Source organism: Poecile atricapillus, chromosome Z (genome assembly GCF_030490865.1).
Source record: "Poecile atricapillus isolate bPoeAtr1 chromosome Z, bPoeAtr1.hap1, whole genome shotgun sequence".
NCBI lineage: Eukaryota > Metazoa > Chordata > Aves > Passeriformes > Paridae > Poecile > Poecile atricapillus.
The window spans coordinates 126371190-126515368 of NC_081289.1; the positions used below are offsets into that span (position 1 = coordinate 126371190).

The 144179-nt window shown below is 39.5% G+C and overlaps 1 protein-coding gene across 2 annotated transcripts; it reads right to left on the reverse strand.

Annotated features, from left to right (window-relative positions):
• Positions 1-4721: 4721 nt before the first annotated feature.
• ZSWIM6 (zinc finger SWIM-type containing 6) lies at positions 4722-121091 on the reverse strand. 2 transcript variants are annotated; one of them, XM_058865382.1, is made up of 14 exons: positions 120514-121091; positions 60491-60847; positions 50627-50775; positions 49956-50106; positions 34431-34610; positions 32679-32855; positions 32239-32385; positions 22725-22871; positions 20291-20551; positions 16372-16507; positions 11671-11828; positions 10987-11150; positions 9151-9232; positions 4722-7322 (listed from the first exon to the last, which is right to left on the reverse strand). In XM_058865382.1, exons 1-14 carry the CDS (start codon positions 121022-121024, stop codon positions 6460-6462), a joined length of 3483 nt encoding a protein of 1160 aa, XP_058721365.1. In that variant the 5' UTR covers positions 121025-121091; the 3' UTR covers positions 4722-6459. The 2 variants fall into 2 exon arrangements, with proteins under 2 accessions (XP_058721365.1, XP_058721367.1); XM_058865384.1 differs by lacking the exons at positions 49956-50106; positions 50627-50775.
• Between the last annotated feature and the right edge of the window lie 23088 nt (positions 121092-144179).

Below are 144179 nucleotides of genomic sequence, written 5' to 3' on the forward strand. Positions count from 1 at the left end.
AAAAAAGCTTTTTAGCTTCTGGCTTTTACTGCCTGCATTTGCTGTGCAAGGAGGTCCTCATGCTCACAAAACGAATGACATAAAACTCTGATTAGTGCCATACTGCTTGCTCGTAAGCGGCGGCCACTTCTGCCACAAATAAGAATACCACATACAGCCCCTAATTACTCTGAGATGCAGTAAGTTACCACTGTTAGGCTCAAGGTTCCCATACAAAGTCAAATCTGGACAAACTCTACTTGCTATACTAAGGTAATCCAGCAGCTACAAGAAGAACATGGTATAACATCATATACACTATGTGACTGGTGAGATAAAAAAAGGGAATTGCTGAGATGAGGAAAATATCCTGGATCATTTCAGATGGAGAATACAGTGATAGCTGGGAAAATGCAGGCTGTGAAACCAAAGCTACCATGCAATAGTTAAGCCTCTCTCACATGGACTTTCCTTCACATAAAATACTGAGAGGTTCAGAGCAGATGAAAACTCTTGAGTACAGTCTGCCTCTACAACCACCACTCCATAAGGCAATGCTTAAGTTTCTTTCTCAGTATTTTGGTATCATCTCACATTAAAATTTCCAAACATGCCTATTAGGCTTCTCAGTTTCTCATTATATGATTTAAACAAAGAATATGAAAGACCTGCTAAATTACTAAGTAGCAGCCAAGCCTAAGGCCCTGTAGCACATAGTGCTCTTAAATTAAGACTCCAGATTTTCAAGAATGATTGTAGAGACTCATTTTTCAAAATTAAAGTCCCCAGAATTTGCAGCATGACAGAAGTGGAGACAACCTCCTAAAAGACACAAAAATTGCAGGATGTTGAAGAAAAAAGTATGCACTGGGTCAGACATTTGTATTGATGCAGAGGATTGGTAGAGCAAACACATCCTGAGTAACCAGGACATCTTCCCATGCTGCATCGATACCTTACCTGGAATCAGTCATCAGGTAGCTAGAAAGAAAAAGCTTTTAAAATAAGGAAAGAAAACACCACTCAAAAATACCTTCCTACCTCTCTCCCACCAAAACCAGCTGGAGAGGGTTGATGGCTGTCACAACACTGTTAATGAGAGCTGCCTTTCACACCTTCATGTTCATAGTGCAACAAGCAGACTATGAGTGTGACAAAATTACTCTCCAAGTACATTTGTACATTTCAGGAACAAGTTAATGTGTTTTCCACTTTGGTGTTTATTTGGGATATTTTTAATTAATCTACTGATCTACTAAACATGTCTGACACATCCATTAGAGGCACAAAAGACATCATGTTTTCTTCAGAACCCACAATTTCCATTCATTTAAGTGACCAGCTGCTGTTAAGAGTTTTACAAGTGGGGTCTTGCTTGGAAAGCATTTAATGTAATTTTCCCTGTTGCAGCCTTGGCCTCCTGAATTGGTTTGGTTGTGCTGCTCAGGGTTCCTCAACATATTGGCAAGTGGTCCAAGTAAGGTCAGCCTTCGTCCCACACCCTGCCTTCTCAGAGGCAACAGAAGGCTTCCAGGACACCATTTGATAAGAGATGAGTTGCAATTGGCCTGACTCTTGCCTGGGCATTGGAAAAGCCAGGCAATATAGTGTTACAAGTAGACATTATGCTGTTTAATGCCATATAGATGGAAATGAAGGCCACAAACCCCAAATGATTTTTCCTGCCCACTGATCAGGCAGAATTTGGCACTTCTCTTGATACTTTTTTTCCTATAACTAACTGGCTTCCCAAAAGTGTGTGCCAACATTAGCCTTGATGTAATTCCAGCAGCTTTACCAGAGGAATATTTAGTTCTGTCCTTAATCACCCTCATCCATTTTTTGACTTTCCAGAATCCTTCTGTGAACAGTGATGCGCCTTTGATGCCTGAGACTCCAAACCAAGACTTCCCTGTGGTCAGACAAACAGTTCCAAGGTCAGAGGGGTGAAAAGGCAGACAGTGCTGGTTTTGCACGTCAGCTGTGGCTGCTCCCTCAGGCCTCATTGAGCTCACCAGTCTCTGCACCAGCTCGCCCTTCCCATTCACTGCTCCTCAGATTCTTCCTACACCATGGATCATGGTTACCAAGCAATAGTTCTGTTGCGCATTTTACATCATCAAACCACAAGTGTATCACCTTTCATGTCAACATATTTCCAAATACAAAGCTCTTTAAATTATATATGCAAAAGGACAAAGGCTAAAGAGGAAGAAAAAATCCCAACAATGAAATGCATTTGTCACAAAACTCAGCAGAAGATGATTCATTGGGAGGCTTCATGATTGTGGTACTTCCTAGTCATTACTGCTCTCTACCTTAAAGAGCTATAGAAGTTAGTCAAGGTTGGCTTTAGAAATAACTTGTGCTTTGTAGTCAATATGTCAATAGAAATCTTAGATCCTATGACCTTGGAGTAGTCTGCAAATACAGCAGCTGATATAATTTTCTTTTTAAGACAGATTATTTTTCTCAGAGCATACAATTCTCTATTTTTGGTAAAAGCAGGGATACAGATAGCACCATAAAGATGATTTGCAAACATTTGAGCGGACAGGTAGATGCTACTCGATACCAACTGCCTAGGGAATTAGAGAAGGCAAGATTTATCATCCCATGTGCAGTATGGAGTGTACACGTCTCCAGAGGAGGCAGATCCCAGCAACCTCTTCTCACAAGTAAAGCTGTATCTGACACTTTGCTGTCTCTCCAATTAAGATGCTTACAATGCTTTTCATTTCACATTCAGTATAGCCTTGCTTGATGCAATGCAAGGGTCTGGCAAAACACTTCGTGATTTATGTACCTTGTTTCCCTACTTATCCTTGCACAAAGTACATACTTTAAATAGGGCAGGCATTTAAAATAGTGGAAAAATATTTGTCTCTGAATACTTTATCTCTAGGCAAAACTGCAGAGCAAGAGGATACTTGAGGTTATCATATTTCTGAATTCAGGGAAAAGTGTCAGCTGTATTGTTACTTTCCCAAATCATATCCTCCACTGAAATTAGATGAACTCCTAGAACTTTTATTTTTCAAGCAGAAATGTTTGTATGATTTTTCAGTAAAAAAATCCTAGTTTTTATGAAATTGAAGGCATCTCAGTGAAAAAAAATTACTGCAAATTCACTCTAACTACACATCAAAAGACAAGCCTTCCATGTAAACAGCAACCCAGTTCTGCTGCACTTGTTACTTATACCCACTTACATGAAAAGCTGAACTGCTAAAAAAAACCAACCAAAACCAAAGCTGAAAGGAAGAGCTCGAATTAATTTGACAGAACACTAAAGAAATATTAAAAGAATGGTGTTCAGACTTTTGAAAGCATCTAGCAAGAGCCCTCAGGCTTTTCTTTTTTTGGTGAATTCCTCCTACCTTCAAAATCCAAAGGCAGGACATACTGACACATATTTACTAGAGAGTTTGGCCAAGCCTCTGTTAGGTCCTTGTGGGCTTGTAAACTGCACTGCACAGCACCAGTGCAGGCACAAAAGAGATTTTTACTCAGTCTTTAAAATTAGCCAAATAGAATTCCATCAGTTCTGCAAGAAACAGCCATGTGCTTGTCCAAAGCAGGTGACAATTACCACAACTACATTTAATTCTAACGCCGTCTTCAAAGATGCTTCAGTTTTACAACCTACATAATCCAGAATTAGCCTTCTTGTGGCATTATTTGTAAAATTAGGAAAAAATCCCAACCAAAACAACCACAAAAATAAAGCAACCATGCAAACCCTATTACAGAATGGGTGATACTTCCTCTTTTCCTTCCTGTGCTATTGCCCATGACAGACAGTTCATCTAGGACAAAGTAATGAATGAAAAATGTAATGAGAATTCAACACATGGAAGGAATTGTACTCACAAAATGTCACAGAATGTTAGCACTATTAGGTCAGGACACCTCAGCTGTTAGCAAGACTTGGTATAAGACTCTTATTTTACACGACAAATTGTATGAAGATTCAGACCTTTTCCTTCTTAATCTTCAATGATGCAAGCCTCACTGTCAGAATTCATGGTTACACTGGTATCTCTTGGTTGCTTGCTGCATACTAATTCTCTTTTTCAGTTGAAGATACTAAAAAAAAAAAGGAATTGAAGGTCAGCAGATCAAATAAAACATCAAGTAACATTCCTAAAATGATTAACTGGTGGTATAGCAGAAAGTTCCTCCTCAATTTGCAACCATGTCATATTCCATTATTCTCTGAGGGCTAGAAAATTCACACAATTCCTATGGAGTAAGGGCACCAAAAAACAGAAGTATCAGCTACCAGCTGATGAGCAAGAATTTCACGCTGTGTGGAAAGAGCTGTATAACTGAAAATACACAAAACACTTTAGAACTAAAACCAATAGAGGAACAGGAAGAATTGTCCTTGAATACATCTGCAGCACATCTCAACGCTCATAGTCACCCAAATAATCCAGAATGGAAACACACCCACACATACTACAGAATCCTACCAGGATGATACGTCAAGGCTTAGTGTTTGATGTACAGAACACCTCTTCAGACACAGGCCTCTTCTCTGAAGTATGACGTCTTCTTCCACCAGCAGCCATAAACACTACCAATCCTCAGCAGATTTTTGAGGAACACAACATTTATTTCCTGGACTTGGTGATTGTACTGCCTACCACCACAGTACAGTGAAACCATTAGATGGGCATTCATGATCTATGAACACAATTCAATTCCAGTAACAGACACCATTAAAGGAGACAGAATCAACTTTCAAAAAACTAATTTTAATCAAAACAAAAAAATTGTTGATCATTAACAAGTTTATAAAACAGTGATTTAGTTACATAAATAAATTGATATCAGTGTATCAAATCTTAATTACTTTCAACTTCATGAGCATGTTTACATGGGTGATGAAGTACAACTTTTTACCTATTATAATAAATAAAATGGAGAGCATGAAATAGTTTTTCTAAACAAAAATACCTACAAACATACTTCTAGCATGTTCTCTAATGAAGGGAACAAGAGACACTGGACAACTTTTGCACCAAAACATAAAAACTGCTTTAAAAAGCACAAGGATACAGAACCATCAGCTAAAGTAAAGACACTATACTGTAACCAAAGTTGGTACTTAATAATATAATGAACAGTTTGGTAGTTAGATCTCCAGTTTGGTTATTTTAAAGCATTAAGACAAGGCAAGATAGAAGGCTGCTTTTGTTTGAGTAATTCTAGAGAAAATAAAATATATTAAAAAAACAAACTGAAAAGTAGAACAGTCATACCTACACAACTTTCTGTCCTGCACAAAGTCAAAATACCTATGCAGAATATATATATATAATATATATATATGTTATTTGTGCACAAAGGTTAGCTTATTATTAGCTCACTGCAAAGGCGTAACGTATCATGTCAATAATTTTGGAAAACATTTTGCGTTTTGTGTCAAAAAGGATATTCTTTAAGTCTTCTAGGCTAGGAGGCACAAACCCCGATTCTGGCATACTGTATTCTTAATGCTAAGGCTTGCTGCTCTGGCTGTGTATTTTTTTGTTGTCCCTCTTTACTATAGTGCCTGTTACAAGCATGTGTGTATGTGTGTATACATATATATGTATACACAGGTTGTATAAATATATATATATAAAATTTTCCCCAATAGGTATCAGTCCAACCATGCAATCCAAAAGGTGGCTCTGCATAGATGCCCAGCATATAGTTCACCACCTGAGCCAACCCTGAAGCAAGGCGCACTTTAGTCCTTCTGATAGGTTTTTTTTTTGTTTAAAACCAAGCTACTGCAGCTTCAAGTATTTTGCATTACATAGATTTTTTTATAAATTAGTTAATGTTATATTTTTCAATATTCAGACATATACTATAATATATATACAGTACAATAAATGCTCTCATTCTTTTTTTAATTTTTTTGATAAATCCCTGAGAATGTATGTTGACAGTTGCTAAGTTTCCACATGCACAAGCATTGTGTGCCATGCTTCTGGATGAACAGCACTGCAAAGCCACGTGGTCAGCCTTTTAACTACTAGTATTTCATTTGTTGGTTTGTTTAAATATGCTGAAATGTAAGGATGAGTTACAAAGGAGTAAAGCTGAATCCATTCGAGGTACTTATCACAGGATGGAGGTGTTTTGTTTGGTTTTTAAAGCCATTGCAATATATGTTTGTTTTTGAGGCTGTGAACGTATACAGAAAGAACAGGAGAGCGATGTGGGCTTTTGCCACTTGACAACATATACTCAGTGTAAACCAAACCTTTTTTAACCTCTCTCTCATACAAAACAGAAAAAAGAAAAGAAAATGAAACACACAAACTTTCACAACATGACAATTTAGTTTGCAAACTCAATATAACTATACACATATAATACCGGTGTGGCTCTGTTTCTTTAAGTTAAAAAGGATACAAAGGCAGGCTCAAGTAAAAACAAACCACCCCTCCCCCCCAGTCCCCCATTCACGCATTTTCATCAACCAAATCGTTCACGAACCAGCATCATCAGTTTCTTTTTGCCTTTGTAGATTTGTTTTAGGTTGTCAATAAACTGTGTAAACTGGATGTGACCATCATGAGCCATTAGGAAGGTCTCTCGTGCCTTGCTGAGGAACTCTATAAACTCACTATAATGTCGTGGGCTGATGTGAGTGAGACGTGAATGAGTTGTATTAATGTAGGCTCCAATTGTGGCATCCAAGAGTTGCCGTAAAGGGGCTTTGTCCAGTGACATGAGCTTACCAGAGTTCCTCCTTCCATGAAGTCCCACCATGCCAGGAGTGGTCAAAGTACACCTGCGCAAAATGTCTGACAGTACTGTTGCACACTTGACACTTTTGACCACAAGAGGTATTATAGCTGCTAGCTCATTTTTCCCAAGGGAGTGGCTGAGCGCACATGCCCACAGAACGTCATTAATGGCAGGGTGTGTGTCCTGATTGTAACTCAGGTTGAGATGGGTCATGGCCAAAGTGGCCAGCTTGTAGGCCCGCATGGGGTAACCACGGTGCTCCATGTATCGTGCTATGGTAAAAAGCTGCGAGTAGCTCATGCCAGCCGTAGCAGCATCTAAAACAATTTGGTAAGCAGTCTCAAAAGCTATGTGATCCTTTTCACACAGTGTCAGTGCAGAAAGGGCACAGTTTTGAGGATCCTTCATGGCACACTGTAGAGCAAGCGTCCTAGCACTGCCGGCCAGCTTCTCCTGCTGATGGCAGTCCAGATGCAGACGGACAATGGTGTTGTTGGACATCACTGTTGTAGCAACAATACTAGTGGCTTCTGTTGGAGTGAAAAGTGTAAACCAGTTTTGCATGATACTATCCAGTGCATAAACACCTGGGGAGAGAAAGAAAGGGTTAGCCACAATTTATAAAATCCAGCAGATAGAGATGTTCAGTAGATTACACTTCCCACAAAGGGGTTACCAATATATCCCAGCAATAAGGGCTCACAGACAGCATGGCTAGGAAAGAACATTAAAACCAAGACTACTGTGCAAACTGTGCAGCAATGACATAAACACAAAAAATAACAAAAATAGCCGCAAGATAAGCTTTAATCTCCTGTTAATTTTAATCTCTACTGAGCTGTTTTACTTAAGACAATTTGGGTAAAACATTCTGGCTCATTTCATCTCATCATCTCTCTCAAAAGCAGCTCTCACCTTGCACACCAGTGCAATTGCAACCTCTTTTCTCACTGCTAATCTCAAGGCACAGCACATACGGCAAGTAGGCACAATGGCTTTCTTAAGAGAACATCATGGCATACCTTAGCAGAACTTACTAAGCACATATTAAAGCAATCAAATCCATAAGTACATGATCATTAAGATCCTTTTTAGAGAAATACAACAAGCAATATGAATTATTGGATATTGTATTTCTCAGTGCCACTGTAATCCCAGTGTGTTTGGCAGGTGGAGCAAACACTGACTGATGGGTTCCATAAACTGAACCTAGAGTTAACCGGAGTGCCTTACTGCTAAACGCAGTTTACACACATTTGTGAGCCCACCTAAATCACACACAGAGGTCTTCTTTTTCATGCAAGACTCCCATGCACTCCTTCACTCATTTGCAGCAAACCAGCATAGCCAGAGAATACAGTATCTTCACTTAAATAAACAGATTCCTAGCATGATCATATTGATGTTTTATTGTGTTGATTAAGTCTCAAGAGTACGTTGCACAATATTATAGGTTCTTTATGGGACGCTTCGACTAGAATATGTAAACCAATTTAAAGCAATTTTAAACCCAGTATTTTATTTGCTGAGATGCAACTGCACAAAATAATACTCAAGCACTAATAAGATAACCTCAGCAAAAATTATCTTAGCAAAGATATAAAAGCAACAAAACAAGAGCACTGCATGAAAATTTGCAGACACACACCATTTTCTGGCTGAGGGCATACAGAGGCAAGTTCTAGTTCGCCATGCTATTGACAACAATATATGACCAGCTAAGCATAAAGCAAAGAAAAAATTAATCCAGAGAATAAGCAATCCTCCAAAGTTCTGAAACTCAAGAAGCATCTGTGCAATACAATCCAACTCAGATATATGAAGAAGGGAGAAATACAACAGAAAAACATGCTCTCCAGAAATACCTTTACTGACAATTAAAATGGCTCCATTATCATAAGTACTTAGATTGTTCCCATTAGCATTGCTTCTGATTTTTGATTTTTTTTAACAGCTATACAGCTTTTAATGCACTCATCTTCATTTTCAGACCTTGTATCCTCATTTTGAAGATGGTAAACTACACATAACACAGAAGGCTTATGGGATGCCTCATGAAGACATGGAGGAAACCTATGGCAAAGCCCAAAAATTATCTGAACGTGCTACTTGAGAGAGCAGTGTTCTCCCACTTCTGTATAAAGTATTTTGGGTATTGAGTATTTGCATATGGGTACTTCCCATAGGTTATGCACACCTCTACCCTATGGGGGAAAGAAGTCACACTGCATTACTTAACTATTGTCTCATTTGCTTTGTGCCTAAAAACACCCACTAATCACTGCCATAATGTGTTCTCACCAAAGAAATTTTAGAGGTGAACATGAAGTGGGAGGCATTTGCAGAACTTGCATGTTAACAAGGAAGATCAAGACCTGTAAGAGTAGCTGACAAGAGAAACACTTCAGAACATACCTACTTCTGTTGCACACGTTACCAACCACCTCACCATTTCTCGACGTCGCCAATTCAGTGTTGACAGTGTCATCCGCATCACCTGTTAAAAGAACACAAACAAAATAAAAATTAAATTGCAAACCAAGGCCATAGACAAACAGATAGAAATTTTAAGGTACTCAAACACACTGGAGTTAAAAATGGCAGCCTCTTGCCCTCTCCACTCCATTTCCTCTTTTTCAGCTGACACGTCAAACAATTTGAAAAACACCGTTCAGGTATTTTTGAACAGCATGCAGAGAGTAATTCCAACTGAAGATCCTTCAAGGACAGAGAACAGAGACTTTTATCTGGGGTTAAGAAAAAAACCCTATCCCAAAAAAAAAAGCCTTCAGTTACCAATTATTGAAGTTAAATTACGTAACATCTCCTACCTCTATGCACAAGTATATTGGTAATCATTGTGTGATATTCCAGGGCAAATAATTATTGTAAGTAGTCAGGTACTAGATACTGAATACAGACAACCTAATTACAATTAAGTTGAAGAGAAAAGAAGGGGGAATCATCTGTAGGCCACTAGAAATAGTGCTGGCAGTTTCTTGCAGGAAAAGCATTACTGTAAGAAACTACACACCTGGGAATTACTAGCAGAAAACTGCTATGCATCCTCCTTCTGGAAAACAAATTTTAAGATTCTTAAAACACCTCTGGTAAGCTTGGAACAGAACAGTGAGCAAATTCTACAACCGTTCTAGTTTGTTGTATTTGTGACATTACTTTCACTAGACTTTGCTGAAGATATTCTGATGACACTGTCAACCACAAAAGAATGTCCATGAATACACTAATATCCGAAGTGTGCTGTTTCCATAGAATAATACTTGGTGAAAGCTTGAGGTGATACATAGGTCAATTGTAGAGATTTTTCTCTCTCTTACATAAATATTTAAGAGAAATGAAACAAACAGATTTCCACAGTGACCATGGAAATATGAATGTCTAACAGAGCATACAGAACCCTCAGCTTTTTGATTAAAGACTTTCATACCTTTCTTGAGCATGAAAAGCAATCGGGAAAACGTCCTTTCCCCGGAAGTCTTTGGAGCTTTATTTACTGAAAGTAATAACTGGTTTTCAGATCTTTGCATGTGTTTTTTAAGAATTCCCTGAACAGGGATGGAGATATTTATTTATGTTGAAATGAACTGTGTAAACTTTTAAGATTTGAAAGTGTCAGGTAATATTGCTACTTGGCCGTCTCCTTTTAGCTGGTCAAGTCTCTCCTCAGAGCCTGAAAGCTACTCTGCAGCACTTGTACACCTCAAGCACACCCAGATGTATCTGACTATACCACAGCTTGTGGAGTATAGGATTTTGATAGAAGTGCGAGGGCTGTTGTCAACATGCTCTGCCTTAGCAACCAGTCATTATAGTGGACCTTGGCTTTCAACAAGCATGTACGAGTTCTCATTTAGGGGAAAGAAGAGAAAAAAAAGGAAGAAACCCCTGAAGACCATGCACTGCATTGCATGCAAGCAAGCAGAGTAATTTTACTTTCTAGCCAGTCCTACATATAATCCTGAATGCACCCCACTGGTCCTCTCTCACCTCTAAACAGAAAAGTGCAGCCAGCAAATGCCAGCTCTACCTTCCACCTGAATGCCACAAAGAGGCTGTGCAGATTCTTGGTCTATGTTTACCACTACCTTAAGCCTCATATTAGAAAACAGAACTTGAAACCAAGTCCAAGACAGAGCCCAAAGACAGTATCCTTTCCCGTGCTTAAAAGCTGCACCAACACTGCATCAAATTTCTCTCTACTATTATAATAACAGCAAATGACGAAAATACCTGAAGGCCCAGCTCCAGAGAAACTTTCAGAAGAGTTATGTCTGGCAAGCTGTCCATGAGTGTTGCTATTTTAAATGCATCCTGGGCAAGTTTGAAGATGTGTGATGAGGAGTGGATATTTTTCTGGATGGATTCTAACACTGTTTCCAGTCTCCGAACATCACCTGCAAGGTGTAAGAAGAATAACCAAAATGGGATAAGCTCCCTAAACACCCAGAGATCCATTATAACTGAGCCTGACATTGCTATGCAATAGTATGATTCACTTATTCACACTTTATTTTTTGAAACCTTCTATAATTAAATTGGATATGAATGAAAGATGTAAGAGACCACAAACTCCTCTGTCTGAAGGTGATAGTACAGTGCATAGCCAAAAGTCACTCTGATTTGTGAATTTTAGAACTGACTTGTCCATCTCCATGTCTCATAGTCAATATCATGTGTCAGGAAAACAAAAAAGCTGTCTCATCAGTCTCATACCAAGCTCATCTAGTTACCAGCTAACTAAATTAACTACTTTGCTAGAAAATTACATGACAGATTTAAGCTCAGTTTGTTGTATGCATTTCCAATTACTGTCATGCTGTGATCCGAACTCCTGAACACAAGTTTTATGATCTGTTTACCCATGCAATATTAAAAGCACACATTTAGTTGAGTACATAACTGACTGCAATGTACCTTTGGCTGCTGTTAGCATGGTTGATGCCAGCTCACACTGCTGGGATTCGATATGACTTAGGGTGAACCAGCGGGGATACCGGTTTGGAACAACGGATGCAATGTGGTGAGGGCGGGACAGGTCCCCTGAAGGAGCTGTGGATTCCAGTACCAGCAACCTGAATTAAGAAAGAAATCCTCTTTCATTAAGCCACTATTACATTTGGTTGCTCATGAGCTAAACTAAAGCTGCAAGAATACTCGGTATTGTCTATGAAATATGCTTTTTCAGTTTCAGAAAAAAAAAATATTGGAAAACCACTTCTCGGGTAATCTCAGAAGTCCATCTGCCAAACTTTCCAACATCAATTGGCATTTTTAACCTACTGATATTTTATGATGTACCATAATCTGATGTTAGGGTCCCAAACAGCAGTGACAGAGAAGTTTCCTTTAAAATTATTTTTAGACTTCATTTTCTCATCAAATATTCATCAATCAACAACAGTCTTATCCAACAAGGAGCATTCATATTTCAAAAATTCAAATTTTGTGTTGTTGACTACTACAGTCCAAATGACAGCCCACAGCAAAGATTTAATCTTACTGCCTTTGCATTACACTAGATTCAGACAGTACACCAGCTACTCTATGAGGCAACAAAAACAGGCTTTTATCTCAATACATTTCAGCACAGTTTCAGCGTATGAATGGTTAAAGAAACAGTAATAGGGCAATGTCCAGAAGAAAAGTTTTTCCAGTGCTTAGCTTCTTAATGTCTCTTAGTATATGAAGTCTGTTTCTACCACCTTTCATATGCATGTGATTTCCTAGAAGGAAGTGATCTATGAGGATCAAGGAAGTTGCATATCTTTTGTCAACAAAACTGCAACTACTGAACATTGAAAATCCAAAGTATTGTGTTTTTCACTGATAGACGATTTCTTATAGAATAAGCCCATTTAAATGCAAGCTACAATTTCTTATACTTAAATAAATACCTAAGTTCTGTAACCAGCTGTGGAGTATGTCAGTTTTTGGTGTTTTTTTTACATTAAGACGGATTTAAGTTCAGCTTTCCTGACTGCCTCAGTGAGGCATCAATTTTATAGATTCCTGAAGCATATGATATATTAGTATAATAATAATATAGCATAATAATATATTTAAAAATTCACTGAGACAGGTAATTTTGAATATATGGGAAGGCATCTAGTAGGCACATAAAAATACAACATACCACCCCAATAACTATCACACACACACGAGTGCATAAAAATATGAAGAAAAACCCCTTGTATCAAGTCAAATCTATTCTCTAGCAGCACTAAGACACCTCTTTATAAACACATTGTAAAGCTGATTTTTCCAAGTACAGACTGAGGTTGCAGATAGCTTCAATGAACAGAAAAGATCCTAATTATTAAATGAAGAAAGGGATTAGTAGGTTATGAGTAATAATAGATAAAAAGCTTGAAAGAAAGGCTGTTTTGGAGAAATCTTTTGTTACTTCAAATTTCACTGCCAGTTTCTGTGCTCTTTTGCCGTGAAAAGAAATGCTGTTGTGAATTGGTGGCTTTCACACAATTTTGGCAAGGTTAGGGAACACCAGAAAAGTACAAGTAGATTTGGCATTCTTAACGTTTTTTTTTTCCCCCTTTGAAACATCAATTATTTAGTTAGGTTTTAGCAAAGCTACCTTGTGATTAAACATCACCATTGAAGGCTCCCCAAGCCTGTCTGAAATTCAGGCTTAACAAGGGATTGAGCCAAACTAAGCCAAATATTCAAGTTCAGATTCCAAGTGAGCAGTCAACTAGGTCACTGCAGATTCATGTTCTCCAAGACTATGTTCCACATGTTTCAGTGCTGCAAGCAGAAAACTGTAGATAGAAGTGAGCAGTCAAGGACTGCACAATCCTGTCCTTGCAGACCTGAGGTGCATACATGAAAGGCTTTGTGGTCTCAGTTTCCATTTATTTCATACTAAGTGTTACATACACTAAAATAAGACTCAAAAAATTACACAACAACAGGTGTTTTTCAGTACAGAGGGGTTAAATACTCCTGAGCTGCCATTATGGATAATTGACCCATGTAGACTTGTATGCAGACTGACACTAAACACTTCTATCTCAAGAGGAACTAGATGGGATGTTGGGAAATTAACTTCTTTAATAAATGATGATGTAAGAAAAGAAATATGCTTCACTTCTAAAAGCAAGTGCAGCTGTAGAGATTTCCATGCACACCTTTATGAACCTCCACATGGGATTTCTGTCCTTGCCACAGCCACTTCCTCCCTCCCATAGAAGACAAGATGCTCAAGCTTTCATCTTCTGACCATTCAACCTATCAGCCATGAGACAGACATTCAGTCTTCATGTTGTGTTTATTCTTGTCCCGTCAAGGCAGTATTACATTACTTTTTCATTTGGTTTGTATTGGGAGTCCTTTCTTATCAAACTAACATTTTGGTATGAATGGGAAGAATAATCATCCTTCTTCAGGAGAATTTAAGAATTGCAGAAGAATGCAGACAGACATGGAATAGAAAGCGTCTAAATCTGCCATCACCACAGGTCAAGATAGCAGTTCACATTTCTGAAGAGTGCCAAATATCCAACTACACAAAGAATGATTACTGTCTAGGACTGAACCTTCTGTCTTATACAGTGATGAAAAAATGGCTATGGAGGGAAAACAGCCCTGATTGCACTGACGTCTCCTGTGATTTTACCAGATGGAAACAGACAATTCTTTCTTATACTGGTCTATTTAAGAAGCAATTTCTTTGGTTGAGATGACAGCTTTATAGCAAATGAGGGCTGGAGTTACCGAAGACTAACTTGACGTTTCATCATTTGGATCTTTCAATGTCTTTTTCTAGTTGAGAAAGGAAACTTCCAAAAGAGCTTTCAGTTATGACTGGTTTCTGGGCAAATCCTTGCTCAAATGAAACTGCATATTGACTCCATGTTCACTGAGGCAGTCAGGAAAGCTGCTGATGGACGACTATTCCAGCCTTGAAGGACCATTTCAATAGTTTAGCTTAAGGAGGAAAAATTCATACAAACTACCTCTTGAGAAATCCTTTAAGGCAGTAACTGAAAGTAAATACAAGACACGAGTAGGTTTTATAAAATAATTAACTTTTTTCCTTCAAAAAAACCAAAACTAAACACAACCAAACCAACCAAAGAAAAAACAAAAAACAAAACCAAACCAAATAAAAAACCTCCACGTACCAAATGTTGAACTAGCTTCCTGTTCTGAGACAATTAGTTATTGACATACTTACCTTGAGATAAAAAAAGACTAGCAAACTTAAGTGGTCCAGGTAGCTTTCTAATCATTCATTTGAAGGTTCTCAATAGTTCATCAGTAATGTACTTTTGACTTCTCAATCTATTTCCTAAAATGCTAATTGTAACCAGCAAGTACATAAGGTCACTCTTCACATTTTTTAGACTCGTCCAATAGCATCCATTACTAGACACTCTTGGAGGCAGGAAAATATCCAACAGGCTAAGCAGATCTTTGTCTTAAACTGACAGCTATATGTTGTTCTTATGCAGTACCTCCCATTTAGTCCTTCGAGAACAGGAATTGTTTTCTCCCTGTTTAGCTTTTTGGAGAGAGCTGCTCAAAACACCTCAAAACCATACAAACACAACCTGCCTGATGAAGCTAAATACTCTTCATGTGCATAAGACGCTCTTTAATCACTGTGTAATTATGCTTGGTGCTAATGACCAGGAAAACTCAATTTTTTTTCTTTTTCATAATCAAGGACTTGACTGCTCTTAGTATTCAGCTGTGGCTATTCTTTGTCAACCATTAACTATTAATGTTCTCGATAGTGAGCTGACAATTCAGATGGGACCACTGTCTTCTCTGCATTCTATGTGGACAACAGTTTTATCACTTATCACTTAGGTCCTTGAAAATTCATTCAGAAGTCTTTTCTTAGGTATCATTACCAATCTGACTGGCCCTGAGACAGAGACAGCACACACTGAACACTGCCTGAGAAACATCTTTTTTCTGATCACTGAAGACAAATGGGATGCAAACCAGACATTTTGTTATCATTGGATGTACTCCATTTAGATGTCAACATTCACCCAGAAGAGGCTAAGATGCTATGAAACACTAAAAAATGTACAGGCTCTGACCACACCACTCAAATCTATTGTTGATAGTCAATTCATAAAGAAGGCAAGTGAAACAAATTGTCCTGTTGGGTAGACTAAGCAGCAAACAATCCTGAGACTTATGGTGAAATACTTCTTTCCTTATTTCATTACCAATACCATCATACACACACAACCACATGGGTGGAAGAATGCATATACTGAAGTGGCTTTATAACACAAAATCTTGTGCCCTAGGTGTGAGATTCTGTACATATTTGAAACAGAAAATTCTGTTTTACAAGTCTAAATAAACACTAATTTAGCAGTAACAATTTGTAAATTATTATAATAGTTATTTAATTATTTATAATTATTAGTGTTCATAATTTATAAATTATTATAATATAGTTACTATAGACACCATTTACTTTTATAGATGACAGAACCAAAATAGTACCTCCCTGACTCCTTGAATGGAAGAATGCGTATTTCAGAAAAAGAGACTAGGTCTTGATTACCAAACCTTTTCCCCCTTTCCACATCCACTACTTGTGTTCTTTTTAGACAACTCATGAATACGTACCGCATGGCTCTCAGTGCAGTTTTGTATGCCAATTCAGCATCATGAGGTAGGAGAGAGGTGAAGAGATACTTGGCAAATGTGTGCATTGGAACACTCTCCCGATGGATGACTTCACCTAAGCCACTATATGGTCCACCTGCAGGAAAGAGAAACAGAATGTCAGTCTCTACCAACTGCTAAACCCCAGCTTTTGAACCTTCAAAAGCATTCAGAACACCTTCAGCCAGAAGTGGTATTCAAAGACAGAGCCTGCTGCACAAAAGGTGAAGCTACATTGCTATTTCAGTGAAATAGATAACACATCACATATACATGATGTGTTACAGTTATATTAAATACCATGTATTATTTAGGAAAACAAGACAGACTGCAAATTGTGTAATACTAAGCACACTCCCAGTGCTTATACAAATGACAGAATGGTTACAGTACTTCATGAGGCTCATTCATCAAGCCTGTTATGCAAAAGTAGAAAGTCATAATCCTAGCTCTGCCTCCACACAGTTGTATTATGCACATCAATACCCATGCACCCTGTTGGTGTGCCACTGCTCTATCACAAATTCACCAGGAAAAAGAGAATGACAACCATAGGAAAGTGTTATCTTTAATTGAAATTACATGACCAGCCACCACAGAAGCACCTGATCCTTCCAACGTCTCACCTGACACTGGCATTTAAATAAGCTTTTGGTCTGGATGTGGTCATGACTCAAGCCCCAGGTCCTACCCTTGGGTCACAACAACCCCATGCAGCTCCACAGGCTGGAGACAGAGTAACTGGAAAGCTGCTCAGTGGAAAAGGACCTCAGGGTGCTAGGGACATGAGCCAGGGTATGTCCAGGTAGCCAAGAAGGCAAATGGCATCCTGGCCTGGATCAGCAGGACTATGGGCAGGGATCATCCTCTTGTACTGGGCACTGGTGAGGCCACACCTTGAGTGCTGTGTCCAGCTCTGGTCCATCAATCCACGAAAGATAATCAGGTGCTGGAGCAAGTCCCGAGAAGCACCATGGAGCTGTGGAAGGGTCTGGAGCACAATTCCTGTGAGAAGCAGCTGAGGGAGCTGAGGGTATTGATCCCGGAGAAAAGGAGGCTCAGGGGAGGCCTTATAATTCTTGACACCTGCCTGAAAAGCTCCAAACAACCAGAGACAGAATGAAAGGATATGGCTTCAGATTGTGCCAGGCAAGGTTTAGACTGGATATTAGGAAAACTGTCTTAACTGAAAGGGCATAGGAATATATGTGGAATAGACTGCACAGTGAAGTAGTGGAATCACTATTGAAAGTGCTCAAATTAAGTGTGGATGTGTCATTTAGGGGCATGGTTTAGTGGCAAAAACAGTGGTGGATGGCTTAAGGGCTGGACTCAATGGTATTATTAGTCTTTTCCAACCTGAAGAATTCTGTGATGATGAACACAAGGTCTGATTGTGCATCAAAGCTGGTTGTTAATGCAGTATATCCACATGATTTTAAAAATACTGTTTTATTTATTACTGGGGCAACAGATTTTTCTCTCTCAGTAAGGTGTAGATTTCAACTCGATAACAGCAGCATCACAATAGACAACAACAACAACTTGTTAAGCTTGTTTACTTGTTAAGCTTCAAATGTTCCCAGTGCATATGAATCCTATTTTTTTACATTTTCCCTGCACACCTAAGACTGTTATTCCTGTAAATAGGAAAACTGTGTCTAACAGTTTTCTGACTTTAGTGACAAGAGGTTCAGGCATTAAATACTGCAAGATACAGAATAAGAATCTTGTATTAAATATTACTGGACAATTATTGCACAGATGGCATCCAGCAGCCCCAGAAGCTACTACTACTTCTAATACTCCAACCCATCACACATGGATGGATGGATGGATGGATGGATGGATGGATGGATGGATGGATGGATGGATGGATGATGACTGTGTGAGTTCACTTTGGTTTCAACAAAGTTTTTGACTGCTGCCTTAGCATAATATGCATGGATAGAAATCTGTAGGCATGAAAAAATTCTGAGCTCCATAGTTGGGCACTTCTAAAGACCAGAGCTGATTGCAAAGGAAATGTCAATTAAGATTTAGTAGGTGACAGTGTGTCTCATAATCATTTCAAATGAAGTTGAAAGCCATTCAAATCTAGCTGGCATTGCTTGAATGAAAGAAGCCATTTCATGTATGTTTGCCAGTCGGTGGTCCAGTCAGAAACTCAGTCAGGACACAAAGAATACATGACAAAGCATTTATATGAAAATATATTCTGCCATTAACTTAGCAGTCAAGCAAAAAATCAGAACAGTTCTTGCAAAACAGTCTAATATTCTGCTTTCCCACAAACTCAAGTGGTAGCTACACACAGTATGCATTAATCTGCATTAACAGCATAGAAATCAGTTTATTGGATTAGGTTTTCTTTATTGTATCCAGAGAATTTCAACTAAAAACTCACAATTGGTATGATTAGCACCTTAAATCACTGCACAGCTTTTCCTCCATATAAACTGGCAGTTTCTGCCTAGAAGTAAACTGAAACTACTGCCAGAAGGCTAGATTTCTCATCACACACTAAAGTAAGACAACTGCTGCACATTGCTCACAATGGCAATTTTTTTGGCAGTTTTATTAGCAGACTTCCTGCTATGATCAATTCTTTACTACTCTAAGAAAACATTAACAGAATTTCAGTGATCAAAGCAGTAAACTAAATTATCAGAGTATCAGAGAGTATATCAGAGAAATCCTGCCTTTTTCTCATAAAGCATCCTTACAAGTATACAGAAGCAGCAAACTGAATTTATAATGCAGAGGAATCCTGCATGTTAATAGCTAGATCTAGACAGTATCTTTTCTTGTCCAAAGGCCATAAAGCAGCAGCACAGACACATCATGATGGAAACTTTCCCTGTGTTGTAGCTTTTCTGCAGTTTCAAATATAGGCAAAAACAGTGACTTAAAGCTGGGAACCCTAAGCAACATATTGTACCTCTTCCATAGAAGACAAAGTTTTAGCAAAACCTGACTGTTGTGTAACATTTTCACAACTGTTGTGTAACAACTTACCTAGGGGAGTACTACACTCCCCTTCAAGCCATGTGCACTCACAACCTGGACTATGCCTTTGGATAATTTGTCCCCCAGGAGTTTTTTCTTCCATTAAAAAGAACAAAAACCAGAAATACAATCTTGGAACTCGTGACATTACTCTCTGAACATAATGCTTAAGTGCTACATGTTAAGCCTTTTTAAAAGCTAAGGCAAAAGTATGCACTTCCATGCACAGATTTTATTTCAACACTGCCTAATTCCAAAACATAAACTGTATGTCATGGTCATAATTTATGCACGAGACCAGACCTGAAGCCACAATATTTGACCAAATATTTTCATTTCCACCTATGACATAAACTTCAATGGCAAGTAGCTTTCTCCATTTTCACAAATAAAATGTTGCATTTCTACCTCAGCAATTATACTTGAATTTTCTGAGCTCTTCACTTGGGCACAGTGGTCAAAATCTTCATACATTTGAAAAGCTGCCAGTATAGTTCCTTTTGCAGAATACAAGAAATACTTAGAATTTTGGTATCTGGGAACTGTTGATAACTGATGTCCATATTACATAATAATTAGCCTGGAGTGTATAATCAGGTTATTGAGATAATGACATGTAACAAATGTAAAGAACAAAGTGTATTTAAAATTAAAACAAAAGGTTTATAGGTCAGTATATGCCTTATCTCTACAGTCACATGATATCTAAAGTATGTCGATTTTCATAAGAGACTTAATAAAAACTTTCATGGAGCGCTAAGCAGAAGAACCATCTTAAGTATGTAAGGCAGTTTCTACAGGAACACTAGTTCTCTGTGCTTGCGTAAGTGGAGACAGTTTAGAGAAGCAGTTAGCATCTATATTCAGCTACCTTCTAATAGGAAGACCGCTTGTTTTCGAAAAATCTTCACCAGAGTATCGTCCAATTCAATTTCCTGTAGCTTAGAAATGAGCTGCTCCTCATTTCGACAAACCTTCTCTTGTGCATACAAGCCATCTGGCATTATTCGCTGCTGTCCCAGCCCTATCAATGCTACTTCCACAGCCAGTGTTAAGTAAGATTCCCCTTCTTCTAAGAACTTGTGTGCAGGTAGGTGCTGGTACTCCAGAGATTTGCATTGCCCCAGGTTCTCTGTAAGGGAAAAACACATCAGCAAACCATTTAACCCATAATCTGCCTACAGTGCCACATACACAAAAGCTTCTACTGTTAGTATTATTTTTTTTTAAAGAATTTAAATTATTAGCCAGTCTTAAAATACAACACTCCAATCTAAAGTATGTCATCTGATTTCACATAGCAGAAATACACAAAAATAATTTGGTTTTAAATAACCCAGTAAAGTAAAAATTAAAGTTTTCATTTTTAAACTGCACATTTTTAAAAAAGCAGTTCCTCCAGCTTTCTGTTAATGAGGCCAAAATTTCAAGATCCATTCCAATTTCTTTCCCTACCCATTTCTGTATTTCCTTAAAGCCCTGTTGTGCAAGAGGTAGGGTAAAGTGCTTCCACACCTATGTAGATGTCAGTTTAAGCTATTAGAATTGTGCAAATACAGTAGGCCTGGGAACTCCACTCTTTTAATATATGCTCTGTTTGCTAGCACTCTTTTCAGGCTTTTAATTTGTTACACTTGTGTTTATGATAATAATGTATAATGTTAACATTAGAAGTCCTACTTTTAGTAATAATTATAAGCAAATTCCACACAGGCCAAGCCATAAACTAATTTAAAGAATGCTACCAATTCATTTGTCACTTCACAGACACCACATATGACAAAATGCTATTCCGGCTTGTAGCATTTTACAGTCTAATTTGTGAATAAAAAGTTATAATTGTCAGATGTAAGGAGATGGGCAACTGCAACAAATGGAAAGGCTGAATGCACTTGGAAGATCACATATGTGTGTGCAAAAGGAAGTTACTTTTCAGCACACAATGTTTTTTGTTTCATCAAGTTGGTTTTTTTCCAGTAACAGCAGAGAATCTGATTTCCAAATTTTTTAATTGAAAGTTTTTCTAGAACTGGTGGGTAAGAGAGTAGAAATTTATTGAAGAAAATCTAATTGTATAAAAGGAGTTTTGAGGCAAAGCCCCAAGAAGATTGTGTACATAAAAGAGCTTGAGGTTAAGTAATGAATCCAGTTTCTGTCCACAGCAGTGGTGTTAAGAAGCTACCCCAAAGGTGGAAAGAGACTGAGAATAAGGAACTAATCAGTTAAAATCCTGGGGAGCAAATACAGAACCTGAAATGGCTGTACATGTCCTATCTTTATCCTAAATCATGTATTGATATAGCAACTCTACTTTCCAACTCCTACCATTTATAGACTATGTATGTTACCAATTTAAAGTGTTCTGTCATTGTTTTGGAGTATTATGTACACTGTAACTAAGAAACCTAGAAACATCTAGGGCTGTATTTAGGAGTGCTGCCAGCAGGTTGAGGGAGGTGATTGTGCCCGTCTGCTCAGCACTAGTGAGCCCACATCTGGAGTGCTGTGTCCAGCTGTGGGCTCCCCAGCACATGGGCATGCTGTAGGAGATCCAGTGTGGGAACACAAAGATGATTAAGGGACTGCAGCATCTCTCATATAATGAGAGCAAGGTGGGATTATTTAGCCTGGAAAAGAGAGGGCTCAGGAGGATCTTACCAAAATGTATAAATATCTGATGGGAGAATGTAAAGAAGACAGTGCCAGACTCTTCTCAGTTGTATCCTGTGACAGGACAAGAGGCAATGGGCACACACTGAAATACAGGAAATTCCATCTGAACATAAGATAACACTTTTTAACTATGAGGGTGGTTGGACACTGCAGGAGGTTGCCCTGGAAGGTTGTATAGTCTTCACTCTTGAAGTTATTCAAAACCCAAATGGATACAGACCTGAGCAATGTGTTGCTCTAGGTGATGCTGCTACAAGCAGACCAGGTGGAATAGATGGTCCCCAGAGGTGCCTTCCAAGCTTAGCAACTCTGTGATCTTGCAATTTCCTGCAATTTCTCAGAAAGACGACAGTGCAAGGTATGTGGAAAAGACTGCTGCTATGAAGTCATATTGGGTTTTATTTCAAATGTGAAATATGAAATTTTCTTCAAGAATGAGTAACTGGTAACTTTTAGTTTAGTGCTTTCTTAGTTTAGATGTTTTCTTCCCCTTCTGTTTTCCTAAGATATGCAAATGTGAGTTCTTATACTATAGAAACAGTGACTTTGAAACTGATTCAAAAAGGCAAGACAGAAAAATACCTCCAGTAAATGAAGAAATGTACCAGACTGCTGCATTTGCTTGGTCTTACCTGTGAAATCAGAGAACCCATGGAAGCTGTCATCATCCACCCTGCAGGCTTCCATCAAGCTACCAAAAAGGGTACCAATGGGGTCCAAAGGGTGTCCCACCCAGCCTTCAAGATTCGTTATTGAGGTTACTCCCCTGTGGAGAAGTTCTGTGGTAAAAAACACAGAGAAGGGAGGGAAAGAGAGCTCATGTTAGTCCATTGAAACAATTACACAAGTAAAACTGTTTAAAATGCCCTCAGTACAGAATTCAAAGTATTTCCAGTAGCTTCTGCATAGAAGGAGAAAATAGTATCTTTCAGGGTGAATTTGCTGCCCTTGGTGAATATGTAAATGAGGAATAAGAAAAGAGAAAGAATGGAAGCCAAACATTTTCAGCACTAGGAAAGTGTATTACGGGTCAAAAATTTCAATGGCAATGTCTTTTGAAATCTCTTCCTTGACTACTTGAATTCTTCTGAAAACGTCTGCTTGAAGAATTACAACAAAGATTTTTTGGGTAAAATATTTACAACAATTTCCTCGCTTTTTACATTTTTAAGCACCTCTCTCTCTTCCACCCCTCACCCCCTTCTGTCTCTCTGCACTAAACTCAGGATGACAGTTACTTAAAAAAATAAACAAAAAGAATCAAATGTTTAAATGAGGTATACAAGAAAAAAAAAATTGTATTTTAATAGGATCAAGTGTATTTTTGGTCATTTTAAGATTTTAGTCCACAAATATCTTCATCAATATTTTTCCGTAGCCCTTACCTGTCATTTGGTTAGAACACAGAAAAAAGGTTAAGTGCAATGAATTGGAGCAAGCGCGATTGCGGTAACAGGTATTAGCAATTCCCCAAATCCATATCATATGGCAACAACTCCCCTTTGACACTCCCAGCTTTTTTCCTCCTAGACCTACAGACACAAGTAAACTATGAGAGATCAGATGCATTACTGCATCTAAAACATTAAAAACTGCATACAAGCCATTACGGCTGCTCTGCTTCTCTGCCTGTCACACATTAACTTGTACCTCCCTTCACTCTCTCTTGTTCACAAAGCATCATATATCTGAGTATCCATAGGCATTAAACTTTTAAGTCGTGCTTCCTCCTACTTAAATGTGTGGGGCTACAAAATGAAACACAGACACACTGTAAGAATTGTATGGAGGTTTTCTTAGAGAATCCATTGTTATGTAATATGAAAAAACTCAAGTAAATCATTGAATTTCTAACAAATAGCACATACTAAAGACAACAGGCAGAAGTACAGAATATTACCAAGAAGGAAAATCAGGGTGACTTCTTACTGATTCACTTTGAACTATTTATTCTGTGTGCCTACCTATGAACTTCTCTTGTGTCATGCCAACCAAAGGCTTCAATCGTCTCGTCAGAGACATTTAATGTAAAATCACACAAGTGGCTCCATGGATATCAGATCAGTCACATGAATAAAAGCTGAGCAGAAGCATGTGGTGTTTGCTGAATGAAAGCCTAAAGCTGGGCTGTAGCTGCAGCTTGTCTATGGTTACAGAGACCAGCACACTTTATGGTATGAAAAGTCTTTTAAAAATTCCCCATGAGATTAAAAAATAAAAAAAAAAGTAGTGAGTGACAACACAGAAACAACAAACTACTTTGTTTCAGGGCAGGAGGGACCACATTTCATGCACTTTTTTAAAATTATAATAGAATATTAGGTGATAGCTACAGAAACTGCCCACAAGGAAAGGAATTTAACAGAGGTACAGAAAGCCTACATCCTGCACTAGCAACTGGGAATGAAAAGGAGCACTACTACAAGCAGCATACTTGCAACAGACTCCTCACACCTGCCAGTGATATGAAGGCACACACTCATACAGGCACCTCCTTTCTTAACAACAGTGTTCAAAAAAATGCTTACTCCTTGCTTCTGAGGGAAAAAAATACACAGGCACATAGGAACTGCAGCTAATTTTTTTTCAGCTAGGTGCATATCTTGTCTTCTAAATGCTCATTTCTGGGAAAATATCTGAACACACTTCAAAAATTTACATGCATGATTTCACACTGGTATTTTTGACTAGAATGTATGAGGATATACAGTTTAGAGTAACAGAGAAAATCTGAAATAAAATATGAATGAAAGGATTAGTGTAGCAGCTGAGAAAGTAATTCCAGTTTTTCCATATGCACTCTTTTACCACAAAGCCATACCCTTCTTCCACTGCCTCTTTAAACTACTTTCAGAGCAGAATAATTTTGGGTTGCAAGGATCATGTGCTATAGAAACTATATCTGAAGGAGAACACCCCTTCAAAAAAAACCAAAAAAGCCAGTAGTGCTCAATGGAATACCACAAAATATTTTACAAAAAACAGTGTTAAAAAACCCAAACAAAAAAAAACCAAACCCAAAAACCAGACAATCAAACAATAAAAAATACCCCAACACAAATCTCAAGCCCCCTCTATTCAGAGAAACTAAAATTTGAAGGATTATAAACGATTTCCCTGGAACACTGTCCAATTTGATGAATTTTTGTAGTTCAGATTTTGCCCTCTCCACTTCAGGCTTACACCTCAGTTGTTGGGGGTTAGGTGTCCTTTTTTGTTCTGGCTTGCCCATGGAATTTTTACCCATTAGTTGCGGGGACAACCTAACTGTGAGTACTTAGTGAGTGCTCGACAAAGAACAAAGAGTGGCCAGGCCCAGGGGGGAAGGGGGCAGGAAATGAGGGTGGGGACAGTTTTTGGCTGGCTTTCTTCGGCTTCAGGGAGAGACATTCTTTTTTTTTTGGGAGCGCGGAGCTGCTGCGGTGGAGAGAAGGGAATTTCGCCATCACCCAGACAGAGCTGCTGCTGCTTCTCCTTCTTCCCTCTTTGTTGGTGGCCTCGCACCCCCTGTCCTGCTGGGACGTGTGGCAGTGCCAGGCACCGCCGTGGAGCTGCTGATTCACCTCATCCACTAGCCCAGGATCTCAGCTCGTCCCTGCTGTCCCAGCCGACTGTTCCTCGGAGCCCTGCAGGAGCACCGGGACTGACTGCCCGAGGGGTTTGTGAAGCTAAGCCTCTCCTTCATCCCGTCTCAGCCGAGAAGGCTGTCACGGGGCCCCTGGTTCTGTTTTCTTGTTAATGCTGTAGTTATTGTTGTTTGTTTGCCTGGTTATACTAGTAAAGAAAATTCCTATCCCCAGATCTCTGCCTGAAAGCCCCTTAATTTCAAAATTATAAAAATTCGGAGGGAGGGGGGCCTACATTTTTTCATTCCAAGGGAGGCTTCTGCCCTCCCTAGCAGACACCTGTCTTCTAGAACCAGGACAGATTTTGGCGCCCAACGTGGGGCACTGAAAGAAAAAGGGCATAAAAGGAATAACAGTTCTTAAATAACCTAACTTTTGTGTGCTGGATTTAGAAACCTTGTTAGGTAGAACCATGTTGTTTAGCTTACCCAGGCTCGGGGGGCATGTGGTCACAGCTATATTTCTCCCATTTGCTGCACCTTACTTAAATATGAGTCCTATAACTAAGGCTACTGTGGCTATTATCCACTTTGTTTTGTGGATTGATAAGGTGAGGAATTCATGGATGTTTAACGTCCTCTGGACGGCGGGCTCATGGATTCAGAGCCATCACACAGTAACTGGATGGTTTTCGGGTTACTTTAATAATGATACCTACTGGGAGAAAAAGACAGCTGGGGAAATTTTCTCCCAACCTTTCACCCAGTTCCTTGGGCCTACCCTGCCAGTTTTCAAAGGGTTAAAATCTTCTCTGGATGCTAATGACATCATACAGTAGCTGGTGTTGCTGATAAGCCTGTTCTACTTAGCCTTCAGAGACAAAGTGAAAGAGACAGGAGATGCTGCTCCAGAACCTGGCACAACCCCAGAGACAGGGGGTGCTGCTCTAGATCCTGCCCCTGCCTTACAGCCCACCTCAGAAATGAACCACCCAGAGTGGATGGGGGCTCTGGTGAAAGAGATACGTGAGATGAGCCAGAAGATAGAGTGCATTTCCTCAGCTGCTGGAAGACCCTCCCTGTTCCTCGAAGAGGGAGAGTCTGATGGTGCAGCAGTGGAACCCACAGATGTTACAACCGTCCAGGTTCCAGCTGAACCACAAGGGCAGTCACAGCCAGCAGCTGTTGCCCCTGTGGAAACGAGGAAGTCTAAGATGAAATCACAGCACCCTGCTGATAAGGATAAGAAAGGAGGGCCCTCACAACCCACAGGGGAGCCAGAAGTTGAAACCATTACTGAGTCTCTGACATATGAAACTTGCAAAAACACATTGTGAGGTGGGGGCGTGAGGCTTATACAACCTGGTTACTTCGGGTCTGGGACCTTATGGGTACAGGCGTGCAGCTGGATGGTGGTGAGGCAAGGAATGTAGGACCCTTGACGCAGGACTCGGGTGTGAATCAGATATTTGTCAGGGAGCAAGGGCCCCTTTCCCTCTGGGAACGGCTTTTGATGAGTGTAAGAGAGAAGTTTGTCCACAGAGAGAGAATGGAAGAGCACTATCGTAGAAGGGACTGGAAAACCATTGAAGAAGAGATCCAACAACTGAGAGAAGTGGCAATATTAGAAGTCCTTTTTGGGAGGGGTGGACAGCATGATAATGACCCCGACAAAGTCAGGTGCACTGGGCAGATGTTGTGGAGTCTGACAAATCTAGGGCCACGTGAATACAACACCTATATTGCACTGATTAACGCTGATAACAGCCGAGACACAGTGAGTTCTGTCGCCACCAGACTTAGAAATTTCGACAGTATGGTCCATGGCCCACAGCAGGCTCGGATTTCTGCTGTGATTAAAGAACTCAAAGAAGAGATGAGAGAAATGAGGGAAGAGATGAGGAAGAGCAGTTCCCATATGGCACCAGTGCAGGTCACAGGCCCAAAACTCCAAGCCCAGCGTCCCCCAGCTAGAGAGAGAGGGTACACCTCACGAACTGAGCTGTGGTTCTTTCTACATGACCATGAAAAGAAGACATGGGAAACCCACTTCTGCCCTGGCAGCACGAGTGTGTCAACTCAAGAAGAGAACCATTAGCCAGAAAAGTTCCACTAAAGTGAAGGTAGCCTCAACCTCCCATGACCAAACTGCCAATTACAGAAAAGAGGATGATCCCCTTGAAAGAACCTCTAGCATGTATGCCCAGGGAGGAGAGGATGACCAGTGCTAGAGGGGCCCTGCCACTAGCCAGGAAGAGGCACGGGAAAACTGGGTCTTTTTGGACAGCCTGGCACATCAGAGCCACAAAAATACGAAGCTTCAGTTGATACTGGTGCACAGTGTACCCTAATGCCATCAGGACATGTGGGGGCAGAACCTGTTTCCATTGCTGGGGTGACGGGGGGATCGCAGCAATTGACTCTGTTGGAAGCTGAGGTGAGCCTGACTGGGAAGGAGTGGCAGAAACATCCCATTGTGACTGGCCCAGAGGCCCCATGTATTCTGGGCATAGACTTCCTTCAGAATGGCTATTACAAAGACCCAAAGGGACTCAGGTGGGCTTTTGGAATAGCTGCTGTGGAGGCAGAGGACATTAAGCAATTGAACACCTTGCCTGGACTATCAGAGAACCCATCTGCAGTAGGACTCCTGAAAGTGGAAGAACAGTGAGTACCAATTGCCACCTCGACGGTGCACCGCCGACAGTATAGGACAAATCAAGATGCTGTGATCCCCATCCACAAGATGATCTGAGAACTGGAGAGTCAAGGGGTGGTCAGCAAAACCCACTCACCCTTCAACAGCCCCATCTGGCCTGTGCGTAAATCTGAAGGAGAATGGAGATTGACTGTGGACTATCGTGCATTGAATGAAGTGACTCCACCGCTGAGCGCTGTCGTGCCGGACATGCTGGAGCTCCAGTACGAGCTGGAGTCCAAAGCAGTGAAGTGGTACGCCACTATTGACATTGACAATGCATTTTTCTCCATTCCCTTGGCAGCAGAATGCAGGCCTCAGTTTGCCTTCACGTGGAGGGGAGTGCAGTACACCTGGAACCGACTGCCCCAGGGGTGGAAGTACAGCCCCACCATCTGCCATGGACTGATCCAGGCTGCCCTAGAAAAGGGTGAGGCTCCAGAACATCTACAGTACATAGATGACATTATTGTGTGGGGGAACATGGCAGTGGAAGTATTTGGGAAAGGAGAAAAGATCATCCAGATTCTGCTAGAAGATGGCTTCGCCATCAAGAAGAACAAAGTCAAAGGACCTACTCGAGAGATCCAGTTCCTGGGAGTAAAGTGGCAAGATGGACGGCGTCAGATTCCCACTGAAGTCGTCAATAAGAGCACTGCAATGTCTCCACCCACCAGCAAGAAGGAAACTCAAGCTTTCCTAGGTGCCATAGGTTTTTGGAAGATGCACATTCCTGAGTACAGCCAGATTGTGAGCCCTCTCTACATGGTTACCCGAAAAAAGAACACTTTCCAGTGGGGCCCTGAATAGCAACAAGCCTTTGCCCAAATCAAGCAGGAGATCGCTCATGCAGTAGCCCTTGGCCCAGTCAGAACAGGACCAGATGTGAAGAACGTGCTCTACTCTGCAGCCGGGAACAATGGCTTGTCCTGGAGCCTTTGGCAGAAAGTGCCTGGGGAGACTCGAGGCCGACCACTGGGATTCTGGAGCCGAAGCTACAGAGGGTCCGAAGCCAACTACACTCCCACGGAGAAGGAAATCCTAGCTGCCTATGAAGGAGTTCAAGCCGCCTCAGAAGTGATTGGCACAGAAGCACAACTCCTCCTGGCACCCCGACTGCCAGTGCTGGGGTGGATGTTCAAAGGAAAAGTTCCTGCTACTCACCACGCCACCGACGCTACATGGAGCAAGTGGATCGCCCTCATCACGCAGCGCGCCCGTATTGGAAACCCAAATCGCCCTGGGATTTTGGAGATAATTACAAACTGGCCTGAAGGTGAAAACTTAAGTCTCACTGATGAACAGGAGCAGGAACAATGACACGAGCTGAAGAAGCTCCACCGTATAACCAACTGCCAGCAGAAGAAACACGCTATGCTCTGTTCACTGATGGTTCCTGTCGCATCGTAGAGATGAACCGGAAGTGGAAAGCAGCCGTATGGAGCCCCACACGACAGGTCGCAGAGGCCACTGAAGGAGAAGGTGGATCAAGCCAACTTGCTGAACTCAAAGCTGTTCAACTGGCCCTGGACATTGCTGAAAGAGAGAAGTGGCCAAAACTCTACCTCTACACTGATTCATGGATGGTAGCCAATGCTCTGTGGGGATGGCTGGAAAGGTGGAAAAGGGCCAACTGGCAATGCAGAGGAAAGCCCATCTGAGCTGCTGATGAGTGGAAAGACATCGCCACCAGGGTAGAGAAACTGTCTGTGAGGGTCCGTCATGTAGATGCCCATGTCCCCAAGAGTAGGGCTAATGAAGAGCACCAAAACAATGAGCAGGTGGATCAGGCTGCAAAGATAGAGGTGTCAAAGACAGACTTAAATTGGCAACACAAGGGAGAGTTGTTCCTAGCTCGATGGGCCCATGATGCCTCAGGTCATCAGGGTAGAGATGCCACCTGTAAGTGGGCACGAGACCGAGGGATGGATCTAACCATGGACAGTATTTTTCAGGTCATCCATGACTGTGAGACGTGTGCCACAATCAAGCAGGCCAAGCAGCTGAAGCCACTATGGTACGGTGGGTGTTAGTCCAAATATAGGTATGGGGAAGCCTGGCAGATTGACTACATCACACTGCCCCAAACCCGCCAAGGCAAGCGCTATGTGCTCACCATGGTAGAAGCCACCACTGGATGGTTAGAAACCTACCCTGTGCCTCATGCCACTGCCCGGAACACCATCCTGGGACTTGAAAAGCAGGTCCTTTAGAGGCATAGCACCCCTGAGAGGATTGAGTCAGACAATGGGACTCATTTCAAGAACAGCCTTATGAACACCTGGGCTAGGGAACATGGCATCGAGTGGGTGTACCATATCCCCTACCATGCACCCGCTGCGGGAAAAGTTGAACGGTGCAATGGCCTGCTTAAAACCAGCTTGAAAGCACTGGGTGGAGGAACTTTCAAGAACTGGGAAATTAACCTAGCAAAAGCCACATGGCTGGTGAACACCCGAGGTTCCACTAACTGAGCAAGCCCTGCCCAATCTGAGTCCTTTGGAACGACAGATGAGAGGTATGCTGGAAAAAACTGTTTAAGTTAATTCTGCCTCCAGCAAAGACAATCCAATCCGTGGGGTTGTCTTTGCTCAAGGACTGGGTTGCACTTGGTGAGTGATACAAAAAGATGGAGAGACCCGGTGCATACCCCAAGGGGACCTGGTTTTAGGGTGAACTACCTATGACACTGTGCTTGTATCTGTATCTGCCTGTACATATGTATACAGTCAAAGTAGTATGTGTTTGTGTATAATTTAAAGATTTAATATTTGATGTAACAATTTGGTATGGAAAAAAATTCGGGGTGGATAGTGTTGGGGGTTAGGTGTCCTTTTTTGTTCTGGCTTGCCCATGGAATTTTTACCCATTAGTTGCGGGGACAACCTAACTGTGAGTACTTAGTGAGTGCTCGACAAAGAACAAAGAGTGGCCAGGCCCAGGGGGGAAGGGGGCAGGAAATGAGGGTGGGGACAGTTTTTGGCTGGCTTTCTTCGGGCTTCAGGGAGAGACATTCTTTTTTTTTTGGGAGCGCGGAGCTGCTGCGGTGGAGAGAAGGGAATTTCGCCATCACCCAGACAGAGCTGCTGCTGCTTCTCCTTCTTCCCTCTTTGTTGGTGGCCTCGCACCCCCTGTCCTGCCGGGACGTGTGGCAGTGCCAGGCACCGCCGCGGAGCTGCCGATCCACCTCATCCACCAGCCCAGGATCTCAGCTCATCCCTGCTGTCCCAGCCGACTGTTCCTCGGAGCCCTGCAGGAGCACCGGGACTGACTGCCCGAGGGGGTTTGTGAAACAAAGCCTCTCCTCCATCCCATCTCAGCCGAGAAGGCTGTCACGGGGCCCCTGGTTCTGTTTTCTTGTTAATGCTGTAGTTATTGCTATGCCCAGATCTCTGCCTGAAAGCCCCTTAATTTCAAAATTATAAAAATTCGGAGGGAGGGGGGTCTACATTCTTTCATTCCAAGGGAGGCTCCTGCCCTCCCTAGCAGACACCTGTCTTATAGAACCAAGACATCAGTATACAAAGCTCAGCAAAATTATAGGTCACAGAAAAAAAATGCAACACCTGACATGCCAAATGTGAAGTTCTGTTCAAAAACCTGTAAACAGGGTGACTATTTTCACTATGTAACCAAAACCACTGATTGAAATAAAGGCCCTATCATGCAATATATATTGGAGAAGGCTGGTAAGAGCCCTGCACAGCTCATAACACAGTTTACAGAAAACCTTTGACATCCAGAATGTGACATTACCACTATCCAGACTGAAGAGTTAAAAGACATCCCTTTCACTTTAGTTTCAAAACCATTTTCCTCATGCAAACATTCTGGTGTTACTGCAAACTTGCACACCCTTTGCCCTCCTCTTCCCCACATTTACCTTTCTTCTGCGCCCGGAACATTTCCAGCTGTTTCTGCTGCTGCCTCCTTAGTGTATTAACAATAGCTATTGCTAGTCTCAGTGCTTCTCGTGGGTATCCATGAGATCGTAATGCATCCACCCTCGCGCAGGCTGTAGGAACATGTTCTAAAGCAGAAAAAATAATTGAAGAATAGCAATGCCTCCATAAATGAAATGGGCTGTTTTACTAGGTTATTCAAAAGGGCTTTTTTGTTTCAATTTTTTCTGTTTTGTTTTGATTTTAAAACTATGCAAGGGAGACTTAAAGAACTACTTCTGAGCCAGCATTTCAAGGGAGCCTCTGTTCTTTTTGCCAGGCTTTTCATCCATCTCTCCACCACCTCCCCCCTCAAAATAATGCCATAGAAAATGAACAAAGCACCAAGTCATAGAAACATCTTTCCGGTTTAGCCACTTACCATGCCAGAGGGGCCACCCCTGAGAGTCAAAGAGCAAGTTTTCAGTGTCGTCATGGTAACAGTAGTTGGTGTACAGGTCACTGCTGATAATGTGCTGTAAGTGGCTGTCCTGCCAGTGCAGATCGCACGCCTCAATGGCTCGAGTAAACACTGTCCGATGCGGCCTGTTCGATGAATCTGTCATTTTCACAGGTTTAGAAAGCTGCATCAGCTTTTGCTCATTCATACATGAATCAGTCATTCACAGTACTCCTGTCTTGTGCCTATCCACCAACCCTCAGTTGCTGGCAGTCTGCTTTGCCCCCTCTCCACCAAGCAGCCTGGAGATGACATTTCACATCCTATTATTGCCCAAGAACTCAGACAAAGTGTGTGCCATTCATCTTGTTCTCAGAGAGAAATCTAGAAACCAGCACGGCTGATGGCAGACAGGACTTTGCACAGAGAACTGCTAGAGCTGAAGGACATTCTATAGCATGTACAAACCAGAAAGTACATGGCACTCAAGTATCCTCAGTATCTCTCCTTAGATCCACAGTTGTCAGAATGAAGGAGGGAAAAACTGCACAAAAGGTATGTGATTTCTCTTTCTGAGAAGTGACACTAACCTTGAGCACTTGTATAACTTTGCTGGACATGAACATATACAAATACTATGAATAAAGTGAGGTTCTGAAGCCATGGGGGTGACATAATCCTCACTGGATATCATCCTATGGCAAAATTTTTCTAGTGACATGGCTATATCTATCATGACTATATCTATCAATGTTCAGAAGTCACACCAGAGTTTGTATATATATAAAATAGCCTGCCCAGGTTGGTCTGAACATACAAAGAAGCAAAAAAAAAAAAAAAGGGGTCATTTGATGAAAGAACTTATTTTCCTGGTTAGCTGTGAAATTTAATAATGAACCAAGTTTTTTCCTTCACGAGTGATCTTCCAAGAAGAAGAAACAATAAAAAACCCAACTAAGCGCAGATCTGACACCTACCAAGAAATTTAACTTTATTGCAATTGTATGCAATATATGTCATTACTGATGGTTTGAGGATTATGAGCAGATTTCCCTCCAAAAACACCTTGCACTTTGCCTAGTTACTAGCAGTCATCTTTCTTTGAAGAGGTTTGATAATCACATTTTAGACTGATAATCCCATTTTAGACTAGAAAATATGATACCAAGCACAAAAAGACAACTCTTCCAAGACAGCAGCACTGCAGTTACTTTATGCAGGTGTGCATTACTCCACACACCTACTAATGCAGACAGCACATACAGAGCACATCCCACAGACAGATGCTTTAGCTTCTCACATACAAGTTTAATGTAGTTTATACAGATCCCTCTTTAAACAGCTATCAAGGCTTTATAAATGCAAAGAAAATAAAAACCCCAATACCAGAAGGAATGCTAGATTACAGTGAAGCAAATAAACAACGGGCTTTTACACAACATACTTCAAGGACTTCCAATTTTCATGCAACAATATTTAGAAGCACCAAGTGAAGAGTTAGAAGACCTAACAAAATACAAATACCTGCTCTGAAAATGTTACAGCCCCAGCATAGTAAAAAAAACACCTATTTGTTCTTCAGCAAAGATAGTGTTAGTACAACTGAGTTTGGATGGTCAGTTCTCAACAAGAAAATTACTTGTCCCAGGAAAGAATGCTGAATTCTGAAAGGCTAGAGTATATAGGATAGAAGTTATATTATATGTTGCAGTCAGTGCATATGTTTAGGCTCACCTTGGTTAGCATTTGCACCCTGAGGCAAAGCATTGGTTAAATTGGGCAGCTCGTTTCCATGGTTTCCATCTTCCCAGGGACAAACATCCACACTGTTCCATTTTTTCAGCTGTTTTAGCCAACTGGACTTCTGCTCCAACTTGCAGTGGGGATTTAAGACTATACACATCCACAGAGCACCTGATTTTAAAAAAATTGCTAAATTATGTTTTCTATAAAAAATGCAGCAGCCAATGACTAATTGCAAACTTCTACAGCATACACTTTTTCTCCACTCAAAGGCTACACTGCTTGCTTCCCAGCTATGCTTAACACCACACAGACTGAATTCCTGACACAGGCGCTTGGGGCTGGCGTGGCCGATCTGAAGCAGCTGAAAGATTTTTAACCTTCTCAATTAAAAGGCATTAGTAGGTCTTTTGTATTAGAAATCCAGAGCTCCCAGTGTATGGCTCATCAGACAGAAACATCAGTCAAAGTCAAAAAGGAATTCACATAAAGTTACAGAAGTTACGTAAATCAAGTTTTTCATCAAATTCTTGTATCACAAGTGAACATTGCTTGTATTAATGAAAAATATGTATCTTTCAGCTTCATATTATGGGGACCAAAGAAGTACATTAGTAAGACATGCATTAAGTAAACATACACTGTCACACTCAGAACTCATCAGAAGTACTTATGCAACTCATTCCTAAATACATCTCGATCTCAGGTAATCAGTAAACACTAATTTTGTGCAGTGTGATAGGAATAAGACATTTTTATGGCAATTGCTTCAGTAATTTGGTTCCTCTAGAAAATTTGTTTTACATTTTCTGTTCAGGGAGTTCTAACAGTAGGCTAATTTGTGCTGACGTATCACACATACCACCACTTTGGAAACTGCTCCCTGACACTATATAGCACAGCAGGCATAAATGCATCTGGGTGTCTAGTGGCAATTTTCAAATGGAAAGGTTTTTCTCTAAATCAGCTGTCCCTTCACCAGCTTGAACTTTGACAGGAGCATGAAGACATCTGAAAGTACTGTTTAGCAACAGTTCATTTGCTCATTAAGAATGTGCGTTATACACTGAAAGAGACTGCCAGAATATGCTTAGACTACACAATATTCACGACAGGCTGGAAAAAAAACCAAAGAATAAAAATGCAGCTGGCTCTTCTAGGATAAAAGTCTCACATTCTGGGATTCTTTAGCTAACTAAAAATGCAAAATTGATACCCATGTCACAGGGCATCACATCACATTCATTCCTAAAGTAACTCAGGTAGGCCACAGCACAGGAGCCAACAGTAACAGCATGATTCTTAAGGTTAAGTTTCCTGCTATTCAAGACTAACATGTTAAGGGAGGCAATATTAAAAAAATCTGAAAACCAAAACAAAATATGGTCTGTTACTATTCAGAACACCTGAGAGACACTAAACTACTGCAGTTTATTACTGCACAGTAGATAGAGTACAGCAACCGTTCCAGATTCAGGGAAGTGTTTGAAACTCGCCATGGGGGTAAATAAGGCCAATACCATTTTTTAAATCTTCTCTTAAATCCAAATCATATAATTTTCTTTAGACACATTTTCCAGCACACTTCACTCTCCAAAAGGAATAAAATTACAACTGTTTCTTATTATTCAGCATCAATGATTCAGTGCTGCCCAAGACAGAATGACTACATTTCTTGCAATCTGCAAAACAAAACACAAATGCAGCACACATGGGACAGCCTTGGAGAACAGTTCTGGGCTTGCTTATTTATTTTCAGAATAAAGTATCACTTGAAGGCCTTACACTGTATCTCTCAGCATCTAAAAAAAAACATCCCCCCCCCCCCCCCAAAAAATAAAAAACAAGTAACCAAGCAATAAAAAAACCAAAAAAAAACCCACCCAAAACCCACAACAACCCACCAACGTAATACTTTGTAACTAGATTCCCAGTGTTCTCAGACTGAAGCAAAAGCAAAGTGGAGTATCTTAAATCCATTTGGTAAGTATTTCAATTGTCCATCAGGGCATGCTACTGTGTTGCACCATGCAACACAGAATAAGTCTACAGAGTAAGTGGGGTTTTTTTTCTCCACATCACTAAAGGCAAGAGAATTCACCCACCTCCTAAGGAAGCTCCACTACACATGTTGTACATCTAAGAGACAGGAGAAGGTAAAGATAACCTAAAGTATCAATATTCTTTAAAAAATCTGTGGTTTCACGTGAGAGGCTATGTCAAAGCTAACTACATTGTTAGCAGACATTGTCTCTGAAACTCACGCAATTTTCATGTAAAGAACGAGTGTATTTACAATAACCCCCTCACAAACCACTTAAAATTTCAATATACAATTCACCCTGCTACCTATGACTTCAGAGAAAGTTGCATATGTATCTGAGATCTCAAACAGATTTGACAGCTGTTGATTCCCTGCAGGAAGAGAAGTGTGAGACAAAACTCTTCCATTCAAAGATGAAAAGGGAACAGAAAGAGCTCCTGTAGTACTACAAAGCCTACCATCTGGAAAAAGAAAGGATAATGCCTATGACCCCACACTCTTCTATTTGGATTTCTATGTATTTTTGGTTAGTTTGCGTTATAGTAGTGGATTTTAATTTTTTTTTTTTAGTGTGTGATTTTTATCCTTCACCCCTCTCTTCCACCCTACCCCATGTATGCGCATTTATCTCTATTCAAATTTCTTCCTACTTCTGCTCCCTACACCTTCCTCCTCCCGAGATCTGCTCCATTCTGGCTATATCAATTCACTGATTCCTGCCCTGCTCCTCGTGCTGGTAAGTCTGAGGAAAATGTTCACTTTATCACATGCCAAGTGGCAAGAGCCTGGAGGATATTCTTATTCTACTTTGATGCTGCTCAGTGGAAGCCCGCTTGAGTTAGCCCTTAAATGTCACCACCAACCTGAAGGACTACCCTATTGTCAAACACGAGAGTGTATTCCTGCCTGACAGCTCCCATTTGGGGAAACCGATCACGTTACCTTTACTACAGGAAGTCCTATGGAAAAAATGAAGGATAGGTATTCATAATTTGCAAGAAAGGTATCGGACTCAATTTCCAGTGACTTCAGCCTAGAAACTGTGGTTGGCAACAGTTTATGCTCCAAAGAAATTTGAACACACTCCAAAATACATTCCTAGCATTCTTAAGTTTACATGTTTGATTACATTTAATGATGTCTCCAATGCAAACTACAATATGAACAAAAGTCTCACTAAAAAATAATTTTTTAAAAAGAGACACCAAAATCTCAGAGAAGGTGTTTGTGTTTACATACTGCTTTTCTCTCTAACACAGCTCTCTCTCATTCCTATTTCCTTTTCATCAGGTTTTTTTCCATACCGGTTCTCACCAGGCTGATACATCTTTCCCCCACCCCAAACTACATGCTAGTGAAACACAAATGAAGTTCTTGTTTAAATCCCTGGACTCTAACCTATGTCTTTTCAATACAAAATTCCTCACAGTACAGTGGCAAAACAATCACAATTCCCCAGAAAATAATTGAAAAATATGACATGGTACAACTGCAATTTGGTACTAATTTCACAAGGGAAAGGATATTAGAGCTGTTACACTACAGTAAGGAATTGTCTATTTTGATTCAACACCAATCTCTTGACCTCAAAAAAGGCAGCTTTGCCAAAACAGACCTTTGATTCAGACAGACCTCCTTTTGAAAATGTATAGTTATCATTCATCTTTAGTGTTAACCTCACCACCAAAAAAAAAGGAAAAATTTACATGCAGGCTTTCCTTGTACATACATGGGAATACCAGTACTTTCATGTCTCTCTGGAGACATCCATTATTTTCAATTTATGGGGTAGAGAGGGACAGCATGCACTTACATTGATCAGGATTTAAATACGCAAACTGAAAAACATTAAGAGCATTAACTCACTCTAAAAGTAGATGCAGTATAGAACTACACATAACTACACATCCTGTATACACACACATCCATGCAGCTAAATGAAGTGCAAGGGATGTGCATAGACTCTCCCAAGAGATAAGGTATTGCTCACCTTCCATAAACCACATTATGTTTTACTCTTGCTCCAGTAAATAGAAAGGTGGTGATGGAAACAATTTTAGGGGGTCCTAGAACACTGATCATTACCTGAGCACCCAGCATACAGTTCTGTTCATCTGTTTGATTACACTCTGCTTTTCCTGAAAACATGATGCTATCTTGTCAGGGCTGCTGTACAGCTAAGCTTGGATGAGCATTTCCCCATTCACAACACCTAAGTAATCAATGGCTCAGACTTGGCCTTTGCTTTGAAATTTTATATTTCATATATTTGAGATCAAACAGTGTATTTCCAAAACTAAAATATTCAAGAAACAGCTGCTGTAATATTTCTCCACCCTTTCCATTATTGCAACAACTTTATCCTAAAAAGTAAGTTACAGGAGGAGCATTTGACCATTTCAAAGAAAATGGAGACACGTAACCAAGATCATTCCCTTTGCCCAACAGACAAAACAGCTTCAGCAGCTGCTGCACACTTGCCACTGTGCCCCACTTGAGACTAATCCATTCTATTACAAAAACATAATCTTCAAGCATTGAAAGTGCCAGAAGAAAAACAATACTAGCAGACAGAATCTATTAACACTTTGAAGTACTGGTGTCAGCAAAGGATTTGAAAGTGGTTTACATCTGTATTTTAAACACAGACCCACTTTCACTGGGACAGCCACTTGGAAACCTCAAAGAAGGTACTGTGTGGTGTTTATTATTTCTGAATGAGAAAGACAAGTGCCTTCAGAATAACTGGCAAAGCCCCTGCCCTTCTCCAGGCATGGAGAGATCTCCACCAGAACAAAACATAATCACAAGTCCCACTGGAGACTGCTCCAATTAAACAGTTGCTTTTATAAAACAGTAAAGATAGGCCAAGTGCTTCAGGACTGTTCCCTCTTCAATTAGAGCATCAAGGAAAACTATTGATAGCACACAGTTGCACCCAAGTTGCAATTTTATTCATAAAAATTCCTTAATGCATTCTGGTTTCAATGTTTAGTCTTCAGAAAGAAGAAAGGTTTTCTATGGGTGCTGTGTTTCTTGTAGAACAGTGTTTCATTTTGCTCTAATTCATTCTGTTACTTAATCAAACTTTGATGTATTGGTCTTGAAAAGTGCTTCATGTTGATTGTATTGTGTATGATAGTATAATCACTCCCCAGGCATTTCACACTAGCTGGCTGATTAATGCAATGGATTACCTGGAGCCTGATGGCATGAGGGAATCACTGCCCTTGTGCAGGCTAACCTCCAGGCACTCATTTCAGAGAGGTGAGGTGTCAAACAAAGACAAAATGCCTAATTCCTTAAGTTTCCCCTTCTTGCTGCCTGCTGCTCCTATAAGGGTTAAAGGCACATGTACATTTGGCTGAAACGGGTATTTACATATAGAGATTCTATGCTAAGTTAGAAATCAGACCATGGGGTTGCTGATACGTCAAGTAAGTACAAACCTCTGCCTTCTCTTTCTATGTTTCTAACTTTAGCACAATGGCACAAGGAACTAACCACACACTTCTGACATTTTGCATGAGCCTGGGTTATGACCTTTCAAGTATCTTTTTAAAATTCCTGCATCTTTACTGACACTTGCCATTCAACCAAAGGGTTTCAGAAGTTTTCAAAGAACAGGAATTTGCTTGAAAGGTGCAGTTTACAGTGTGTCAGTCAATTATTTCCCCCCCCCCCGAGAGAACATTAAGAATCAGGCACATGTTCATTAGAAACCCTTCTATGCATCTACAGTACTCTATATCCTAACCACTGCAGCAAGGCAGGGGCTATTAGTCTACAAAGATAAAAGAAAGTATAAAGAACCTGCAAATGAATGTCACTGATTAACTTTCCTCACAGTTAGAAAATTATTTAATCATCTGTTTACAATCAACCAACTGAAGGCAAAAGCATTGCTAATACTAACATATATAATACAAAAACAGTCCTTAATCTTAATATAATTCTTCACAATTTTAACTAGTTGCCAATATTTACAGGTAGGTGGTGAACACAAAGTATGCTTCTAACAAAAATATGTATCAGATATTTTACCAATTACTTTATCTAGCAATATACTCCCAGTAGTCACAGTCTACCTTCAGAGACTTCACAAATTTTTGGAAGAAAAGCTGATGTGACTATAACTATACATGTATTAAGCTACTTCCATACAAATTTATCCCTGAGATGAATGAATTCCTCCCACAGTTTTTTTAGGAAGAGCAAAACTGGAGATGTTTGTCCAACAAAACAAGCTATTAATAAAATAGGGAGATGAAAATACCTTTCCTTTATAGAGGGATGAAAATACCTCTCCTTTACAAAAACCAAAACACCAAAACCAAAACAGCAACAACAAAAAACAACCCACCACAACAACACCACAAAAAACCAGAGCAAGTGCAAACATTATTTTGCATACTGGAAACTACAATTGCCACAACTATTCTCATAGAACATAAATTATACACTGTAACTGACCAAAGGAGTATATTCTGATTGTCTAGCTCAAATTCTTTCCTACACTTTTGTTTCCCAAGTAATTTTTTTCTTCCACTCCAAACATGATTGCTGAGTTTTCACAAAAACAGAATACTTCAATTATAACTTAGAATACAAAAATCTAGTATAGCACCAGGCTAGACAGTCAGTTTACTACCTGCCACAATTCAAAACTCAAAGTTTTTTTCTAGTTTCTTAGTTAAATTTCTCCAGTTCCAAATACAACTTTCAGCTACCTTTTGTGGGTTTAGAAGAACTATCTTCCCTACAAAAATTTTAGTCTATGTAATAGATAAATTATAAAGGACTTCCTTTGTCTTGATTTCACACATACAAGTAGATTAATATTCTTGCACTTCTCACCGCCAATTTTCAAGATTTTTTTCCAGTATTCATTTAAGACAAAAAAAAAAAAAAAAAAAAAAAAAAAAAAAAAAAAAAAATAGGCCATGAGGCAAGATGGCTGAACCACAGGTAAAGCTCAGAAATTAATGAAAACTCAGTAATTCCTCCCCATGAAACTATCACTTCTCTAGCTCTGCTATTTAGTAGAGGTGGCACTGGAAAATTGAATGGCAGCCTAATGCTACTGAAGTATGAAAAATAAAGAGTGAGAGGACAGAAAAAATATCACAAAATATCAGCTTAGCTTATAGTAAAACTCTGTCCTTAATCTTTGCAGACATGATTCCAGAGTTAGGGCTGCAATGAATTGTGCACCAGTTTCAACACAAAATATTTTTAGGACATTTATAAGTAAATCAGTTCAACATCATAGGAATAAAAACAACAATTGCTTTAATGTGGATACTTTAAAAATCTGAAGTAAATAAAAAAATCTGAACTACTTTCCATCCAACTGAACAGAAAGGAAATGCAGCTTTCTGTATGGCATTAAAAATAACCCCTCAAACTATGCTTACATACTAAAGGTAACTACCATGACCACTATTTCTGAAATCTGATAAATGCCACAGGATTAGCTCCATTGGTTAGAGCATGGTGCTAATAACACAAGGTTGTGGGTTTGATCCTCATAGTGGCCATTCACTTATGAGCTGGATTCAATGATCCTTCTGCGTCCCTTCCAACTCAGAATATTCTGTGAAATTACCTAAAATTTATATTTTTACCATCATACTCTAGCCTTACACGCACCCTCCTCATTTCAAATACTACTATGGCAATGTCAGTGATGGAGGAAGAAGGAAATGATCCCCAGAGAAGGTGGACAAAATCCATCTTTGCAGAACAATAGCCTGGTTTCATTCACTGATGAAATGAAGGTGACAGTATCAACCAAGACACTGTAGGGCCATGACAGCAATTTAAGTTGTCATCCATAACTCAGGTCTTAGAATAGCAAAACTGTCTTGTGATGCTAATTCTGACCCACTGTTAATTTAGCATCTCCAACAACAGAAATCATTCAAAGACACTGACATAAATTAACAGCTTGTTCTGTGAAAAAGCAAGTGTAACCTTAAGTGCATGACCTGAGGGTACATGTGTTTCATAGGATCATGACAGCTGAGACAAATAGTAATGTAACCACTACTTAGTGAAGACAGCCTACTGGATATGATACAGTTTAAGACTCAAATACGCGTAAGATAACACTCTACCTAAAAAGTCCCACAATGAAAGACCAAAGGAAATGGTGCATCCAACCTCCTTTCAAACACAGGACTGCCTACCACTTTCATTTCAAGGCCAGAAATGCCCTATATGCAACTGACTAATATATATCTAGAAATTTGAAGTTAACTTTATTTTCTACAAATGCAGGGCATGGGTACTTTCTTTACTTTTAAGGCAATACATGATGCAATTATAAGTGGGGATATTCAACAATATAAAGATAATGTACATATAAACTTGGCAACCAGATTTCAAACTTAAAGAGTCTTACTGTACTGTTTTATAAAAATCATAAAATACAGGGGAAAGTGAATGTCTCTACTACATGGTTGACCCTAAAAAGGGATTGCATGAAGAATGAAGGTCCAGAAAAACGGTACTAGAGCACCAAAACTGTAATATATGCTTGACTTTATCCATTCTTTTTCATGGTAGCCTTGGAGTATTTATCCAGTCTGGCACCAGGAAGGAATTTCTTTCATGGCATACTGGCAACAACCATAGCTGCTTTTGTCCTTTTTCCCCCTCCACTTAAGCACTAGCACAGATAATCTGCTCAGAACAGCTGGCACATCCCATTCATACAAGTTTGTCTCTAACTGCAAAGGGAAGGAATGCCTGAGACAGAAATATAGATGGAAGATAGCTTCATTCAGTTAAGGTTAAAAGAATCTAACTTGCTGTTTTCTAGAGATGACTATAAATTCTTACCAGGAAAAATTCAGAGTGGTTTCCAAATTTAAAAAAACAATCAAACAAATAAACATTACTTAACACTTGATCATTAGTTTGCTCATGGCAGAATGGTAATTAAATCTCTCTTAATTAGTTTATAATGACTCCTTTCATAACCTCAACATTAGAATCAAGCTTTACATGAGGAGCAAAGTGTTACTAGTAAAAGTCCAGGTATGATCTATCAGGAAATAAACTGTACTATTTGTATGTGTAAAATACCTTGTAAAATGCTATTTTATTTCAACTTCTAACACAAAACTGTATCATTGTAATCCAGAAAATGGTCAAAATACCAATTAAGTGTGAAATCAAAACAGACTATCAGCTTAATCCAACATTAAAAAGTGGTATACAACAAAGCAAAGTACTAGTGAAAACGTACTAAGATGTTTAAAACTACTGCAGCAAAGTCACATTATCCACTCAAGAAATTCCTTTATAGCAACAGTCCATTTAATATGCTAGTATATTTTTAGAATATTACAGAAAGGATTTTAAGAATGTCACTGGGAAGAGCTTTATCACATGAATGAGGCTCATTTCAATACCATAAGAGGTTCCTATACTTGAAAACTTTAGATTCCAGTAGGGTTGAGGTAGAGAGAAGATGACGAATTAAAATGTGGAAGGTACCCAGTTGAATGCAGAGAGTGCCATTTAAGTTCTCCTCAACACCATAAGAGATGGCCAAGAGAGATCCAGATCAGCATGAACCAAAACGCGAACACGTTCACCAATTCTATTCATTGCCCTGCCTTGCCAAGGACATCTTTGGACACAACCTCTTCCCCAAGACAATGCCATCTTCTACTTCACAAGTAACTAATCCTTGACTTAAAAAAAACCAACTTCCCATTTAGGAGTTCTTAGATATCAAAATGGAAGAAATCTACTATAAATGTTTGCTTTGCAACATGCAAACTATACAAAGTTTCTTCACCATGAAGACAAGCAATAGGATATGACGATACTGAAAGTGGTAGTTCACAGGAAAAAAAAAAATCTGATTCTGTAATCTACATGTTGACAAGGTGTTGGGCTCCATCAGTCCATCAAACAGTAGATACATGTCTTAGATTCTTCTGCTTGACTGCTTTCATCAGATTAAGCATCTGGGATTTAATTTAAGAGTTTCAGCTTTATTAAGCTGTCAGAAGAGCAGCCCCACTTTGATAACAGTAGCTGCTCCAATTATGGCCTGGCTTAGGGTTGACAAGTATAATGATTCATTCATGGCACATCATAAGCAATAAAAAGTTGTTTTGCATCACAGCCTTAAAAATGCGGGCACTTTTTTCATTTAATTTGTCACTTAGCTTTTGCTAAGAGGACTGTTAAATTGCAGTAAGAGGCAAATGGGGCTTTTAGTTTAAATTAAATCCCCATATTTAAATGATCTGTAATGGCACAGTGTTCTAGTGGGAAGACTATTGCTTCACAGTGGGCCCTGGTGGTGACGTGTGACATTTGTATTCAGGTCCGGTATTATCCGTGTGGCTAAACGGCTTCCAATTTCATTTCGCAGCCAGAAGCCTGCAGAAAACACCAATTAGCTTGCAGATCCCATTTGCCGACAAAACAGTCTCTTCCCAGTGTCTGGCATCTGGCAGTGCTCAACATTTAATTCCAAAACAGAGCCTCACAGCCATCGTGATCCCTGGGCTGGGGTACAAAGTCAGTTTTTCTCATTTTTTCAGGGAAATCCTTTCATTTTTTATGAGAACAAGCAACTTTTATTTTTCATGTATGAGTATTCATGACTTACACACCTACTAAGACTACACAGTCCATTTTCTTTCTTTCTTCTAGAGTACCAAGAAAGCTAACAGACCTTTCTTTCAAATCAGAGATCTCGGCTCAATAGGCATCAGCAGGTATTTACTGTGCATTTCCATACCCCATTTTACCAAGGCAATTTAATTAAAAGGCAAACCAAGGGGCTTCAGATAATTAATTGTTATGAAATACCAAACACCTCAACCATGGTCGCCGTGAGTCAAACACCTAAAGATCAACATGTGAAACTTATGTACTGGGATACCATTTAAAGAGCAACATGAAGAATTCCAACTCTACTTTAAACTCTGCAGAGTGGAATTCGTGTATTACTGGGGTGAGCTGGAAGTGATCACCAGTGCATCACTGAAATTGCATCTAAATTCTCCTACTTTGAGAATTATCTGAGCAAGCCTTATAGCTCTGACCTGTAACCTTTCCAATAGTGTACCCCTGATATTCCATAAGTAGCACAGAGCTTATTCTACTCTCTGATGTAGAACAAGGGAATTTTCTAGGCAGTTATTATAGTCTTACTCCCTATCTAGAGGTTTTTAAAAACTGCCTAATTATGTGGAAGCCTCTTTTTGTAAACATGAGGCTTTTGAATCATGAATTGCTTAAAAAACTAGGACTTTGTACTAAAAAATTGCCAGATTCAGACTTAGACCTAAAGTGTTTTATTTGGGGTTCTTGAGTGGAGGTTTTGGTGGTTTTATTTTTAGGGGGTTTTTAATTTTTAATTTAGGTGTGTGGAGTTTTGTTGTTGTTTTTAAATCATCACCCTCAAACCCAATCTGACTTCTACTGAAATCAGCAATTTACCACAAACTTGAACAGAACGGTGACCAAAGCTCAGCGTATCCTTCCAGTACCCTTGCCAATGCCCAATGCCAGGCAGGAAGCATCACTTAAATTCTAATGAAAGACTCAAACGACTCAGTCAAGGAGCAAAGCTGAAGTTACTTAAGTATGCTTAAAAGTCTATGCCAAGATGGAACTGACAAAGTGGCCATATGCCTAGCAGTTGGCAGACCGCATACCAAGGCAAGCAAGAGCAGAGTCTGCTCTTTATTAACCAGAATCTATATTTACTTTTTTTTCATGCCCTAAAATTCTCCCTAACAAAACAAATTGTTACCGACTTGTGACATAAATGGAAGTATAGCTAAAAGATTTTTTTAAAAGACATACATATATGCCTCTCCCAGATTACTTTGAACTGGTAATAAAAAACATTAAAAATGCAGAGGCCTGTGTCTCACTCCCTCCATTGATATTTTGGTTCTCTGACATCCTAGAAGATAACAAGCCAACATTACTTTATAACATAACAATAGCATGCTTTCTTTAAACTCAGTGTCTGATTTACTTCCACTAGAACAGATCATATGTTGCTGGGGCCACCCTGCTTTTCCCACTGCAGTCTGCTATTGTAACTCTGGTCTCCCTTAAAATCTACTTGAAGTTTTTGCACATTCACTTTTCTTTTCTTTTTTTTTTTTTTTTTTTTTTTTTTTGAGATGCAAGTTTCACATGGAAAAAGCAATGCTTAATGTGAAAACAGGGAAACTCAAGCAAAGTAAGATCCTAGCAAAAGCACCGCTAAAGACTGTAGCCTTCACATCAGGTAGAAGTTAATCTGGAGAGATTCACACAATGAACAGCATTTTGGAGGAAACTTGCTACGCACCAGTGGAAGGAAACAAGGAATTCTATCGTGAGGAGAAGAAATAGTTTAAGAAACAGAAACACTATCTGAAGATGGAAGAACCAAGTTAAGTTCTACCCTTTGCCTACTGCCCACCTAGTGCGACTGAAATGTATTTGCAACAGAAACTGTGGCAGAAGATCAACATATTTTGATATTCTTATGAGTTGTCACAGCAGTTCAGGACTGAAACAATGTGGTCTGCCTCTGACTGAAAATACAGCAGCTCAGGTAAGTGGTAAGACTGCTTTTTGAGAGTGACATCTAGAAGTCTGATTAAATAGACGTAAACTAAATTCAATTAATCCAAAAGTATTTATTATCTGATACTGCAGGCAGATAGATTCCACCTCCTCTACCTTCAGACAGGTGCTGTCAATAAAATGATGTTAATACAAGACTGATGAAACAAGAGGAGCCAGTACAAAAATTTTTAAAAAAATTTTTTTGTTTATTGACAGCATGTGGCAAGACTGCTACAGGTTAACAGCTGGAGAACACATTTCTACCTCTCCCACCACCTACCAACTCAACCCACATAAGCAACAAAGCATGAGACCCTTCAGTTCTCAGTATGGTGGGATACAATTTTGTTCAATATATGTCCAGCTAGGCATGTGCCTTGCTTGGCAAAAACTGTTATTTTTCGCAAAAACATGACAAGGGATCATAAAAATGGTTGTTAAACTTGCAGCTGTTTCTAGACTTCAACAGAGCTTTGCCTGCTGTAGTATTAAGGATTTTGATCACAGAAGTCTGTAATCTCAACGATATAATTAGCAGTTTATTAGCCTAGTGCTTCAATTAGTTTAGAATGAACATAGTTTTTGCTATACAGGTTACATCCAATCTTATCCCACCAGTTAGTATGTGTTTCAATCATGGTCATTTTTGACCTGTAAGAGTGCAAAAGTTAAGTTTCGCATTTGACACTTCTTTTCTGAATGAAGCACATTCCTCTTACATGGATTTGATTTCATTTAGCTTGATTTTGGATCTTCAAATTACACTAAGAGCATTATGGCATTTGCTGTCTTATTTGCATTACTTACATAATATCTTATAGGACATTGTCTGTAAATTTTTGCTTGTTATTAAATGTTTATATGCTTTCTGCCATGTAAGTCAGGCACAGCCATATTGACCAGAGCATATCAAAACAGACTTCTTTAAGTCTAGGCTTTAAATATCTTTCCAGATGAGAACACAGGTTTCTACTCCAAGTTCCATGAATCACAAGACAATTTCATTAAGGCCATGTATATCTTCAGCTTGCTTTAGGAAAGCCTCCAAAACACCTGTAGTAATGTTTGGAATGCTAAAACAGACATGTTAATCCCTTCACTCATACACTCAGTGAATTATCTTTCAGAGGAATTAATTAGATTTACCACTATATTTTAAATAATTCAGGTTGTCTTTAATCTTCGACACACTTGCAAGTCTACTAGTTTGTTACAGTACTTTATATCCAGAAAGCAATGCTTGTGGTTACTTTACCTCTTTCCTCTCACCTCACCATCTTTAAATACCGTTGACATTCACATTCAATTAATATTGATTTTCCCTTCAGATAACACCCTGTATCAATACAGGTTGAGGCTGGGCGGGATTTAGAGCAGCCCTGCAGTTAAGTACTTGGTGGTACTAGTGGGTTAGAGGCTGTACATGACCCAGCCATGGGTACCCACAAGTCAGAGAGCCAGATGTGTCCTGGGCTGCATCCAGAGCAGTGTGGAAACACAGGAAGGACAAGGATCCACTGGAGGAGATCCAGAGAATTGCAACAGACGTGACCCAGAGGGATGGAGCACTGGCCAAGAAAAGTCTGAGATAGTTCAGTTTACTCAACCTGAAGAAAAGAAGGCTCTGGGGAGACCTTAGAGTACCCTCCAGTAACTAAAGGAGACCTACAAGAAGGCTGAAGAGGGACTTTCTACAAGGCATGTAGTGATCAGACAAAAGAAAAGGACTTTACACTAAAAGCTGAAAGATTTAGATTAGGTATTAGGAAAACAATTCTTTACTGTGAGGATGGTGAGGCACTGGAACTGTCTGCCCAGAGCAGCTGTGGATGCCCCATCCCTTGAAGTGTTTCAAAGCCAGGTTGTTTGAAGCGCTGAGCAAACTGGTCTAGTGAAAATTGTACCTGCCCATGGCAGGGGAGTTTTAACTAGATGATCTCTAATGTCCTTTCCAACCCAAACCATTTTATGATTCTGTGATGAAATTCTTAAGAGATTCTGCAAACTTCTGAAGTAGTAGTTCAAAACTGTATTAATGAGTTCCTGAACACTTTACAGGCAAGTGTCTTCAGAACTCATCAGTTCAAATATTCCTTTCGCATTTCAGCCTGTGTTATTCTCTTAATTGTAAAACAAAATCATGTATCAGGTAACCTTTCCTGTAAAGCAATGTTAATAGTCCTCTGTATTTCATCTCCTTTCTTGCTCAGTAATTGACTTCTGTAATTGTGAATCGGTTTGTTCCTCAACCTTTCCAACTGAGCACTAGAGGCTTATGTATTTCACCTCAAATGAACTCAAATGTAGATACATTTCCACTTTTTGCTTTATTCCTTCCAGATCCTCTAGTACTTAAAAAGTCTTGGAATTGTGTCACTAAAGGACACAAAATGATTCACATGAATGCCTCCTAGTGTTAGAACAGGAAAAAGGTCACTTTATTCTCTGACTCCAGTATTTATAGATTTTCAATAATGACCAGGGATTGGATAATTAAGTTACCACCTTCCCAAGCACACTGGTCATGTGAAACGTCCACCAAAAGACATTTCTTAGAAGCAATGTGATAAACAACTTATGTTTATAGAACTTTCAGGAGAAAGTAACAAACTATGAAAACATTATCAGAAGGCTTTAAGTTTCAGGGCGACAGCATTATACTTCTTTTACACCATGTTCCTCTCCTTCAACTGCAACTATCTCATGCTATAGATCAGAAATTCGATTTCACCCAAGCTTAGCTGAATAAACTGCAGAAAACTCTAATCTGCTTAGCCTAGAACCACAATAGAAGTTTTTCTCGACTCCAGATATGTAATTGTTTTTTTATTACACATATGAACACCTAAATGAGTCTGTGAATTTACCCAGTTCATCCCAGAGCTGCCTATACTTGTCAGTCATTGTAGTTCCTTGTTGTCTCCAAAGCGACAGACGAGGGTCAGCCATGAACTGTTCTGTTATCAACGTCAACATGCGAGCTCCATTTGAATCTCTCATTTTTAGCATCTCTCGCACCTAGGAAACGAGTCTTTTAATACAATCTTGAAAAAAAGCAAAGAAATCGCAGTATAGACAATATGCTGCAGTGTTAAATACTCCCCTTCTGTCAAGTCAGAAATACAATTTATATGTGTGATGGGAAATTCTTAAGTAGAAAAAACAGTCTGCCTTCCCAACTTTTAGCAAAATTTTGGGTTCAGTATCCAATTTCAATTCTTCAGAGAATTTTCCACAAGCAATCCACAGGTGTATTATATGAACTGCTGTAAGGTTTTCCAACATTTTGGGGGTGGGAAGGAAGAAGAGAAGAGCAAAGCCGTAGATGATTGAAGTGTTACTTCATATCCTTACACTGATCAAGACACATCAGATTGTAGTCTACTGCTGTACAACTCATTATCAAGTTGCCATTGTATTCCCAAGACTTTGTGTTATTTTAGAACAGCAGAATCTAGAACTTTGAGTAAGATGCAAGCAAGTACAGACTGGCTTGGAGAACAGGGGAGAGAAAAAGGGTTCAGAGTACTCAACACACCTTTGCAAAAAGCAAATTGAGCTGCTTCCCTGATCCATGGTATCCACCCTGGGAAAGGAAGAGTTTAACCTGTTCTTGGACTTGTTCCTCATCCAAATGCCAGCAATTTTCATCATCTATGCTAGCACCTGCTGTTGGGTCAGGAGCACCTGCAAACAGCAAGAAAAGAAATCATTATGTTCTATATGAAGAAGAGAGGTCCTTGAGTCCAGGGAAAGAAGACTCCTGCAGAGGTTTTTGGATTTGTCTCTTCTCCTGTTTTGGATGCCTTGACTTTAATCTAAACAGTCTTTAAAATAGACTTAAATTTCTCCTCAGTAGTCTTAAGCACTTAGAAATTCTACCTATGAAAAGGCATTTAAATACATAATATTGTCTTCTCTACCAAAACATTAGAATCAAGGTAAGGGTTTTTCTTCCCATCTCAGCAGCTACACTAGAAAGATTTTACAAGGAAAATTAAGACTTTGAATTATATTTCTACCACTGTGATGTTAAAACCACTCTCCCCAAAACACCTGTGTAATTCCTGTACCTTCAGCAATCTTGCTCAGGTTTAAGTGACTGCTAGTGAGCGCTGCTATTGATGAACATGAGGAGAATCATCACCTTGGTGCCTCCTCTGAGCTGTGATGGCTCTGCAAAGCTAAACAAAGAGTAAAAAAATCCCCAAACAAATACATAGTCTTAAAGCACTAAATGCATTTCGATCATAATTAAGAGCTACAGATACTCAAAGACCATGCTGCTTTCAAAGGAAGCATTTTTACATAGGCAATGTCATCTGCACAAAGTCAATTTAAAGTAACTCCACTTGAATTAGCCCAGAGTCAACTCAAATGACTAGATTCATATCTGGCTGTGCTTTGCCCACAGACTGCCATAATGCAGCTTTTGCAGATCGTATCAGTGACTTTCTCTGTCTTAAAGAATGACAAAATTAACTCAACCAAGTTCTTGCACAACCTAGTAAACTGTGTTTTTATGAAGAACCCTGCACCTCCACTGGACATCTTTCAAAAGGTCTTCAAACTGAACAGGCTGAAAAGTACATATCTAGAGTGTTGGACTCATGTCTGGTATGGTGATGCCCTACCTTGACCTAAGTTATTTTAAGCATGGCTGAGACCCAAATTGACTTAACATTTTTATTTTGTACTTATCACAACTGCATAATCTCTATCTCTATTATGTTTTGCAAAGATTTTATAGAAATTGAATCACGTTACACAGTATCTCTCTTTGAGATCTGTGTCCATGTTACCTCCGCAGAAAAAAGGAAAATACTGCCAGTGATGCCTTAACTTTTAGCCTTCATATTTTACAGATTCTATACTGCATTGGTATATAACTCTGAACTTCATATGAAGTGTGTTAGAAAGCTCTCCTCACAGTTTAGTTAGACAAAACAGTCCTTTTCTAGCCCGTGAACCAAGAACACTGTTGCAGCTTCAGGCCCAAAAAGTATAAACAGCAGTGAATTGAAGAGAGCAAACAAGTACGATGGGACTTCATAACCTGAACCTGTAATCGGACCATTAACCCCAATATGTAAATGGACAAAAACTTATTAAAGTGCAAAAACTCTTGTCATCCATCTTTGATGTAGTTATGCCCAGGTTCTTGTACTGCCCAAGATGGATCCTTTGAAGGCCTTTTTAATAAATACCTACTTTATTCCTTCAACATTGTCTAGTCTCTGTTCTAGGTAGCCTCTCAAGGCATTACTAGGGAAGGAAAATAAAATAGCTAAAACTCTATGGTGTATAGGAAAAAAGCCCCACTGATTCTATCAGTTCAAGCCTTTGTTTCGCAAGTGCAGCTCTGCCATGAAGGTGAAGCTTTTAAGTGGTCACGGGAAATGCTGAACTTCTTATTCAATAAAAATACAAACAGAAGATTTAGAGTCAGAGGAATGTCTTATCTACAAATTGCTGAGACAGCAAACAAAAAGATGTTCCAGATAAGCAACTTCCTAAACTGCCTCCAATTTCAAGCCTGAAGCTGGAAACACTGTGCTGCTGTATATAAATATAGACATATGTATGTTTAATTAATAATAAATTGTGTCTTTGCAGGTGTGAATATACTCTCCTGCATTCCACAGGAACCAACAGTGTCTCAGAAGACAGGGATCAATCTCAAGATAGCATAAAAATCAAGGAATGAAAAACTTGCTCCTCTGCAAATGCTTCAATCTGTAATGTACTACTTTTAAAGGGCTTTCAGTTCTGTCAGCTACATGAAACACATACTAATAAATCTTTGGTTGCAAGGAACAAGATAAAAAGGAAAATCGAGCCACACAAGAATAAGCAGTGCAGCTGTTGCACAGACCCAGGTTTGCAGTATCACCTTGCAAACAGTTTAAATATTTCATTGCTCTAAAACACAAAGAGGGTGAAGAGGAATTATATAAAAGCAATAGTATACAAAATACACTTATATTTGTTCTTTACTTTAACAGAGATTTATCTTTAAATAATCTTAGTACAGTTATTTTCAAACTGAATTAAAAATAGCCCAGTATTCCTCAGCTAAGCTTCTCTGTTTAGGGGGTGAAAAAAAATCCTTCTGCAACTGTTTACACTTTATCAAGAGCTCACCTGTCATTTTGTGTTACAAGGTTAGAAAAGCAATACAGCTACCATACGTTCTTCAACAGCAGGTTTTCTTTACAAAAGCAAGTGTGCCTGTTATCCAGGGCCACCAGCATTACCTCCATCAAGGCTACTCCTGCCAGTACGATCTCAAATATATCTTAACCAGGAGCACAGTATCACTATACTCACACCAGTGTTACTTGCAAGCCATTAGGTCAGATGACTGCAAAAGCTGAAGATGCCAAGCCAAGGGTCTGAGCTCTAAAGTGCTCCTCAGCACACTACACATCTACAGCAACTCAGAATGATTTTTTTCTTACAAGATCTTATATAGGCAACATTCAGTATGATCAAAAATTTTAATTCGAAAGATATTTCAGTGTAAATATAACCAGCACCAGCTACAGCTGCAATTCATTCATCTTTCAACCCTGCCGGCAGTCTTCAGCAATAGCAGTGGCATGGGGACACTGTTCGATCAGGCACAAGTCCTGCCACCGTCCCATCAAGGCAGCAGCCAGGCATTCTATTAATGCTGCTGGAGAAGCCTCAGCTCCTGCTGCCCATCATTCTTGTCTAGGAATGCCAAGACATGATCATCTTCCATGTCTCTCTATTAGGCACTTTCTCAGTTCACTAGGTTCACCTACAGTCAGGTGACTGATCTAGCCTGTTTCCTCTTCCACTCAAAGAGTTCATGGATGGGATTTCTACATTGGCACTTCTCTTCAGAAAACACAGGACTGGGAGAATAGGTAAGGAACTATATGAATGAGCAGAAGGAAGGACTTAGGGACTATGAGAAGCCCTAGTAGTTGCTCTCAGGAAGGCTCAGGCTCAACACTGAATAATAGGCAGAGCTGAAGGTTCAATCCATAGGCAGCAGCTTTGCTCAGGGCATGGCACAGCCCTGAATGCGCACCAGCAACACTTCGGTGAAGGATAGCTTGGCTGCAGAGAGGAAAGAGGAACATAGACAGCCCTCAATTTAAACTCTGCAGGGCAGTTTGGTCCCAAGGTTAAATCCTGTTTCCTGCTTGTAACCTGGGGTTAAGTGTTACTCACATGCTTTAGAGAGATGTCATGAGGAAAAGTGAGTTCACATTTTAACTATGAAAGTGAAAAGTACTGTATAATTATACTCATATTAAAACCTGTAATTAAACGGTGTCAGTTTATAGACACTAAACTAACATAACAACCTCCTTCTCGCCAGCCTCTGGCTTGTTAAACTTCTGCCATGACTAGTCTTTGAAATATACTTCGCATCATGTACATACAGTTAAATACAATAAATAAAGTATTTTTAACCAGTATATAGACACAGACATATATACTTACTCATGGTCTTCTACTGTAATTACTAAATTGCAATCTGAGCAGTCAAAGCCGGAATATTGTGCACAACTGTTTGTGACACTGAACACCTAATAGTACTGGAAAACAGGGTAGTAACCTTTTCTATTTAGGGTCATAGCAGGTTGCATGTTAACTATAATCAACTTTTGTTTGAAGAAGCAGAAGCATGTAAAAAATAAACACTTTGTTAATTTACAAAGCAATTTAAAAGCAACTGCTTTCAAAATGAGCAACTAACATTCAAGAACTGGTGCTGTACATGGAAAATTTAACCTCACAAAATAGAAGCAAGCAGGGAGCAATGACTATAAATGGACTAAGAAGTTCTTGTATTGCCAACTACTCAGGTGCAGATTAACAGGGCGATTTGGATAAAACAAGGCAAACTGCTTCCCTGATCCCTATTTCTGAAGTATCACAAGAGCTGACTTCAAATAAAATCATGCCAAATTATTCACTTGTAGCCATCCACATTGATATTTTCTTGAACTTTCTAATAAAAATGTCATTAATTTAAGTAAACAAATGATCTATAGACCAGTTACATTTTATAAAATGTCATTCCATGGCAGCATTAAGAAGATATGAAAAAATAATTACAAATGAAAAGCATAACTTACTGAGTACTATGTGAAGATGAAGATAGAATGAAAAGAAACCCAGCTAGAAACCAATGCTGCTGCATGCTGATTCACAACAGAATAGTGATTGATTTTATAAACTTACTATGCTCAAATTATTCTAAAACAATAATTACATAAAACATCATTAAAATAATGATTCAAAAGCATTATTATGTCTTTGATTCCGCATATGATTCCAAGTTTAGACATAAGTCATGTAACTTCAGGACTTTTGGACGAACTATTTAACACCTGTTCAGCAGCTCACAGCACCAAAGGAAAACAGCAAATGCTATGAAGCTGTCAGTGATGACAATACCAAATCTGAAGACAGGACAGGCTATGCTAATTTGCTAAGGAAAGTCAATAAAACCTCAAGTTTTTTATCAAAAAATTCTGTGTTCCCTCTGTACATACTGCCAAACATGCTGTATTATCTAGTAACAAAATCTGACCTCTCCTGCTAAAATCCACATCATCATATAAGCAATACATTTCAAAACTTGTTTGTGCATGGAAGATAGAAGAACTTTATCAGTATACATAAGCATACTTTAATTATTTATCTTCCATGTCTTTTAGCATTTTAACAAAATCTCACTGTTTTCTTATGCACCAAGTTTTATATTGATGTTTAGTGTATCTGAAAAAAATCTTTCCTAGAAGTATTAGTTTCAAAAATTACTTTTTCACATTACTTTGGAGCTACCAGTCTTTTTTCTTCCCCCCCCGCCCCATTCTACTACTTACTTTCTCTACTTACTACTACTTAAATTTCTCTAGTTTTGGCTACTCTTACTTTTACTTCCTTCCCAGATCTGGGTCACCAAACAATTCTCATACTAAGCACTGAAGCACTTCAGTTTCATTCTTCTTAAAAGGAAATTCACCTGCCCTTTCCTACATTCTTCTTTTTCAGTTAGACTCTCAATAAATTTTGCACTTCAGGCAGGGCCATGTGAAAGATTCCATAACTTAAAAAATAATTTATCTTCTTTGACATTACGCATTCTTTTTACTAGCAGATCCTTGATACATTGCATTGAGGTGTACAGCCCTACCTTACCTGCAATTTTCCACTAAAACCCCCATCATTCCAGTAAACTATATTAAGTACATCTAAACACATATTAACCAGTACCTCCAGACTGTCCCTTTGAACTTCATAATTACAGGAACAATATTAGATATTCTGAAACTTTCTTTTGAAAGTTTTTTTTTTTTGGAGATATTTTCCTCTCAAATGCCTCCTCCAGCACTGCTAATATACATTACAAATTAATGTTTGCTGAAGATGTACCCACACTTGCCTGGAAAAATGCAGAAAAAACAAGAGAGAGAAACAAGGTGCCTGTCTATCTCAGATGATGAATGAACTTCAGCTGCTTCCTCCCAGATCCTTCCTCTTAAATTTGAGTTCATCTGTATGTGGGTCTGTACAGGCAAATTACTTTTATTGTGAGTTGGAGAATCAGAGAATGGCACAAAGTCTAGAGAAATCCATATAGTTCCTCCCAGAGCAGAGATTCCAACTGCAGCAGTAAACACTCAGAAAAAGAAACAGTACAGCTTAAAAGGTAAAAATTAAGTAAATTTGCCAGGCTGTCCTTAATTCTTTCCAAAACCAGCAGAGCCTTTTTCACTATGCACACAATAAAAACCCTAGAGACTAACATGAAAACAGACCTTCCCTCTCTCCCTCCACCCAGCCCGCAGTTACTTTGCTATTTCTACACAAATTCTCATGAACACAGTTTGGCCTTCCAACCAATTTACTGAAGTTTCATACCTATGAAAAGGCAGATCTAAGATGACAAACCCAGCTGCTAATCTGTTGTCATCCTGACTGCTCTCCTCCTAGACTACACTTCCTCTGTTACAATGGTACAAAAATTGACAGGGAGGAAAAAAGTGTCAGCTAAGCAGGACCCAAAGCTATACCCAGCTTCCTGTGAGAGCATACCCAAATTAAAATCCAATAGGAACCTAGCAGTTCTGTAAAAACAGCAGGGAGGGTATCAGTATTAATACATGTAGCTGTCTTCAGTATTCATTACACATCACAAAACTCCACTTTTGAGATCATCAGGAACATGAACAGCTGTAGCAGAGTCATATGAGAAAATCAGAACACAGTACCTTCTTAAAAATAAGAAATGCTTTTGTGCTCCAAAAATATGCAGAGCACTCTTGCAATCACCACCAAGTGAAAATAGCATGACAAATACAGAAAAATATTCCCAATAAATCACTTGTCTCTCCTGAAGAAGTTAGCAACTAGCCAACATATTCCTATGATTTTAACAGCATCCTCTTTATTTCTTCCTGCAGTGAGGCTCAGTCATGAAGCAAGAAAGGATATTGCATCATTTGCATCCACCAAGAAACTCAGAGGAGTTGGTTATTAAAAACCTGTGTCTATATAAGTCACTTCACTAATTCCCCCAATTACCTCCTGAAAGGGGCCAAAGACAGTCATTGAATGCTGCATAACACAGAGTTTTGATGAACCATTATCCAATTAGCTTTCTGTTTAAAGGAGAGTACTGATGCTGTTCCATCTAACCATTTCTCTCATGAGCCAGCCCATAAGGAAGGCAACAAGACAGCTGTGGGCAAAGCTCTTCAACGTCCAGACCATTCAAACATACAAATAAATACTATTCAGGAGTTGACTCTTGTTGTGTATCATTGAAAATATATGAAAATTAGAACTAGCACAGTGAACACAGAGGAAAAAAAATAAAAATGGAAGCCTTATATAGAGCAACACTCAAATTAAACTACCTCTAGGTAACACTGAAAAGAACTTCCACATCCAGCTCCAGATACAGAATTTCTCGTAATGAAAGCTGTTTCAGCTGTTTCTGTGCTAGGTCTCCTCTATTTTCAATAAGCAAGTTTTTCCAAGTTTTTCTTCTCACTTACCTACACCTTCAAGTAGAATTTAATATAATTTCTCTTCAACCACCAGCTCAGTGGGGTAAAACTGTTCAAAGCAAGACAGGTGTACAAGACAGTCTTGCACTACAAACTCAGTATCTGCAGCACTGGAGATATGAGAGAGTAAATGGTGATCTTACATTCATCACCCTATGATATCAGAATGAGAAAGATTTCATTTGCTTATTTCTCATAGGGTTGTTTTTTTTGTTAACTTTATTATTTATAATCTAAGGAATTTGATTAAAGATCAAAAGAATTATGGTATGAATCCCAGAAGAACACTTTTCTGCAGAAGAACTCACTTTTTCCTTAAAAGAACTATGCAATTTTTTAGTATTTTGAACATGATAAGAAATTCAGACCATGGTTTTATGTGAGTCTTGAGAGGAAAAGCAGGAAACTATATAAAGTCTTTTATAACCCAGTCTCCTTTGGTAATAGCAGCTCGTTTTCTTATGCTGCCCAGATTTTCTACTTTGGCTTTTGGTATTTTAGTAGAAAACAGTGATACTCAATAAAGACATGCTGCAATCTCACTTACTAGGAAGACAGAAACATATGTAAGAAACATTTCAGTTCTGTGGATAATTTTAAACTAACCTACTCAAATTGACTGTGAAATGTCATAACTGATTATCAACTTAGAGCAGGAAATAAACTTTTTACTATTTTCAGTGATACAAACACCAGTCCTCTGGAACTACTTAATATAATAATGAGCAATGAGATATTCTGACAGTAAGAAAATAGCTGACAAAAACTAACATGCCTATGATTAGTCGAATTTACAGCCTTCACATTTATCAAGTCTGTAACAGCTTTCCATTTCTCCTACATTAGCGATTGTATAGCAAATACAGACATTTCTAACACCTGTCCTTTGTGTCCTACCCCTGCCTTCGTCTTTTCTAATAGCCCTAGACTGAATCTCTCTCTTATCCTAATTCTTCCTTACCCATTCGCTCACTAATGTTCAGGTTGTTAACATCTCCCATATGATACATGCCTTCATCTTATAAGATCTGAGCATGTTCCTCTATTGCTTAATGTCCTACTTCTCCTTCAGTTTCACTTCCTTTCCACTGTCACGTTTACACTCAACAACTACAGTGACTGCCTTGCCTCTGGCCGCATACCCATAGCCCCCAGTGCAAAAAAAGACCACCACTCCTGAAATTCACTTTCTTGCATCATCGCCTGTCTGGGCCTGTTAGGGTCACAGAAGCACAAGGAGGAGCACAAGCTGCAGATGAACCCCGTTATTAAAAAGATCTGTGTTTTTTCTGCCTACACTGAAACTAACATACACATGGTTTTCTTTATCTTAATATTAAGCATCTTGATCCTGTTTGTATTGCAAGTTCTTTGACTAATGGTCATGACTCCAATATTTAATACAAGACCTGTTCCTGTCAATGAAAAGGAGAACAAACCAAAAAAAAAGCTATTTTTAGATATTAAGTAACTTATTCTTTCCCCCCAGGTTGCCCTTATACTTACAGTTCTGGCCACCTGAGAGGACGTTTCTATCAGGTAACCTTACAGGAACTAAGGACTCTAATAAGCTAGCTGGGTCACATCAAACTCACAACTATCTGCTCTCATTTCAGCAGGATCCACAAAAAAGCCATGTCAGAAGCCTCAAGTCAAATCCAGCATCCTTTAACAAACACAAGTTGTTCACAGCAAAAAACAGTCATTAAAATCATGTGCAGCTGAGAGCAGGAAAGATCAGGACCTTTCTGTGCTGTAACTGCTGCCGAACCAACATGAAAAAAAGCATTAATATACTGTTTTTATGTTTCTTCTAACATCATATATAAACCAAATCCCAAAGCTTAATAGTACTATATTTAAGAAATGAAAAAACTGAATTTTTTCAAGCAGTTACCTACTTGCTTTTACACCTTGCCATAAAAACAAAATTCCGCTATTGAAATGTCAGAAAACTAGTACAAAGAACAAAATAACAAGACATCATTGGTAAGCTGACAAAAGAGTTCCTCTAAGCAATATGGCTATACAAAGATCACCACTACTCAGTTTTTACTAGGTGGAAAACATAACCAGGAAGTAGAGCAGGTCACTTATTACTGAACTGCTGAAGACATCAAGCTCATTGCTTAGGAGTTCTTTTCTCTATTCCAAAGTAAACCATTATCTAAATGTCTTAAAATGTAGGTTCAACAGAAGAATCCTCTTTAGTAAACATCATTGACTCACAGAATGATTCAGCATGGAAGACAACTACGGAGGTCACACTCCTGACATACAAAATAAGCTCAAAACCTATGAGGAAATTAAGCAAAAGGAAGGACAAGTATCAAACTCACCATGGACTTGATTGATTTCTGAATTCTGAGAAAGAATTTCATCTGCTAATTTTTGAGCAGTTGGCAAAACTTCTGTGTGGTGTACTGTGATCAAATACTGCACAAATTTTTGTAGTTGGTCTCTGTTCATTTGAAAGAGTGTCTCTGAAATGGGAAGATGCAGTTTGACCTGATCTGGCTTGCGGATCCGGTATAAAGAGAGTGCCACAACGTGGGCACAGTAAAATATGTCCTTGTTTCCACAGCTACAGGTCACTGAGGTAATCTTGCAACGATCAAAGCTGATAGCTACATTGCAAACAGTTTCTGGCTCCGATTGCATTGCAGGCTCTGTTACTGTGCCACTCAAGTGGAAACCTGTGCAGGGGAAAAAAGAGAACTTAATGATATATGTAAAATATTGTATCTCATTATCAAGAAAGTTTTGGTTATGAAAAATTATACATCTCAAAGAAACTGCTTTAATTACAAATATGATTAATCTTTTCTTCCATACATACCTCTTTCATCTCCAGTAAAATCCAAAGAGGAATAAAAAGTTAGTTTACAAGCCCTCTGCCATTCCACCACAACATTCATTATGGTTTGACAGCAAGACAACTATATATTTGGACAGCTGCAGAAGAAGAGCAGCATCCCATCAAGACCCACATGAAACTACTCAGTAAACTGGCAGCAATTTTTGAAACCCCCCACCAGGGAACCTGCAGCACTTAACAGCAAATTTAAGCATTCTCTCAGTAAGTGAGAAGGAAGTAGTGCACTCTAGTGGCATGAACTCAAGTCCTAGTCTCAAATGACTCAACTGACAAGCCTCATATCCTCTTCGCTTTCACCTCCCCCACCAGTGAGTTCATGCTGAAGTTCACTGTCACCCAAGTGATCCAGTAGAACGGCTATGTTTGTGCAGCATTTTGGACATGGAAACTGCAGCAGTTACCAATATACAGTATGCCAGACTTTCAACACTGAATGAGACACATATGCACTGTTCCAGACACATACGCAATGTGCATTACGGTCTGTTTTTCAATCAGCATAATAAAGCACAAGGCAAAAGAGCTAGGTCTGCATGAACTGCCTTCTTACCTTCTGTAAGAAGACATGGTGTATATACCCTAAGCAAGATGTTTCCTTCAGCAAATATACCATTTATCAGGACAGCATGAGATCTATAAAATGCTGAAAATTCAACCTAAACCAACCTGTCTTCCAACAGGTGGCCCAGGTTTGGCTCTCAATGCTTTATCACTGAACAGCAGAATAAGGCGGTTTCTTTTTGATTTTACTTAAGCATGATATTGATTTCAGCTGAAGCATTAGATCAGAGGTAAAGATACAAGACAATGAAACTGAATTTCATATGCTGTTCCAGCATTAGATTTGGAGACAAGATCTGAGATAGATACAAGGAAGGTGCTATACAACAAATACTTACAATGGAAATAATTTAAACCCACACTCCCCCCAATGTCAAAAATTGATCTAATATTCTTGAAATACTGAAGAAGTGTACTGCAGGAAACATTTTCACATGAAGATTAGACAAGGAGGGAGAGGGCGAAGCAATACATACATGACTCTAATCAAAAATGCTGTTTCACAAATAATTTTTAAAAAGCTCTTCATGTTACAGGAAACAAAAAGGAACATCCCTTATTTTTTCCATTTGTTTATAGTGTATCTTTCAGAGCAGGTAATGCAGCCAGCATAACTGTAGTACTCTCCTACTCTACCCTGAAAAAAATCATGCACACACCAAGATTGACTTTGCAGTGGGATGTTTCCCAGGTAGTTAGGAGTCAAGGCTGAAGAGGCAGTCAGTGTAAAGTGCACAGAGAGGAAAAACAGTGGATGAACAAGACCAGGTTCAAGAAGTACTCTTGCTCCCTCTACTCACCTCCTGTTGAAAGAGAAGAAGTGCCCCACACATCATGAGCTCCTTCCTCTGTCTTTCCTTTTGGTTTTTAGTAGTCATAGCATGTTTCTTTAAGTGCCTTCTCTCAAAAAGAAAGGCTTTGTTAAAGTTTAACCAGTTCTATTTATTTCTGGTTCATTCCCAGTGAGTGGAAGTTGGATTGGTGGTCCCAAAGAAACTGCATGCAAGACTATTTTAATTCCACTTTTCTGTGAAGCATACATTGAAAAAAAACCCAAACCTGTCTGTAATCCATGAACTGAGGAAAAATCTAACACTTGAACATAGAAAGAGCCTGAACCTACTCCGTCCTACTCTTTGTAAATACCTGAACTCGTACTAATTACAGCAGAAAAACACCCAATGAAACCTTTTCTATTAAATAGATGCAAAGTAATAATAAAACAGACAAACCAGCTACTCTAACAACATTACCACTTCTCAATTTGTTAGTACATTGTTCAAGCATTCAAAAAAGTTGAAACCCTTGTGGAAACATGAAGGTCTCCAGAAACACTCATAAGAGCAGGCCTGCCCTTAAATCCCTGCACTGCTCAGATACAAACACAGCCTTTCCACTGAGGGCTTTTTAGTAAGATTTCATGTTACAAGCACCAAAATTTAGACACATTTAGAAACACAGATATTGGTCTAAACAATGACAGCACTAATACAGACACCTTACTTAACCTACCCTTCTTAACTTACTGGGAGTTTAAACAAAAACACCTGCTGCTCCTGCAGGCTAAAGATGTAAAAGCTTTGTATTAACTATCGCACCAGGATACTCTTCCTAATTATGAAACACTGTTTTCCTCCTCTTCATCTGTCTGTGTTTTAAAGAAAGAAATTGTTGTTAGTAAATATGACCTTTAAAATGTTTTAATGATATCAGAAAAAAAAATTCAGGAAATTTCAGCTCAGAAGCACTGGTAAGGCTGTTGCAATTTAATCCACCAGAAATCAAATGACATCTTCACCACCACTGACTCTCAACAATGCAGAGTACTGAAGGAACATTTGGCTGTAATTTTTTTTTAACCTAGACATCTAATATTCTCCTATTAAAGTATGGAAAGTTTGTAGCAGGTAAAAAGTTGAAGCGCAATGCTTCAAAAGTGAAAGTGTTCACTAGAAGTAACTTAAAGGCTGTCAAGAAGCAAGATGTTACACACTCCTGGAAAAAGACAAAAGGAATCACTTCTATGGCGACTTGAAGAAAATGACATTTCACTAACATGTCCAAAGAAGTAGAAAAGGTCTCCTCAGACAAAACCTGCAAGCCCTCATCCTAAACAAGTACTTCCCTTCAGAGGGAAAATTCCTCTTCTACCCAAAGTTACAGAACATTTGCTAGAAATATTTATCCATTCCAAACAACTCTAAGAACAGTAATATTTCACTTTTTAGTTAAAGAGCTCATTCATTATTATCTAAAGACAACAAAAGAGTTGCAGGTGGAAAAGTGTGTTTGCTACAGAAGCTGTTTATAGAACAGACAAGTTTCACCTTTTCCTTTAGTGGTGACAGTTCGAAATGTTTTATTGTTCTCAAACCAGCATGTGATTAGTAACTCAAGCTCAGCTGACAGGTTGAATGCAGAAAGGCTTTGCATTCTGCAAAAATGTGTTTAGAAAAGCAGTTGAAGCATTAAGACAACGTATAAAATAAAGCTCTTTTACAAAATTACTTTGCTTCTGTTGGACACTCACTTCAAACACACCTCAAATGTTATTTAATAGCCAATAAAATAGTGTTCTCAGCTGTCATACTTTTGGAAGGGAACTGTGCCAAAGTGCCATCAGGAAGAAAGGATTTACAAGTTTGTGATTTTTACAAAGCAACTTTTGCCAAAATCTGCCAGACAGCATTCAGTCCATTGACTAAAAATATTCTGGGACTTTAAAGCCACCTGATAATTGAGAATTCACACTATTAAAATGTAGTATTTTCCAGCACAAGGATATATGCCTGTCATAACAAAAAAAAATAGATAAATAAATTAAAAAAAACCAAACAAATAAAAACAAAACAAACAAAAAAATTAACACTTTGGAGTAAAACAAAAGGAAGTTCAAATTATAACACATTAAGAAGCAGAAAAAAATAGTAGCATGTGGAGAAACAGCAGCAGGTAGACTTTTAGTTACTCAAGTCAGAAATAAATTTTAAGACAGTGAGTTTCACTACAATAAGCAGCACAGGTACTGCACCCAATGAGCATCATTAATGACATCTCATGAGCTTAATTCATCTCTAATGGCAGCTCATCCTCAATATGCCCAAGTTGAACAAGGCATTTTGAAAACATACAGACCAAAATGAACAAGAACTATCAGAAGTAGCGATGTAAAATGCTAGCGGTGGTGCGATCTGTCTGTGTGTGTGTTCAGTCAGTAATTCCAGTGGCTAAAAAGAAAAAAAACAAAACCAAAAAACACCAAAAAATTATTTTAAGTTTACACTCGCAGTTGAGGGATTTGATTGAAACATATCCATAGATCACCACTGGTATTGTTTATCTTTAACAGAAAATATAAAAAGTCAGAACTGGATTACAGTAATGTCCCAAAGCTTAAAAAATGGTGCTCTTGATTAGCTTTCTGTCATGTGCCTTTTGCAAACGTTGTCTATGCCTCATCCACTATGTACACATTCTTCTAAAATCAGGAAGTATACTACTAGCTGTATTTGGAAACGAATGCTCTCCTTAACATTGATCCACTGACTCTTTTCCCATGTATACATACTGCTTTCTAGTCAGGAACACACAAGAGCTGTTTTGCTTTCACAGAAGGGGCCAGCAGATTAAGTTACTGAGAAAAAAATGGAAGAGCTTTTTCTGGGAGCTGGATAACTCAGAGTGCAAGATCTATACAGGTACCTAGCCCGCATATAACTTTACACTGATTATCAGAATTTTACTCTCTGTCTTTAACAATCTTTAAAATAATTTTCAGGCCTACCAGCTAGCATTTATTCAGACTACTATACCACTTGGCAAACCCATAATCACTGCGTAAAGTGTAAACATCTTTATTTCATCTTGCCTACCTAACAGCAATAGACAGAAATGCTTCTGGAAAGTAGTTTCCAACCATGCCCATTAACTATTTTCTCATACTTACATCAGTGGTTACAATTTTTTTCCCCAAGACAAGCAAAAGTCTAAACCACATGTAGCTCATTCACAGTTTGTCTTTTTAGAAGTGGTTTTCCTTTGTGATGGTAAAGTGGCATCCTACATTCAAATCTGTTTGAACTTTGGAATGCTCTAAGAACAGATCAACAACACACTTTGAAATTATTATAAAGTCAAAACTTTGCATGCCACCTTAGCTTGAAGCTAATTTTAACAACCTCTTCATAAAACAGAGAAAACATTGATTTAAAATGAAAAATATTCATCCATCCTATCTTAAACATGCCAATACAAAGATATTAAGGAATTGGAAAATAAATTAAGAGCAGTACATAAGGTATTTACTGTTTCTGATCAATGCCTAGGGTACAGACAAACTTATGTTTTGACATCACTGCCACTTACAATAAAATTAGCGCCACCTCTGCACCCAAACACTAACAGAGGATCTGTCTCAACTAGTCACCTGGATTCCATAACTCCCTTTCATAAAGATAATAATCAGGATTTGGTATTTCAGTTATTTTGCAAGCAGGACAGTGGGAATAGCATTAAGTCCATGCACACAGAGCACTGACAACTTGAAGGTTCACTAGCACTGGCACACTTTCAAGTACATGCACACTCCAACACACTAATCTTCCAGGTCTTCCAGCCCAAACCTCCAAGACTGACGACTGGTCAACTAATTATGTCTGTTACACAAAGGCCTCCACAAATCCACTGAGCCAAGTTTGATCATATCTCTGCTGCTCAAAAGCAGCCACATGTTACTGCAGCCCAAGCAGGAGTCATGGATGACTGTAGATAAATCCATCCAAATTACTCTCCCCTAAAAAGAAGGAAAGACTGTGCAAACAGCAAATAACATAGGAAAATGCCTTCCACTGCCCAACAGCTATATCAGATCTGGACTGGTTAAATACAGATGCAGACCGCAGCAGTTCACACTGTCTGGAACAAAACATGCACCAAATGAACACGGCCTGAAGAGACCCTCAAGGTCTCACTGCTATCCCTGCGGTTAAACAACTTGCCACCCATCCCACACGAACAACATACGAACTACAGAATGGCATTCTCATCAGCACTGCTCACAACCTCAGATTACATCCCAGCAAAACCTGAAAGTTATCAGCACTTCCACTCATTTAATACAGATATAGTCAAGCCCATTTTAGGTGTTTGTAGATAAAGGGAAAGCAGCAAAATCTTGGTATAAAAAAGAGATATATTTAGAATGATTCTTTTCAGACAGCAGTAACAGAGCTTTCCTCTAGCACAGTGATGCTCAAACTGTGATCTAGGATGGTGAGGTAAATGATGCTTAGGGCCCACAAAGCAGAAGCAGAGATGAAGCAAACAAGTCTCTCCTGCTAAAGGCTAAACACAGTGCCAAGAATCACTAAAACTGTGAATACTAATAGCCTTGTTAAGTCATGAGACTAGTAATCCACGGCTGAAGGTCACCCACTCGCAGGTATACAAATCAAGCCTTTTTATTGGTTTGTTGCTTGTTTTTTATCTATGTTTTCTTTTCCAGTTTTGCCATGTTGTTTTGTTTTCAAAGGGCATCAGCTTGAAACAAACTGTGCTCCTTGATACTACAGCTCCTCTCTCAGTGAGGATCCACAGATCCTGAGCATAGCAGCAAACAAAACAAAAAATCTCAGTGTGAGCCTGGAAACTCCAAAGCTGATGGATAGCTAAGTACAGTTTACTGTGAGAAACCAGCAGATAGGAGATTAATTTATATACATGACATTTTTTTCTAATAATATAACCCACATCTCAGGAAAGAATATACTACACTACACTATACCATACTATTTAACCCCAGATCATGTGACAACATTTTACAAAATCAAGATTGTGAAGAAATCAATCTTTGTAGAATGTGAGCAAATTAACATTTTGTGATTTACATGCATGGAATATTGCAATCCTCTAACTTCTGAGGGAGACTTAATAGCCTAGCTATTGAGAGCTAAGTGAGCTTAGCTGAGCTAAGTGAGAGGAACTGCCTGAATCTACCATACAGCACCTTGCCACAGCAAAACTGTAAAATCAGTGTCATCAAAACTACTCTGATACTGAATAAAAACTGGAAATAAATTTAAAATTAAGGTAAGAGGAACAAAGGGTAACTAACACTCACAAAAGCTGCAAGAAGTATGCACCATGATGTCCAGATCATCTAGCTAATATAAACTTAAATGTATACAGGTAAATTTTCATAGAATATAAATGTAGGCCAGCATCACACTCAAGTTTCTATTTCTCCATAACAGAGGCTAGAAACAAGAGGTTAGGAGACATTACTAATCTACATTTAATTTCTGATAAACAAACCTTCACTCTGCTGACAAACTTCACAGGCCTGTGTTTATTGCAAAGGGAAACACTTGAGACAGGAGGACGTGCCAACAGTCTAAAGGGAGCCGCACCTTGAGAATACACTTAGAATGCCTAAGAACAAGGACTGATTACAATCAGTCTTCACAGGATCAACGCAAAGATATTTGTTACTAGCTTTCAAGGAGAAATTCACTCCTGTTGTGATGGGGAGAAGCTGACATCTTTCCTGCAACCACCAAGCAGCAGAGATTCCTCCCATAGCCCAAGGTATCCATCTCCCAAGGTGAAACCATTTCAGCTTTTACCACATTTCTGGATTTTAATCACATTTGCAGGGAGGAACTACTACTACTTGCAAGAGCACAACTAGAATATCACTTATGAGAAAGTGACTGCAAATGAGTAAGAACAACAAAGTTAAGCAGACTAAACTTCCCATTAAAACGTCCATACAAGAAATAAACTGCTCCTGAATTCAGAAAGGTAAATATCCAGACTATTGGTTTTTTCTAAACAACTCAGAAGATGCCTTGCCTGTCAAACAGATAGAATGTGATTATTTTTTAAAGTTACTATTTACTGTTTTATTGCTAAGAGCAGAAGTTTTTGTTATTGTATGTCAACAGTTAAGGTTTATCTTCAGCTATGAATTGCCTGTCTCCACCAAAAGAAAATAACAGAAATTAAATTACCTGAGGCTGAAGAAAACCTCCAGCAAGAGCTACTCGTTTTAAAGGGGAGAAAGAGGACAAACCCAGACTACAGAACAACTTCTTCCGTTTTTTTTTTCTTTAAATTCCCCTCCACCAGTTCAACCACATCTCTGCCCTATCCACATTCTTTATTGCTGCTAGTGCATGTTCTTTGCTTACTCTACACAGGCTCCATCACCTTCACTTTGTCTGAAGTTAGGGTTCATCCTTATTAGTAAAGCATTAGCAGTACCTGTCTACATGGCTTTTCAAGGACAAACTGAATTTGACTAACATAGGCCAAAGAACAGCACAAACCTCAACAGAATATGTGAGAAAGCAAGATGGAAAAACTGAAAATTACATCCTGTTTGACTCATTGCATTATCATCAGGAAAAACCACCTTTTTTTTTTTACCCACTTGGTAAGGAAATCAAACTTATATTTTTTAATTGGAAGTAGATAAAATCCCAAAAAGAAAGATGACAGCAATCACTGATGTAAACTTGGAAAGAAATTTTTGAAATATTAGAAAATTACTCCTTCCTGGAAAGAGTGTGTCTGGATTTCCACAGCCATATTATAGTTTGAAAAACCCAGCCCAGGATATCTGAAACACAGGCATCCTGCACTAAAAGGTAGTTAGGTCATTGCAACAACATTTAACTGTTGAGAAAACATTGAACTGATTTAAGTAATTTAAGTAATTAAGTAAATTAAGTAACTTAAGTAATTAAGTAATTTAAGACTACACTCAAACAGTTCAAATCTAGGCTATGCAAAAGCACAAGCCAATGGAATTTTGAATCTAAACTGACCTTCCATCAGGAAATGTTATACTTTGCCTAAAAGAGGAAACTACCACTCCCATTTCCATTACTAACTGTGGAATAATAATTTTCTTTTGTTTAAAAAGGGGAGGGGAAAAAAAAGAGCTCAATACAGCACTTGTACCGAATGAAAAATTGCCCTAAAAGTCACAGACTGTAAGGGAAACCCTTTCTTTATGGCTATGATTCTCTTCTTGCAATTGTACACTAAATATTCACAATGACAAACATTCACAATGTTTTATTGCTTTATTTTTTTAACAAATGCTTTAGATTACTGCAGGTGTCATGTTGTTCACAGAACTGCTATTTTATCCATAATCCAATCAGAGGTGAAAACAGAAAATCAGGCTTTTGAGTGTGAAAACAAGAGTCACTACGTAGGACTTTTGGAAGGGTTCAGTTCATTTTGGACTACAAATTTTACAAGAGAAATGTTTTCAGCAACTTCTTCTGGTCACCAGAGCATTACAAAGGATTCCAGAAAAACAAAAAAAAAACAAAAAAAAACAACAACAAAAAAAAAAAAACAAAAACCCAAAACAAACTTAAGTGAAACATAGTATTTCCTGACAAAGCAAGAGAAAAACCCATGAAAACCATAGTGTCGAAAAAGTTGTAGAACCAAAGGCTAAAAATCCACCAGTATCACCCTTCCATGGCTGAAGCCAATACTGGGGGAAGCATTTTTATTTTAGCTCTGAAGGGCCAACAGCAGTAGAGCAATAGAGGACTGGAATCCCAAAACTACTACAGTAACAACAATGAAAGTGTTTTAAGGAAAAGGTCAGAAAAGGTCACTCGTATTACAAACCAGAACATCCTTGATAACACTGGCACATAGCCTAAACCCACATAAGCCAACATTCTGTATGAGATCAGGTTCTTGTGGTTCACAGTTTTTCCATACTGTTACTAAGTTAGATCCTAATCCATTTCTCTTTTCATTCTCTCATTTCAATTATTATTCAATAAAATCAAATCAATATACAGTAGCCATGGCAAGTGCACCCCATTGCCAAAGCCGGCTGGTAAGGCTCACCATAGCAGTATTCCTGCATCCTGACATGCTGACACCACCTTCCTCCAGACACTGGACAAAGAATGAATAGGTTACATGTAAGAAAAACAGATTTCAAAAGTAACAATTTTGAGTACAAGTTGCTCACATATCCGATCAGAATGGAAATGTGTGCTAGCTCAAAGGAAAAAAAAAAATTAAAAAATGTTCCCAGGCCATAATTCCTTAGCTTTTCTGATTTCTGGGAGCTGTGTGCACAGCAAGGACTTGGAACAAGTAAGGGTACATGTGTGTGTCGGGGGAAACCCTACAAATATTCTAAGCGCATGTGGGCACATGGCTCCTCCTCAAACAACACAAGACAGACCAGCATGCACTTTTCTTAAAGAGAAAATTGAGAAGCCCACCTTTTCCTCTAAAGCCACACAGTACTTCTCCTTGAATTAGCAAGGCATACCATTCTTCTTTTCAAAAGCCAAGAAGTTTTTAGTAATATTTAACACTAACCTGTGGCACTCAGAAGTTTAAAAAGTTACACTTATTCTGACTGTTAATCAAAGGTTCTAGATAGTACCACAGCATGTAGCACGCATGCTATTCAAGCCACCATTAACATGCACAGGATTGAACAATGAAATGCAAGTAAGACCTTTCTTTCCCTAACTCATGCCCCACACCCACAAAACCATAAAACTTTCTAGGCACCAATCATGTGATAGTGAAAAGTTTGGAAAATAAGGGGGATGAAGAACAAAACCAGAACTGAACAAAGAAGAAAGCAAAATTCCCACGATAAAGAAAGCAATCTAAGAAAGAAGGACAAATTTATACAGAAAAATACAATTTAATTTGTTATTTATTAAACAAGTTCTGGAATTCTGTATCTTGTATTTCGGCCTAAAGCCCAGGTTTTAATTGTACATAAACTATCAGAGTGACACAAACAGAAAAGCATGTCTGATAACATGTAACATTTCTAACTTTCACTGACAAGCCAAGGAACACCTTAGAACTACCTTTCAACAGAGAAAACCAAAAAAATTACACCACCACTACAATTTATTTCACTTTTACACTGAAATTCAGGAAGACGTAAAAACAAAGTGACAGAAAAGATGGCCAGTGGCTCTACCAGCAAGCCAAGTAACAAGCTGCTTTCATGAGACCTCTATATTTTCCTGGTGTTAATTTCTTCCTGGGCCTCAGCTTCTGATAACCTATCTGGACTACAAGTATTTGCATTTGTGATAAGCTGCCAGGTGGTGTACTTGTGGAGGTGTGGTTAATGCCTCATCTTGTTAGCTTTGGTTGCCTGCTGAAGTAGTGAAGAGCTGGACTTGCTGATGAACCAAAACCCAAACCACAAGACTAAGAACACTGCTGAATAATTTTGTGACTCAATGTTGTGCGTTGATTTTACTTATCTCAAACCAGACACTGTTCTTGTAGGGGTACTAAACACGCTTTTAGATGCAAGCATCATGCATACAAGGCCACCTTTTGCAATAATGAAAGGCTCCCTGTCTATGTTCTTAACTTTTATCATAAACTACCTAAATGTAATTGGGATGGGAAAAAAAAGGAAGAACACTTCAAGTTCTCGAAAAAAATTACTATTTTCACATCTGTGAAACAGTTGCAAGTAGACAGAGTGACAGAAAAGCTGAACAGAAATCGAACCTCTAATATCAATTGTTTGTATTATTACTAAATTAAAGACTGTTTTCTAGCTTAGACTAAAGTAAGACTAAATTCAGTGAGGTATTGGATTATTACACAACACCACTGTCACCTAAGGTTGAATTGTCACAGTGCATTTATATAGCAAGATACTGACAAGATTACTTATAAATTAGTTTCCAGTGTTGCTCAATATACTTGGATTGAGAGATTTACTACTATTTGAAGTGATTCTGCATCTTAATAAGAAAACAAAAACAGAATATTTAAATTCAGTATATGGCCTCTCTTACAGTGACAAACAACCAACCTGAAAACTTGGCTTAATAGTCTTACCAAAATAAACTCAAATACTTCAAAAGTCAGGCCCCTTTACATAAAAGCAGACAGATTTATTTTCTTCATACTTGAAATCATTCAAAAGAAATTTAAAGTATCTAGAAAGAATGCTCTCACCCTGTCCCCTGCAACAACATCCCCATCCCTTTCCCCAGATGTCCCTGGCTTTCTCTGAGCAGAGTAATTTGAAGGAAGGCAACAAAGGATACTGTCAGAATTGTACAGATTTTAAAATTATAATGATGCCCAAAACAAGTCCATCCATACCCTCTTCAGACAAATGGGAAAGAAAAGAACTGTTTAACTAGCACTATGCTTCCAGAAAGTCAGCTGTGATCTAGGTTATTTTATTTGTTTGGAAATGGCTAAAATAAATCATTCACTATACCATGACAGACTGTGTAGTAGGGATTACCATTCACTACATCTGGCTTTTCCTGTTTACTTAGTCAAACTGGAGGGTTTCCCCTCTGATAAGGAGTGAGACTGGTATCAGGAGCTACAAGCATTATCAGCAACTTCCTCAGAAATCTGTCTTTTCTCTCTGTGGTCTGAATCTCTGGATGAGAGTATGCCATATGCCCTATATAGTATCTCCTCCCTTCCTGCTTCTTCAAGCAAGTTTTAAAAGCTAAACTTAAGATTCACAGATCTAGCTTGGTCCTAACTAGCAATGTGGATATTTTGAGGTTAAATGGGGTCAGTTTCCTACCTAAATACTTAAACATTAGACCTACTGCATTTAAAATACTTTGAACAACATAACATGTAACAATGTCAACAATGAACCTGGAATACCCAGCTTGTTGGCCTCTGCAACTTGGCAAGAAAATTCTGTTTCTCAGAAAGAAAACTCCTAGTTTCTCACCTCTCACAAGACAAAGCTCATGAGCTGTGCAAGTGCTAGCTGAATCTTTCCATCTGTGACCTACATTAATCAGATCAAAAAATATTCTCACATTCTCTGAAAGAGGGAGGAGGGAATTCATTGCTCACCTTTTCAGTGTCAATTCTCCTGTACGTGTTTGCTTGATTTTAGTATATCTGCTGGTTGCAGATCAAAAGAAACAGAAGACAAAAAGACATCTACTATTCCTGATGAGGCACCTAAACCTATCAACATCTCATGCCTGCAGTAGGTACTTCACATGCCCACTTGTCCCTCTGCCACAACAGTTCCTCAATCTGAATACAAACAGCTAAGCATCTGTGCTGGTTTTGGCACAGTTAACTTTTCTAAGATAATTGGGTTAGCATGGGCTATTATTTTGGATTTGCACTGGAAATCATGTTGATAACACAGTGATGTTTTAGCTGTTGGTGAACAGTGGTCACACAGGGCCAAGGCCTTTTCTGCTCCTTACCCCACCAGCAAGGATGGTAAGGGGCACAGGAGCTGTGAAGAGACACAGCCAGGACAGCTGACCCCCCACTGAGTATAAGGATATCCAATCCCATATGACATGATGCTCAGCATATAAACAGACGGGAAGAAGGAAGGAGAGACCATTTGGAGTGATGATACTTGTCTGCCCAAGCCACAGTTATATGTGATTTAGTCCTCCTTTCCTGAAGATAGCTGAACATGTGCCTACCCATGGGAAGTGCTGAATGAATTCCTTCTTTTGCTTTGCTTGTGTGTTTGGCTTTTGCTTTACCTAAACTGTCTGTGCCTCAATTCACAAGTTTTCTCACTTTCACTCTTCTGATTCTCTCCCCTGTCCCATGGGGAACAAGTGAGCTGGTATCTGTGGCTGTGTGGGGCTTAGTTGCCATCTAAGGCTAAACCATGGCAGCATCCCTCTTTATAATTTACCCCTCAAGAGCTCAGAAATGTTACTCCATTAAAAGCACATCTCAGTACATCCTGATGGTGAGGGCTGCTGGAACACTCTACCCCTCCACAATCCCCTCTGGTCTCTCACGGGCTATTGAGCTGAAATTAGCTATTCATTACATGTGAAGGAGACCCACACAGAGCAGCACCATGCTGCTAAAGACTGCTATTTTACATGGCAATTCTGCAACTATAGCATCTGCTACCTTACTAATATGTATATTTAATGCCACTGCATAATGAGCAGAATTATATGCTGTTCACTACTTGTTTGTTCAGACGTTATATGCTCAAAAGTATCACTATTCCATTTGAAAAACATTGTACTTCTTATTGGGTCTTCTCCCTGGTGTTCTTTGTAATAGAGCCCCAAACAAGCAGTTTGAAGACTACTCTAGACATAAAACCCCCATGACCTGGGGTGAGACAAGCTGCTGGCCTACACTACTAATATAATTTAGTTTATTTCCTGGGTCCCACGCCTGGGGTTATAGTCTTACATTGTTCTAATATGAAGGTAACTGGAAAGGGAATCATATCTTGACAACTGGTCAGACACGTACTCCACACTACTCTTGCCACTGGGAATATGAATACTCAGACCAGTGGCCTTTGTAACAGATTTTGTTCTTTCTACTGTAAGACACTCAAAGAAGCAACATTAAGTTCTATCACATGCAGTTCTTAATCATTTTGTTCACAGAGCACACTACCTCACAGGGACAAAAAAAAATAAAATAAAATAAAAAATCGAAGTTTTAAACTGGAGGGTTTAGAAGTCAGGTGTGGGACCAACGTGTCAGGTGTGTCATGCCCTACACAAAAAAACTTCCATTTGCTCCAAGGCCAAAGGCCATCTTAAGCCAATCTCATCAATCCTCCCCTACACCTAATTCAGAGTAAAGTGATTGCAAACAGTTATTCCAGGTGGCGAAATGACTGTCTATATAGTACAGAAGGCAGTAGCACTAGCATCTACAGTTGCCAGTTCAGATTTCAACTTGAATTACATACCTCCAAAGCAACCAAAGTACAGGAAATTAATCTACTCTACATAACTGAAGTGATGCCCTCTGAGAAACACTATGTTAAATCTGATTTTGAGGAAGTGATAATGTGATCTCTGTTGGAAGGCAAACATAAATTCAAAGCAAAGGAGATTCCATTATCCTGAGCTAAAGCAAGCCAAATCAGACATGTAAGGCTATGCAGGTAGACATTTGCTCTAGAATTTGTCTTCAGACCATTTTGATATTAGAAAGACTTGGGAGCTGTAACAACATTGAAGTGTACCCAAAGGATACCTTTAGGAACAAAATTCTAACCTGTTCATTCTCCTCATTCCAAGCTACAAATAAATCTATAGATGAGTAAGGAGTGGCAGAGACAGTACTTACTGGCCAGGCAGAGCCTCAGTCTAGTTATCTCTTTTCTGCTATAAGCATTCAATAGTCAAATTGCCTAGTGTTTCAGTATGAAAGGACACCCAAGGCTTTCCTAACTCTCCTTTATTTACAAAGCAAGCAAGCTCCATTCCAAAGGACAAAAAGTACTCCAGTGGACTGGGCCCTTCTATTCACCCAATCACCTTCACAAACAAAGGCTGCTCCGCTGTGCAACTCAAACCCTGCCCTGAGAATATGGCAGAACTAAGCATCACCTCTTAGAGATCATCTCTTGAGAGCGTAAAGGTATCAGGAGGCTGACACAGGTGATGCACTGCTGATGAGAATAAGGACAGCAGAGAAGACGGTACCTGGAAGGAACTCCAGAGGAAAAACCAACATCTGCTTCTTACACACATGTGCACACATGCAGGGTTTGTATGCAACCAGAATAACAGGAAAATTCTCAGCTGATCTTCTACATTTTGGGTCTACTTCAGACACTACACAAAGTAATAAGAGTATTTTCGTTTTGTGTGTGTATCCTGCTACTGGAATATACAAAGTTTCTCTTTTTAAAGCAGGAAGCTATTCAAACAACCCATTAGTATCTCTCAATGAGGCGGTGGTTCTCCTATCAGTGAGGAAGGACCATTACAGCTTGATATATATAAAGCATATCAGGGTGAGCAGAGTATTTTTGTAAATTATGCCAGATTCAGAACAAAGAAAAAATGTAAATCTATTTTTTCCACCACAGGCATATATAACAAAGACAACCCCCATGTAGTCCACATGAAGAGAAACAATTTGAATAACAAAATAATGAACCAAGACGCTTCTAAAAAGGACGAATATATATTTTTTTTAAAAAAGTAATCTACACAAAATTCATAAAGCAGAAAATGGGACCTGTTATATTTCAGCACAGGAAATTTACTATGATTTTAAAACATCCCTGCCAGTGATAAAACTGGTTAGAAAAATAATTCATTTTCTTTTTAAGAGTAAGCATGTTGCTGTCTGAACATTTTGTTTTGAGAGGTCACATTTACCTTTTACATGAGAGGCCAATGCAAATTATAAGCCCTATAGACCATAAAAAAGAAGACAGCTAAAAAAAACACCTTTTAAATTTCTGTAAATATGCTGAACGAAAAAAATAACTAGTCCAGCTGTCCAAGATATTAAGAGAAGCAACCTTTGTATTTTCCCTTCAGTCTGTCTTCCAAATAAATGAACAGTAGAAAAGCATTATTTCTGTTTCCAGTTAAGTTTAAGGGATTTTGTTTATCACCTAGCTGTCCCTGCAACTTAATTGCTTACCACATTTAGGAAAGGAATTCTTATATGACTTCATTTTCACAGTCAAACAAAATATTTCTGAGGGCATTCACAGGATCTACTGCTGTACCGATATGGTGGTTAACTAAGTAAAGAAAGTAATACTTTTAAAATGCTCTACAATCTGACCAGGCTGAAACAAATACTGCTATACTATACCACACCACTTGTATAGTGGCATAGTACAGCAGTATTTCAGAGATAATATTGACATCAGCAGTACACTGACCTGAAAACAAACAACTTTACCAATTTCTTCCCCTAGTGTAATTACTTTTAGCAACTAAAAAAGCCTAAATAAAGAGAGAACATTAGTTTGAATTCAGAGCTCCTGACTGGAGTTCTCCAGAAAGAAAACATCTTTCTTGAAACATCTTTCCTTCTTACTGTATTTTAGGGGTAAAGAAGAAACACAAAATTACTGCAATATCACTAAGTACCTGTGCCTTCTATGACATTATAAAGTTTGTTTTGCTCTCTTTTCCTCAGAACTTGAAAGGAAGCCTCTCATTCCAACATTTGGATGCTGCACACCACTAGTCACTACAACTTCAAAGGGCAGTGAAAAAGCTTCTAACACATCAGAGGCAGTTTGCTAATGTTTGTAGCAACAATGTATTATTTCTACTCATAATCATCCGGAGAGGGTGGAGCAGGCAGAGGGACATATTTCTTCCTCTATCACGGACTGCACAGCATGCTGTTGAGAAATGACGGTGAGAAGGCCCGACAGCAGAGTGGGCTAAGCCACAGCCAGGCTGACAGCTATACTGAAGGAATGCCTGTGCCCCTAGGCCCGGACAGGCATCGGGCCGCAGCTGCCAAAAACTACTTCCTATTTGGTGCACTCTGACAAGCAGAAGTCTGTATGGAAATAGTTTGCAGGGCAGACTGACCCACCTCAGATGAAGGATGTCTAGCACAGCAGAAGGTGAACTAACTAACAAAGAGAGGAAAAGAGCCCATGCTGCCACTCATGGTGGAGAGAGCAGCACAACCTGTGAGTAATGTCTGCCCCAAAGAAAAGCAGTGCATGAGGAACAGGCAATCTAGACAGGATGGGGGGCGGGGTGTGTGCGACTTGTTTGCTTCAACTGTTCCACAATGCAGACTTTTCCCACATCAAAAGAAGGGGAAGGGAGGGGAAAGAGACAGGCCTTGCAGGAAGACCTATCCCACTTTTAAAAAAGACAGAAAAGTCTGCCACCATTCATTCAAGATACTTACTTAATGTCTTAGAAAAGCTGATTTGCTACTTAATAACTCAAGGATTGTATTTTTTCGTATGTGGGAACTGAATCCTCTGCATTGTCTCCCAGTAAGTCTGACCATGTCTAAGTTGAGGCCCAGAACCTTCCAGTCTATAGCTTACTTTTAGAAACTAGACAAGACCACTAGGCTGACCGCTTTAATGCATCATGATAAACAACTATCCAACAGATTAAAAATACAAGAACAGCAAGCTACCCTAATCATCTATACCCTGCATATCATCTTGTCTCAAGAGCAGCTCTCCAGTTATACAGCAGCTAGCCAAATGTACCAAGTTGCAACCTTTCAAGCAGGAAAATGGAACTGAGTAAGGGAGGAAAGGACATATTAAAAAATGTAAGTCTTCACAAACCCAGAAATTATTTGAAACATAGTATTTAACAGTTGTTTAAAATAAGTGTAACTAGGTTTGGATAAGTTATACTCATTTGGAGCACAAGCCCATTTGTTTAAGTAAATACAGTCTGAGCAGTTTGGATCACCTATCAGAATGAATCAACTGCAAGTTTAATAAGCATTATTTGTATTCTGCATAATAGTCTATGTGTTCTTTCAGGCCACTGCATCAATAACACATTTGAAGTCTTTCACTGTGTACTAAATCTCAGGTACCTAGCAAAACACAGCATATTCCAGTTGGATGCTTCCCAAACCCTATCACTCAACTTTTTAAATATTACTGCCATCTGGCTACTAGGCTTTGTTTACCAAAACAGTAGCTGTGCACACATTTCTACAGCAGCTGTAGTCAAAAAAAAATTAAGTAATGCCATTTGGTAATTCACATGAAAAAATGGAAAACTCTAAAACTATTTCATCAAGACAGTTACCATTGTACCCAGAAAAAATAAATATAGGTAGCTTTGTGTTTTGCTGTATTTTCCAATTCAGTGCATTAATGTTCTTCACCAACTCATTGGTGAAGTCCCCCTGAACTCTCACAGCCCAGAAGTAATAGTGACTGAAGAGCATCTGAAGAGCAAGCAAGCAGTATATCTTGCATTATCTGTAATTCAACCGTGGATAAGTACCAGTGCTACAGAAATACAACATGGAAATGTCATAGTAGTAGCTCTGCTTGTTCTTAGGGTACACAGCAAATCATAGAGCCTTCTAAAAGAGACCCCAAAACCATGCTGAAGGCTCTGATTTATTCCAGAGTCTCTTCCTAGTGTCCAGGCCATAGTAAACAAAATAGATACTTAAATTATGACTAATCTTAAACAATGCACAATGAAAGTGGGGAATTCCTGGGGAGCAGTGGGAATATTTAAATTGGAAAAGAGCCTGTGGGTTTTTTTTTTAATTACAGTACATTATATCAATCAGGCCTGGAAGCCACAAACCCAAGGCTCTTTATGACTGAGCTGTCAAGGCAGCACAGAACACACTCAAGGCCAAACAGATGAAGAAGCATTTTCAGCAGTTTACTTTGTGGATATCTTACAGGTAGGTGTATGGCAGAATTCAATCTATAAATAAAGGCTGTGGCCTCAAAGAGTAGATAAGCTTTGGCTGGGCAAAAGCCAATGCTAGTGTAACTACAGCAAGGTCTTTTTCCAAGTTAAGCCATGCTTAAAACATCACCTAAAGCTCCATACACATACTTACTCACTTCAGTATCCAAATAACCAAATATAGGAGAATCTAGCAGTTGCTTAAAGTATGCATAACTAGAACTGAAATAGCTGCACCAATTTAAAGCAAAAACACATGGGTTTGTGTGCAAGAAAATATTTTCAGACAGCAATCTGGATCAACTGAAAACTTAATAAGCTATAAGATAATTAAGAAAAGTTGTTCATATGTATGTCAATAAGTTGAGTTACACATGGTTTTATCCCAAATGTTCCACAGTTTGGTACATGCATACACATTCCTTGCGGCAGTAACAGCTTGTTCCTAAATCTGAATGAACACAGCAGATTGATCAAGCACTTTACAGCCCAGAACAACTCTGCAAGTTGATCTTGCAGAGAGTGTAGTAGAAGAGCCTCTTTGTTCTCTTCCAGAGAGCAGTATTTCTTGACCTATAAATTGTTTACATGGTAATGTTTTAGAAAAAAATGTATTTTCGGATGCAATAGCTAGACTTTTACTTTTTTTCTCCTCTCTCAAATCATAGGCACTGAGGTTATATGAGAAGTGACATGGTCCAATATGACTGAAACAAGTTCAGCATCTGGACAAGTTTTAGCCTGATCTGACTGGAGTACTTTATATATATACAAAGACTTTATACAAAGTACTTTATAAAAGATTTCAGGCCATAAGTACAGACTCTTCTTGCTAGAGATCAAACCAGAAAGCTATGAACCACAAGCAACCAAAGAACCCAGTATCACACAATTTTATGGTGAGATAACACAACATGCATGGAAATCAGTGAGACTATCAAAGTTAATTATCTTTGCAAATGGATCCCGAAGTGTTAGAATCATTATGGATTATTCTTGAACCAACTACCAGGCCAAAGAGAGAAAGCAACAAGGTAAATATTTTCTTCTCATCTTACACAAAACAGCCTTCAGAAGGTCTTAAAAATTGAAGGAACCACATTAACTTCCCTCAGATACTTTCATCCCTAAGATAAAATAACACCTAACATAAAAGATCCAAGCAACCAAATATTAATGAGCAGTACCAATGTGATCCTGAGATGATACTCCTCACCTACTGAGCATTTGAAAATGACAAGTGCTGCATTCTCACATCTGTCTGTGACTCTTAGAGAAGGCTTGTACTGCAGATAAAGCCAATACAGATTATACAGCAGAGCATGCCAAGTAAATCTCTGAACAGGTAAGTAATGGGAAAAATAGTGAACAATTAAAGGACATTTTTCAATTTCTAAAGTCAGAACAAACTCAATAATTATATATATATATTTATATTTATGCAGATCACTGTTAGCAAAGGCAAAAAATATGGATAAGAAAAAAGAGACAAGATATAAGAACTGCAACACCAGACTACTATTCCAACTCTACTTATGTCCTAGAGAAAAAGGTTTTTGTAAAAAAAAAAAAAAAAAAAAGAAAAAAAAAGAGAAAAGTGTAGCGCCTGCTTCAGAAACATGTCACTCTTCCAAGAGATTACTTCCATTTGTTACAAACACAGCAGACAAAGGGCTGTTAATCAAGTACCAAATTTTATTTATCTTCTTTTTGGAGAGAAGTAGAAAAGATAAAACATTATCTTGTATAAAGGTATCTATTTTTTTATATTACATCTCTCACTCTGACCTTTCCTGTATTTTTTTAATCTGGTAAATTGATAATGACAAAGAATTGTCATTGATGCACCAAGTGTTCTTCCTGTTTGTACAGTATACACTTAATCACAGTTCCAGTCTCAATGAAGTCCCTAGAAGTTAAGAAATCTTCATATTTAGTTTTTAAATCTGACCTCCAATGCGTATATAGCAATCTAAACACTTAAATGAAAGGTTTCAAGAAATGGTGGTCGTTTTATTTCTCTCCTGCCCCCACTTTCTTCCTCTCTCCTTAGTTCTGAAACAAGAAGAAATCCCTTTTTAATCCTTCCCTCAACTTCTGACACACCCCTAATTGCTTTTGCAGTGCTAAGTAATACCAGGTGGGGTAGCTGTGGATGAAAGCATTATTCACTTGCCCTGGGTTTCACGAGGTGAAATCCTTAGGCAAATTTGCACAGATTGTCTAGATTCCCTCACTATCTCTACAACAATGCATACACATCTAAATTCAAATTTAGCAAAGGACAAAGTTTAATTTAAATGTAGTTGAGAAGAGGAAGGCAGAATTGTTTCAAAATTCTCTCTGAGAAGCAGCTTATTGTATTAGAACAAAGCAGCTTACTTCTATTGTTTGGGCAGGTTAGAAAGGTCATTTATGCCTCAAAGCATCAAATTAACATTTGAGGACATGAATTTTAAAAATGGCAATTTGCTTCTCCTCTCTAAATTGCTAATGATTTTTTCTCTAACATGGAGGAAAAGTACAAGGGAAAGGGGAAAGGGGAAATACACAGCCAGACCTCCAAAGGAAAAAAAGAGTCCTCTCATCAGGCAAATTAGGCATTGACTTTACATCCGTATCAGTACAAGATGACTGCATCTTAAGTACACCTCAGAAATTTAGCATATAGTTCAAATGGTGTCTAATAAAACTAATTTTTAATTACTGAATAATTTTTGACATATCATACACAGCTTTCTCCCTCCTGTCCATAGAGACAAGCTCCAACACTCACAGTGTGAAATGACCACCACCAGAAACAGCTTTTGAGCGTACTTTGCACTGACACAAAAATACCGTTCATCTTGCTAGTCCTGATTTTAATAGACTGCATTATAACTTGTAACACAAATACAATTAATTATATAAGTTTTTATTATGTCGTTTCAAAAATTTTAAAAGAAATGAACAAATCCTATGTGCTTTTGAACTAGGTAACTGGACGTATTTGGGACCAGGTTCTCTAACACTATGCCTTCCACCTCTGAAAGCACCTGTGGTTTTCATCAACTCTTCACAACTAGCATCAACTAAACTATGAACTGCACTTCTGTGAAAACCTTACAAACTAAAAAGCCATTCATAAAGCCACGAGTACTGTTCAGAAAAAAATCATGCTGAACTCAAATTATGCCCATTGGATACAGTTTGACCAAAAGCTCATACCTCATTTGCTTTCTTCAGCTGTCCAAAACATATCTGGCTCTTTTGAATTCATGTTCCCTTCCCAGCAGACAGAAGCAGGACTACAACCTGCAGATAATGTGCCCTGCCACATGGAGCTTTTGCTGGCTAAAGAGACTCTAATTTTAGACAGTCATTCCCAAACAATTAGCAGCATAAGTTCAATTCCAGAGGCTTGAACAGTAGTGCCTGATGAAGACAGTAGCAACACAGTTGTATCAAAGAGGTGGGGAAACAGAAGAATCTCATGGTAGTGTACACAGTGCTTTTATATTGGCAATCTCTCTGGGATACTTCCCTGCTTGTCAAAAAATATCACCCAGAATTCACCGGAAGTTGGGTTTTAATGCTTCCTTCAATAGGTAATTTTTATTGAAGGAGAACAAGGCAACCTTCACCACTCAGAATTGTCTAAACCTTACAGCCAAAAAAGAACCACCTTTTTAACTTTTTCAGGAATAGCTCAAATATCCATTATCAAATGTAACAATTCACTTCCAAACAGGGAAAGACTCAGAGAAGCCCAGATACTCTACAGTATCTTTAACAATGCTGCTTCACATAACAGCCAGATAGTAAACACTCTGTGACAGAGTAACCTGTAGGAGCAAAAGCTGAATGCAGCTAGGCAGTGTTTACGTTAAAAAGTGTAAATTGGTAATACAAAACATAGCTATTGTTTTGAAGGCAACAAAAAATTTCAGACAATAGATCCTGACAAAGGCAGATGAAGGCAGAACTTCCTTCATGTTCCCATCTGTCAGCATGAAGAGTATCCACCATTGCTTTTGGCCAAAACAGGAAAAAGAGCAGCAAGCAAAGAAAACTCAGCCTGCATAAAGCTGCTTATAAAATGCTTTGTCACTTTTCCTCTCTGATTGTTATTTGTTGAAACATCATTGCAAGTAAAAGAGAGTATCATCACACAGTTACCCAGTGTGATAATAATTCCAGAGGGGAATTATTCTGTTTGTGCCATTATAAAAAACAGATACTGTACTTCTACATTACTCAATTTGCAGCTAATAGATTTTTAATAGAGACTTATTAAAAACACCATGTAATTCCAGACAGGCAGGACAACTATATCAAAACCTGTGAATATTTTTTCATATTATTTTTAATTTCAGTTAGCTTTACAACATGTCAGTTTTAAGGATCCGTGCAGCAACTGTCACTTCAAAGAGCATAATTTCAACTAGCTCAAGAGAAAGCTTCCAAGATGTCATGAACCCAGTTGAAACCACATCTGTACTCTTTCAGTCTGCTCCTAGTGATACACCAAATCTCAAAGCACTGGAGAAATGCAGACACTGCTGTATTCCTCTGTACTATTACAGTATCTTTGTGACACAAGTACCACACAACATTACAAGAATTTGCCAGCTACCACCAAACAGCTCTGTGATATGTTTCAAGGCTGGAAGAAAGTTATATTTCAGGGTATAATCAAATTCTTTCTAACTGAACAGGATCCAGATTTTTCTGCCTTGGGCCTCCTCCTAGCACAGGCCAGCCACATCCAAACCACACCAAATTGTGTCTTGCTTTGGTAGGCACATAAAGGATACACCCAGCACAATGACCTGTGACATTTAGATACTAAAGGCAATAAAATGCAGTTTATATTGTACAGTGTAAGGTAAAAGAGTGAAATATAGTCAAATCAAAATTCAAACTAAAAAGATACAAGATTCTCAACAAGGTGTGAATCAAAAAGATAAAAGAGTTTAAAGTTAACAAATTTTCTGTGGGCACTGAAAAGACATTTCAACAAAAGTTTGAGAAAATGCTCCTTATACACACTCAGCCACAGGTCCCTGTGGATACTTATTTTACTGTTACTCAAATAATGTGAGAAAAATTTACATAATTTTTGACAGTGAAACCAGTTACTTGCATTGTCTATACTGTGCAACAGAGTTCTCTGAGCCACATGTTGTATTTTGTTTAGGGTTTCCAGAGACATTAACATTCAGTTCCTCCTTGTTGCTGCTCAGTTGAGACTCCTTCAATCCCCCAGAATGTCCTGGCGAAGGGCACCAATAATTCTGTCCCACACAATGGCTCACATCCTGGTATAGGGACAGTATGGGATGCTGAGCAGACATACCTGAAGAGAAAGCTGCCAGCCATGAGGGGAAGGAGAAATGGAAGAGGAAATGATACACTGCAAACAGGATGTGAAAGGAAAGTTGCTTATTGTTACCATTACCATATCCAAATTCCATCAATGCAATCATCAAGAGATATTTTCATTCTCCTGAGTCACCAAACCAGAAAAGAGAGAGAGGAGGGAATACCATGAACCAACCAACAAAAACATTCTGATATTTTAAAGCTAGAGGGGCATTTTCATCCCTGCTCCATGCAAACTAAAAAACAGCTGCAGAACAAAAGCCAATTTTGTACTATAGTAAATGAAGAAAAGGGGGAGGGACAATGGGTAGGAGACACTTGGAAAACTTTTACACTCACCTTCTGCAAAGGATTCCTTTCAGAACCATTAGAAATGCCTTTGCTGCACCTAAGAACAATCACTTATTCATAGTACTCAGGAAACTGTTTCTGTTGGCTGTTATTTTCTTACCTAATCAAATAGCTCCCTAATTAATTATTCCTATTTTATCTGCCAGCTGTGATAGTATTCTACTGTCAGCTCTCTGGGTTCAGGAGTTCACCAGATGGGATGTCCCCAAAAACTGATAAAGTGGGGGAAAAGCAGGGGAATAAGATGTGGTGTCTTAATCACAGCTCTTGCAGAAGTAGGTTCTGTAGAAGCTGTATATGAAGTTATATTTTGGTTAACGCCTCTAGAAAAGATGTGAGGCAAGAAAAGGCTAAGTTTCAAATTTCTTTAGGTATTAAAACTTAAGAATGGAAATTAACCCCAAGCATCCCTTTGCCAAAATAATTGATACAGGAAAAAAAATCCAACATGGCATTTAATACACTGTCAGAGAAATAAGGATCCTGGGAAATCAGTTAGTACACACATGGCACTTACTGGACATTTCATCTATTTTGATTATTACTCCTCTGCCCATTACCAGTGATACAATGCCTGTAATTGCAAAGGGGTTTCTACTATATGATTTTACATTTTTTAGAAGCCTTTTGCCATTTTCTTCCTGCACACTTACACTGACATTGTGCTAAACTGGTAGTATTGCTTCTGGTATGGACAGGAAAAAAAGCCAGGACAGGACCATCAGCCAGTAGAGCAGAAAGGGAAAAGTGTGTCGCTTGGGCACCAGTGCTGCAGCACTACTCTATAGTTCTGGTGTTTAGTTGGTTGGTTTTATGGGTTTATTTGTGGGATTGCAGTTTTTTGGTTTGGTGTTTGTGGGGTTTATTTTGGTTTTTTTTGTTTATTTTCTGTTTGTGTGGGTAGTATTTGGTTTTCGGTTGGGTTTTTTTTTTTCAAAATTATAGTGAATGCACAAGATTTCTCAGTGGATACAGCAGTGGGTTCACTTCCCTTCTTTACAGGAAAAGGGCCTCTCTCTCAGAGCTGCTTCTGAGTTTCTTTCATTATGAGTCATGATGACAAGACACTTCAGGGAACATGAGTACAGAACATAAAAACAGGCTCTGAAGAGAAGTGAAACACCAAATATGAGGAACTTATATACAATAACACCATTGAAAACCAACTACACAACAATACTGCCTCTGCCATGTTAATTCATAGATTTAATTTTTTAAAAAATTTACAAAGGCATTTAAGCAAAATCCATCTCCACATATCAAATTAAACTTCTGACAGTGAATTTCAGAAGTAATATATTAAGCTTTATCTGGTGCCTATTTTTTTCAGAAATGCAGAACCACAATGAATCTCTCAGGGCTCAAACCCAGTGTAAGCAATTCCTATTAAATAGCTTGGAATATTTAGAAAGTTTGAAAGATCCAAACTCTTGTTTTATATGGTTTATGCTGCATTTAACTAGACTTAGTCATTTTATAGCTCAAGAGGAAATCCCAGATTGTGCTCACTGGAATGAGAAATACAAACTGGTGTGATTCACAGAGGCAACCCAGAGGCTTCCTCATAGTCACACTGTGTCACTACTGCCCTGATGCTCCAGACTGAACTTGAGGCATCACTGTGGTATGCACTGTCCAGCAGCAGTCATAAAATTTAATAATAATCTACAACTGACAAGACAGTGGAGAAAGCAGCACACACAAATCAGACTGACTCACGCAGAGTCATGCAGCACCACAATAGTACAGATGAAATTTACTATTTCTGATTCCTAAAACACCAACCACTAGATGATGTACCAAATTTTAAAAACTGTTTTCCATACTAGTACTTCTGATGTTTTTTGGCTCTGTTTAAGACTTGGCCCCAGTACTACTTGACAGTGAATTTCATGAACTAGACCTGCTTTGCAAACACAAGCTGCTCTATCAGGAACAGGTCTATACCGATGCCACCAATATCTGCAATATCATTAACAGGACAGGAAGAATAAGAGAAGAGAAACGGGCTTCTCTTTAAGTTTTTTTCCAACTTACCTCTCCTTCACAGAACTATTAGGTTAAAAATGCTAATGTCTACTTAAACTCTGAAGAGAGTCCTGCAACCAATATCTCTAATTTATATAGAAGCATCATACCACTGTGATAAATGCACACTGTCCAGAGACCTGTGATGAGAAGCACTGCCCCCAAAGCTTTGCAGATTTAACCGCGAAAACTACAAGCAGCAAAACTGATCATAGGAGAGAGAGACAGACCCCAAAAAACTGAATTAAAATAAAAAAATAATAAAAAAAAATAGAGCAGTTTCAAAAAAGCTGCCTGGACCTCCTAAGCAAGTATATAGGCAGCCCAGAAGTTTCTGCAGTGAGCAAGTCTCCCAAAATCCTTTTACTAATAGAAACATTTAAGTAATATTCCACTTACCTATACAGCCAGTCAGGCTGACAGTGAAACATGCTGTCACTCTTGCACATCTTGGATACTGTCCAGGTATGATTTTTTTTTTTCCACATTTGTTTCACAATAATAATACAAAAGCAAAGATCCACCCCGAAATCTGATTATGAAGCTGAAGAGAGTATCACCCACAAGACGCATCACCCAGTCACACACAAAACCTGGGTGATTTTATTCATTTTTAACTGGAAAGTTGAACATCTTGTCCCTCCTTAAAATACCTTTCTACATAAGCTCTCCCCTAATTTACAAAATGAGGGGCTGTGATGTGCTTTACTGCTGTAGTACTTCTCTCACCCGGCGGACATCAGAGGCAGGGCAGCAGCGCCAACAGCGCCTCCCAAATCCCCTAACCCTGGAACGCCGAGAGCTCAGAGCTCCTCACGGGCTTACCTGCAGCACTGAATAAGAAACACAAAAGGGCCGGAGGGGGCTGTTTTCCCCCGTCAAACAGCACCTCGACGCTCCCGCCCGAGGCGGGTGTGACGGGGCGCGGCGGGGCCCGCCCGCCTGTCCCCCGGCTGAACCGCCGGCCCGCGCTGACGTCAGCCGGCGGCGGCATTCCTCAACAGCGCCGCGGGCCCGCACCGCCGGCGAGCGCACACCGAGCGCTCAGCTGTGCCGAGGCAGGCGAGGCCTTGGCGGGGAGCCAGGCTACTGAGCTCAGCATTTTGCAATGCACTTCCTTTTTACTTCACGGCTTTGCATAATGCCGCGGCCCCGCCGCCCTTAACCCGCGCGGCACTGGGATCGCGGCCCCGCTCCGCGGGCACACCAGGACACCGGGGAGGCTGTCCCGACCACGGCAGCGCCGTCCCGGTCGCCCATGGCTGCGGGATGGAAAGTGAGCAGCCAGCCCCAGCACCGCCCAGCACATGCAAGCTGGGAAGGAACACTCGGTCACAGCCCTGATTTCCTCCGGTTCTACCCAAGTCCGCATGCTGACAGCCACGCACGACACTGTGTTTATAGCAGCTGTGGTTTTAATCACGTTCTCATATAAGATATATACGAAGCCTGAAGGTGCCGCCGGTCGCGCAGGTTGATTAACACGAGCATAGAACGGGCAGAGCACCACTGGCTCTATCTGCACCGGAGCTGGGCACAAGGTGAACGTGGAAAGATGCACTCAGATCACATGGAGGTGCGCTGACAAAAGGCTCAGAATAAGCACGTCTAAAACATTGAGGGGGAAAGGAGACTAAGAATAGCTGTGGCCATTACAGACTGCTGTATCTGCTGTGCACACGTTTTCCAATTACCTATACAATTCTGAAGAAAATTAAGGAAGATTTCTGAAGGTCATGACACTGTAGTTTTCTCCTTCCATTCACATAGCCCTGCTACTTTTGAGAGGGCTCCTATTCTAGAGCTGTAAAGTCAGTAGAGTAAATTCCTTCCCACCATTCCACCCACACTGTTTTGGGACTCTCTGAAGATAACAACCCATTTTTAGACTTCTGGTCCCAGACTGTAGCTCCATTACATCAATAAACTATTGCTGCCCAAACTCACCCCCTAGAAACACACACCGGTTGGTTTGCAACTAAGACCAAGAATAATGACAATCATAAAGGAAAATTTCACTATCCCTGAACCTCTTTTTTCAAAAGACGTTTTAAGAGTGAAGTTAAACACAAGGGCTCAAGCTAGTTTAACACTGACAAGAGCAAATATCACCAAGAGCATGCAACAATTCCCTAATAAAGAACTCCTGTCATGTTCTCCTATTCAGATTCATATTCCACCTGATCAAGTTAAGCTCTGGTTTTCAGAGAGCATGCCATGGAAAAAATACGAGAACATAGAAACTTTTTGTTTGAAGTGAACATCTATCAGTACTCTGCCTTACCCAATAAGGGGCACCCCTTTTACAGTAGTTGTCACCCTAAGAAACATCATATACAAGTCTTTCCTCTGACTGTCAGCATGACTTCAGTACCATAGCATTACAGATAGTGCACACCTAAATCAACTAAACTCTAGTTTTTAATTCAGTCAGCAAATAGATCACTAACAATGCACAACTATCACAAAAATTGTTTACAAAAACAGGAAATCTTTTCACAGATGTTTTCATCATTTATTCCTACCTCTCCAGAGTAATTTACAACGTAAGTAATCATATTCCTATAACCATGTCAGATGTCCCTAAGAAAAAAAAAAAAACTATGTACTTCCTGACGAAGGGCAAGTACAGCACTGGCTAGGATTCCTAAGCTTACAGGTTTTTTTTTTTGGTTTTTTTTTTTAAATTACAAACCAGATTTCCTAAAATGGATGTTCATGTTCTTAATCAGAAAAAGAAGTTCTGATTTTTAAAGTTCCCCACTTTAAGAAAACAGCAATCTCATCTAGCATTCCTCAGATCCAGATTGCTCAGGGACAGTTTAAAGCAAAACAAAAAGGCTTTAACTTCTGTACCATAGTGCTTTCAGGCTACATTTTAATTTGAAGAATTACAATATAAACCTGAGCTTCTACATTGAATGAGCAGATAGGATGAGTGAAAAGATCTCTTCTTCACACTCCCTCCATGCCATGTATGCAGTCTAAAGTATGATTTCAAGAAAAGTCCCTTTCACAGGCTTCTGTAACCACCACTTTTAGGAAGTGTAGAAGCTCCAGGCATCAAAAGAGAGCATAAACTTTACAATTTTATTAGTCTAACACAAGTGGCATACATACACAATTTTAAATATTAAGAAATACCTATCTCTTCTGCAATTCCTGTTACATTTAGTTTTATAAATCTTGCCCAGATTGCATGTGGTAGTAAGCTGGACAAATTGAGGAGTTAACTACTAGTAGAAGTATTTTATCTGAATGCATAACTGACACCCGTGTCTAAATGAAGGAATAAATCAGTTCCATGCCTTCAAGGCACCAGGGCACTTACTTGAATAAAAAGTTCCCCATAGCTACTATAACTGCCTCACCATACATATTCTAAGGAAAGATTTTATCAACATATACAACAACACAAAAATTCGGCACACTAGGGAACGACTTAATACTTGCTGTTGGGAGCTTAACTTTTAAGTTTTTGGATGGTTACAAATTTGGTCTCTGTTTAAACATGGGCTCTACACTACTTTTACATTTAACACATAGCTGAGTTGGACAGGTTCTGTTGCTGTAGCTGATCTATTCCATCACTGCAGTATACAATTCACAGATTTTTGAGTCATTAATCTTCCTGAAATCATCCTAACAACATCAACTCCAAAAACTGACAAATATATTCCACTGGGTAACTGACAGCAGCATTGAAAGGATTTCTATCACCAAGCTTCCGTCTTCCTAGTTTAAAGTTCTCATTAGCGACACCTGCATGAACAAGACGTCCTCATGAATCTCCCGTTTCTTCTGTTACAGTAATGCCCTTAAATCATCTTTGCTGATAAAATACAACCTGAGACACTACAGAGTGTTACAAAATTGAAGTAACAATTACTTTTGGATGTAGCAGTAGACAGATGTCACCCACTCAGGCTTAACTTTTGACCATGTTTGTAACATTTCTTCTTCATGGCGATTCCAGGTAGTGCTGTCATTGAAAACTATGTACTTTGGGTAGTTTTTGCTGTATCACCATTTTAATTATCTCAGCTGCCCTCAAAAAAGGTCATAGGCAGAGAAGCCAACCACATCATGCGCTGTTTCTGGCTGCTGTCTAGGATTTGAAAGCAGGAAAATGAGTGACTCTAGCAGCATTTAGTATCAGGCTTTTGTTTCACTAAGCTTACCATCTGAAAAAGCTGAACATCTTGATATTAAGACAGGCAGCTGCACCTATCTTTAGAAGTCTTCTTAAAATAATCACCTCCCCTAAATATATTATGGTTTTCTACTTTCATTTAAAACAAACTTTACTTCTGTCTGCTTCTTACTCCTTGGATTGTTTTAAGCTTTTATTTTTAGCTGTAGAGGACAGTTTGAGAACTGCAAACTCCTAAAGTATTACAAGAAGTAAGTAAATTTCAAAATTATCTTCTAAAGCTTTTTCCAATTACTCTTTAAGTCTTTTGACTTCAGAAGATATTAATCATTATTTTTGAACACTTTAGTTGCCAATTACACAGTACTATAATTATGTACCTCTTTAGACTCTGAAAGAAATCATGTGTTTACATCTTTGTTCTCATTCACTTTTTTTTTTTTTTTTGCTGCACCGTTTTGCATCCTAATTTAAGAATGAACTTTTCAGAGCTAGGACTGATTGAGTTTACACAGGATATTGCACAAAGTGGACAAAATAATAAATATTATAGACTACAGTACAGGTGGGTAATGGCAGAGATGAATGGCAAATACTGGAGTGACAGTGTACTCAAGCACTGAAAAAACCCTTTAGTCATCTACTGACATTTCCTCTACTATCAGCCAAAGATGATGACTTAAGTCTAAATAAATTATTATTTTAAGACGGATGATTATAAAAAGCTTCTAATGGAAAAGGAAATACAGAGAGACAAAACCCAAGACATGAAAAAGGAAATGAAGGGAAGCAAAAGGACAATTTAGCTTAAAGATCAAATAGTTACTATCACTAAAACTATCAATTTAGGAACTTCATTCTCATCTCCAAAGAGAAACACTAAAGCAGCTCTTATAATCAAGAAATAGCTTCTATTTTTATTGCCATTAAATATAAATCACTATATTAATATATATATAAAAACATAAATCACTATATATATCATTATATTATATATATTGCTAATATTTTTGAAGTCCAAACTCCAGTACTAAACTACACCCTTTTTAAAGCTGGCAACTCTGAGTTCTATTTAATGATAAAGTCAAGTCTTGCATTTCTTTTTTGCAGACTAAGACATGTTTTCTCCTGTGAACTCTGCACTTTCAAAAGATCTCCTTCCTGATCATATCTACAAAACCAATTTTCATTCATAAGTGATCTAAAAAAGGGAATTTGAAAAAAACTTAATTTCTCTCCTTCCTACCTTTACAGGTATCCTGCAACAGATAGTCAAGTACACAAACAATCAAGTGTTACCAGCTTGCATTGTGGCGTATCAAAGCTTTAAGCATCAGGCTATTTCATGAACTCTGACAAGGAGTGATGGACACTGCAGAGGGAACATTTTTCCAGCCAACTTGAATATATTTCAGAAAGCAAAGCAGCATATATTCTTTTTTTTTTTTCCTATCAGCAAAAGATGGGAATAGGAAGAAGCTTGTCCACTAAGGCTTTTATGTGGTCTTTTTTACATGCAGAACTACATCAGCTAAATCAAATCTCTGAAGGAATCACCTGAAGGAAAGGGACACTTCTCAAGTATCTCTATTCTTCCTCTTAGTTTTGGGTGGCAGGAGATGGTTAGCTTTTCCTCCTTCCATCTTGTCTTTCAGAAAAGCTTCACCAGCCAGGCCTAAAGTAATTTAAGGGCCAGCTAGGAGAAACTGGGTAAGCCAGACACAAAGAGGGGACACTCCACTTCTCCTTTGAAAAACATTTAGCATAAGCACAGGTTAGAAGAAATAAGGTAATAAAATGTTTTATTAATGGCTTAGGATTAGGATTGGGAAATCCATAGCACCTCAGGCTAATATACTTGCAGGCATGACCTTGTGCATTACTTTCAGCGTTAGGGAAAAGGCAGAAGATGGTACCAGCCACTGACGCTTACTTTTGTTCCTCTTCTGTCTCATCAAGTTTTACCAAAACTCTTCTCTGTGGTTTTTACGTGGTCATTTATCTGACCAATGAATGGACCCAGCCAGGAGGGGAAAAAAAACCCCACCCAAATAAAAAAAAGATAAAATCCTCACCATGTTTCACTAGTTATATTCCCTGATCCACATCACCACGCCAGGACATACATTGAGAAAACCCAAACCAAACCACTTCTGCATAAGTAAAGGAATAGCCAAAGACAAAAGAAAGCAGCTGAGGGCAACTCCAGCTTCTACTGGCATCGAAAAAAACTTAAGTGAAACCAGTCAGAATCACAAAACATACACAGAGTTCCACAGCCCATGGTAAAGTGTACCTGCAAACATTTACCACATCTTGGCCATTTTAACAGGTTTTCACTAGTATAAAATGTACATTTCAAAATAAAATTGGCTAAACTAAAAATGCAATAGCTTCTGTCCAAGTCAGTGAAAACACACATCCCACTAACATTTATTCTCTCCCTACTGCATTTCAAAGTAAAAAGCTCAGAACCTACATGTCAGTTAAATTACCCACCTGACACAAGAACACCTTTCCCAGAACAGTTTTTACTCCTATGACTACTCTCAGGCAGAAGACACCACCATGTACTGATCAGGAACACTTCCACAGCCTACAGATGTTCTGAACGCACAACTCTACTTCCTACAATTTCAAGTGAAAAACACCAAGTTTCAGCCTCTGCATTTCATTATGATGTGGTTCAGGGTACACGTTGCTAGTTGCTCTCTTTCAGAACAGTTTTGTAAATATCTAACAAGAGTTAAATGTGTCTTCTTCAAATGTCAAGCACCCGCAGGAGATATAAACCCCACTTATACAACCTGCTGGAGTTTACTGTGCTGCCTTCTGTCCCTTAAAAAAAGCTGTCCTAGTTCAAACTCAAAACTTTGTTGTACTTTCTGCCTATAATATAGTGCTCATGATAAAGAGTGATATCCTGTAAGGAAGCATCATTAGCTACTTAGAATGGTAACTCTTGCAACTGAAAGAGTGTCATCATCACAGGGTTAAAAAAATGCAAAAATACAAAGACAGTATATTATGCTCCAGCAGCACAATCCTAAAGCTGTGTACTGAATAACAGAAATCGCTATACCAAAAAAAATAATTTCAGATACTTAAAATAAACAGTTCATAAGCTGCTAGACCACTACCTGTTCAAAAAAGACACTTCTGAGCAATTATCCCTTCTTAATAACATTTCAGTGGTCCAAAAAAAGTTTGAAACACTCTTGCCTTGAACCAACATAGAAAAGACAGTTTTGGAAACAATGGTATTGCTGAGACAAAACATAAAATAAAATAAATAAACAGTGATTCAAGTGCATTGAAACACTGAAGGGTAACTTTCATATGGCAAAATCAGGAGGCATTAGTGAGTGACTCAAATCCCATCCAACAAATGTCAAAAACATGGATAACACATTTACTATCCAAGAAAAGCTGCCATTATAGAAAAAAAAAGAGACACTAGTAAAATCCAAAACTTGCAGAATGTCATTACAGCAACACCACCACCTACAGTGGTAATGTTCAGTTAACAACCAAGCATTGAATTCCATTGCCATTTACTGAATGCTGCGTGGAGAAGAAGGGTCATTAGTATTGTGGCACACTAAAGGATTTCATCCCAAATTAAGGATAGGATGTTAAAAACAGAAAGGACCAGCAAAGCTAATGACAACAGTACTGAGGTCTCAGGGAGTTTGATCCAGACTGCTTCTGTTAAGGGGCAGTCCTGCTGGGAAAATGAAGTTCAAAGCACACTAGCAGCCACCCAACCTCAAAACAGCAACTCTTGGGAAGCCTCTTGAAGCTTCCCAACAGACGAAACATCAGAAACTGGACATGCAAAATTGAGATGTAGAAACTGACCCACCCTTGTGTAAGTCACCTTCTCCAAAGTTCTTTAGGGAAAAAAATAGTACCCAAACAGTGTCTGTTTCCTCAGAAGAGCCATCTTCCTTGGAGAAAAGTATCCTACATTTTAATACAAAGCATTTAGCAGTAATGAAATATGAAACATTTACAAAGAATTGGCCTCTTGCTGTTCCTAAACTACCGTATTTCTCAAGGATTATGTTATAATCAAAATTCTCTACTTCAAACCTTCACTGCTGTTACTTCAGAGAATGCAACTTTTTAGAAGTATTTTTCAAAGAGCAGCCTTTCCATTCTTATTATGAGGTGGTAGCAACCTCAAATTTATCTAGTACCATACTTAAGTCAGTGTGTAAGGGCATAAATTTTAACAACTTAGCCAAAGCTATGCCGAAATTCCTACTGAGAATCCACTCCATGTCTCATGTGCCAAGCATTTTGATTGAAGGGACAAGTTCACTAAGTACTGTAGAAAGTGAAGACAGAAATGGCTTACAGGCGAAACCAAAACATTTAACTAACTGTTGTGACAGATTTGGTTGCAGTGACAATGACATATTTGGCTGCAGTAACATCTTCTAAGATCTTTCCACTTCTAAGGTGGAAAGTACTTCTTTTATTTTATCTTCTCTCTTCAGGAGAATATAGGCTAGAACAAGAGTGTCACCTCCCTGTCAAATGAAATCATCTAGGTAGAATCTACTGTTGTACACAAACCAGTTTCTCCTGCTGTTTCACTGCCTGGCACAGAATGAGAGAATTGGGAAAGAAATAAGTCTTCATCCTAGCTGCCTCATGAGACATGTACGAAATAACAACTTCTTAACCTAAAGGCACTGAAGTAAAGACAGGGACTCTGTTCTGGCTGAACAGAAACAAAACTGCTCAACAAAGCCTGAACCTCACCAAACTATATGCTGTCTTCCAAAAATTTTAGGAAAAAGCAAGAAGTTAGCCCATCCTGCCACTCTTACTTAGAGAAAATGACCTGAAGCATGTACAGCCAGAGCAACAGACTGATTTGCCTTCTTATATCTTTTGATGATGATACCCTTCTGTCACCTTGACAAAACAAATCTTTATACACAGAACTGTATAAAGTATACAGAACTTCTAAAGACAACCTGTAAGTAAGTAAGAAACACTCCAATATTGCCCCACTTATACTATTCTCTAGTGACAAAGATAGTGTCCTGTAGAGGCACAGGACTAGAACAGAAGCAGGCAAGATTGATTTATTAGTTGGTAATTTCCTCATCAGTGGGGAAAAAAGAAGAAACCAAACCAAAACCTCTACAGACACAGTTGCACAAATAGCCCTGTCAAACCAAGTTTCTTAGACCTATATAACTTTGCCTTTTGGACTGAAAATATCCATTTACTTCATTTGGCTGGGTATTTAATTTCAAACCCATTAACACACTCTCCAATCCTTGAAATCCATTACTATTTAATTTCAGCATGGATCTGCAGAACTCCAAACTCTCCCTTATCTATTATTACTTGAAAGAATCTAATTTGCTCCAGCTGCCTTGTACTCAGATATTTTCTAACAATTTTGAAGACTGGATTAAAGTAATTTTAAGGAAGATGCAGGGCAAAAATTTATAACAATAGATTTGTGAAATAAATACTTTGTTGAACATGTTGACAGTGTGAAGGGAACATGAATGAACAAAGCTTACTTATCACTAATGTAATAATTATGACTCTCCCGCTGTACTTGAGATACTTTCCTGTGTGGCATCGTACTAAGCATTTAACATTTTTATCTAGTCTCACATCTTCAATAATTCATTACACAATATATGAACTTATCTTTAAATACCATGAATTCTTCGTATTACATTCAAGCTCAACACAGCATCTATTTCTATTAGTATTTCTGCAGTGTATTCTAAAGCACTTAGAGTCAGCCATGCCACCTCTAGCATGATCTTTTCCTTAAAGTTTATCTCTATTTGTTCAATATACCTTCTAGAGAATGCATGAAAGCTACACTTTAGGGATTCCAAGACAGTTCAGGTCACTAATACTGCCAACAAGTAGCAAGTATTTGACAATTAGGTTGTGGCTACAACTTCATCCTTACACATCCAGATGTAATGGCATAACATGCTTGAGGCTTTCCACTGAACATTCAAAGATGTAAGAAGATCTTCACTGCTGGTGCAGGGAGCAGAAAATAAAGCCTAAGTTCCCCTAAAGGAAGACCACTTTAAAACATAAGGATTTGCATATATTAGAATTCTGAGACAGCCACATTAGAATTCTGTGGTGCAGCCACATAAACTGGAGTTATAAGTCCACTGCTTACTTATTTCCAGAAGAAGTTCTAGCTTCCTTCTTTTTGTTTTATTTAGGAGGAATTACCTCCAAACATCTGTGATGCTCTATCATTACTGCACTTCAGATTTTCTTCTGAGAGCATGGCCTAAAACTTTGACTGCAAGGTGGTATCTGTATCTGTTTTATCCTTACTTTCTGGACTCCCAACCATGTACTTCTGAAACACAACCTGAATTTCTCAAGCATAATCAAAAAACCAGAACAACAAAACTTTATTATAAGAACAACTGAAACAACAGCACACCCTAAACCCAAACTTTAGGAAAAAAACCATTTTATTTTTTTTAAACTCTATTGAACTATTTATCTTCTGTAAACACAAGTGACTTCTAAAACAGTAGGAAGAACAGAAGGAAGCACAGATCAGCTATCTGCTGCTCCATTTGGAAACAAGCTTCTAGATTGAACTGCAAACAGAAAACCCAGCTTCTCATTATGAAAGCAGAAAAAGTCATCAGTACAGAGTTGGTATTTAGTTATCCCTTCATGTGTATGAAATTGCTTATGCTGCAAGTCTTGCTGTACATGGAAGTCACATAGACTGAAAACAGAGCACCTCTGGACCACTTTCAAGAAGAGATTTGCTGTTAAGAAAGGAAACTTTAAATAATTTCACTTTCAAAATGTAATTTTGCAACTATTTTTCTTGCTTGACATTTTCTCTAACTGTAATAAACTGTAAAAAATAAAACTTATTAAGGGTAAATAATCATAGACTTGCAAACTACTTACACAGCATTCTCTCTTCTACACTGAAACATTTTTCAGCATTTGGCTAGAAAGTAGCCACTCATGCATTTTGCAGCTATCATTTTTGAGTTTAGTTAACAGGTAGTTGTAGGAGATTCTTTGTAGCATTTATTTACATTCTGGAATAGTCAGCTATCCTGGTATTTGTTGATGAAAGGGAGATCAGGAAAGGAAAGAAAAGGCAAGATCCTGACAGATAGCTTTCTCCACCACTGTTTCCATTTCAGCTGAGGCCAGTAATGAAACCAGAAGGTAAACCACTGTAGAGCTTTCTTTTTGTTCTATTAAAAGCACATAATAAAAAGCAAAGCACTTTTTTTTATTGCATAGAGAAGAAAAAAAATAGCTAAAATTTCTCCAAGAGATAGCCTCAATTCCTCCTTACCCACACTTCAGTCTGCTCAAGATAATCTGAGGGAACCAGAAAAGTGTGAAAAAGAGGCAATCCAGGTAAAGCTTACATGAGTACCCTCATGCCTCAAGATTCTTATCTGTGGGAACTAAAGCAACCAAGTTCCAGTGAGCAGAAATCCAAGAAAATCATAGAAACAACTATAACTGGTAGAGAGAAAACATTATGCTAACAGAGAATATGCAATTCATTCATTAATTTTGTAGCTCATCACAAATTAAAGCAGCATCAAGTCTGATCTCTATCCACTAAGAGAATGGTGTTAGTGCTGGTGTTAAAAATTCAAGCTTGAAAACTAACTCCAGCTAAGAAGGAAACTGTTCCAGTTACACTGGCAGGTAAATGCAGAGTTATGATTGATTTTTAAGGGCTTTCATTTCACTTTTGTTTGGGTTTAAGGGTCTGAAACAAGAACTAGTTAAAATGCTCTCTTCTGATTGTTATTTGAAGCAAAGACAGCTAGTGGTGTCCTGGGCTGCAAGAGGAGGAGTGTCACCAGCTGGTCAAGGAATGTGATCCTCCCCCTCTGCTTAGCACCACTGAGGCCACCCCTGAAGTGCTGTGTCCAGGGCTGGGCTCCCTATTACAAGACACACATGGACCTACTCAAGTGAGTCCAGCACAGGGCCTCAAAGGTGATGTGGGAGCTGAAGCACCTCATAAAGTCAAAAAAAAAGGCTGTGACTGCTTGGTCTGGTCAGCCTGGTGACAAGGAGGCTCAGGGAGGTCTCATCAGTTTGTGAAAGTATCTAAATGGAGAGCATAAAGAAAACTGAGCTACACTCTTGTCCGTGATGCCCAGTGACCAGATTAAGGGAAACACAGGAAGTTCCTCCTAAGCAGAAGTAAATCGTGCCATAGTGACCGTCACAGTCTTCCTTACCAGTATGCCACGTCTTTAAACTAGACAGAAATCCTGGGAAGGAGTCAGAAAAAATTACTGATTTCTCTAAGACCCTACATTTATTGCCCCAACAGTTTCATAAGCGGGCTAGTCCTGGAACGCTACAGTCAATATTCTTCAGCCTGGATTGAGAGTTCAAAATCCCAGAAACAGAACTATTTTTCTTCCTAGATTAACTCCGCCAAAAAAAAATTAAAAATAGACTAAAGAGTTTCAATTCTCACCTAATCACTTAAAAAAGAAAGAAAAAAGACAAAAATAAATGAAAAAAAAAAAATTCACACTACAATACACCCCAAGGAGACAATAGTATTAAGCTCTATTGATAATTGTCAAAAAATTCTAGAATGTAAATTCAAGTGCCAGCAAACACAAGGACAAGTGCTTAATGACAAAATATTTAAAAGCTCAAAAGAAAAGAGGTAGTGTTTTTGTTTTAAGAATCTTATTCTTCATGGAACAATAATTTCTTGAAAGAAATCAGTGATGACCTGTGTTGTGTTTTTTAAAAGACATTTTAGTGCCAACAAATACAAACATGCACAGTTATTAGCTGCATAACTGCTGCTGAGCTATACACCTGTGTACAAACTTAGGTGCAAAATACTCTACAAATCTGACTTCACCATTTTGAAAATTAGATTTAAATTCTGCAAGCACTTCACCTTTCAGTATGTTCCATATTAGTAGCATATGCATTACAGCACATGGAACTCTTGCAAACTCAGTTTAAGACTCAACACTGCAAGGTTTCATGTTCTTCAACTGCAGATGCAGCCAAAGTTATGTTAGTGCAGCAATGTCCAGTGACATACTACACGAACACAGCGCAGGACAACCAAGCCCCAATCTTTCTACAGAGACCAAATTGCAAAAGCAAACTGCAGCTTTTAGTAAGCATTACTGCATACAGATCTTCACTGAATGAACCCTATTTCAAGACTAATAGATTCCCCCCTTTACAAAGTTTCAAAACCAATCCATAAAAAATGCAGTAAAAAAAAGAACAGATCTAAGCATCAAATTCAAAAAGAACACAAGGAAGATTTCAAATTACACAAGTTATGAAAAACTCTAACAGTGAAGGTCACGGAAAAGAAACTTCATCCCTATATTTATTTGCAGCAGATGACGAACACAGTACAAACCAGTAATCTGGAGAGAGGGCCAGAAAAGCAGGAAGAGGAACATCATGATACCGATATCTACCCAAAGAGAAACCCAAATGATCATTGACTTCCAGAAATTCTGTTCTACATAACCCAAAAAGTGCCTTAAGAAGCTGACATTTTTTGCCACAAGCAAGATTAAAGAAAGGGAAACAAAAGAATGTTAAGTCTACAATTAGAGATGCGTCATTTTGACTTAGTGGGGTGATCAGTGATTGCCATGCATTATCTTCCTGCGTCAAAAGTCAGCTTGGCTTTCTCACTAACACAGAACATTTTGAACAGTGGAAATCATTGTATCATTTAGTGTTGAGCCTGCTTTGCTTTGATAACCCTGTACATGTCCGTGAACTGTTCTAAACAGTTTTCAAAAATGCATTACTATGCCCTTTAAGAATCCTAAATTCTTATTAGCTTTCACTCCTTACAGGCAATGTAGTTGAGTAATTGCAAAATGAAGTGATTTTATAATACTGTAAGAAGCTTTGAAAATGGTGGTTGTAACCAGTTTTAAATTGTTTTCTATTTTCAGTGAACACACTTGTCATCTGTAAAAAAGCAACCTGAACACTCAAGTCTGCTGTAACTAAGCTCAGTGTCTTCTATATGCATGACAGAGAACCATAACATTTTTAAGACTTCATAACTGGGGCAAAATGGAACAAGATAAAAAATGTAGTTTAATTAATACAGTATAATAGTTTATGCTAATTAGTGAATTTGATTTTGAAAAATGTTGGTTTTAATATTAATTATCAGTTATTTTATTTGAGATCATAACTCAGCTAAGTTTAAACTAAACTAAACATGAAACTTTTTTTCAAGGAAGATTTCCAAAGCATTCAATAGCACCTATATTAAAAGTAGCAGCATGGCATGTTAGAAATGCCTTTCAAATTAAAGAAGAAACTAGTTGCTATTATTTTTCAGACTGGCAAATTCATAACAGTTTAATAAACTGAAGTATAAAAACAACTGTTTGCCAGTTACAAAGGCAGTGATAAAAGCTTTGTTTTGTTCTTCAAGAAATTTTGAAGGTTGTGATAAAGACTTTTTTGTTTTATTCTCCAAAGAAAAGCAATTTACTTTCAGCAAACAAACAAGCTGAAAGTACAACACTACCTTGGTCCACCTGTGGAAAATACCACTTTCTATATGCAATTTATCCTGCACAGTGCAATTGGGCAGCCTTCTTGTTATCATGCTGTTGCATTCAAATTCCTTTTCTTTGTGCATGAAGAACCTGACTTGATTTTATGGCAGCTACCCTTCAAAGCAGAAGAACCATTTCTCCCTAATAAAGTTCTCTCCAAATACTGTTGTCGAGCTAGAGAGTGAAAAGGCAAAATAAACAAAACACTGGAGCTAAAGTAGTCACACAGCTAGATCAAGACTTTGTGGTAATGATTTAGGCACTCAGAATAGTTGAGGGGGCAAGCAGCATTCCTTTAAGGTTATCTAAGTAATAACACATATGCAAAATAAGCGGTATCATGTCTATGGAAAGAGATTACAAAAGCAAGCACATCAGATACCAGTTTACAAACATCAGGGGTTGCTTATTTTGAATGAGTATTTCAATAACACTCCCACATAATGCTGAATTCAGGGAAACCCAAGGGCTGTAGGACCTACAGGGTTTATTTATTTAATCTAGTTTAACCCCAATGACTCCCCCATTCCTCACCACAAGACAAATCACACCACATGTGCAAGCATGTCCATTCCTCCTTTTTAACAATTATTCTCTGTGCATTAAAGCTTTTTATAAATCCAAAAAGCAGCATACAAAAGCATACAGTTTTATTTGCTAAATATTAAAATCCTTAAGGACAGTAAAACAAAAATAAATCCTTGCACTTCAGTAACATCACAGCTGGGGGAATTAAGTTTCCAGATATGTTTCCGACCCACACTCATGCTGCCAGCTGCCTTTACATCTGTGTTCTGGGAGCGGGGAGGGCAGGTCTTTCCTACTCTGACAAAGGTCTTTGTTCTACCCAGAAGCCAGCTCACCTTACCTCTGAAAGCATGAGTTTTTGTCAGCTGTTCATACAATAAACAGCTGTGGATGTAGGAAAAACCTATTACTACTGGCAAAAAACAAAACCTGGCAAGTAGTTTCTGTATTTATAATGCACAAAAGTCTCCAAAACACACAACCATTTCAATATATTCTGGAAGATTTTTTTTTCCCCTTCCTCCCACACGTAATCTTATAAGCCTTCAAAATTAGCCTGTGCAGACAGCGCAGTAAATGTAATTAACTTCAGAATGCCAAATTATAGCGAGTCTCCCTGCTAACTGCTAATATGAAATGAGCAGCACAGTCATCATCAGCATGCAGGGTTAATGAAGGTTTTCCTAGAGGTCTTGCTCCTGCTTTAAGTGGACTTGGTGAACTGATATAAATCTAGCAAGAATCTAACAATAAATCAACACTGAACACTGTCAAGACAATAAGTAAGTTATTCTATTTCTCAGGCATGCTCAAGAACTTAGTAAATTTCAGTGAACATTTTAAAAATCATAGATTCTATTCACCTGCTATGTTTTTTCTCTCTTGAATAACCTCACAATTATAGTAGTTTCCAGTGTGATGTATCATTTCAGGTATAACTTCAAATGATGACCAAGATACAGCACACATACTTTATCCACTTTTCTGAGGAAATACATTTTTTGCCAAGTAACCAGGCTGAATGAAGCTACTCCAGTCTTCAGGAGAGATTCCTCCTTTGCATTCAGTTCATCCTCTCTGTATGAATCAAATTAAAATAGGCTTAATAAAGATGTGTCAAACTGTATCCATAATAATCAGAATGTAACAAGATAAAAAAGCCTGCAGTAATCAAGAATGCATTTCAAGATTTCAGCAATTAAGAATTTAAGGATTTCAAAATATTCACAACCACTGCATCTCTGGAGATCAGTGTCACTTACAAATAGGTGGCTTAAACTGCAGCTGTCTTTTCATAGTAAACTGCTTTCAGTCTGGGTTTATCTTTGTTTTTCCATCTCTTCATTACTACATGGGAGGGGGAAGAAAAACACAGAAATGAACTGAAACTATCATGAAGCTCAGTAAGAAACACAGTGTGAACCTGTATATTCATCATAATTCATCATTCAATACATATTTTTCCTTAACTGAGGGATGCTAGTATTTCTAAAACTGACACTCTGCTTTTAATGCCTCAATTTACTAAGTGTTCACAATGGTCTAAGTCAAGAACAGACACTCCTATCTAAAAGCAAGTTTCATACATGTGATTTTAATGACCTTTATGTTCTGAGGCCTCCCAACAGTAAAGGTTTCAATGATTATGCACAAAACATCTTCTATTTTCTTTATTACCCAGTGCTGCATTGTACTTGGGAAGATAATATTAAAGGACATTTCCCAGACTAATTAATTTTGTGCCTGTTGTTTCTGCCCAAGTACGTGAGCTAGAACAGATCCAGTATTTGCATCCTGACTCTGTGACATATTAATCTTGATGGAAGCCTAACAAATCACTGTGCACACTAAGTTTTTCTGGGATGCCATTTCACAGAAATTGCACACTAAAAGTAATTTCATGAATCTCAGTTCCTAGTTTGTACACAAGTTTGTCTTTAAAGATGAATACATTTAGGGAAACTACTAGATGAACTGCACCTACTATCTGCACAGCATAACCACCAGAAACTTTAGCCTGAATTCAAACATCACCTAAGGTGACAAAATTACACGAACAATTTTAGAAATGGTAGTAATCTGAAACCAGTATGAGCCCCTCCTCATATGTTCAAATTTTTATTCCAAGAGCTGTCTTAAACTTCTCTACTAGGTCAAACAATCTTGCATAACTTCACACCTACTGTGGCAACAGAAGAAACTATGCACAAGCACAGCTGATGGCACATTCACTGTTCCATGGAAATTGCCCTGTGGATAGCCGCCCAACAGAACTTTAGTCCTTGGTAGGAAGTGGTCAGGTGTCTTTCAGGAAGATGAAAGATAAAGGTCTGAAGAGAGGAAATTACAGTCAGCAGCTAGCTGAAACACAGCAGCTTCTGGCCATGCACCCACAGGCAGCATTCTCACCTACAGCTGGTGTGAGATTATTTACATAATGCTTCTGGTGGACTTTGGCAAGGATGGCAAGTGCAGAGTCAAGATTCCTGAACCAGTTCCACAAAATTCTGAACTTGCAAGCAAATCTGTATGCAAAGACCTGGGATCTTTCTCAATCAACCCAAGAGCTGTGATGAGAACATCTACTTGGACCTGTTCCATCAAGAAACCTCAATCCATGTAAGTTTTACACTTAGTAGCATTATAGAGACTCACTCAACTGCAGCACATAAAAATTGCAGATTTTTAATCCTGTTTTGAGTTTCCAGTAAAACAAATGCAAAAAAATGTTTTCCCCAGATTAAAGATAAAATATACCCAATTATGAGTAAAATGAACAAAATACTTTTTCTAGAATTACATTAATTAAAATTACAATCTTGGATTTCTGCAAATATAGAAATTAAAGTACAGGAAGTAACTTCAGAATTTCATGAAGGTAAAGGACGTCTACAAGCTCTGCTCCTCTCCTCTTCCTTCACCCGGGTCCCATCCTTACTGGGGTTGTGTTGAATATAGCTTACCCAAGCTTCAAAATTGAACGCTTTTGTTGTATTTGACTGTGTTTAAAAATCCTCCTACATTACACATGGGGATTGTTCTTTCTCCTATTTGTTAGTTTCACATGAGCAACAGCACTGTGTATAGCTCAAAAACCTGTTCTGAACAGCCAATTTCCCCTGACTGTACTTGTCTTCAAAACAGCAAAGCAGAAGTAGGAATAGAGATGGAGGAGTCAAAAACAAGCCAATCTTGAAACCACAGCAATTGGTACAAAAACTAAAAGACTGATACACATGGGTGCTTTCCGTTCTCCTAAGCAGACAAGAGCTCAAACTGGTACTTCTTTAACAAACCTGGCCTGCAGAAGTCAAAGTCAGCTTCCAAAGTATCACATTAAATATCTCTGAATGGCCTATAAAATAAGACTTGACAGAAAGTAGACATCCAATTTTATACCATTAGCAGTGGAGCTATAGAGCAGGAAATATACCAGACTACATAACTTCCCTTTCCTCAAATAAGAAATGCTTAGCTTGGGAGCCTAGACAAGCATGCACAATAAATACCACCTGCAGAGATTTGGAAGGATCTAGATACTTCAGTTAGGGTTGGAGGTCATGCAGGCTCCCTTCTTCCAGGAGACAACCTAGAGAGGTAAAGAACGCTGCTTAAGCATTTCACAACTTAAGGACCCTGTGTCCTGCTCATAAATGCCTATAACAGTCTCACAGCCAACAACTGTCTAGTCAGAACTGTAGGAAGCCTCTAGAAGTGAGCAACCCAGATGAATACTTCTTCACTGAGGCAGGCTACTGTTAAAAGTAAGCCAGTAATAAGCTTTGATCTCCCACCATGCAAGCAGTTGAGAAAGCCAAAGCACTCTCTCCCAGACAGGCAAGTACCACAAAAATTCTCTTTTTATGGTAAAGGAAGCCATTTCTGCCCTAAAAATGTCCTCATCTGCACTGTGAAGTATGCAACAAGGCTTTCATGCACTTCTTCTCTCCACCAGTTACAGGCAAATGAAGCTTTGCATTAGTTAATTCCATCTGGAATAAATCACACATGGACTTTGAGTCCTGAAAACAGATAATTTCAGTAAACACACCTCACTTACCAAAGCAGCTCTCTGTCATTTAGCTTCCACACTACAGAAGTTATACAAAAGCACCATTCTGCTCCATTACTGTTCTACTTGGGCAAGCAGTAATGACACTGGAATACCACAAAGCTGTTTCAGACTCTCAGTAAATCCATATCAAAAATACTTATTTTACAAGCAGTAAGGCTTTTTCTCATCTACAAGCCCAGCCTACAAACTCAGCTTGAAATCTCCACACTCTATTTCATCAGTCTTTTCTCAAGCATTATTACCAGTAAAAAAAAATAGACCATGTCAGACACTTGAAGTCTCTGCTACACTACTACAGTCCTTCAACCTCCAGTGATTCTTGGGTGGCAATAGATCAAGAAGCAAAGAGACTTCTCATTCTTAGTTATGTTGGCTCAGCAGGTCTAGTCACACAAAAAGCCGTGAACACTTACTTTAGCAACAGATACGATAAAAATAAACAGGTCAACAGCTATGATGAAAATAAACACAAAACACATGATTTGGACACCAGAAAACAGCATAATAAGAAGAAAAATTACTTCAAAAATCTATGTTGTAAGTATGCTGAAGTTCAGCACTGCCACAAAAGAAGAGGAAATGTATGAAGTCTGAAGGCAAAAAATACCTTTTGCAACAGCTATGCAAATATAGACAGATATGAATTTGCAGAGTTGGACTAAATGGTTAGTTATTTCCTTCCCCTTTCCTTCTTAAAGTAATCATTTGTCTGGCTTTCTTTTAACCACTGATGAAGTGTGGGAGAAATACTCACCATTTAGCCAAGGTCTTGTGCCACAAAAAAAAACCCAAAAAAACAAGAACAAAAAAAAAATAAAAAACCACTGTGGATGAAGTGATAGGGAAAATGGCTCACTCATATATGCCTAACACAGAACTCAAGCTCAGCAAAGGCCTGTCCTGGTGATCCTGAAACAAACATGCTGCCTTTTGCCATAGGTGAACTCCCAAGCACAGCAGATACCTCCTTTCCCCAGGCAGCACTTAGGGCTTCATGTCCACTTTAGGCCAGTCTAAGTGTGACAGACAGAAAGGAGCCCTGCCATTCTCAGTGCCCCCTCTTGCAATCTTCTCTCCCTTACTCAAGAGTAGCATTTTCTTGGCCTATAAACCAGGTAAAACCCACCAAGCAAGATCTGAATTTGTAAGCAGGCCAGTTATCTGGCTCACCATGCAGCTCCCTGGCACAAGCTGAATGCCTGAGAACTGCAGTGTTCCTTTGACAGCAGCCTGCATTTAAGCCCGGCTAAAGCAATCACGTAACTTCAGGGTGAATAACATAGCAGTCACCACAATAAAGTTCGCAAATGGCAATCACAGAAAACCTTTCCAAAATACAAGTTTAGAAGCACAGCAATGTGCATTTTCTGTTCAGAGTTACACAATGAGGCACAGAGAAGTAAATGAGCCATGGCTCAGCAAATGAGTCAGTTCTTTCATTTACCATACTCATGACAAGTATTTCACCATGGAAAAGAATTATTTTGATAGACCTGTTTTGTAGTCTGTCCTTGGAGGAGTTCACTGAGTGACAAGAGATTGCAAGCCTGCTGGAACAGGCTCTTGGAGAATTCTCATGCTCACAGCCACACTGTGCTTCCGTATCAGCAGCTTTTCTTAGGGCAGCAAGCTTGGTCAACCAGTAATGCGCCCCATCCCTAAGAAAAGGAGTAACTGGAAATGTAGTTACAACTTCTTGCAGAGTTTAAGGCCTTTGTCACTTAGAATCTTTGTCAGGCAACCTCAGGTTACCAGCCGTAAGAAGAAGAGAGATACCAGACCTGAAGATGTGCCGGAAATCCATATTTACAAAGACCAGAAACTACGGATCATAGGCCTTGCTCAGCACACCACACTTACACAGGTTTTGCAGGCTGGTACAAGACCCTCCAAACAGCTGACATGTATCTCTCAAGCCAGTGGGGACCCTGTGCTGCTGTACCACATCAGGGCCTACATGCTGCCAACAGCACACTGGACACCACTGTTGAACACCTACAGCACATACTACACACAAACATTGCAAGAGCCCCCTGCTCGCAAATATACCCATTCCTGACAGAAAACAGCTGACCAAAGCTGCTTTTACTAGTGCATGAGGAGCTGGTCAATGCAGAGAATATGATGCGAGGGCAGTGCGCACTGCAGAGAATAAGCCCGTCAAAGGTCTCTCCACCCTGCATTAAAAATGCTGCTGCTGACTCACATTATTCGTACCCAGCTACTGATGAAGATTAAATTGCAGTCCACTTCTGCAGCAGTCCCACCTCCAGCCCACAAACACAGCATCCCCACTCTGCTTCTGATACTTCAAACCAGCATCAACTGCAATACAAGTGGATCTCCTCTTGACTTTGTCATATACAAACATCACACACCCCAAACCCCAGGCTCATGAGACTAAGTGCCTTACCAAGGCTGCAGGACATGCTGTACCTCCTGGGCTCCTGGAGCAAAGCATAGCTATACAAAAGGTCCCATGCCTACCAATCAAGCTACATCTGCCAGGCTAATATACAGACACTCCTTGCACTCTAATGCTGCTGATTCTCCCACCTCACTCACCCATTAACTACTGCCTGAGGTGCTTTCATTATATCACACCACCATCTTGTCCCACATCACCCTCTCGCTCCCACAACAAAGTCATTGAGTACACCAAGGCCCTTGTCTGGAATGTGGTTCTGCCATTGGGCCCTTGCTGGCTCCAGTGCAGTGTATCACATTGGGATGGCTCTCACCATGGTCCCCAGTGGCAATGTCTTCTGGATTCAGGTTCATGTATCTTCCAGCACTTCCCAGAAAATGTTGATTCCCCTCCCAGAACTTTAGACTTCCATAGATTTTTGTGCTTCTAATTTTACTTCCTAAAATCACAGCTTGGTGTCTCATTGCTCAGTCATCTTCCTCTGCTTTCACAGAGTTTTTTTAAAGTGTTTCTCAACACTTATCTCTACTTCCTTTTGTTATTCAATGAGGGAGGGGAAGATAGATCTCATAACAGGCAGGATTAACTGAAGCACAAGCCCATGATTCACATGTATTTCCACTCATCCATTCTAACATTTCAGTAGCTATCATTTCACACTTTGAGTATCAGAAAGGAGCAACTTTGATCTTACTGACATCTTGCTCTCTTAAGTGCATTCTACATACTAGGAATATTCAGCTTTCTGACAACAGCAGGAACCTTACTTGTCCTGCTGGGCTGACACAAGTCCTTCCCTTTAAGTACAAGATTTTGTATCTCTTCAGTACTGAGATTACAATGCTTGCATCTGTCCTACGTTTTTAGTCTTTACCACTTATACCCCCTACCAGTGTTTAAGTTTGTCTTCCATATGGCCTCTATCAGCAGAAAAACTTCTCTAGGCCTTCTGATCACCACTGCAGCAACTCTGACAGTTGTCTTCCTCTTTCCCCTTCCTACTTTTGTCTGAAGAACTGTCCAATGAAGCTGTGTATCACTCTTCATCAGATTCTTGTCTGCACTCCCCATCCCAGGTCAGGACAATATATAGGTTCCAGGGGAAAAAAAAATCTGTTGTTCACAAGTCTGGGTGCCATAAATATTCACTACTGTGGGGAGGGGACCAAAATAAGAAAACAAGTCCTTTTTACAATATACAATGCTTTAAAACTAAGCCATTTAAAGTCTGCTCAGGAGATTTAAATTACAATTTGTAAACAGCTTATAGTGAAAGAAATTCAGTTAGACTTTACTATTTTATCAATGAAAAATTAATGCTATGAAAAAATCTCTTTCAAACAGTTGTACAAGATGAAGTCACTGGTTTTGTTATACCATCAGTCAGGCTTTCATCATATCTTAACAGAAATACCTTCTGCTAAAGTAAAATCTGACAAACACCCTTCAAATACACATCACCATTATCTGAAAAATCGGAGCATTACCTTTGTGCAACAGATATATCTCTTATTTATAAAACTGAAATTGGAACAAAAGGTTGAAAAAGTGAGAGGACACCTATTTCCTAACTTAAAATTATTTTACAGTATCAAAAGCTACAGAAGAGCTAAGTTACTGTCTGCTAACCTATTTCCCATCTTGAATGCTGTGTTTCATTTTGTAGGAAAAAGTCTATCAGCTTCCATGCTTTTGATAATACCCATTAAAAGTAGAGCATATAGGGGGAACAGTCATTCAGACTACATCCTCCTTAAATATACCTCATCAGGCATCTACTGAGGTCTTTGACCTCTATCTTACCCTAGGAAATACGACTTCCCCACTTCTCTTCTTGGCATCTCATCTATAAACCATTTTACTCAGCATTTTACCATCTTTCTTCTCATTAAGCATATATTATTCAGTAAGACAAACTCTTGTTTGCTCCTAAACTCCTCTTTGCTCCCTAATACCAAACAGCCACATTTATCATCTAGAAAATTACCTAGAAATCAAACCTGTAAACTACTGCCAGGATACATGACAATTTAAAAACTGATCACTCAAAACTGTCAGTAAAACTAAGGGGTACCCTGCTTCTAAAATTTATACATATGACTAATGAATTTATTCTCAGCTTCCTTATCCCATCAGACTGTCACAGCATCTGTTACACCATGTCCCAGTCTTAGTCACTGCCTGCCATTCATGCATTAGCACATTGAGCTGAATTCACCTCTATTAATTCACGCATTCATATTTGACCAGGAAAGCTGCATGGTTGTGCTCTCACATATCATGGCTTGCAATACAAAAAGATAAAAACAGACGTGCATTTTATGTCATCCGCCTGCTGTGGAGGAAGCAAAGTTGAAGTTTTGGGCTTCTGTATAATATAGCTACACTAAATTCAGAAACAGAATGTAATATACTTGATACTTTATCCCCAGGACACTAACCATACACAGTTTGCAAGGTTTCAGTTTACGATCTAAATCAGTGGAAGAACTGAGACTCATTTTGCATGTACCACAGCAGCAGCACCACCAGTTGTCCCAGCTGTCAGTGGTAATAAAGGTATTTCAGAATAAAAGTGTTCCAGTTCTTTTTCTTCTAATATGTTACATAATTCATTTAAGCTATTGATTTTTCCCTATTCTTGAACTTTTAAAATCAGCAGACTCTGCAGAATTGTCCTAAAGAAGAATAAACCATGTTTAATCCAGCAAGCATTGTCACTAAGACCAGCTTTGTAAATATGCAAATGAGTGTTGTACTAAGACTATTTTCCATCCTCCCAAAACACTGCATTGTATTCCACCAAGAGGAAATCATTCTGATGGAACTGGTGTGGAAGCAACCAACAGCTTACAGTACAGCTCTCTACTCAACTGATTTCCTCACATTTTCCAGAATATCCTAGAAGATTATCTGTAAGTGTATTTGGTAAAGAAATCTTAACACAGATTTTATTTGCTATCCTTTCATAGTCACAGCTGCACATAAGTGATAGAAAGGACCAACAAGTAAGCATATGAAACTCTAAAGACCACACTACCTGTATTTATTTATACTACTGACAAACATACTATTAATCCCATCATTAATCACTGAATATGGACCATGCACTGAATATGCTCCATGCACTTCAGCCTAGTCAAAATATCAAAGTTGAATGCAGAAATTAAAAACTAATAATAAAGCTCAGAAGCCATTTTTGACAAGGGTAAGATAGAAGCAACGAGTTTAAAAAGTCTGTGCTGCCACTAGGCCTTGCACATATAAAGGAACATTGCTATGCAAAAAGAAGGCAGGTCACTAGCATAAAAAAAGAGTCAAACCCTAAGCATACAGAAACAAATCTGAGAGGCACTGCTGAAGCCTTTAACCCAAAGCTAAGCTTTTAACACAAGCTTAAAAACACTACATAATTAGAATACATGCAGATTTGATCCTCTACTCTGTTACAGGCTGTATATTTGTCTCACATCCTATAAGGGTTTATCCAATTTTAAATGCCTTGATGGTCTAATGTTTTTTATTCCATTAGTCAGTGTAAATTAAACATTGTAGACAGCTGCACAATTCCTGCATAGTTCCTGCACTGTCACTGCATTACTATGGGCTGTCAGTAGCCAGCTAGCAGTTAAACTTGGCACACATACAACAAAGTGTCTTATTTCTTCGAAGTCATACAGTTACGCAACAGTTGATTTTTCAGGCCTTTAAAACAATCCTTTGAATGCAACTAACTTTTGTGAAAAAATAAAGAAAAAACACACAAAAATATATATTAACATATACTTCTGTGAAATATCTTACTATGCCATTTCCTCTGTTATTTTTCCAATGATCCCAAAATGTATTAAAGGTCTGACACCAATTAACAATGAAAGATGACTTATGTAAACAGATGGATTGTTAAATAAACTACGATAAAAGGTAAATCACCTGAATTTTTAGAACATTAATTCAGTAAATGAGCTTCCTATTTATCTGATCAGCTAGCTCTACTAGTGCAAATTTAAACTTACTGACAGGTTTTACTGCATACTTCCAATTAGCGTCTAACTTTTTCAGCCATTTGCCTTGCATTTCCAAAGCAAAACTTCCACGTATTTCAAGACTGTCAAATATATTCACTTGTAAAGAGGAATGAAGGCTTAGAGTGAAAAAAATAATAAGTAAATAAATAAATAACCTTTAAAGCAAGAAATTAAAAAATCACACTCTCCTATTTAAAGCATGTAATGATGTGCATCACAATTACTTTAAAACATACTTTAAACATTGCTGAAATCTGCCCTCTTTGACAATTTGGTTTTCACTTTTCAGAGGTGTTTAATAAAGTGTTGGTAAAAATCCTTCCAAACATTAGGAGACCCTTTAGTCTGTACTAAATTGTGTCACATCAGAGAAGTCTTTTGTATGCCCACTCAGCTCTTACAGCAGGCCTTTTATCAGTTCTGACTTAACCACAAAAGAATTCTCTACACTGTAGTTACTATTAGAAGGCTGGACTCCTCCAGTCTGATTGCACACTTGCACAGAATTCAGTCAGAAAACAACTATTTTAAGATAGTGATTTATATCTCAGCTTTTCCATACTTTCCAGCCCTCCACAGCAGGGCCAAGGCAGCAAAGACTGGATGCATGTTGCTGCTTCAGAGGACAGTACGGTAATGTGCCGCAAGGCCATCACATAAATCATGGTAATTGTCATGTAGCTGGAAGGAGAATGCAAACCAGTGTACAGCACCAGCCAACATCACTAGTGATCCAGGTCACAGAAGGTAATGAAGCCACATCAAGGGTTGCATACATACCCAGCTGAGAACATTTTACATATGTCGTCTTGGACAGTAAACCAAGAGGAAAAACTGGAAGTTCAAGGAGACAGATCTCTCAGAACAAGTGCAGTTGTTGGACAGCACTCAAGTATTCACGTGCTGTCAGGCTGACTGCATTCCAGGCAATCAGAATTCACATTAAATCTGTATCCATGCTGCACATGAAAGCTTTTTAAGATTTCAAATTAGTTCATGTCACAGACAGCATATTCATAAAATAGGATAGCTTTTGTCAGTTAAAATAGTGTGGTCCTTTTTTGATTTGGCTTCTGGGTTTTTTTAAAGATACAGTAAATTCTCCTACCTAACCCCTGCAGAAAATAAGCTAAACGGAAAGCAAGAAGTGTCAGCTGCTTTCCTATACTACTGTAACTTTGCATTCATATTTACACTACTACAAAACTTCACACATTATCTTGACATCACTGATTACCTAGATAGCAGGTGAAACTTAAATTGAACTCATGAAGACATTATCTTAGAATATGCCATCTACTATAGCTCATCCTTCAACAGTAAGAACTGCATGTGACAGTTTAGCACATTTTTTCACTTGAATTTTTTAAATTAGAACTTGACCAGAGGCTTAAGTAATGGTTTGATTTTAACAGGTTCATTTATAAAAGCAAATGATACAGCAAAATGCAGCAACTAGCTTATGATTTTTAGGGAAACCAGTTTGTCTGATATTCTCCATCCCAACAGCCCCAGCCTACCCTCACGCACAGATTTTGAGTTTAATTAATAGTTCACCTCTGAAAGTTAGCATACAGGGAGAGAGAGTAAATGCAGGCATCAGCTGCTGGCATGACAAGCGGCTCAAATTCAAACATTGGTACATACCAAAACATCTTTCTAAAAGGAATGGAAGCTTTGAAAATGAAAATTGTTTTCTTCGATGTGAGGAAAATCTTGAAATTAAGGGGAAAATGGAATACAAGAAACATGAAAATTGACCTAAAACAAACAATGAAAAATTTTGTTACATGAACCAAATACAACACTCCTGTATAAAAGATTTCTTGTTTTCAAAATTGCGACAGTCAGTGATTAGCAATTATTTTCCTTAAAAAATTAATTAATTCTAAAGCAGTATTAGCATTGTCCAATTACATTTATCCTATTATTCACCATTACATAAGATAGTATACACAAGTTTTATTTTCATATCTTGAAATCACTCTTAAATACTTACATTCTCTTGAAATACAGATTAGCTATTTTTAGAAAGCCTGAATTAAAGGCAGGAGATGATTTACAAAGCTTTCCCACCTTCAGTGGTATTGAAAGACAGCTATTTTACTTCTTTAGCTCCATCTTTTTTTTCAGAGTTTCCAGAGAAATGATTCAAGGTCAAGGATAGTGTATTAGATCACACACACAGAAAATAGCTCACATATTCCCCAATTAACACATTGCACTCCAAATTGACCAAGGAAACTGGAATGCATTAGACATATCCCTTTCAGGAAGAAATATTTAAAAATTAACTTATGAGCTTCTGTTCTGTAACTTGGAAAGAGCAGTAGTTATTTCTTAGAGCAAACTGAAACTGGAATAGATGAAGGCATTTTCACAAGATTCTACTAGTCTTGGAATTAAGTCAAAAGAAGTCCAGCAAAAAGATAGACATCATTTGTTTACACCTGTACCACAATATTGTATTAACAAATTCTGGATTACTTGTTTACTCATACATTCCTAACCAAACCCCAACTTAACCTGATTGTGGAAGAACATGATTGTTCTTTCACCATGTCACCACACAAAATTCTCCTCTTCAAATAGGCAGAACTCAACACAACCTTTTCCCCTTGGAAAAAGGTCACTACACATACCAGAACAATTTGGTATCACAGGTCAAAAGAAGTTAACACTAAACACAGTGTCTGCACTGCCACTAATGACAGCCTTAATTTTGTCATACAACTCAGTATTACTTTCATTAAGTAAATCCCTTTACTAAATACATCTGTCCCACAGGTTTCAAGAACAATTACACATATATTGCACACATCAGTGAGGAGCACTGTATCTGCTCAAAGCTGCAGTTTGACTCACAGCACAGTATAACATTTGTGCCACCTTTGCTAATAAAATACGTGGTATGGTTTTATCAACAGGAAAAAAAAAGTGTTTCATGTTATACCACTGACACTCAAACAACTGAGTCCCAAAAGAAATTATTTTTGTTTTACCTGCTCTGCAATTTCAGAAAAGCAGAAACTTTTGGGGTTTTTTTTCAGTAAAAATTGCTAGGAAGAATCAAAATTTCACTCAAATCATTGTCCACTAAAAGGATCTGAAATCTGCTGACTATAATATACATTCCATCAGAATTACATGCAGCCACCAACATTGTCTTCTAAAGCCTTCTCTTCCTCCTGCTGAAAAAAATGGCATCTCCTGGTTTTGAAAGCAAAACAAATCTCCAGTCTTTAACTTAAGAACAAATGAAAGAAACATCAGTGACTTTTACCCACTATTTAACAAAGGAGAAATTTTACTTTGCTTTTATCTAAGAAGTATTTTGGTTACATCCCCCAACCGGGTATCCCTGAGGGGCTTCCAAAACAGGAGCCTGCAACTCCAAGCCAGTGATGCTCTCCAGCTGAACCTCCTTCCACAGACAAGGCATCTTTCTATCTTATAACATTAAAATCATATTCTAGAGCTGTGGCAAATGCCAGTCAATGAATTCTTTATATTTTCCCTTCCCAAGAATATCTTCCCTCCAACTCACTCCCTTGCCATTCATACCTAAAAGGCATGACTTACCTCAGTCACAGGGCTTTATGCTACCATGGGAAGAGTTGTAACTCCTTTAAGAAAGGCCTAGGCCTGTATGAGCAAGCACGGTCTATGGAACAAAGGCAAACCTACCTCAATTTACCAACAGACAGGGATACTGTAGGAATATTTGTATGACATATCAAAAATTTTTCAAGTACTTTTAATGCAGCTGCAGCAGTGAAGCTGAGTTTTACAGCACTACAGCCAAGGCAACCTCTGTCTTTCTCCAACCAAGAGTCATACCAGCAGAGGCACAGGGGCTTATTTCTTCTCCTAGAATAGCTGCATTAAGGGCTCTCGCCAGGTCAGCTGTGCTATTGAGGGATCACACCTCTTCCTAACCTTGACAGCCACAGCTGTGACGACAATACAGTACTGTGTGCTAATTCAGGACTAACCTCAGAAACCAAATATACACTTTGCCATCTAAAACTGTCTGCCTGCTCCTGGCATCTTCATAAATTTGGCCAAATGAAACACAGACAATTTCTCATCTTCCTGCCAGACTGTTGTATTTATTCACAAAGTGCTTTCTTGTTTGGACTGTAATTTTTACTAAAAATACTTGGTTTGAAATAAGTTAAACAGATGCATGGTAAAAAAGTTGTTCTGTGCAGTTGGGAAGGTCTGCGTTGGGAGCCTGCATTCTCTGACTTTTTAAAAATAAACGAAAAAATAAAAACTGTCATGTCCAATTGAAGCATATCAAAAAGATATAAATACATCAATAAATTAGATGCAAATTGAATTCTGAAGCCATCTTCTTTGGAGAAAAATCTTTCAAAATTAACTGATGCTAATTACTATGGTAGGACAGCACAAATAAACTACAAAATAGGCTAGCAGACAACCTTACAGCCTGATTACCAAGAACATTACTTGTGTGTATCATTAATTCATCATCCTAATTTTATTTTGGATTTTCTTTACAACAAGACAACACACACAAGACGGTGTTGGTAGGCATGAAGCCAGGTCACATGAAGATTTTTAGCAAACCTTAGATACAAGGTTTGTAAAATCTTTCTGCCTAAAACAATTTAACATGATAAAATTGTCAGAATGTTTATTCAGAGCTAGACTGAAAAATTAAAAATGCAAAATTCAGAAGAAAATGGTGCCATTTAGCTACTTCTGAACTGAAATTTATGTATCTCTCAAATCAAGTCCCACACTCCTGTTTACAGTAACACTTCAGGTTAAAAGTAAGGCTGTTAGAACTGATATGTAATAAAATGAATTTTGTCCAATAACTGCACTTTTCCATAGTTCAACAGTAAATATTTACAGCGTTTCCATTACTCCTACTGCAAAGAAGGCAAGTTCACATTTATATTGTCACTAAACATGCACTTACATAAACTTAATTCTAAGTTTTCATCAATGCTACATATTCGGCTGTATTATATGGAACCAATTCCATTCTCTGCACAACATAACTCACTCTAGAGTTGAATTGCCTTTAACAGTTGCACCTTTCTGCTTCACAAGGAGTATCTTGTCAGCAAGACCTGGTCTTAATTAAGCTACCTACCCAAATTACACAAGAACTTTCCTACAGCAGGACCCAGCCTACCCAAGTCCTCCACAACTCCTTTGTCAAAGGCCTCTGTCAAAACAACTGACATTTTTTACATCACCAGTTTCCACTACTATTTTTGAACAGAATTTCATAGGAGGCTCACATAAAGCAGGGGCGGGGGGGGGGGGGGGGATTACAACAAAGCAAATGTATTGTCACCAGTAGGTACAGTATTTGTTTGAAATGCATTTAAGGGCTCTAGAAGAAGCAGTCAACACTTCAGTCGTATTTATGCATATTTTCTTTCTTCATATTGACCCTTGCCAACATTACTCGACGTCCTCCCCTTTGAAGACATACAAAAGTTACTTTTTTTCTTTCACAACTACTCACTGAGGCCTATTCCGCTGCTGAAAGCAAGCAAAGCAAAGTCCACGCTGGGTGTCTGCCTCCTAGAGAAGACTGCATTTTTTATTTATTGCCCCTTGGCTTTATTTTCACAGTGAATTCCTGGCTTAAACGCAATCAGCCAAGAAACCCTCCCTGTGTGCACTCCTGTCATTCCTAATCGTTTGCAAACAGAATCAAGTGCAAGCAAAAAGGAAAAAAATCTCAGCATTGCCAACCAAACTAAAAAAAGCCCTACTGGTTTTGCCAGTCCTGAGGAACCACAGATGCACCCTCAGACCCTTTAGAATGAGAAAGTGAAAAAATGAAATTTATAAGAAACTTAATTAGATTTAAGGGAAAAAAAAAAAAAAAAAAAGAGAGTGAGAAAGAAAGTAAGTCCCCCTAGGCAGAAAAGAAGGACACTGAGCCTAAGAGCAGGGACACATCTTCCCTTTGGGAAAAAAACTGATGGCACATTTGCAAGGTGCCCGGCAAGTCAAACCCGCAGCAGACAGCAACAAGGTTTTGGGGGAGCGTGAACGGGGGAATCCCGGTGCCCCACACACACACACACACACACCGAGCCACCGCCGTCAACAAAAGGCAAGCAGCAGCGTCTTTTGTCTATCTTTCCTTTTCAGGGGAGGAGGAGGGGAAATGACAGAAAACTGAAAGAAAAAAAAAAAAGATAAAAGAAAAAAAAAAAAAGACGCAAATAAACATGAAAATGAGAACAAAGTGGTCGGGTCGCACAAAGAGCATCACTACCGGCAGAGGGGACTGTCTGCCGGGGGCGGCTCCTCTTTCATTCAGGGAATGGAAGGGGAGCCGCCCCCGGCAGCCAGCCCCCCAAAAGTGGGGGAATACCAACCTCTGCAGCCCTTTAAACACTGGCAGGGAGGAGTTAACCAAGGGAGCCCGCAGAGGGTGAAGAACAGCGGCAGCCGGCTGGGCTGGGGGTGAGGAAGAGGAGGGGGGTATTGTTCCAGTAGGAGGAAGAGCTTCGTTTTCCCCCCCTCGTCACGAAGCCGCTCATCCTAAAGCAATCCCTCCAGCCATACCACTCCCGGCGGGGCGAATCGCGCCCCCTCCTCCGGCTCGCCGCCGCTGCCCTAGAAATGCCTTTGTTCGCGGATCCCCCCGCACTGCCGCTGCTGGGGTCTCGCACCGCTTTAATGTCTTTATTTTGGACGGCGGCGCATCCCGCCCCCACCTCCTTCCCCCGCCGGCCGCCCTTCTGCTGATTCATTTCCACCGGCGGTCCCCCTCGGGATGGGGGGGCGGCATCTCCTCGCTATTGTGGCTCGGGGAAAAGCGATGACCCGGATTACCGGGGGTGGACGCTGGTAGGGGGGCAGAGCCAAACGGGATTACACAGGCTGGATTACCGGGAGCGGGCACGGCGCGGTGCGGGGCTCCGAGTTAAAGGGACAGGCGGGAGCCGTGTCCGTGTCACGGAAGCAGGGAGCCACTGCGCGTCCCGGGCACGAGGGGGAGGAGACCGGCAGAGGAAGTTGCCCGGCCCATGGTACAGCCGGCGAGTGAAAGGCTCGCACGGGCCGGGCCGCCGGCAGGCAGCTGCAGAGGAGAGGGACGGCAAACGGGTGACACGCAGGGGGAGAGCCGCGGCCCCGAGCGGCGGCGGCCTGGCCCGGGAGCGGAACCGGCCGGTGACTCACCGACTTGCAGGACGTTATCGACGCAGCCGCCGTCGAGCAGAGCGATGCCCCTGCGGAAGGGCAGCCGGTTCTCGTCGGCGGCAGCGGCGGCGGCGTCCATGGCCCCGCCAGGCGCGGCGGCGCCCCCGGGGCCAGCGGCGGGATCCTCGGCGCCGGTGTTGAACGAGGAGTACATACAGATCTCCCTCTCGCTGCGGGGGAAGGACCAGTAGACGATCCTGCGCTGCACCGGCTCCGGGATCCGTTCGAACCGCTCCTCCACCCGCTGGAAGGGCCACTTCTCCGCCACCTTGCGAGCCGCAATGTCCAGTAGGGACTCAGGGCTCTGGGTCTTGCCGAGCGGTAGCAGCCCCAGGGCGGCGGCAGCAGCTGCAGAGGAGGGTCCGGCGCAGAGCGCGCCGCCGCCAGGCCCGGAGCCGCCCGCCCGCTGCCCCGGCCTGCAGCCCGAGCCATAACCGGGTCTGCAGCAGAGGCGCTTGGCGGGGTGGGGGAGCTGACCGCGCTCCGCCATGATCGCGCCGCTTCTAAGCCGACAGCGGAAGTGGCTGTACCCTATAAACGGCTCCAGGAAGGCAGCGAGCGCCCGCGAGCCCCCGGGGACACGCCCCACTCTGCCCTTATGTGGCGAAGAGGGCGGGGCCGCGGGGCCTTGCCCGCTGCGGGGTGGGCGGGGCCTTATGCAAATCGGCGTCACAAACGTAAATAGAACGGCGGGGGGGGAGGGGGAATAGCGAAGGGGTGGCGCGCGCTCCCCACCTCCGCCTGCCCAGCCTCTTCTCCCGTTGATGTCACGCGCGAAGCCCGGGCGCGCCCCCGCGCGCGTGGTGGGAAAAGGGGGCGTGGCCGGCGGCGCCCCCCGCTCTGCCGCCATATAGGGAATGGAATGCGAGGGCGGAGCCGCTGCCGCGGCCTGAACCCGGTCACCTCTGCCGGGAAAGCCGGAGGGGCGGGGCGCGCCGTGCCGCGCCTCACGGACGGAAAGTGTGCTACGGGCTGCGGTCGCGCCGCAGTTAAAGGCCTGTGGTCCTGCTTCAGAGGCGGGCCGCGACGGGCGGAGGTGGTTCCGTCCGCCTCTGGAACAGGAGCCGAGGTGCGTGCATATAACAAGCTCTTCAGCTACACGAGTGAGGCGCGCCCCAAGAGGTGTTGGTGTTGAGTTTTGTGGGGAGTTTAATTTTCCTTCTATTAGAGGAAGTACGGTAAAAGTCGTCATCCCGGTGCCAGCACCTGGTTGGCTCTGCAGATGTCAGGGCTTGGAAGCGCTCCGGGAGAATCGAGACACGGGGCAGGGCCGCACGGACCCGCAGTGAGTCAATTGCAGGCGATGAAGGCACCGTATTTGCCCAGGTGGGTCGTGAGGATGTCGTGACACAGCGGAGGGTCAGGGGTTTCGGTGATCTTTAAAAACCGTACCGTTCGGGTCTGTGCCGGCGCTTCAAATTAAGTTTCCTCCCTATGGAAAAAAAATATGTGTGTGTATGCTGAGGGTCCCGATATGCTGCGTGGCGCCAGGGCTGCCCGCATCACGGAGCGCTGCTCCCGCCGCCGCTCCCGGAACACCGACCGCATGGAAGAGTGGCACGGCAGGGATGGAGCGAAGGCAGCCCGCAGCGCCCTTCTGCGCAGAGAGGCTGCGGGCTGCGTGTCGTTGCAGAGCAGCTGACACTTCTGTTTCACTAATTATATTTAAAAATAAATATTTTTGGTGTCTTGGAATTTTATCGCAGGAATGGGATTACGCTTTGACGCGTCATGGTAAAGCAGTCACCATTTTTTAGTAATCAAATTTAAAACCAAATGCTTTTTTACTAATTAAATATTCCGGAACTATAGCTTGTAAGCGGCATTTTTTTGGCGGCTTGCAGTTGAAAACAGCACTTAGTTGCTCGGCGAGCAGCCCTTCGCTGGCGCGCTGTGTCCTGCAAAAGCCGTAATTGGAGCGGCTTCCCTCCGGCAGGCTGGTTTTCCCTGACAGACTACATTTTCCATCATGCAGCGCAAGCCGCCCTCAGCGGGAGGCGGTTCCGTCAGGGAATGCGGCGGAGGAATGTCAAGCGGGCCAAGCGTAAGATCTAAGAGGTGCAAACAACATCGCCTTGGCTCGAAACTTTGCCGTCTCCTTTTTGTTTCCATCAGCTCCCCCCCGCCCCCTCCCCTCCACCCTCGAGTGGAACAGGAGCTTATTTTGTAGACAAGCGATTGAAAAGTTTTACAGAAACTGCATTTTCCTTTAAAAGTGAGTCGGAAATTGAATGAAACTTACCAGACTCGCTGACCGATTTTTAAAGAAAGATTGGCAGAAACCTGAGATGGTTTAGAATTTGCACGTATTGGGGGTGGGGGGCAGTATGTGCTTTTAAGCTTCTAAACAGTAGCACCATTAGGAAATTTCACGGGTAGAGAATTTTTTTCCATCTAGGTATATAGCTGCGCTTTTGCGGGGGATGATTTTTGGGGGGTTTTCGGATTGGATTTTTGCTTTTGTGTTTGTTTGTTTTTCTGGTTTAGTGTTTTGGTTTTTTTCTTTTTCTACTCTCAGTTACTCATACTAAGAAAATGGTGGATGCATTTTAACCAAGTAGCTTAAACTGAAGACATGGCCAAAATTATTTTCTGCACAGTCTGGGTGGTGGGGTTTTTTGGGGGTTTTTTTTGTATATATTATAAGTTTGTGGGGATTTCCTTTAGGATCATGAAACTTACCTTCTGTGTAAGAAATGAGTTTAAACTGAGGCTTGTGTTTCTGGCTATGGACTTCACAAAAGTAGTTACTCTTGAGATGCCAGTTTCATAAATTCATAGATAGTGTGCTGGAATATTAACTGTCTTGTTTCTCATTTTAGGCATGTTTTGTGAATGTTCTGCTGGATTCATAAAGTTAACTACAACAGAATTTTGGAAGTGTTAGGGAGCCTGAGTGCTGCAGACCAGAGAGGAACTTTTAGTACTTTCTTTTACTATTAGTATGGTTTTCATCTCAGCATTTCTGCAAGCAGAGATATTAAATATGTAGATGGTAGGAAAAAAAAATAACTTCATGATGGCATGTGTATGAGAGGAGAGGAAAATTATTTTTCACTCCATCACTTACTCTTGAATAATGATTCATTGCATATCAAAGCAATTTTTCTCCTCTGTTCTACCACTATTTCTGCTTTAAATAAGCATCTAGCAAGCCAGTAAAAATACTCTTCCAAATAGGGCAATGGCTGTTCTTTACCAGGTCTTAACCACCTGCTGCAATAAAAATAACAATAACGCCACTAGAGGAATTCTTTGCGTCACAGTCAAGAAACTTTACAATAAAAACCAAGAAGAGTGAGAGGAATGACAATGAACAACAAATCATCCGTAATAGCAGATTAGCCTAGGTGTCAGTTATCTCAACTTAGTCTTCTTTCTCTACAGAACTGGGCAGAAATTTTTAAATTCATTAAAAGAAATCCCAGAGAAAAGGAGATCCTCTTCATTTGTCTACCACTCATCAGGCATAGCTACTTCCCATTGAGTCTGTGTATATTGACGGATACACAAGATGCTGGTGAAACTTTGTCGTTTCTGGGCTAGGGAGCAGACGAGGAAGCAAAAAAAACGTGCTCCACTTTAGGCTTCAGCTGCACTGGTGTAACACTGGAACAACTTGCCGACAAATTCATCTGAGACTGAACTTCTTTTGTCTTGCCAGGTTTGCCCCCTGAGTTCCCTCCACTTTTTGAAACCAAGTGGGAAGATGTGTTAACTCCAGAGAAGAAATTAGTGTGTGTTAAAGCCGTATCTAAACTGTATTTTAATTGCTAGTCAGTTTTTCTTTCAATGGATGTTCTCGAGGAAAGACCTTACCGAGCTGAGTATTTCTTTCCTCTATTTGTGTCTCACCATTTTGGGAAGTTTCTATTCCAGAGTTGCACAGAGAGGAAGGGATGGCTGCAAAACAGCAAGCTTAACTTGGCTAACTTCCTGCATGTAATCAAAGGCTATTCTGTGAGCTGCTTGGAAAAACACCCTTGGCCACCACGCACTGAAATTCCTTCCTAATAATCTTTTCAGAGCATTAGGCCAGTTGCAGTCAGTTTTTCTTATTACAGTGAAGTGTACAAGGTTTGAGCATTCTACCAGTTTTGCTAATTTAAAAGAAAGGTCACATACTGCTGCACTGTTCTCTTTGTATGAAACACACAAACGTCTAAATGTAGAAAAATTATGGCAGACAACATAATGTTGGCCAGCATAAGTCACCCCAGTGGTTAAATCTTATCGGGAAGGATGAGACTTGGCATTCCTGCATTGAAGCTGAACAAGGGTCTGGATTCATGCACTGCATAAAATATTTCTAAATCCTCAGAGGGTAGGGGGTCAAAGACAGAAGGAGACTTGGGAATGGAGGCTGGAGGGTTCTTGGCTCTAAAACTATGAGGAATAAAAGCAACAAAAATTGAGGAGACAGGACTATAAGAATCAAAACAAGAAAGAATGATAGGCCTACTGAAACAGCTGGATTTACAATGTCAAATCAAATATTTTTTAACGTGTTTCTGTGTGCCGTTTTAGATAACTAGGGGTTTCATTTATTGGAGGAAAGCTATAGGTTTGACAGATACCAAATGCATTCTAGTATGTGAAAGCTTGAAAAACACTGGTGTATGTAAAGGTAGTGAATGTCACTGTACTCTGCAGTGTAGTGAAACACACACAAGTGCAGGAAAAGCAGACAGAAGTTTTGAGTGTTGATGAAAATACCATTTTAAGATTGGTTGATGAGGAAAATAATGTTGTTGGTCACTATCTTCAGTTTTACAATGTTTTCAAAAAACAATTTCTTTCATTATGTTCAGATGCTGTTTTTCATTTAAGGCCTAAAAAAGAACTTTTGCCTTTTACTAGCCTTTTCAATCAAACACTCTAGGATAAATATTGCCAGCTCTTTTGAGTTTCTCTGTTAAAGTGGAAATAAACTGGCAGCATCAAATGAGCCCTTTCAAAGTGCAGCTTTTAATTTTTATTAAATTCCATGATGATTCTAAAACTGGAGTCAGAGACTAGAATCTAAAAGCATTTAGGAAAATTTACTTAAAATACTAAGCATACTTTACCAGTGTTCTAGAATAATTAAAAGAAACAAACATCTAAAAGCTAAATCCTCTTGACATTCATTTCTGTGTCCTCTGCTCAATACTTGATGTATGAAGTCATTCTCAGATGGACTGAAGGGGAAGGCATTGTTTGTGCCATAATCCCAGAGCTGTGTGAATTAATGCTGCTCTGTATTTCCTCAAGGAATGATCACATTCAGTTTACATTTATTGAGAATAGACCCTGGGAATGAATTATTTCTTCCTTATAAGGAGCCTTATGTTGGGCTATCTGTTGGGACAGTTTAGCTCACTACTAAGTTGCTAGGGATAAAAGCATCACTGTTACAAGTAAAATGATAATGTGTAAGTAACTTCTTAAGATTAAATGTGTTGCAGTCATTTAGGTGGTTCAGAATTTTGAAGTCATGGAAGACTAGAGCAATAAGATTTTCTCACCTTTCCTCAGACTTCGCATTTGCAAAAGTCAAAAGGAGAAAGTCTTGTCTCTGAGAGAGCTCTAGATTTAATGTCTCTCTGGATTTGTTGTGACCTTGTTTAGATCTGAGTTGAAAAATTTATGAATACTCAAAGTAAAAGCAGTGTTCTCGTCACAAGTCTTTGTAAATGTTGTTGTAAAAGTATTGTATTTCCCTAATACTGAAATAAAAGAATTTGATGAAAATACTGGGTATTAAAACCTCTTTCTTTATTTATTCTCTCTTTTTAGTGCAAATACATACACTTAATTGTGATAAAGTGGTTAAAAAAAATTCCTCAAAACTTTATCTTTTTCTAGTCAGACATTCTCCACCAAAAGTGGGATAGGCTTCTAGGGATAGAAGTTATCAGGTGCAAAATGCCACTGCTTGTTCTACCAGCTTGTGTAGGAATACACATACACAGAAGGTGAAATGAGCTGGTGGCTTAAAAGGACACATTAGGGCACTGCCTTCTTGTGGATAAGCACCCTACATGAACAACTTCCCCTTTTTATCTTCTTGGGCTTTCTCCCTTTGAACTGCACTTTAGACTTCCTTGCATTGGACCAAGTAACTACCTTGCAGTATCAGGCCCAATAATTCTTGGGCAGAAACTCCGCATGAAGGACATGAAAATCTCAATCTGATATTGTCACAAAGTAAAAGATATTGCTTACCTAAATTTTAGCCCACGGCAAAGAAAGAGAAAGTATATAAACTGAAATTTTCTGAAGAGCATTTCCACATGCTGAGTACTGGTAGAATGATTTTTTAAATGGCTTTACAGAGAAAAAAAAGAAAAAACCCAAACAAGTCAAAACTTTTCCTTCTCCCATTTCATGGATCACAGAATCATTTAGTTTAGAAAAGACTTCCAAGGTCATCAAGTAATTTGAATGGTCATCAAAGTCTTTTGAATGATCACCACCATAGCACTGTGTGCCAGGTCCAGTCATTTCTTGAACACTTCCAAGGATGTTGACTCCACTTTACTGAGCAGTCTATCCCAATGTTTGACAGCCCCTCAGTGATGAAATTCTTTCTAATGTCCAACCTAAGCCTCTCCTGGTACAGCTTGGGACTCTGCTCTTGTCCTGTCACTGGTTGACTGGGAGAAGAGCCTGACTCCACCTGGCTGCAGTCTCCTTTCAGGCAGTTGTAGAGAGTGATAAGGCCAACCCTGAGCCTTCTTTTCTCCAGGGTAAACATCCCCAGCTCCCTCAGCCATTCAGGACTTATGCTCCAGACCCTTCCTCAGTTCTGCTGCCCTTCTCTGGACATGCTCCAGCACCGCAATGTTCTTCCTGGATTGAGGGCCCCAGAATAGGATTTGAGGTGCAGCCCCACCAATGCCCGGGACAGGGGAACAGCTCCTGCTGGCCACACTATTGCTGATCCAGGCCAGGATGCCATTGGCCTTCTTGGCCACCTGGGCACAGCCTGGCTCATGTTCAGCTGCTGCCACCAGCACCCCAGATCCTTTCCAGCCACTCTGCCCCAGCCTGTGGAGCTGCCTGGGGTTGTTGTGACCCAAGGGCAGGACCCAGCTCTGGGCCTTGTTGAACCTCACACCACTGGCCTCAGGCCATGATCCAGCCTGTCCAGATCCCTCTGCAGAGCCTTCCTGCCATCCTGCAGATCAATACTTACACAGAACTTGTCATCCATGAATTTACTGAGAATACACTCAACCCTCACATCCAGATCATCAAAAAAGATGTTAAGTAGAACTGGCCCCATTACTGGCACCATTCCCTACCACTCTCTGGGCCTGGCCAATCCAGCAAAGGGTGCACCTGTCCACTCCATGGGCTGCCAGTTTTTTCAGGAGAATACTGTGGGAGACAGAATCAAAGGCTTTGCTGAAGTCCAGGTAGGCTACATCCACAGCCTTTCCCTCATCCACTAGGCAGGTTACCTGGTCATAAATGGAGATTGGTTTTGTCAGGCGGGACCTGCCTTTCCTAAACCTGTTCTGGGTGGGCCTGATCCATTGGTTATTCTGTGTGTACCACGTGATGATATTTTAGATGATCTGTTCCATAGTCTTGCTGGGTGCTGAGGTCAGGCTGACAGGCTGTAGTTGCCTGGATCTAACTTCCAGCCCTATTTGTGGATGGACATCACACTGGCCAACTTCCAGTCACCTCTGACATCTCCAGACTTCCCTAATTAGCTAGGGCTGACTAAGAAGTCTGAGTCCAGATTAATGTGTGATGGCAATAGAGCTGAGTATACAAGGGAACATCTTAAATATGCCAAAACGTGGAGCTCCTGCCTATGTGCTATAGAGATGGGGTGCCTTTCAGTAGGATCCTTGCTGTTCTGTATCATTGTCCCCATCAGCACAGCCAAGGCAGCAGTCTTAGGAAGAGGAAAGTATAGCTAAATAGACAGTGATTTCTTTGGGTGCCAATTTTCTGTGAACTTCTCAGCCTTCATTAATTATAACTGACGACCTGCAGAAAGAATGGAGGCGAAGAAAAGGCTGAGATAGCTAAGCAACACTATAATGGTTGTTCCTGCTTTAACAACTGTCATTCTTTTAAAAAGCTCAGGTACAATACATGCTTCCTCTTAATTGTTTCCCCAGTGATTATATTTAGCAAGCCGGGAAAATGAGCTGGACTATGTTTTTTTTTTACTTAATGATCTCTGTGTAAAATTTGGTTCCAACTGATACTTAAAATCTTAGTTTACAGGCATTTGAACAATATTGGAAACGTATCTCTAGCTTTGCTGGGACTGGAACACCCAATCAAGATTTACAAACAACTATTTTCTTAGGTTGTATCAGAGATAAACTTAAAAGGTAGTTCTCTAAGTACAAGGGCTTCTGTATAGTTAAGACACCCTTTGAAATTAAGAGACCAAGCTTTTTTTGGTCCCACAAAAGAATTACACTGTGCTGTCTTGTCATTCATTTGGTTAAAGGATACTGTACACTGAGAAATAGTTAATAAGGACCAAATCAAGGGGTTTACATTCTGAAGGGTTATTTTCCCTTTTTTTTTTTTTCCCCAACATAGATTTTATCTTCTATTTGTAAAACCTGGGCATTTGTCCTAAAACTTTAGAAAGTATTTGAAATTTTGTAGCCCAAGTACTAATTAGAGTGTAGTGTTCTTGTTTTGCCAGTCTATCTCTGCAACACTGACTGAGCTGTGGAATATTTCATCTATTCAGAGCAGTCAGCTTTCAAGGCTAAACACAGCTTACTAACATATACTTTGGGTGACATTAATATACTTTCTATTTTATTTTGTATCCCAGCTGAGAGTATTTTCATTGACTGGTTGCCTGTTTCTATCCCTTCTTTTTCTTTCCCATCTTCCTTTGACTGTGTTTTGCTGTTGCCTGTCCATTGTGCACTCTGTCTCTATTAAAGAGACAAAATGGGTAAATTTTCCAACCACTTACCTTCCTTCTTTGTATTCTTCTTGACCTGCAGTCTTGGAAACTGTACCAGAGCTAATATGTCAAGCTAAGCCTTGTAATCAAATTTGGAAGATAGAGATATTCTATGGTTAGAGCCTGCAGTAAAATTTTGTCAGAGAAACCAGTACTTCCTTTTACTTCACTACCCTCAAAGGCTTTCTTAGAGCAGGGATTTAATTTTTTTCTACTGGTCTGTGACAAGACAACATCTAATTTTTGAAGTTGCTCTGAATAACAGCATCTAATTTTTGAAGCTGCTTTGAATAGAAAGGAAGAACTTCTTTTTTTTTTTTTTTTTTTTTTTGTTTTTGTTTTTGTTTTTGTTTTTGTTTTTTTTTTTTTTCTGCTCCAGGGATTGAGATGAGCTGAGAGATATACCTGTGCTGCACTTGGACACTTGGAATAATAGTGGCACAATGTGGTCTTATATTTCCTGAAACTTAGTGCTTTGAGCCTGTTCCAGGGGAATATTAGGAGTTCCAATAATTTGGCTGCTTACCACTGAAAAGGAAAGGAGCCTTGGTAATTAATATGTCCCCATACTTCTTTGCTTTAAATAATTATGCAGGATTAATGGGACACCTGTCCTACTGCTAGACACTGTCCTCTGCTGGGCTGTATTGGGGTCCTTCGGGGAAATAAATGCAGATGCTGTGTATGGTGTGGTTCAAACACTGCAGGACATACTGAGTCAGTGACTGCAAGCTTAAATGTTATCCTACAGATGTTATGATCCATGAGCAGGAGGGGTGGAAATCTCTGCTGGTGTTTCATGTAAAATATATTTTCTAGTGGTTCCAAAAGTGGAGCTTCTGGGCAAGGACAGGTATACTAAGCCTCTGAATTCCTCCAGTTGTAGTAAAGGTCTGGTGTCACATTACTGTTCACCCAGCCTAAGAAGACAGAAGACTATCTCTAAGAACATTCTCCTAACCCAGAATTGCTTCCCAGTCAGTAATTTTAATATATAATTCTGAGAGCTTTGTTACAGACAGCACAAAAATAATTTTGTTCTTGTGGTTTCAGTGGTTCTGAGAAGCAACAGCAACACATCCTGAGCATGGTTTTCACCACATTTGGGACAATGGCCTGGGCACCAAAGTTCACCATGTGCACACTTGGATGACCAGGTTTGCACCCTGCTCTGATTTTCAATTTATCTCTGCAAGCATAAAGTCTTTGATTTTTTTAAACAAAAATTTGCTTGCTGCAATTGAATGGCTGGTTTTGAAGCTCACTAGAAAAGCTAGAGGTATTTTCTTTAAAAAGGAAACAAGAAATCACAAGGATATGAGGAGTGGAATAACTGAGGAAGAGAAGGGCAGAACTAAAGTGAATATGATTTGAGGGATAAATGTAAAAACACAGTTCCTTGCCAGCTCCACCCTCTAAATGGTATTTACCACCAGGGAAATTGGATCCACCCTGGATTGATTGTTGCATCAGGAAAATCCTCCATAAATAGCTCTGAGCCTTACAAAAGCTGCAGTTTTCTCTTCCAATAATTGATACTGTGGTGACAACTTCCACCTGCTACTCATGAGTCACGGTCACCACATCTGCTAAGGGGAAGAAGGCAACTTTTTCCCTTTCCTCAGAATGTGTTGTCTTGTCTGCAGTGGTGGTCCTAGGAGTGAAAAATTGCTACGAAGTTTGAGCACTTCTTAGAAGGCATGGTGTCCCCTAGACGACTATTTGGAAACAAAACCTGCAATCTCTGCTTACTCAGAGTTTAAGAAATGTAAATTAAGAGGATCCACTTTAAGAGTACCTGGGGATTGTTGGTCTAAGTTGCATTATTGCCAGTGAATGAGGGTTTATTCCATACTGTTTACTAAATGAAGAGTATAACCATGGCAACATCAAGGACATGGTCTGTAAGGATCTGCCAACGCAATTCTGAAATTAGCATTCAGAAGGCAACTGTCTAAAAGTAGCTTGAGAACTGAAAAATAATGTTTCAGACTACAGTCCATATGGGAATACACAGTATCTGCAGCACAAAAATTATGCAAAATTTACCAGTTCAGTTTATGCTGATCTCTGCAAGAATATTTGTGGTATTATTTATATAGGTCTTACTTTGATGAGTGAAAGCATAATGGTATAAATACTAATATCCAGTGGTAATTCAGACCACATAATAGCTATAATTTTGTGTGAAGTATACCTAAAAAATACAAATACTACTAGCTTTTTATGATCAACAGTGTCCTGGGGTGACTTTATGATACTGGTATCCCCAGTTTGCATTTGCAGTAATGCAAAGATAGTCAAAATCTTTTTTTCCAAGTTTACTGGGGGAAAAAAGTAAAGAATGGCAATTGTTAGACAAGATGAAGGTTCTACTTTCTGCATATAAAAAAGAAATTTTTGGGGTGATTGAGAAATAAGGTGAGTAATGTAAAAGGAAGTTCTAGATCTGAGTTAGTCCCCTGCTATCCCAGTTAAACTTAGTCTAATAAATACTTTTCGCTGTCGCATGTTGTGATGTTCTTGCAGACATCCTTTCTGCAGGAAGTTGTGGTCTGGCAGAATGAAGGTTGATTGAATTATAGCTTGCTTCTTCATGTCTCTCTACAGGTCACTGCTTTCTGGAAGAAGCAGAGTAAACATAACTACACCTTTGTCATTGAGTCATGCCAGCTTTTTTAAGTAATGCTTGCAATTGCAATGGACAAAAATAATTCTCTGGTTACTCTGCGTGCACTTTTATCAGTGGTTAACAGCACTATTTTTGTTTAAATTTATCTCTTCTTTTGTGTGCATCTGTCACTTAGCAGGACAGACATGTTTATATAAATATGTTCCACAAACCGTTTAGGAAATGTGTAGGAAAATGCAGAACTGCAGAGCTAACTTCTGAAAGTTGGCTAGACTTTAAGATGACTCTGCCCTCTCAACAGATGCTCAGAACAGTGACGGCTCTTTATTGCTACAACATACCATCTTGGGATAACACATCAGCTACTCTGGAAATTTGAAATATTTTATGTTTTGCTACTTCATATAAGACTGAAATGCTGATGACAGTTACATATGCAAAGAACACAGTAAACACAGCTGTCATTCATCATCATTCATGTCCAATGCTACTCTCATAGGTGAATGTTGTATATTTAGAAAATGTTAAGTTATGATGATGAAATGATGAAAATGATGCTAGTAAAATACCTGGCCTGATCTCTGGCTGCTCAGACAATCTCTCTATATTTTTCCCAGGGTACCTGGACTTTATTTCAGTAGGCTTCCTTTTTTGGTTTGGTTTGTTTAGGAGCAAGTTGTTCATCCATGCAGGCCTCCCAGTACTTTTGTCCAACTTATTTTTGTTGGGATGCATTACTCCTGCCTTGGAGGACCTTGACCCTTGAAGATTAACCAGTTTTCTTGGTCCCCTCTTCCCTCCAGGATTCTATGCCCTAGTACTCTGCCAAGCAGACCCCTGAAGAGGCCAAAGCCTGCTCTTCTGGAGTCCAGGGTAGTGAGCTTCTTGTGTGTCCTCATTCAAATTCCACCATTTCATGATCACTGCTTCCCAGGCTGTGCTTGAGCTTCACATTCCCCACCAGTCTCTTCTTGTCAGCAAGAACATAGTCCAGCATAGCACCTCTGTCATTGGTTCCTCTGTCATTTGGAGAAGGAGGTTATGATCAGTGCATCACAGGAGCCTCCTGGATTGCCTGTGCCTGGCTTTGTTGTTCCTCCAACCAATACTGTGGTGGTTGAAGTTCCTCATAAAGACTAGAGCTTGTGAATGCCCTGGTGTGTTTGAGGCATCTGGGGAAATCCCAAAATTGTATCATTTCCCAAAATGAAAAAACACATTATATTCCAACAATAACTCGGTAGTGTGTTAGCCATCAAAACTAATTTTAAAATAACACATTCAATTTTAAAATATTGAGTAACTGTGAGCTGAAAACAGAGCAATAAATGGAGGATCCTAACTGAGCAAGTATATTCACATTGGAGTTATTTTAGGAATTATTTTTTGCTATGTGTTATTTAATGCTTGTTTTAAATTTCATCAACATTGTACAAAATTATTAAGGATACTCACAGATGACCCAAAAGATTGGAGATATAATAAACAAAGATAGGTCATTGATACACACCAGATGGCTTTAATAAACTGGGGGCAAACAGACAAGTGTTTTAACTATTAGTGGGTAACTATTAAAGTAAAACATTTGTGAACAGAGAAATCAGCATGTCCTTTTTACTCTTATATTTATGACCTTTACATTTAGTGTGCCCATCTAATTCTAGATCTTCAGAACAGAGAAGACAACCAAATATGGAGCCATTGAAGGGCAGTTGAACAAGTTGTTCTAAAAGTGAATTTCTCTAATAAACAGCCTTTTATTTTAGGTGAGTCTAAGCCTCTAATTTGTTCTCCTGCGTTTCCTTGTATATTTTGGCTCTGATCATCTCTAGAGTGCTCTGTTATATTATATGCTTATGGAATTTTATTTTGGCATCTCAGAGTTATGCTAAAATATCCCCATGGTATAAATTTACTCTACTTTTGAAATTGAATTTTGAAATTTGAAAAAAAAGTATTTCTGAATATGCCTTATACCTTAGATTCATCACTACTTCGTTACCCTTTCTCTGCCTAGCATACAAATGTATTTGTACAGCTGTAACTAAAAAGGGAATAAAACCAAGTCTACCAACAATTCCCTTAGTCTAATCATCAGTCATGTTATTGAAAAGTTAATGCTGCTGTTGCCTTTCTCATCTTCAGAAATCTGTGTTTTGCTGGACCTAAGAAGAACTGAAAATGATGGTTTTCTTCTTTTTTTTTTCTGGTCACAAGTTACTATTTGGGGATTTGGAGGAGGAATGAAGAGATGAAGAGAGATTTGTCAAGACAGGTAACAATGAATGTACTCTTAAATACAGTGCTTAGTCAAAATGCTTTGTGTAATTCTTGGCTATACAAAAGAAATCTTTATGAGTTGCATAGACAATATTAGTTATATGTTTGCACTGATTTTTTTTTTTTTAAATTTGCTTTTTGCAGTTTAGGATTCAAGAATACTTAGAAAGGAAAGGCTGAGAGAAAATCTAGGAAAGTCATTGATTCACATGGCACGATACAAGGAAGTTTCTCCTCTTTATCGAGAAAACCCATGTATTGACTGCAGTCCAAAAGTCTCTGCAATGAAATAGAAACTTGTTGCCTGGCTTCTCCATATAGCTGACACACGTAAGAGGATGTGATTGCTGAATGTTAGAAGCTGAACAAAATCAAACTGGAACTGACTGGTACTATTTTCCCTAAATATAGATCAGTTAACTACTGAAACAAAGTAAATTATAATGGGCTTTCCATCTCTAGTTTTAACCTCAAGAGATAGCTGTCTTAAAATAGGTATTGTAGCTCAACTCAGCAATAGTTCAGGACAGCACAGAGACTTCTATGACAAAACAGATCAGCCCAGTGGATGGTCAAAATGGTTGTTCTAGCCTTATCTTTAATGGGGAGAAAAGTTGTCTTGGTTCTTCCTTCAGCTCTTCTATGAGTTTACTTTGTGATCCATATTTTTGCCTCTGTGGAGGCTACTATTTATAATGGAGCTTCAGGGCAACTGCAGCTGTTCAAGAAAGGACATAATCATTTCTAAATGGTGTAGTGTGGCAAGGGATCCAGACTGCATAAGAATCTATTCTAAAGATGTCCATGGAAGAGAGCCAGCCACACATGGAATTTTAGCACTCCATTGTTCTGTTTATTCCAGTTTCGCAGCAATAGTCTTCTGCATTAATAGTTTATCCGGTGATTCTGCATCACTATATGTCTGTGGTCATATACAGAAGGTGGAATACCATTCTGGATTAACAGTTTAAGACCCTTCATTTACTTATCTTGTATGCCTGTATGATTTTCAATGCAGTGAAGGGTATGTACATCCTGACACTTGTTTTTTTAGGTTATCCAAAACTTCCGATGTGCAATTTGACTTTTGTTTGTAAAGTGGTATTTTGTCCTTTGAATAAAAAGTGCAGAAGTAATTAGCAACATTACCTTATTATTTACAGCAAGGCAGTTCCCTCTTTGTGAACAGAAAACTAAAATTGCATCCTTCCTTGGCTGAAAACTTTCTTTCTGCAAGCAATAAAAGATGCAATATCCCTTACAGTGGCTAGTTCAGCTTTCTTGCAGCTTGGGGCAAAACCACATTGGCAGAAGGACAATGTCTTGTTTCTGATGTCTGTGAAGCTTCTCTGAACTGACCTGAATATGAACTTATACAAAAGGGACCTCTGTGTAGTGACAAGAACTTGAAAACAGGGTATAATTACATAAGAAATTTAAAATAAGTTGAGGAGCATGTTTCAATGAGATCGGCATTCCAAGTAGTCCCTAACAAGAATTGAATATTTGTTTCTCTGTTGTCACTCATTTTTCTTCATGACTGATCATCTGAATTTTTGTGTTAAATTTTCTCCAGGCTGAAACCTTATGCATGATAGCAATTCCTGTCAACAGACCTTTGGTACAAAGTTGGCCTTGGTATCCTATACAAGTCTCCTGACTTCTTTAACTACTTTGATACTGGTAAAAAAGGGATTTGTTTAAAAAAAAAAGTTAAAAAAAGACATCAAAAAGGATGGATTTTTTTTGTCCCATGTTGAAGAAGCTAATAAAGTGCATAATCTGAAGAAGTCAAGAGAAGGAAGAACCACAGTAGTGTCACTAGTAACACTTCCACATTGTCACTGGTGACCTCCTCATTGCAGCATTGACCAGGAGGGAGCTGAGCTCATTGTTGCCATTGATATCAGTAGCTTCAGAGCTTAGCCTCTATTCAGACAAAGCCAGTTTCTCACTGAGCCCCTAAACATAATTTTGCATTTGAAGAGATTATTTTTTTTCTCTTTCAGAAGTAGTTTTTTCTAATCAGATTGCCTTGCATGTCCTTTGTAGTTTCACCGGTTGACGCTCACTGAAAGGTATCTGTGATGTCTAACTCCTTCCTAATCATCTTCACATCAGAGTAGCTGTTTGATTGTACTTAAACTACTCTGGGAATCCATAGTAAGCATTGTGGTTTAACCCCAGCCAGCCACCAAGCCTTAGGCAGCTACTTACTCACTGCTCCACTAGCAAGATCAGGCAGAGAATCAAAAGGATAAAAGAGAGAGCTCATGGGTTGAGGTACAGACAGTTTAATAGGGAAAGCAAAACCTGCACATGCAGCAAAGCAAAACAAGGAATTAATTCACTGCTTCCCATGGGCAGGCAGGTGCTCAGCCATCTCCCGGAGAGCAAGGCCCAATCACACCTAATAGTGACTTGGGAAGACAAATACCAGCGCTCCAAATGTCCCCCTTTCCTCCTTCTTCCCCCCACTTTGTACACTGAGTATGATGTCACATGGTCTGGAATATCCCTCTGCTCAGTTGGGGTCACCTGTCCAGGCTGTCGTCTCCTCTCAACCTCCCAGGCACTCCCACCTTCCCTGTCAGCATGGCAATATGAAAAGGAGAAAAGGCCTTGGCTCTGTGTAAGCTCTGCTGAGCAATAAGAAAAAAAATCTCTGTTATGAACTCTGTGTTCAGCAGAATTCCAAAACACAGCCCCATACCAGCTACTGTGAAGAAAATTAACAGACAAAACCAGCACGATAAGTGAAATCATCAGACTATTCCCAATATCTTATGTCTGAAACTCTGGGGTGAGTGTTCCTATGTTTCCATGCCTTGGGAACTCCACTGCTGTATTGAAATGCTTTTAAGATTGAGATGCTTCTAAGAACCATCTTTAATTTTACATCTATGTGTCTCCTCCCTGGCAAAAACTCTGCCAGACCACTGTCACTGACACAGGAGGTTCCAAAGTACAACATTATGAGTTGATAGCTTAGTATTTCACACCTCCAGGCTGAATTTTATCTTCTCCTACTACAGTCTTGCATCTCAGATGCTATTCTTTGTGTTGCAATAAAGTCACAAGGAGAAACCTTGCAAAGCAGCAGGGCATTTGCTGGTCTATTCACAACTGCACTGGACCATCATATCCTCTTTTTTTATGGGTATCAGAAGAAAAACCATTTTATCTGTGGTTTTGGGGAAAGGAGGCAAAGCCTTTTCCATCCTCCTTTCTCCAGTTTTACTTTCTGCCTTAAGACTGAAGGAGGTTCGTCTTCTGAAAGAGCCTAAGTCTCTTTGACTTGAGATGCGGTTTTCCTGAGATACACACCAGAGTAGAGGCCTAACTGCTCTTCTAGACTGAAAGTATTCCTCGCTGAGGTGGTCTTGAAGTCTGTTTCTACTCCACAGATATAATCTTGTTCCTGCTACAAAATGGTGAGTCTAATTTACACTTTAAATTACAATTAAATCATATCCACAAGTTGTCAGGCATTCCCCAGACTATCACACCTTTCTTTTAACATATGGACTGACTGACACAATCACATCAAATGTTTTTCCAGACATTTTGCTATATCCACTAGGCAACATTTCAAATTTAATATTCCTTTAGTAAATCTGTATCTCCAATGGCAATTTAATTTTCGTTATCATCTGATGTAAATTATCATAGTTTCAGTAGACTTCAATGGTTTGATGATTTATGCCATCTGAGATTCTGCATCTGAAAACTCTAACAAAAGCAGCTGCTACTTTTAACTAATATGAGAAATGATAAGTAGCTGTCTGAATCTAACTATCTTAATACATGTTACTCAACTTCCAGCACACCCCACATACATGAGATTAAAAGTCCTTTGCCTTGCATCTGAGTAAGTGGGATTATGTCCATCATTTTGACAAAAATTTAAGTTGAACAGAGTCTGCCATAGTCTTTTGCAGCAACTTTTTCAGGAAGACCCAAAAGCCCACACTCTTATCAGCAAAGCATGTGAGTTTGGCTCTGCTAGAAGCTACAGTTACCTTTATACTGACCATGAGCATTACACATATTACATATATGCAATTTTTAGACAGCTGAGTTTTTCACTTTAATGTGTTTCAGTTTTCTATGTTCATCTTCAAGCCATATGAACATTACTCAAAGTTTAAGTTTGAATAAAGTATCAGTTTGAACTTGTAAAGAGTATGAGATTGAATGGATATAAACTATTTCCATCAAGATTATGATAACACTTTTTAGTGTTTCATAGAAGGCATGGTCTGGGACCTATTCAGAGGAATGGATCTCTTATTTCTTCAGAGCTGCATCCAGCTCTGGAGTCACTAGCACCAAATTCTTCTGGACAAAATATCCAGCCCACAGCTGGGCAAACACATCATGTGACAGGTGAACAGCTGTCTCATGGTTGAGCATAGAGGGTTACAGTGACTGGGGTGACATCAGACTGGGGACCTGTCACTGGTGGGATTCCACAGGGTTCCGTCCTTGGCCCTGAGCTCTTCAACAGCTTCATACATTACTTGGATGCAGAATTGTAAGGGATGCTAACCAAGTTTGTAGGTGATACAAAACTGGGAAGAGCTGTTGACTCCCTCAAGGGCTGGATGGCCCTGCAGAGAGGCCTTGAAAAATCAGAGGGCTGGGCAACAACCAGCGTATGAAGTTCAAGAGTAAGGGAAAATGCCAGGTTATGCACCTGGGATGGGACAACCCTGGATGTACAGACAGACGGGAATGAGAGGCTGGAGAGCAGTGCCATGGAAAGGGTCCTGGGAGTCCTGGTCCATGGCAAGTTGAATGTGAGCCAGCAGTGCCCTGGCAGCCAGGAGGGCCAGCTGTGTCCTGGGGGCATCAGGGACAGCATCGCCAGCCGGGCAAGGGAGGGGATTGTCCTGCTCTGCTCTGCTCTGCTCTGCTCTGCTCTGCTCTGGGGCAGCCTCACCTTGAGTGCTGGGAGCAGTTCTGGGTGCCAGTACAAGATACTAAATTATTAGAGAGAGTCCAAAGGAGAGTGACAAAGATGATGAAAGGCTTTGAGGGAAAGCCGCATGAGGAGCAGCTGAGGTCACTTGGTCTGTTCAGCCTGGAGGAGACTGAGGGGAGACCTCACTGCAGTTACAGCTTCCTCTACAGGGTAAGAAGAGGGGCAAGCACTGATCTCTATAGTGAGCAGTGACAGGACTGAGGGAACAGCATGAAGTTGTGTCAGGGGAGGTTTAGGGTATTAAGAAGATGTTCTTCATCCAGAAGGTGGTTGGGCACTGAATAGGCTACCCAGGGATGTGGTCACAGCAGCAAGCCTTACAGAGCTCAAGAAAAGTTTGGACAATGCTCTCAGGGACATGGTGCCACTCTTGGGTTGGTGCTGTTCAGGGCCAGGAGTTGAACTCAATGATCTTTGTGAGTCTCTTCCAATTCAGTTTAGCCTGTCATTCTGTGATCTGTTGGATTGGGTTCAGAGGAGAGCCACAAAGATGATCTGAAGGATGGAGCACCTCTTCTATGAGGAAAGGCTGAGAAAGTTGGTGTTGTTCAGCCTGGAGGAGGAAAGGCTTCAGAAATGCCTTACAGCACCTTCTAGTGCCTAAAGGGGGCTACAGGAGTGCCACAGAGATGGTTTTTACAAAGGTAGATAATGATAGGGCAAGGGGGAATGAGGTTTAAGCTACAATTCAAAAGGTTTTGTTGTGGTTTAACCCCAGCTGGCAGCCGTGCTGTTTTCTCACTGCCCTAGCAGTGAGATCAGGGAGAGAATCATGAGGGTAAAAGCTGGGAAACTTGTGGGTTGAGGTTCAGACTATTTAACAGGGAAAGTAAAAGCCACACATGGAAGCAAAGCAAATCAAATCAAAACAAAACAAGTTATGAATTCTCTGCTTCCCATGGGCAGGCAGGAGTTCAGCCATCTCCAGGAGATCAGGACCCATTCATACACAACAGTGACTTGGGAAGACAAAATCCATCTCTCCAAATGTCCCCCTCTTCCTCCTTCTTCTACCACTTTATAGACTGAGCATGACATCACATGGTCTGGAATATCGCTTTGGTCATTTGGAGTCACCTGTCCTGGCTGTGTCTCCTGCCAACCTCCCAGGCACTCCCAGCCCTCTCACCAGTGTGGCAGTACAAGAATCAGAAAAGGCCTTGACTCTGTGTAAACCCTGCGTCATGGGGTTACTTTACCTTTAAGAAAGTTAAAGTTGCTGGGGACTGCCGGGAGTCTTTCTCATGACCAATTATCGGTCATTGCTGAGAATTGACAACAGTTTTAGCCATTGAAAAGTAGAATCAACTTGTGAACCCCACCTTAAAGTGTACAACCAGAAGACTGTGGTTCTCTTTGTTTTTCTGGCTGTGAAAGGTAGCGGAGCTTCGGCCTCTCGCTCTCTGCCCGGCCACATGGCCGGGCGGGGGCCGGGCTGGGCCTGCCGCGTCTCTCGTCTCCCGGCCGGGAGATGGGGCCCTGCGGGAGCTTGCTCCGAGCCAAGCCGGGCCAGGCCGGTTCCTGGCTTGGCTGCAGGTTTTGCTGTGATGGAATTTACCAGAAAACTGTCAAGTAAAGAAGAAGAAGAGCTCTAAGCCTGCAGCAAGCAGAGACACTAACTACACTCTCTACAGCAGCTATGAGGAACTTTCCATCGCAGACGGCTCCAGCTCCTGTTCAGCAGAGATCACCAAACCATTTATAAAAGCTTGGGCAGGATTTTAACTCTTTCTTATCCAGATGAGACTTGCGGATTAATCTTTTTATCCAGAGAGAGAAAAGGAGAGTGATCAACATGAAAAGAGACTTTATAAACTACTAGTGGCAAGAAAGAAAAGAAGCGTCAAGAAAGGTAGAGAATTAAGAAGATGCTTTAATTAAGCTGAAATATCTTTCTGTTAAAACTATGGGGATGGACAATGAAGTCCTGAAAAGAACTCCTTTAATTCATGGTGGAGTATGGGGAGGAATAGAGTGTTCAAAGTGTAAATTTGAGTAAAAAGTAGAGTAATTGTGGTATAGTGAAGTGCTGGGAGATTTGAAGCCTTGAGAGGCAATGAGAAAACTGTTTTCTAGTGAAGCTCACAGAAACAGATGAAAAATACTTTTTGCCTTTGACTAACTTATCCTTAAAAATGCTATCCCTAAACATCATGACCCATAACACATTTCAGAGTGACGTGGAATGAGAGGGGTGGGCTTTGATAACAGCAGCTCTGGGCAGCTGATATCAAGGAAACAGAAAACTATAACAAAAATAGCTTTCTTGTGAGAAACTCCATAAATTAACAGAAAAGAACTTCTGTTTCTCTACAGAGACTGATGGAAAGACTGTAGAAAGAATTGAGATTGTTTAAACCATCAAAATTACAAAGTTTTTGTCTCTATTGTCATGTGAACAAAAGAATGGTGGGCAGTGAGAAATGAAAAGGTTTTTTCTAAAAGTTTATTCTGGTGTTCTTATTCTTGTAGTTTGTCAATAAACTTTCTTTATTCCTTTTAAGTTTTATGCCTAGTTTGCTCTTGTTTTAATCCATATCTCACAGCAAGAAATAAATAATTCTTTTTTCCCCTTTTTTTGTTAATTACTGGTTCAAAACCACGACACCCTGCTCAGTAATAACAAAAGCATCTCTATATTATGAACTCTGTGTTCAGCACAATTCCAAAACACAGCCTCGTACTAGCTGTGAAGAAAATTTACTCTACCCCAGACAAAACTGCACAGGTTTCTATTAAATGTTACAAAGATATTCTTCACAGTGAGGGTGGTGAGGCATTAAAACAAGTTGCAAGGTGGTGACCTGTTATGAATTCCTCTTTCCTGGAAGTGTTCAGGTCTGGATTGGATGGCACTTGGAGCAACCTGATGTAGTGGGCTGCATCCCTGTCCATTGGCAGGGGGGCTAGAACTTGATGATCTTTAATGTCCCTTCCAAACCAATCTGTGATTCTGTTCCATAATGAGACACTGTGAATAAAGTTTGAAGAAAATATGTCCTTTTATTTACCATTATTTTTAGCTGTCCACGTAGAACAAATTGCCATTTTTATATGCCCAGGGTATGTTATGCAGTGTTACCTATAAAGAACTCTTTGTGCCATAAAGTATCAAATTTCCCCCCTTACTTTAAAATTTATACGCAGTTATTGTTTTTTTTTTCTTTTAGTGGCAATAAACGCCATCTTTACTGTAAATCACATTTGGTTCTGGCTCAGGCATACTCCATGACTGATACCCCATGAGGTACTTTTACTGAACAACAGAAGTTTCTGTCCCTGCTCTAAACTCATTCGTAATAGGTCAGCAAGAAAAGAAAAAAAATTTATTCCAGCTTCTTTCTCAGAAATCACTTCTCTGATTCTCTTTTTGTCTTGCAAAGATTTTATATTCATCTAGACATTAAAGTATCTTTTCCTGTTAATCATTAGGTGGAAGCATTGATAAATGACAGAATGTTGGAATTAAGGAGATGCATTTTTTTCCTGCTACCTTAAGGTCATCTTTTATGTCTATTGGGCTGGTTGTTTCATGTGTGCCCTGCATCATCCCCTTTGTTTAACACACTACCATGTACTTCATTTCTAGCTAGTACTAAAACCCAAACCTGCTAATAATGGCAGTGATGCTGGGTGGAGGTCAGAAGCATTTTTGCTTTTTCCTCCATTCTCAAATTTTCCTAGAAATGTGTAAACAAGAATGAGTAGTTATGACCTACCAATCAAGGGAAACTAGGTGCTCAAAATCACAAATTGGGACAGATATTATGGCAATATGTGTGAAGTTCTGCTACAGTCATGGGACTTGTTAAGAAGGTCCCAGGTTGGTTGTTTTGGAGAAGTGCTGTAGCTGCATCACCCAGAAAAACCAAATGTGTTCTCTCTTCAGAAGGCTTTTGGGGGTACAAACAGAAGCATGATGAAAATTACCCAGCTGTCTCTATTTTGGTGGCAAACTTCAGCAAGGATGTCCCCAGATTTCTCATATCCTTTCCTTTCTTGCCCTCCCCATATCTTTACTGTCATTGCTATTTGATCACTGTCCGCATGTTTGGGAGGCTCTGTCTTACTACAGAGGGGCAAGGTTCTCTGCCCTTCCTGAATTGCACCTGCTTTACAGCTCTGACATCTTATTCCCACGTGGTGGCCAAGTGTATAAAATAGTCACTGAGGGTGAGAGGAAGTGCAACAAAGAAAATAAATGTATTGAGATCATCTTTTCAGTGCCCCTGAGGAAAGCCTGAGGTGTGATTGAACTAGTCTGGTACTGTTCTGCCCTTTGGCACTGTTTTATCTGTACTCAGGGGAAGTAATCAGCACTATAGTAATTTTTTACATTTAGAGTATACAGATAATTTGTGAGTATAATAAATATTTTGTTTATGCAGCACATGTATTTGAATACACTTTTACCTACTTATGAGAAGTGACTCTTTATTTCACATGTGCTTCAAAATATGGGTTTTTTTACAATGTTACTGGATGCATTGCATGCATATCCAATGCAATGGATAGGTAAATAATGTATGTTGTGTGTTGAACACAAATATGGCAATATTTTGTTTATTTTACATGATGACAAATTGATTTGAATTTCTTTGCAACTCACCAAAGCACCATATCCAAAATCTTATATTAAGTATGGATTTTCAGTTTTGCATTTGCTAGAATAGGTAGACTGCATCTTATGTCAGAGGTGAGTTTGGATGATAAAATATAGAGTGAGGTGCAGTACCTGAAACTCCTCCTCAAGTCTGGACAAAGGATACCCCAGCCACAGAGTAACCAGTTGGCTCCAGAACCCA

Coding starts and splice junctions, on each gene's coding strand:
- ZSWIM6 (XM_058865382.1), bottom strand. CDS start 121,024: ATGGCGGAGCGCGGTCAGCTCCCCCACCCCGCCAAGCGCCTCTGCTGC. Junction 22,872..32,238: donor GTTCCGGGCGCAGAAGAAAG/GTAAATGTGGGG, acceptor TTTTTACCACAG/AACTTCTCCACAGGGGAGTA. Junction 11,151..11,670: donor CATGCTAACAGCAGCCAAAG/GTACATTGCAGT, acceptor TACACCTTGCAG/GTGATGTTCGGAGACTGGAA.